Source organism: Oncorhynchus mykiss, chromosome 22 (assembly GCF_013265735.2).
Source record: "Oncorhynchus mykiss isolate Arlee chromosome 22, USDA_OmykA_1.1, whole genome shotgun sequence".
Taxonomy (NCBI): Eukaryota; Metazoa; Chordata; class Actinopteri; order Salmoniformes; family Salmonidae; genus Oncorhynchus; species Oncorhynchus mykiss.
In genome coordinates, this window is record NC_048586.1 from 31,917,408 (window position 1) to 32,061,586 (window position 144,179).

The following is a 144,179-nucleotide window of genomic DNA, read 5'->3' on the forward strand; positions in this document are numbered from 1 at the left end:
ATGCAACAAGTATGTCTCTGTCACTCTATCATTTTGGTACAATGTATCATATTATCAGCTGAAGATCAAACACGGAAATGAATATGTGCGTATGGGTATTCGGACACGGCCAGTGTCTATACAGGTCTACACTTTCAGTGTTAATTGAACACTGGTGCACTTGCTCTGTATCTGTAACGATATGCAGTATAGTACCTACCTCTTATTACTGGCTTAGTTAATACAGCATCATCCACATCTAAGGTTTTCTCTGAATCTGTTTATTATTGCAGGCTGTGGCTCATTTGAATGGTGTAAATGTTAAGTGAAACCGTCCTGCTGTGGTTCCTCGTGGTGCAGGATTATACTCCAAACCAGTCGTAGATCCTCTCACTGGGCCTAGGTGAACCTGCAGAGAATCAATTGAGGGACAAAAACATGAAATGACCAAGTGAACAGGAGCAATTAACCAAGTTGTCTCATGCTCTATGACTACACATAGCAGCAATCAGGATGGGGTTTAGGTAGGAAGGAATGTTATTCTGTTTTCGTGGATCTACCGGTGTGTTCACTCATTAACTTCACAACTGTTCTCATTTCCTCTCCACTTGTTATCAGTCTTGTTATCATTCTCTGTGCATACAGGGTCTTTTCATTGTATGAGGAAATGTTTATGACCTCACATGGCGTAGAACAGGCCTTTGATCAAATACTATTTTAAATTATTTCAAATAATTAAGCTTTGCTTGATGGAGCTTGTCTGGCACGATGGAACCAATATAATAGTCCTAAAACAGCAAACCCCATCTATCTGGTACTCCAGGCAGGCTAAAGCAAATGCTCAGTGTGAAAGATATTGAATAGTATTTGAATCCAGGTCTGATCCTTTCCACACTGATCTGTACAGCTTTTTGCTGAATGCCATTCCCATGCCTTGCACTTAAAAGAGAAGTTTACATACAATCCAAAGCCTATTGAAACTAGTTCAGTGGAGTTTGCCCTCTCCCCCTCATTCTCTATGTAGTGCTGTACCAAAACAGCTGCAAAAACGGGTCACGTGACTCGTGACGTTGCTGGATTTAGGCCTTGCGCCGTTCCGTTGCCAGTGAATTCATGATTCAGAAATCTGCGAAGTGTGGACAAATTTGTTGTTTTATTGAAAGCATTTGGCCGAATTAGCTATTTTTTGTCAAAAGTACTATCAGTTTTGAGTCAGGAAATCTTACTCGTGAGGGAGACCCTGCTATGTAGAAACATCACAATACGCCCTTATATGGAGCTTGATGTTACAGATAAAAATGTTTGGGGGGGTGAGAAGGAGATGGTGTGAAATTTGATAGAGTTTGGCATTCCCAGGTAAAGTTATGCAAAGTAGAAAAAGAGATGGCAGCAAGAGCAAACGACCACCCCTCATCACTGTCAAACGCTCCCTAAAACACTTCTGCGAGCAGGCCTTTCTAATCGACCTGGCCTGGGTATCCTGGAAGGATATTGACCTCATCCCGTCAGTTGAGGATGCCTGGTCATTCTTTAAAAGTAACTTCCTCACAATCTTAGACAAGCATGCTCCGGTCAAAAAATGCAAAACTAAGAACAGATATAGCCCTTGGTTCACTCCAGACCTGACTGCCCTCGACCAGCACAAAAACATCCTGTGGCGGACTGCAATAGCATCAAATAGTCCCCGCGATATGCAACTGTTCAGGGATGTCAGGAACCAATACACGCAGTCAGTCAGGAAAGCAAAGGCCAGCTTTTTCAAGCAGAAATGTGCATCCTGTAGCTCTAACTCCAAAAAGTTCTGGGACACTGTAAAGTCCATGGAGAACAAGAGCACCTCCTCCCAACTGCCCACTGCACTGAGGCTAAGTAACACGGTCACCACCGATAAATCCGTGATAATCGAAAACTTCAACAAGCATTTTTCAACGACTGGCCATGCCTTCCTTCTGGCTACTCCAACCTCGGCCAACAGCTCCGCCCCCCTCCGCAGCTACTCGCCCACGCCTCGCCAGCTTCTCCTTTACCCAAATCCAGATAGCAGATGTTCTGAAAGAACTGCAAAACCTGAACCCATAAATATCAGCTGGGCTTGACAATCTGGACCCTCTATTTCTGAAACTGTCTGCCCCAATTGTTGCAACCCCTATTACCAGCCTGTTCGACCTCTCCTTCGTATCATCTAAGATCCCCAAGGATTGGAAAGCTGCCGCGGTCATTCCCCTCTTCAAAGGGGGAGACACCCTGGACCCAAACTGTTACAGACGTATATCCATCCTGCCCTGCCTATCTAAGGTCTTCGAAAGCCAAGTCAACAAACAGATCACTGACCATCTCGAATCCCACCGTACCTTCTCCGCTGTGCAATCCGGTTTCCGAGCCGGTCACGGGTGCACCTCAGCCACGCTCAAGGTACTAAACAATATCATAACCGCCATCGATAAAAGACAGTACTGTGCAGCCGTCTTCATCGACCTGGCCAAGGCTTTCGACTCTGTCAATCACCATATTCTTATCGGCAGACTCAGTAGCCTCGGTTTTTCTAATGACTGCCTTCCCTGGTTCACCAACTACTTTGCAGACAGAGTTCAGTGTGTCAAATCGGAGGGCATAGTTCAGTGGAGTTTGCCCTCTCCCCCCATCATATATCAATGATGTTGCTCTTCCTGCGGGCGATTCCCTGATCCACCTCTACGCAGACAACACCATTCTGTATACTTCTGGCCCTTCCTTGGACACTGTGCTATCTAACCTCCAAACAAGCTTCAATGCCATACAACACTCTTTCCATGGCCTCCAACTGCTCTTAAACGCTAGTAAAACCAAATGCATGCTTTTCAACCGTTCGCTGCATGCACCCGCACGCCTGACTAGCATCACCACCCTGGATGGTTCCGACCTAGAATATGTGGACATCTATAAGTACCTAGGTGTCTGGCTAGACTGCAAACTCTCCTTCCAGACTCATATCAAACATCTCCAATCCAAAATCAAATCTAGAGTCGCAACAAAGCCTCCTTCACTCACGCCGCAAAACTTACCCTAGTAAAACTGACTATCCTACCGATCCTCGACTTAAGTTTATCACAGTGCTATCCGTTTTGTTAATAAACCACCTTATACCACCCACCACTGCGACCTGTATGCTCTAGTTGGCCGGCCCTCGCTACATGTTCGTCGCCAGACCCACTGGCTCCAGGTCATCTACAAGTCTATGCTAGGTAAAGCTCCGCCTTATCTCAGTTCACTGGTCACGATGGCAACACCCACCCGTAGCACGTGCTCCAGCAGGTGTATCTCACTGATCATCCCTAAAGCCAACACCTCATTCGGCCGCCTTTCGTTCCAGTTCTCTGCTGCCTGTGACTGGAACGAATTGCAAAAATCGCTGAAGTTGGAGACTTTTATCTCCCTCACCAACTTCAAACATCTGCTATCTGAGCAGTTAACCGATCGCTGCAGCTGTACATAGTCTATCGGTAAATAGCCCACCCATTTTTACCTACCTCATCCCCATACTGTTTTTATTTATTTACTTTTCTGCTCTTTTGCACACCAATATCTCTACCTGTACATGACCATCTGATCATTTATCACTCCAGTGTTATTAACCTGCAATATTGTAATTATTCGCCTACCTCTTCATTCCTTTTGCACACAATGTATATAGACTCCCCTTTTTTTTTCTTTTTTTTTCTACTGTGTTATTGACTTGTTAATTGTTTACTTACTCCATGTGTAACTTTGTGTTGTCTGTTCACACTGCTATGCTTTATCTTGGCCAGGTCGCAGTTGCAAATGAGAACTTGTTCTCAACTAGCCTACCTGGTTAAATAAAGGTGGGGGAAAAAAGCTGGTGTTCATCTGAATTTTACACAAGGAATCAAGGGAAGAAGGCACAAAATTTCACTTTTTTCCTCTAAAAGATAGGGAGAGATACAGAAGATGGTTAGTAGCAATTCAAAATAGTTAATATAATGTAAATTGTCTCGTGTGCTCCCTCTCTGGCCTCTAGGTCACCAGGCTGCTCATTAGGGCGTACACCTGTAACCAGCGATAAGCACATAATGACACTCACCTGGACTCCAACATCCTCCTTGATTACCTGCCCTTTATATGTCACTCCATTTGGTTTCTTCCCCAGTCGTCATTGTTCCTGTTCATGTCGGTGTCTGTTCGTGGTTCTTGTTTTTTTAATTTATTAATTAAATGTATTCACACCCCAAACTTGCTTCCAGACTCTCAGCGTACATTGTTACATAAATACTCCTGCAGCCAAACTTACATCACAGCGTGTGTGTAGCAAGTACTTCAGTGACGATGCATTTGAAACTGAAGAATACTAAAAGATACAGCTGTTGCTACTCTATTTCCATGGACTGGATCTGGCCAAAATGCAAAGGCGCGTTTGAGAAGAGAAAGCAAGTCTACAGAGGTACAGCTGAAGTTGGAGGTTTACATACACCTTAGCCAAATACATTTAAACTCAGTTTTTCACAATTCCTGACATTTAACCCTAGTAAAAAATACCCTGTCTTAGGTCAGATAGGATCAGCACTTTATTTTAGGAATGTGAAATATCAGAATAATAGAGATAATAGAGAGAATGATTTATTTCAGCTTTTATTTCTTTCATCACATTCCCAGTGGGTCAGAAGTGTACATACACTCAATTAGTATTTGGTAGCATTGCCTCTGAATTGTTTAACTTGGGTCAATCATTTCAGGTAGCCTTCCACAAGCTCCCCACAATAAGTTGGGTGAATTTTGGCCAATTCCTCCTGACAGAGCTGATGTATCTGAGTCAGGTTTGCAGGCCCCCTTGCTCACACATGCATTTTCAGTTCTGCCCACAAATTGTCTATGGGATTGAGGTCAGGGCTTTGTGATTTCCACTCCAATACCTTGACTTTGCCATTTTGCCACAACTTTGGAAGTATGCTTGGGGTCGTTGTCCATTTGGAATAACCATTTGTGACCAAGCTTTAACTTCTAGACTGATGTCTTGAGATGTTGTTTCAATATAGCAACATCATTTTCCATCCTCATGATACCATCTATTTATTGAAGTGCACCAGTCCCTCCTGCAGCAAAGCACCCCCACAACATGATGCTGCTACCCCGTGCTTCACGGTTGGGATGGTGTTCTTTGGCTTGCAAGCCTCCCCCTTTTTCCTCCAAACATAACGATGGTCATTATGGCCAAACAGTTTTATTTTTGTTTCATCAGACCAGAGGACATTTCTCCAGAAAGTACAATCTTTGTCCCCATGTGCAGTTGCAAACCGTAGTCTGTCTTCTTTATGGTCTTTTGGAGCAGTGACTTCTTCCTTGCTGAGCGGCCTTTCAGGTCATGTCGATGTAGGACTCGTTTTACTGTGGATATAGATACTTTTGTACCTGTTTCCTCCAGCATCTTCACAAGGTCCTTTGCTGTTCTGGGATTGATTTGCACTTTTCGCACCAAAGTACGTTCATCTCTAGGAGACAGAACGCGTCTCCTTCCTGAGCAGTATGGCAGCTGCGTGGTACCATGGTGTATGTACTTGTGTACTATTGTTTGTACAGATGAACATGGTAACTTCAGGCGTTTGGAAATTGCTCCCAAGGATGAACCAGACTTGTAGAGGTCTACAATTTTTTTCTGAGGTCTTGGCTAATTTCTTTTGATTTTCCCATGATGTCAAGCAAAGATGCACTGAGTTTGAAGGTAGGCCTTGAAATACAACCACAGGTACACCTCCAATAGGCTAATTGACATCATTTGAGTCAATCAGAAGCTTCTGAAGCCATGACATAATTTTTTCACATTTTGCCAGCTGTTTAAAGGCACAGTCAATTTAGTGTATGTAAACTTCTGACCCACTGGACTAAGTGAAATAATCTGTCTATAAACAATTGTTGGAAAAATTACTTGTGTCATCCACAAAGTAGATATCCTAACTGACTTGCCGAAACAATAGTTTGTTAAAAATAAATTTGTAGAGCGTTTGAAAAACGAGTTTTAATGACTCCAACCTAAGTGTATGTAAACTTCTGACTTCAACTGTATGTAGCCTAGCCTGATTCTCAAATCAAATCAAATGTTCTTTGTCACATGCGCTGAATACAACAGGTGACCTTGCAGTGAAAGGCTTACTTACAACTGCATTGTTGGTTAAGAGCTTGTAAGAAAAATTCCACAAAAAAGGTAAGAAATTAAAGTAACAGTTGTTCTTATTGTGTTATTACCATTACATCACATTATGTACACATATAGGCCTAGGTGCTTTACAGGTTGTCATATGTATGTTCATATATATATATAGGTTATCACATGTATTTATGACAGGGGGGGTTGAGTAGTAGACATCGTGTTACCTTACATTGCAGAATAGACTATCCCAAAAAGCATTGTGATAATTCAACATAGGTTATAGAGTGTTTTGGGCTAATGTGAAAACATAAAACCCAATAACGGCCCCATTCATTGAGGTTTATGATAAGCGATCATTCAGTAAAGTAAAGTTTAGCTACGTACTCGTTAGATAACTGTCCATTTGGCCCAACCGGAACAGAGGTGCGTCTCCAATTTGTTTTTGTAATACTGAAAAATGTTTCAAGGACACCAGAGTTTGTGGCTAGCAATATCCCCGTGGTCACAAAAGCAAACAAACTGCTCCTCACCATCATTATGTTCCTCCATTTCTGTAAGAATTTTAGTCACATATTTGAATTCGGAGCTCAATTTCCACATTTGCACCACCAGTCTGTGTTGATCCTAAGGATGGGTTGGGGCTGTGGTCGAGCTACTGCTGTGGCTTCGCAGGCTAGAGTGGCAGCGGCCTTCTGAAACGCAAATAAATACGGTTCAATGACACCACTACTGGCGCCCCTCCAGTAGTTTTCTTCATCACTCGCGAGTTTCAGTCATCAGACATAATTTTTTGTATGTTGTCTACTTTGTATAACTAATGTGTAACGTTGTCTTCACTTCTCCGCCAGAAAATCTTTTCATCTGTCAATAAGGACTTAAGGTGCAGTTTCTATGTAGCATCTCCACTGCTGTGGCAGTCGATTACATAAACATTTGTGATTATTTTATATCATTATTTTAAGGTGGAAAAGTACACATTTGCTGACTCAAAGCTGATAGTACTTTTGACATAAAATAGCTAATTTGGCCGTACACTTTCAGTAAAACAACACATTTGTCCACATGCTGCAGATTTCTGAATCATGAACTCACCGGCAACGGATCAGAGCAAGGCCTGCATCCAGCAACGTCACGAGCTACATGACCCGTTTCTGCATCTGTTTTAGTACAGCACTACAGGGAGAGAGCGAGAAGTAGAGGGCAAACTCCACTGAACTAGTTTCAGTGTATGGAACCATTTGGGAGTTTCTGGACTTTGGGTAAACTTCTCATTTTAATAGGGATTATGAGATACAATGTGAGAATGGACAGTCAAGATTCCCACTGGGCACAGAGGTCAAATCGATGTCTATTCCACGTTGGTTCAACATCATTTCATTGATATTACTTGGAGTCAAACATTGTTTGATAAGATGGCGTCGAAGAGGATGGCTGACTTTTTAGATGCTCCTGACCAATATGTGCTATTTTGTTCATTTTTTTGTTTAACTTACTTTGTTAATTATTTTGTACATAATGTTCTATCCTCCAGATTCCTGCTTACAGTACAAGCAAAAACTAAAGCAAGAAGTAACAGTGACTCGCTCAATACGGAAGTGGTCAGATGACGCGGATGCTACACTACAGGACTGTTTTGCTAGCACAGACTAGATTATGTTCAGGGATTCATCCAATGGCATTGAGAAGTATACCACCTCAGTCATCGGCTATATCAATAAGTGCATCGACGACATCATCTCCACAGTGACCATACGTACATACCCCAACCAGAAGCCATGGATTACAGGCAACATCCGCACTGAGCTAAAGGCTAGAGCTGCCACTTTCAAGGAGTGGGACACTAATCCGGACGCTTATAAGAAATTCCACTATGCCGTCAGACGAACCATCAAACAAGCAAAGCATTAATACAGGATTAAGATTGAATCCTACTACACTGGCTCTGACGCTCGAAGGATGTGGCAGGGCTTAAAAACTATTACGGACGACAAAGGGAAACCCAGACGTGAGCTGCCCAGTGACGCGAGCTTATCTAAATAAATGTTATGCTCGCTTCGAGGCAAGCAACACTGAAGCATGCACGAGAGCACTAGCTGTTCTGGATTACTGGTCATGGCTCACATCAACAGCACATTCCCGGATACCCTAGACCCACTCCAATTCGCATACCGCCCCAAAAGATCCACAGATGACGCATTCTCAATCGCACTCTACACGGCCCTTTTCCCACCTGGACAAAAGGAACACCTACGTGAGAATGCTGTTCATTGACTACCGCTCAGCGTTCAACACCATAGTGCCCACGAAGCTCATCACTAAGTCCCGCATTCTCATTGATGGGGCTGTAGTGGAGCAGGTTGAGAGCATCAAGTTCCTTGGTGTCCACATCACCAACAAACTATCATGGTTCAAACACACCAAGACAGTAGTGAAGAGGACACAACAAAACCTTTTCCCCCTCATTAGACTGAAAAGATTTTGCATTGGTCCCCAGATCTTCAAAAAGTTCTACAGCTGCACCATCAAGAGCTGGTATGGCAACTGCTTGGCATCTGACCGTAAGGCACTACAGAGGGTAGTGCGCATGGCCCAGTACATCACTGGGGCCAAGCTTCCTGCCATCCAGGACCTATGTAATATGCTGTGTCAGAGGAAAGTCCATAAAATTGTCAGAGACTCCAGTCACCCAAGTCATAGACTGTTTTCTCTGCTACCGTCAAGTCTAGAACCAAAAAGCTCCTTAACAGCTTCTATCCCCAAGCCATAAGACTGCTGAACAATTAATCAAATGGCCACTGGACTATTACATTGACCCCCCCCCCCCCCACCCCATTTGTTTTGTACACTGCTGCTGCTTGCTGTTTATTATCTATGCATAGTCACTTCACCCCTAACTGCATGTGCAAATTACTTGAGCTAATCTGTACCCCGCACACTGACTCGCACCGGTACCCCCTGTATATAGCCTCGTTATTGTGTTAGTTATTTTAATTATTTTTAATTATTTGGTCAATATTTTCTTAACTCTTTTTGAACTGCATTGGTTAAGGGCATGTAAGTAAGCATTTCACAGTTTTATTTTATTTATTTTATTTCACCTTTATTTAACCAGGTAGGCTAGTTGAGAACAAGTTCTCATTTACAACTGCGACCTGGCCAAGATAAAGCATAGCAGTGTGAACAGACAACAACACAGAGTTACACATGGAGTAAACAATAAACAAGTCAATAACACAGTAGGAAAAAAATAGTCTATATACATTGTGTGCAAAAGGCATGAGGAGGTAGGCAATAAATAGGCCATAGGAGCGAATAATTACAATTTAGCAGATTAACACTGGAGTGATAAATTATCAGATGATCATGTGCAAGTAGAGATACTGGTGTGCAAAAGAGCAGAAAAGTAAATCAATAAAAACAGTATGGGGATGAGGTAGGTAAATTGGGTGGGCTAGCTGCTCGGTTAGCTGCTCAGATAGCAGATGTTTAAAGTTGGTGAGGGAAATAAAAGTCTCAGATTTTTGCAATTCGTTCCAGTCACAGGCAGCAGAGTACTGGAAGGAAAGGCGGCCAAAGGAGGTGCAAATGAGTTTTGTACACAGTAAGGTCTACACTTGTATTCGGCGCATGTGACAAAGTTTGATTTTGATTCAACCAGTGTGTGCTCAGTTGGTCACTCTCAAGTATTCAAGAGTGCTAGTTCTCTTGTGAGATCATGTTGGTAGAAACAGTGCAGGGGAGAAAGAGGATTTATTGTGAAATCTGTCCTCAGAGTCGCCAGCGCTATCAACCTGAAGGATGCTCCAATGGAATTTAAACCGAGAGCCTGCTAGACATCATGTTACATTCTCTACTTGACAACTCTTTCCTTAAATACTCAATGTTATAGCCTTCAGTCAGAACAAATCAATCTTGTGTTCTGTTCTGGCGTTTTCTACACATTCAGTGATTCACCCAGTGAGTCATCCATGTGTAACAGTACAAATTTAGACCGTCCCTCGCCCATAGCCGGGCGCGAACTAGGGACCTTCTGCACACATCAACAGTCACCCTCGAAGCATCGTTACCCATCGCTTCACAAAAGCCGCGGCCCTTGCAGAGCAAGGGGAACTACTACTTCAAGGTCTCAGAGCAAGTGACGTCACTGATTGAAACGCTATTTAGCGCCCACGCTAACTAAGCTAGCCGTTTCACATCCGTTACACTCACCCCCCTTTTGACCTTCCTCCTTTTTCCGCAGCAACCAGTAATCCGGGTCAACAGCATCAATGTAACAGTACAAATTTAGACCGTCCCCTCGCCCATACCCGGGCGCGAACTAGGGACCTTCTGCACACATCAACAGTCACCCTCGAAGCATCGTTACCCATCGCTCCACAAAAGCCGGAGCCCTTGCAGAGCAAGGGGAACTACTACTTCAAGGTCTCAGAGCAAGTGACGTCACTGATTGAAACGCTATTTAGCGCCCACGCTAACTAAGCTAGCCGTTTCACATCCGTTACACTCACCCCCCTTTTGACCTTCCTCCTTTTTTTTTTTTTCCCGCAGCAACCAGTAATCCGGGTCAACAGCATCAATGTAACAGTATAATTTTAGACCGTCCCCTCGCCCATACCCGGGCGCGAACCAGGGACCTTCTGCACACATCAACAGTCACCCTTGAAGCATCGTTACCCATCGCTCCACAAACGCCGCGGCCCTTGCAGAGCAAGGGGAACTACTACTTCAAGGTCTCAGAGCAAGTGACGTCACTGATTGAAACGCTATTTAGCGCCCACGCTAACTAAGCTAGCCGTTTCACATCCGTTACACTCACCCCCCTTTTGACCTTCCTCCTTTTTCCGCAGCAACCAGTAATCCGGGTCAACAGCATCAATGTAACAGTATAATTTTAGACCGTCCCCTCGCCCTTACCCGGGCGCGAACCAGGGACTTTCTGCACACATCAACAGTCACCCTTGAAGCATCGTTACCCATCGCTCCACAAACGCCGCGGCCCTTGCAGGGCAAGGGGAACTACTACTTCAAGGTCTCAGAGCAAGTGACGTCACTGATTGAAACGCTATTTAGCGCCCACGCTAACTAAGCTAGCCGTTTCACATCCGTTACACATGTCTATTGATCCCTTCATCAAACCCTGAACACTCCAGACTATGATGAGATTATAAAACCCCAATTACATTTTCAAAGTTTCCCATTAGAATACCGATCATGTCGTCGAACAGTGTCACCATTAGCTAGTTAACAGAAAACATATGTTTATGAAGAGCTGTTCTATTAGCGTCATGGAAGTTTATATCTATTATCCTAGGCTGACTAAGTGAAGTTTATATTCATGGCTGACTAACTGCTTGTTCTCAACAGTTGTATGTCTTAAAAGCTCCTGCTGTTCTTTGACGTGAGAAGACAGAAGAGGCTGCATTTCAAATGGCACCCTAGTCCCTATATAGTGCACTATAAAGGGAATAGGGTGCCCTTTGGGAGGCAAACAGAGATGATTGAGTATATTGCCTACAGCTAAAACCACATTATACTCTTCAGCACACAAGAAGAAGTAGGAAACAGATCAGTCACACATTGTGACCTTATTTGGGCGTGTGGACCAACCCTCTTCCTGTGTTTCCCTGTCTGTGTGAATGAATGAGAGCTCTCAGAATTCCACACACATCAGCTCGGCTAAGACACACACACCACAAACACGCGCACACACATGGCCGCGCACACACACACACACACACACACACGCACACGCACACGCACACATGCACGCGTGTATGTGCTCTGAGTTCACTGTGGGGGCCAATCAGTGTGGCCACAGAGCTGATCTCACTGAAAATGAATATGAAAGACAACTTTCTGGTGACTTATGCCTGGCAGGCAGCTAGACGCGTGGGTAGGGTAGCTTTGCCTCATATAGAGTTTTGCTGGCTGCGAAGGACAAGGGACGTGGGGTCTGTATTCATATTCAGCAGATCAGGAGCTGGATTTTTTTTCGAGAATAAGAGGTGTTTAGTGGGGTAGAATCCTGAGTACTTCGGGGGGACCTCAGGACAGCTATAGTCCAAACCTGGCCATGTAAAATGGCCATGTAAAAAATCCTTCATTCTCTGTTCCTCTGGTCTCTGTTCTTCTTCAAATATGAAATTCTTGGCGTTGTGTTCTAAAAATACAATATTTGAACATTAATCCCACTATTTTGTCAACTATCAGACAGTTACTGGGACAACAGGGTTATGTTTTCTGGCCTGAGAAATGCCTTGGTTCTAAACATGTTTGACAAGGCATTTCCAAACATGACATCTTATGAGATTTCTGACATCTTCTTCATGTCCTCCTACTTATGTCTTCTCCAGAAACACACTCCCCATGTTCCTACCTCATCTTTTATAAACTGAAAGACAGGGACGCTGGATTCACTCAAGCCCCACACAGGAGGCATATATGAACCAAACACACCACACCTCAAACTGACGAGTGGAGGAATCATAATCCTAACTTTTTATGGGAAAATACCCAGATCAAGGAGCTGATAGTACTGACTGACTCTGCCCAGGGGAGGTCAGGCTAGGGGTCCTAGAGGAGGAGATACAGACTGCTTCCCAAATCCCTTTATAGTGCATTACTTTTGACCAAGGCCCATAGGCCCCATGTAGGGTATAGAGTGCTATTTGGGACACGTACGAGATGATTGAGTGTTTTAGTGCAACCGTAAATATAGGGAATATAATGGCAATAGCACCACATAGGGAATAGGATGGGTCCTGGTCAAAATGAGTGCACTATATCGGTACCATTTGGGATGCATTCTCTGTCTGCTGCGTCATGTAGGACCTTCTGTTTGGACTGGGTTTAGACTGGAGGAGGATCCCCAAGGAAAATAAACACACAAACCCCTCCTGTAATCCCTGCTGCTGCAGCTTTGTGTTTGAAGGGGAGTGGAAAACACGGTTTCTACATACAGTCTAGTCCTGAGTCACTATAGCAAGAGCAGACACACAGAAGTGGTCCACTTATTACTGTCTTGCTTTGATTGCTATAAAAAAGCGGGATATAGTTGAGACTGACCAAAGATAAAAATCAACTGAGGATAAACATCTATTTCATGCAGACAGGTTCATAGTACTATATGGTGTGCTGCAGTTCACGCAAATTATATAAATTCACCCCATTTAACCCAATATTACACCACCCAAAAAGGTCAGTGATATTAGACTATCGACTATTGTCGATAAGCTGAATTCCCTCATTGCTTCTTGAATCATCAGCAGCACCAAGAGGTGAAAATGAAGAAACAGTGGTTCTCAAAAAGAGGAACTACATAATGTCCTCTCCTCTCTTCTCTAGAGTGAAACGGTAATCATAGTGAAACGATATCATAACCACCATCGATAAAAGACAGTACTGTGCAGCCATCTTCATCGACCTGCCCAAGGCTTTCTACTCTGTCGATCATCACATTCTTATTGGCAGACTCAATAGCCTTGGCTTCTCAAATGACTCACCAACTACTTCTCAGACAGAGTTCAGTGTGTCAAATCGGAGGACCTGTTGTCCGGACCTCTGGCAGTCTCTATGGGGGTGCCACAGGGTTCAATTCTCGGGCCGACTCTTTTCTCTGAATATATCAATGATCTCGCTCTTGCTGCTGGTGATTCTCTGAGCCACCTCTACACAGACGACACTATTCTGTATACATCTGGCCCCTCTTTGGACACTGTGCTAACAAACCTCCAAACGAGCTTCAACGCCATACAACACTCCTTCCGAGGCGTTTAAATGTAAGTAAACTAAGTAAAACTAAGTGTATGCTCTTCAACCAATTGCTGCCCGCACCCAATCGCCCGACTAGCATCACTACTCTGGACGGTTCTGACTTAGAATATGTGGACAACTACAAATACCTAGGTGTCTGGTTAGACTGTAAATTCTCCTTCCAGACTCATATTAAGCATCTCCAATCCAAAATTAAATCTAGAATCGGCTTCCTATTTCGCAACAAAGCCTCCTTCACTCATGCTGCCAAACATACCCGCGTAAAACTGACTACCCTACCGATCCTTGACTTCGGTGATGTAATTTACAAAATAGCCTCCAACACTCTACTCAGCAAACTGGATGTAGTCTATCACAGTGCCATTAGTTTTATCACCAAAGCCCCATATACTACCCATCACTAGGACCTGTATGCTCTTGTTGGCTGGCCCTCACTACATATTCGTTGCTAAACCCACTGGCTCCAGGTCATCTATAAGTCTATGCTAGGTAAATCCCCGCCTTATCTCAGCTCACTGGTCACCATAGCAACACCCACCCGTAGCATGCGCTCCAGTAGGTATATTTCACTGGTCATTCCCAAAGCCAATACTTCCTTTGGCCGCCTTTCCTTCCAGTTCTCTGCTGCCAATGACTGGAACGAATTGCAAAAATCACTGAAGCTGGAGTCTCATATCCCCCTCTAACTTTAAGCATCTGATATCAGAGCAGCTTACTGATCATTGCATCTGTACATATTCCATCTGTAAACAGCCCACCCAACTACCTCATCCCCATATTATGTATTTTTTTGCTCCTTTGCACCCCAGTATCTCTACATGTACATCATCATCTGCACATCTGTCTCTCCAGTATTAATGCTGAATTGTAATTATTTCGCCTCCATTGCCTATTTGTTGCCTTACCTCCCTACTCTTCTACATTTGCACACACTGTGCATATACAGTGCCTTGCGAAAGTATTCGGCCCCCTTGAACTTTGCGACCTTTTGCCACATTTCAGGCTTCAAACATAAAGATATAAAACTGTATTTTTTTGTGAAGAATCAACAACAAGTGGGACACAATCATGAAGTGGAACGACATTTATTTGATATTTCAAACTTTTTTAACAAATCAAAAACTGAAAAATTGGGCGTGCAAAATTATTCAGCCCCCTTAAGTTAATACTTTGTAGCGCCACCTTTTGCTGCGATTACAGCTGTAAGTCGCTTGGGGTATGTCTCTATCAGTTTTGCACATTGAGAGACTGAAATTTTTTCCCATTCCTCCGTGCAAAACAGCTCGAGCTCAGTGAGGTTGGATGGAGAGCATTTGTGAACAGCAGTTTTCAGTTCTTTCCACAGATTCTCGATTGGATTCAGGTCTGGACTTTGACTTGGCCATTCTAACACCTGGATATGTTAATTTTTGAACCATTCCATTGTAGATTTTGCTTTATGTTTTGGATCATTGTCTTGTTGGAAGACAAATCTCCGTCCCAGTCTCAGGTCTTTTGCAGACTCCATCAGGTTTTCTTCCAGAATGGTCCTGTATTTGGCTCCATCCATCTTCCCATCAATTTTAACCATCTTCCCTGTCCCTGCTGAAGAAAAGCAGGCCCAAACCATGATGCTGCCACCACCATGTTTGACAGTGGGAATGGTGTGTTCAGCTGTGTTGCTTTTACGCCAAACATAACGTTTTGCATTGTTGCCAAAAAGTTCAATTTTGGTTTCATCTGACCAGAGCACCTTCTTCCACATGTTTGGTGTGTCTCCCTTGTGGCTTGTGGCAAACTTTAAACAACACTTTTTATGGATATCTTTAAGAAATGGCTTTCTTCTTGCCACTCTTCCATTAAGGCCAGATTTGTGCAATATACGACTGATTGTTGTCCTATGGACAGAGTCTCCCACCTCAGCTGTAGATCTCTGCAGTTCATCCAGAGCCATGGGCCTCTTGGCTGCATCTCTGATCAGTCTTCTCCTTGTATGAGCTGAAAGTTTAGAGGGACGGCCAGGTCTTGGTAGATTTGCAGTGGTCTGATACTCCTTCCATTTCAATATTATCGCTTGCACAGTGCTCCTTGGGATGTTAAAAGCGTGGAAAATCTTTTTGTATCCAAATCCGGCTTTAAACTTCTTCACAACAGTATCTCGGACCTGCCTGGTGTGTTCCTTGTTCTTCATGATGCTCTCTGCGCTTTTAACGGACCTCTGAGACTATCACAGTGCAGGTGCATTTATACAGAGACTTGATTACACACAGGTGGATTGTATTTATCATCATTAGTCATTTAGGTCAACATTGGATCATTCAGAGATCCTCACTGAACTTCTGGAGAGAGTTTGCTGCACTGAAAGTAAAGGGGCTGAATAATTTTGCACGCCCAATTTTTCAGTTTTTGATTTGTTAAAAAAGTTTGAAATATCCAATAAATGTTGTTCCACTTCATGATTATGTCCCACTTGTTGTTGATTCTTCACAAAAAAATACAGTTTTATATCTTTATGTTTGAAGCCTGAAATGAGGCAAAAGGTCGCAAAGTTCAAGGGGGCCGAATACTTTCGCAAGGCACTGTACTTTTCTATTGTGTTATTGACTGTATGTTTGTTTATGTGTAACTCTGTTGTTGTTTTTGTCACACTGCTTTGCTTTATCTTGGCCAGGTCGCAGTTGTAAATGAGAACTTGTTCTCAGCTGGCCTACCTGGTTAAATAAAGGTTAAATAAATAAATAAATAAAATGGGCCAATGATCCCTGCGGCAGCAGCAGCTGCTATGGTTTGTGAGAGAAGAGCATCTCATGTTGGAGTCTGATTGGCTGGCTGGCTGACTGCTAAACTGCCATGACAACAGCACCCCAGACGACATACTTAGCCACTCATCTAAGCTCCATCATGAAAACAAAGCAACTCCAATCTCTGTGTCACTGGCTGTTCAACCAGAAACTGGAACAGTGTGGATACACCGCCATCTGTTGGTCACATAAACTAGCACACGTACACTAGAGAAATAAAAACGTCAATTTAGAGATTAAGATTAGGTTTGCTAGATTACATTTGACAGATGTAGCTACTATTCCTTGGAAGAATCTCATCGTGAATCTGATAAGATAATGGATGGAACAACAGTGGCTGTCTCTAAGTAGTTTTTGACTACAGCATGTGTTTGTGGGCCAATTATACACCTTCTGGCTTGCTGTTCCAAGTCAGGCTTGGCTCATGTGATCAGCTGACTGTAGGCACACAGCACACTGCCCTCACGCTATCATGACACTGTGACATGCCTGCTGACACCGTGCTGCTAGTGGATGGCTGTGAAGAATGGAGCTGCAATGGATAGCTGCTGTTTTACGGACTCCTGACCAATTATGCTATTTTCTATGTGTTTTTTTGTACATAAAGTTTCCTCCATCATTTCCTATGACGGAAAAGAGCTTCTGGACATCAGAACAGCGACCATTAACCTTGATTTGGATTAGGATTTCTACTTCAGATAGTCTGTGGCACAGGACATACTGCTCACCCCGGACCAGGCCCTAATCTCAGAGACTCGGAAAAGGGAGAGATGGCATTAGAGAGGCCAACTATGTCGGTGAGTACATAATCCTTCTCTACCCTCTGTTCTATTGGCAAATGTACTATCACTGGTGAACAAACTCCATTCGAGACTATTCTATCAACGGGACCTGAAGAGCTGTAATATACTGTTTTTCAGAGTGGTGGCTGAACAAGGACATGGATAACATACATGTATCTGTTTTGTCAATGCATTGGCAGGACAGAACGGCAGCCTCGGGTATGCTCAAGGGAGGTGGTGAGTGTCTCTTTGGTACACAATCTCTAATATTAAAGTCTCAAGGTTCTGCTTGAGATCACCTTATGATAAACTGTAGACCATACTATTTACCAAGAGAGTTTTTATAATAGCAATATATTCCATTTAGCAGACACTTTTATCCAAAGTGACTTACAGTCATGCATTTTCACATACAGGTGGTCCTGGGAATCAAACACACTATCCTGGCATTATAAGCACCAGGCTCTACCAACTGAGCAACAGCGGACCAGCTGTCTATTTACTACCACAAACCGATGGTGGCACTCAACGAGCTGTATAGGGCCATAAGCAAACAAGAAAATGTTCATTCAGAGGTGGGTCTCCTAGTGGCCAGTGACTTTAATGCAGGGAATTCTACCAGCATGTCACCTGTGCAACTAGAGGCAACCAAACTCTAGATCACCTTTACTCCACACACAGAACTGGTCTGATGAAGCAGAGGCTAACCTACAGGACTGTTTCGCTAGCACAAACTGGAATATGTTTGTGGATTAATCCAATGGCTTTGAGGAATTTACCACATCAGTCACCGGCTTCATTAATAAGTGCATCGATGACGTCTTCCCCACATTGACCGTAAGCACATATCCCAACCAGAAGGCTAGAGCTGCCGCTTTCAAGATGCGGGACACTAATCCCGGCACTTATAAGAAATCCCGCTATGACCTCCGACAAGCCATCAAACAGGCAAAGTGTCAATACAATACTAAGATCGATCCTATTACGCTAGCTCTGACGTTCGTTGGATGTGGCAGGGCTTGCAAACTATCATGGATTACAAAGGGAAACCCAGAATTGAGCTGCACAGTGACGCAAGCCTACCAGATGAGCTAAATGTCTTCTATCCTCACACTGAACCAAGCAACACTGAACCATGCATGAAAGCACCATGCATGGTTTTAACCTCTCGTTGACCCAGGCTGTAATACCTACATGTTTCAAGCAGACAAACAAAGTCCCTGTGCCCAAGAAAGCCAAAGTAACCTGTCTAAATGACTATTGCCCTGTAGCACTCACATCTGTTGCCATGAAATGCTTTGAAAGGCTGGTCGGCTCAAATCTACCACATCTACACCAAGAGGAACACCGACACTACCGTTCAAAAGTTTGGGGTCACTTAGAAATGTTCTTGTTTTTGAAAGAAAATCACTTTTTTGTCCATTAAAATAACATCAATTTGATCAGAAATACAATGTAGACATCGTTAATGTTGTAAATGACTATTGTAGCTGGAAACGGCTGATTTTTAATGGAATATTTACATTGGCGTACAGAGGCCCATTATCATCAACCATCACTCCTGTGTTCCAATGGCACATTGTGTTAGCTAATCCAAGTTTATAATTTTAAAAGGCTAATTGATCATTAGAAAATCCCTTTGCAATTATGTTAGCACAGCTGAAAACTGTTGTTCTGATTAAAGAAGAAATACAACTGACCTTCTTTAGACTATTTGAGTATCTGGAGCATCAGCATTTGTGGGTTCGATTACAGGCTCAAAATGGCCAGAAAAAAAAAACGTTCTTCTCAAACTCGTCAGTCTATTCTTGTTCTGAGAAATGAAGGCTATTCCATGTGAGAAAATGCCAAGAAACTGAAGATCTGGTACAACGCTGTGTACTACTCCCATCACAGAACAGGGCAAACTGGCTCTAAGCAGAATAGAAGGATGAGTGGGAGGCCCCGGTGCACAACTGTGCAAGAGGACAAGTACATTAGAGTGTCTAGTTTGAGAAACAGATGCCTCACTAGTCCTCATCTGGCAGCTTCATTAAATAGCACCCGCAAAACACCAGTCTCAACGTCAACAGTGAAGAGGCGACTCCGGGATGCTGTACTTCTAGGCACAGTTGCAAAGAAAAATACATATCTCAGACTGGCCAATAAAAATAAAAGATTAAGATGGGCAAAAGAATACAGTCACTGGACAGAGGAACTCTGCCTAGAAGGCCAGCATCCCGGAGTCGCCTCTTCACTGTCTACGTTGAGACTAGTGTTTTGCGGGTACTGTACTACAGAGTGTAATATGTACGGCCCAGTATATCACTGGGGCTGAGCTCCCTGCCATCTCAGAACTCTATACCAGGAAGTGTCAGAGGAAGTCCCTAAAATCTGTCAAAGACTCCAGCCACCCAAGTCATAGACTCTCTCTGCTACCACACGGCAAGTCTGAAACCAACAGAACCCTGAAAACCTTATACCCCAAGCCATGAGGCTGCTATATAGTTTGTTAAATAGTTAAATTAATACATAGCTGGACAATTTGCATGGACCCGTTTTGAACTAACACGTTTCCACAGCTCCAGACTCCAACGGGGTGAGCTTTACACCACTCCAACCGACGCTTGGCATTGCGCATGGTGATCTTAGGCTTGTTTGCGGCTGCTCGGCCATGGAAACCAATATCATGAAGCTCCTGGCGAACAGTTCTTGTGCTGACATTGCTTCCAGAGGCCGTTTGGAACTCGGTAGTGAGTGTTAAACTGAGGACAGACTATTTTTACTCGCTACGCACTTCAGCACTCTGTGGTCCCATTCTGTGAGCTTGTGTGGCCTACCACTTCACAGCTGAGCCACTGTTGCTCCTAGACTTTTCCACTTCACAATAACAGCACTTGACTGGGGCAGAAATTTGCAGGGCAGAAATTTGACAAACTGGCTTGTTTGGACAGGTGGCATCCTATGACGGCGCCACATTTAAAGTCACTGAGCTCTTCAGTAAGGCCTACTGCCAATGTTTGTCTATGGAGATTGCATGGCTGCGTGCTCGATTATATATATCTGTCAACAACAGGTGTGGTTGAAATAGCCAAAGCCACTAATTTAATGGGTTGTCCACATACTTGTTTTTATATATATAGTGTATCTACCTCAATTGCCTAGTACTCCTGCACACTGACTCAGTACTGGATCACCATGCATATAGCCAAGTTATTGTTGCTTGTTGTGTATTTATTATTACTTGTACTTTAACTTTTCTATTATTTCTCTATTTTCTTTCTCTCTGCATTGTTGGGAAGGGCCTGTAAGTAAGCATTTCACTGTTAGTCTGCACATGTTGTTCATGAAGCATGTGACTAATACAATTTGATTTGATTGGTTAAATCTCCCCTCTTCATTGGTTCTTCTTAACCCTTTGACTGGATGACACACAGGCTCACTTTCTAGTACAGCACAAGTGCTAGGAATTATTACTAGAACACATGTAGAACAATTTCAAATGACTCGAAATGGCTGATATTTAGTTTGACCATGCATAACCACATTATAATGCATTATGCATAATCTCATCTGAGTCATGGATAGTTTCAGACCCAATTAAAGCTATTTAAATAGGGAGTTGGGGGCCCACAGGTCCTCGAGGAGGAAATTCCTTGTTTTACATGCGTGTAAAAAAGCAAGAACCAATGTGCAAACAATTACTTGTGGTGAGAATGCTACATTAGAAATACCTCAAATTTGTAACGGAAATGTAGTGTTTACAGTGTGATAGTCATTCCAGGTTTATTTTCTCTTAAAAACCTTGGTGGGAAGAAGGTTTTTGGAAGAGTTTTATATCCTGGACCAAAGCCTGTGTCCAGTTCGGATGGCTCTGTCTTTCCCTGTCAAAAGACACAAGCTCTGGTCTTTGAACTAGGGCAAAACACAGCATGAAGGAAGCCAAAGGATTTTTAGCCAGCCAAGAGAGCAACACACTATCCATTCCTTATCCATCTTAATAATACAGGTACAGTACATGTTTGGAAAGTGTGTCCTTGGGTGATAAATTCAACACTGCATCCTTTACAAGGAAGAAATAACACCCAGGCTATTTTTTATTTCGAATGAAATTACAGCCGAACTCAGGTTTGTGTGATTTCATTATGACCATCTAGACCTAGTGAAAAGGGTTTCAGATGAAAGGAAATGTTGCACGGCCTGCCATTGGAAACACATAGTCCTTCAGAAACAATAAGGACGGTTTTAGCCACCCAAGAGAGAGACACACACACACACCCTCCATCCGAGGTCTTCTATTGTGACTCTTTTCGGAGATCCATAGCACACAGAGAGCAGACCACAGATCACTTCATCTCAATTAACTCATTGTGTCTGCCACTTGTAATGGCTCTAACACCACGGAAGAGGATTAAAGAGGAGAGGGGAGAGGAGGTAGGAGAGAGGGGTCAGGTGTGACTATGCCCACAGAGAGGGGTCTGCTTACTCTTTTTCTGACCACTTGGCTCAAGAGAGGAAGAGAGTTGCCTCTACACTTTTTATTGATACTGTTTACAGGCCTCCTGGGCCGTATACAGCACTCCTCACTGAGTTCCTTTAGTTCCTATCGGACCTCGTAGTCATGGCAGATAATATAAAACATTTTGGTGACTTCTATATTCACACAGATAATCTTTTGGAGTCATCATTGACTCATTGAGTTTTTACATGTCTCGGGACATATGCATAGTTTTGTCCTGTGGAATAAATACTGTGGATCTAAATGTTTAATCATAATCCTGGACTATCGGACCACCATCTTATTATGTTTACAATCACAACAAATAATTTACTTAGACATCAACCAAGGATTATCAAAAGCCACGCTATAAATTCTTGAACAAACCAAAGATTCCTAAATGCCCTTCCTACCAAAGGAGTCCCTCCCCCTACCAAAGGATGTCAGAGTACAAGAATCAGTTAACCACATAACTGAGGATCTAAACTTAACCTTGCGTAATACCCTAAATGCAGTTTCACTGCTAAAAACAAAAAAAATCGGTCACAAGAAACTAGCTCCCTGGTATACAGAAAATACCCAAGACCTGAAGCAAGCTTCCAGAAAATACCCAAGACCTGAAGCTGTCTACTGGACTTAGTCCAACTAAACTATTGAAAGAGCTTCCTGTGCTTGGCCCTCCTATGTTGAACATAATAAACGTCTCCCTATCCTCCAGATGTGTACCAAACTCATTAAAAGTGGCAGTAATAAAACCTCTCCTGAAAAAGTCAAACCTTGACACGGAAAATTACAAAAACTATCGGCCTCTATCGAATCTCCCATTCCTCTCAACATTTGTTTTTGAAAGATGTTGCTCAGCAACTCACTGCCTTCCTGAAGACAAATACTGTATACGAAATGCTCCAGTCTGGTTTTAGAACACATCATAGTACTGAGACCGCACTTGTGAAGGTGGTAAATGACCTTTTAATGGCGTCAGACCAAGGTTCTGCGCCTGTCCTCGTGCTCCTAGACCTTAGTGCTGCTTTTGACACCATCGATCACCACATTCTTTTGGAGAGATTGGAAATCGTAATTGGTATACACGGACAAGTTCTTGCCTGGATTAGTTCTTATCTGTTGGAAAGAGATAATTTCGTCTCTGTGGATAGTTTGTCCTATGACAAATCAGTGGTAAGTTTCCGTGTTCCTCAAAGTTCCATTCTAGGACCACTATTGTTTTCACTTTATATGCTACCTCTTGGGGATATCATTTGGAAACACAATGTCAACTTTCACTGCTATGCAGGCGACACACAGTTGTACATTTCGATGAAACATGGTGAAGCCCCAAAATTGCCTACCCTGGAAGTGTGTGTTTCAGACATAATGAAGTGGATGACAGCAAATGTTTTACTTTTAAACTCAGACAAAACAGAGATGCTAGTTCTAGGTCCCAAGAAGGAAAAAGAGATCTGCCATCGGATCTGACAATGAATCTCAAAGGTTGCTCAGTACAGTTGTCTCAAATAAAACTGTGAAGGACCTCCGAGTTACTTTGGACCCTGATCTAGCTTTTGACGAACACATACAAAATATATCAAGAGCAGTCTTTTTCCATCTTCGTAACATTGCAATAATGTGAAACTTTTTGTCCCAAAATTCAGAAGAAAAGCTAATCCATCATTTTTTCACTTCGTCTATCCGGATAAGGCACTAAATAAACTTCAGCTAGTGCTAAATACAACTGCTAGAATCTTGACTAAAACATTTATTCATATTACTCCAGTGCTAACCTCTACACTTGCTTCCCGTTAAGGCTAGGGCTGACTTCCAAAGTTTTACTGATAACATAAAAAGCATTACATGGACTTGCTCCTACCTATCTTGACGATTTAGTCCTGCCGTACATACCTGCACGTACACTACGGTCACAAGACACAAGCCTTTTTATTGTTCCTAGAATTTCTAAGCAAACAGCTGGAGGCAGTGCTTTCTCCTAATAGAGCTACATTTGTATGGAATGGTCTGCCGATCCATGTGAGAGACGAAGACTCTGTCTCAACCTTTTAGTCTTTACTAAAGACTCATATCTTCAATAGGTTCTATGATTGAGTGTAGTCTGGCCCAGGGGTGCAAAGGTGAACCTCAATGTCCTTGATCGACGAACCACCCTTGCTGTCTCTTCCTGGCCTGCTCCCCACTCTCCTCTGGGATTCTCAATCTCTGACCCTATTACGGGGGCTGAGTCACTGGCTTGCTCTCGCTCTCCCATCCTTTCTGTCCTCGGGCTTGTGCGGTGGGGGAGATCTTTGTGGGCTATACTCTACCTTTTCTCAGGGTAGTAAGTTAGTGGTCTGTTGAAATCCCTTTGGTGGTGTGGGGGCTGTGCTTTAGCAAAGTGGGTGGGGTCATATCCTGCCTGGTTGGCCCTGTCCGAGGGTAATTTTGGACTGGGACACAGTGCCCCCCCCCCCTATGTCTCAGTCTCCAGGATCTATGCTGCAATAGTCTATGCGCCGGGGGGCTAGGGTTAGTCTGTCAAACCTTGTGGAATTCTCCTGTATTATCTGGTTTCCTGTGTGATATTAGGTATGTTCCCTCTAATTCTCCCATCTCTCTCTCTCCTGGAGGACCTGAGCCCTAGGACCATGCCTCAGGACTACGTGGCCTGACTGTCCCCGTCCACAGTCCACCTGGTTGTGCTACTGATTCAGTTTCTGCTGTTCTGCTTGTGGCTATGGAACCCTGACCTGTTCACCAGTCATGTTATCTTAGTCCGGTCTTGCTGTGTAGACTCTCTCTCTCTCTCTCTTCCCCCTTCTCTGGTAGGGGCAAATGGTGGGAAAGGCCTCACTCACTTACTCACACACTCATACGAGAGGCATACCTCACACACACGGTGGTGGGAAAGGCCTCACTCTCCACTGAATTTCTCTCTCAGACAGCAGGACTGCTGTCAGTCATGGGCCAAGTGGGGCTTCAAACTCAGGGGTGACTCACCCCTGAGTTTGTGGGCTATACTCTACCTTGTCTCATGACAGCAGTCCTGCTGTCTGAGAGAAATTCAGTGGAGAGTGAGGCCCCACTTGGCCCATGGTAGGGAAAGCATTACAGCTTGCCCTACCAGCCATAGGGATTCTCTCAATCTATGTGTGTGTTTGTGTGTGTCTGTGATATGTCCCTTTATGATCTCCACCCTTTCAATCTTTGAAAAGATAATGAATTACTCTCTCCTTATGCTTCAATTTCTCTTCCTCTGTCTCCCTACTGTGATAATTCCAGTCAGAATTCCTGATATATACAGTGTAATTCATGTTAAACACAATGTGATAACTACACTGAACAAAAATAGAAACGCAACATGTAAAGTGTTGGTTCCATGTTTCATGAGTTGGAATATAAAATCCCAGAAATTGTCCATGAACACAAAAAGCTTATTTTACATCCCTGTTGCTGAAAATGTCTCCTTTACCAAGATAATTGATCCCCCTTACAGGTGTGGCATATCAAGAAGCTGATTAAACAGCATGATCATTACACAGGTGCACCTTGTGCTGGGAACAATACAATGCCACTTTAAAATGTGAGGTTTTGTCACACAACACAATGCCACAGATGTCTCAAGTTTTGAGGGAGCACGCAATTGGTATGCTGACTGGAATGATGTCCACCAGAGCTGATGCCAGAGATTTTAATGTAAATGTCTTTACCATAAGCTGCCTCCAACACCGTTTTAGAGACTACAGACCACATGTAGCCACGCCAGCCCAGGACTTCCACATCCGGCTTCTTCACCTACGGGATCCTCTGAGGGGGGATGGGGGGGTGCTGGGAGGTATTTCTATCTGTAATAAAGCCCTTTTGTGAGGAAAAACTCATTACGATTGGCTGGGTCTGGCTCCCATCGCTGCACCCCTGCCCTGTCATGTGAAATCCATAGATTAGGGCCTAATTTATTTATTTCAGTTCTGATTTCATTATATGAACTGTAGCTGAGTAAAATCTTTGAAATTGTTGCACGTACCTTTCATATTTTTGTTCAGTATAGTTTAGAATTTCAACTAGACATTTATCTTATAAGCATCTCTTCCCATCTAGTCTTAAAAAAGTCGGAATCATCAGATACACCGCAAGTAATCATTTACTTGCTGTGGTTTCTCAACGCATCATATGAATATCGCTTCATTAAACCAGCAACATGCTATCTATCTATGGTCATAGAGCATAACTCAATGTAGAACAAGACCACGAGTACTAGAACAATAGCCTCTTCCAGGTGTGTGTAGTTCAAAGATCCAACCACAAGGGGGTGGTCTAACTATGAGAGGGTGATTTTAAGGGTGAAATTGCCCCTAGAAACAGATCTAGGATCAGCTTGCAATAACAACAGCCTAACCTCAGCAATTGCGACAAAACACAGACCAGTATGTAGTGGTACCTATGCCTTAATCCTAAAGCACCAGGTATTCTTCTATCCATCTCCTGGGTTATGATACGGGCCAGAGAATCTCTATCTCTCACTCCACTGTTGAGGCTAGACAGTGAACATAGAACAATTAGCCCGGACACTGACAGCAGCTACACTTCAGAGACCAACTCTTGAACCACACATCAAACAAGTCCGAGATCGATAGAGAATAATGAAGAAACCCACGTCAATAAAAAACGAAAACCTGTATCTATGTTTATAGAGTACAGAGGCCGCTAGCAAAAATAGAGATAACACTATATCTACTAAATCTACGACAGTTACAACATTCAACTTGAATAGCATTTACCATTTTCTCTCTTTCCATCCTTCAACGTTTTGTTTTATTCTCATAGGATTTAACTTCAAGAGATGGAGAGCTGCGTCTGTTTCCCCTTTTATGTGTACTTCAAGTCTAGGTCGATTTGAGCACCGTCTTTTCCTACAGGCATCAGTCCTCATATGGTAATAGCAGGTGTAGAATCAGTATGAAATTATACATCTCAAGAGATAACAGTATGGCAGTTTGCAGAGCAGCAGTTCTGAGTGTCCAACTGTATGTAACATAATGACATTGTCTTGGTCATTTCCCGGGGTTCTCTCATTCCTCTCATTGGCTCTGAACAAATTGAGCCTTTCTCTATGTCCCAAATGGCAACCTATCCTCTATGTAGTGCCCTTCTTCGCATGGGCTCTGGTTACAAGTCAGAATATGGTGTCATTTGGGATGCAACCCTGGTTATTGAATGCCAGCTGCCAATGTCAATCATCCATGAGTTTACACTGTACAATTCAACCCTTGGGGACAAGTTTATTGTGTTTTGGGGATGTTACAGTGGTGGCTCATCTTTTGTTGAGCTACAAAAAGGTTTCAATGAAATCTCGTTTTCATTACAAATTGACAAGGTAAAACAGAGTCATCACAACAGTATAATGTAACTACATAACTGGAAATGGGTGTCTGGCTTTCATATAAATGACATCATCATCTCTAATAATCTACATCAGCTAGTTGTTTTTTCTTCTTTAACTTCATACAGATAATGGAGAAGGCTAAAATGCACCATAATATTTGGTTGAGACTTTAGGAATAGTTTCCTTTATTACATCACAAAATACATTTTATTTTTTAATATCCCAAAGAAGCAAGACTTGCAAGTAGAGGCATTTAAACATAACTAAAATCTACAGCGACAAAATTCTACTCCAATATACATTTACCTTTTGTTGGGCATTGTCTTCCGACAGATGGCGTCATTCTAACGCTCTGTGTTGCCATGAACTATCAGTGCAGACAGAGGCGACACTTCGCTATCTGACGTGAGACAATGCCTGCTTGGATCTTTCTCTCTGTCTCTCTTCAGACCCAGTCCTCATAGCAGGGAAAAATGTGGAGGAGTAGAATCAGTAATCAGACATATACACAGAAGTCCGTATTGTAAAGGCTATAAAGATTTGTTGCACGATGTGACGTCGCCTCCGGGACCTTCACACTGCAGGCAGGGGGACTGGGTGGACAGGGGATCAGACAGGACGGGGTTAGGGGTCGTGACCTCTAAGTGGCGTATCTCTTGGTCCACTGTCGGGCTATCCTGTCATGCTCGGCTCTGTTGGTCAGGTACTGAGTGGCAATGCTACCAACCAGAGGGTCAGCTGAGGAGAGGAAAGGGAGAAGACAGGAAAGAGATGAGCAACGCATTAGTAAGAGGGTTGCGGAAGTCTAAAATGACTGAAGAGGAAAGGGATGAGACAGTCATGAGTAAGAGGCCTTAGTCATTGGTAAGAGGACGAACTTAGATCAAGTCTCAAGCCAGGCATACAGGACTGCTTCGTGTTTTGTTTTTGTATAAATTACTTCATTCAAGTAGAAATTGAAGCATGCATAAACATTTATGGCTGTCCCATTATCCCATCCCTGACACAGCGCAGACATTCCACAAGTCAAGTGCAGTGTAATCTCTTTGGTTTTGAGGCTTGCTTTGGGGTTACAGTCTGTTACTGGTGTACAGTATATTTACTGTATGTCTGATTGGTTGACTGCTGTGTCACTCACCAGGGTTGCAGTCTGTTACATGTGTACAGTATATATACTATATGTCTGATTGGTTGACCACTGTGTCACTCACCAGGGTTACAGTCTGTGAGCAGGGAACAGATGGACAGCAGCACCTTGGAGATGGTGAGGGCGGGGCTCCAGTTGTCCTTCAGGATATCCAGGCAGATCACACCCTGACTGTTGATGTTACAGTGGTAGATCCTGGTGCGGAATGTCACCTACGGAATGAAATAAAGCAGATCTAACATCACCTAAGAAATAACATAAAGTAGATCCAGATGGATCAAACCCTGACTGTCGATGATACAGTGGTAGTTCCAGGCGCAGAATGTCACCTAGGAGACAACATAAAGTAAATATATACAGTTGAAGTCGGAAGTTTACATACACAAATACATTTAAACTCAGTTTTTCACAATTCCTGACATTTAATCAGAGTAAAAATTCCCTGGCTTAGATCAGTTAGGATCACCACTTTAGTTTAAGAATGTGAAATGTCAGAATAATAGTAGAGAATGATTTATTTCAGCTTTTTTTCTTTCGTCACATTCCCAATGTGTCAGAAGTTTACATACACTCAATTAGTATTTGTTAGTATTGCCTTTAAATGATTTAACTTGGGTCAAATGTTTCTGGTAGCCATCCACAAGATCCCACAATAAGTTGGGTGAATTTTGGCCCATTCCTCCTGACAGAATTGGTGTAAATGAGTCAGGTCTGTAGGCCTCCTTGCTCGCACACGCCTTTTCAGTTCTGCCCACCAATTTTCTATGGGATTGAGGTCAGGGCTTTGTGATGGCCACTCCAATACCTTGACTTTGTTGTCCTTAAGCAATTTTGCCACAACTTTGGAAGTATGCTTGGGATCATTGTCCATTTGGAAAACCCATTTGTGACCAAGCTTAAACTTCCTGACTGATGCTTGAGATGTTGCTTCAATATATCCACATCATTTTCCTGCCTCATGAAGCCATCTATTTTGTGAAGTGCACCAGTCCCTCCTGCAGCAAAGCACCCCACAACATGCTGCCACCCCCGTGCTTAAAGGTTGGGATGGTGTTTGTTTCATCAGACCAGAGGACATTTCTCAAAAAAGTATGATCTTTGTCCTCATGTACAGTTGCAAACCATAGTCTGGCTTTATTTATGGCGGTTTTGGAGCAGTGGCTTCTTCCTTGCTGAGCGGCCTTTCAGGTTATGTCGATATAGGACTCGTTTATGTGGATATAGATCATGTTGTACCTGTTTCCTCTAACATCTTCACAAGGTCCTTTGCTGTTGTTCTGGGATTGATTTGCACTCCCCCCCTCCAAGGAAGTATATATCTAGGAGACAGAACGCGTCTCCTTCCAGGGCGGTATGACGGCTGCGTGGTTCCATGGTGTTTATACTTGCGTAATATTGTTTGTACAGATGAACGTGGTACCTTCAGGCATTTGGACATTTCTCCCAAGGATGAACCAGACTTGTGGACGTCTACAATCTACTTTCTGAGGTCTTGGCTGATTTCTTTTTATTTTCCCCATCTAAAACAAAATCCAGAAAATCACATTGTATGATTTTTAAGTAATTAATTCGCATTTTATTGCATGACATAAGTATTTGATACATCAGAAAAGCAGAACTTAATATTTGGTACAGAAACCTTTGTTTGCAATTACAGAGATCATACGTTCGGATGAAAAGCGTGCCCAGAGTAAACTTTCTGCTACTCAGGCCCAGAAGTTAATATATGCATGTTATTAGTAGTATTGGATAGAAAACACTCTGAAGTTTCTAAAACGGTTTGAATGAGGTCTGTGAGTATAACAGAACTCATTTGGCAGGCGAAAACCTGAGAAAAATCCAACCAGGAAGTGGGAAATCTGAGGTTTGTAGTTTTTCAACTCATTGCCTATCAAATATACAGTGTCTGTGGGGACATATTGCACTTCCTAAGGCTTCCACTAATGTCAACAGTCTTTAGAACGTTGTTTGAGGCTTCTACTGTGAAGTGGGGGTGAATGAGAGCGTGCCAGAGTGGCATGAGCTGATCACGCGCACACCCGTGAGAGCGACCTGCGTTCCATTGCATTTCTAAAGACAAAGGAATTCTCCGGTTGGAACATTATTGAAGATTTATGTTAAAAACATCCTAAAGATTTAATCTATACATCGTTTGACATGTTTCTACGAACTGTAATATAATTTTAAAAACTTTTCGTCTGAACTTTCGCCTGGACTTGCCCGTACCTCGTGAGTTTGGATTTGTTTACTAAACGCGCTAACAAAAGGAGGTATTTGGTCATAAATTATGGACTTTATGGAACAAAACAAACATTTATTGTGGAACTTGGATTCCTGGGAGTGCATTCTGATGAAGATCATCAAAGGTAAGTGAATATTTATAACGCTATTTCTGACTTTTACTGACTTCACAACATGGCAGGTATCTGCATGGCTTGTTTTTGTTTCTGAGCGCCGTACTCAGATTATTGCATGGTTGGCTTTTTCCGTAAAGCTTTTTTGAAATCTGACACAGTAGTTGTATTAAGGAGAAGTATATCTATAAATCTGTGCATAATACTTGTATGTTTTATCAAAGTTTACTATTTCTGTAAATTGATGTGGCTTCGCCGGATGTTTTCGAGGAACAACATTACTGACCATAAAGCGGCAATGTAAACTGAGATTTGTGGATATAAATATGAACTTTATCGAACAAAACATACATATATTGTGTAACATGAAGTCCTATGAGTGCCATCTGATGAAGATCATCAAAGGTTAGTGATTCATTTTATATCTATTTCTGCTTTTTGTGACTCCTCTCTTTGGCTGGAAAATGGCTGTATGTGTTTTTGTGACTAGGCTCTGACCTAACATAATCATATGGTGTGCTTTCGCTGTAAAGCCTTTTTTAAATCGGACACAATGCGTAGATTAACAAGAAGTTAAGCTTTAATTTGGTGTATTGCACTTGTGAATGTATGAAAGTTAAATATTTCAAAAAAATATTTTTTTAATTCCGCTAGCGGAACCCCTAGCCCTAACAAGTTTAACAAGACATTTGTGGAGTGGTTGAAAAACGAGTTTAATTGATTCCAACCTAGTGTATGTAAACTTCCGACTTCAACTGTACACTGGCTAGGAAACAACACATACATACAGATCAGTATGCCCTGATTGTTTTTGTTAGGCCCACTTTCCTCAAATGAAAACTGACCTGTGGAAGAGGAGGAAGGCATGAAACACATTCAGGCTTTATCAGCCAGCCAGATAAGATAAGCTACAGTGTTAACAATTGGGTCAACAATAAAGCATGCAAGGGTCACGAGCTAGAACATTTACTGAGGAGCTAGAACATTTACAGAGGACAAAGAACGTTTACTGACATTTACATTTTAGTCATTTTGCAGACGCTCTTATCCAGAGCGACTTGCAGTAGCAATTATGGTTAAGTGTCTTGGTCAAGGGCACATCGACATATTTTTCACTAAGTCGGCTCGGGGATTTGAAACCAAACCTCTACTGGCCCAAAGCTCTTAATTGCTAGGCTACCTAGGAGGAGCGAGAACATTTACTGTGGAACAAGAACATTCCCAAACATCCACAGCTCCCTGGCTGTTAAGTATGCAGATACTGTCGTCATCTGTTTTTCTTTACTTTTGTGTTATTGACTGTACATTTGTTTAGGTGTAACTCTGTGTTGTTTTTGTCGCACTGCTTTGCTTTATCTTGGCCAGGTCGCAGTTGTAAATTATTATTTTTTTCTCAATTGGCCTATCTGGTTAAATAAATGTGAAATAATTGATTTCAATTACTGTAGAATCTTGTACTGTGACCACCATAGGGACCTTGAATGGGATTTGAATTCATAACCTCTCAGTCGCTAACAACCTGAAATGTCCTGATACAGTGCAGCTACACCACCGGACCTGTGAGTGTGAAATACATATGGGCCACATACATATTGGCAGGAATGCATTTCTGCATTATTCAACGCTGCCCAGAATCAAGTAAATAATTGTGCAATTATCACCACCAACGTAACATTTACATAAAACTAGCAGTGCTCAAGCAGCTGTTGTAGCAGTTTAAGTGTTTGATGGTTTGATGGTTATGCCGATGCAAGTCAAGCACCTCTTTTCTGCAAACTTTGTAAGAGCATGCGTCACTAATGAGCTGCACTGTAAAGAGGTTATTGTGCTTTTTACAGTAAGTTAATTGCAACTTGTTGCAAGAAGTTGCTGTGAATTTGTCATTTTTTACTTGGAAACTACTAGTTAGTAAGTTATTGTCAAATTAACAGATACATACTGCCAATTTTTGGGGGACAGTAACCAATCTTTGCTCGTAACCTACTGTGCATTCACCGACTCTTCTGTTGACAACATGTGCATCACTTGCTGATTGGCAGCATAGTTTGTTGTTGTAAATTGAATGACAAAATACAGTTCAGCTGTGGAAATACATAAAAAGTAGCTGGTAACTTACTATAAAATAATCAGTGTATCATGTTAATTTGCATGACGGACAAAAAGTAGTCTACCCATGTGCATTGCAATTGACAGTAAACATATATCAAAACACAAATACAGTATCCTATTACAGCAATGGCTAACATGTTGGACCACATTATTTCACATGTGGAAAATCACATGATTTGACATTTCACATGTGAAATTATGTGAAAACTTCACATGTGAAAACATGTTTTTGGAACACTTCACGTGACATTTCGCATCATGTAAAAATGTGTTTTTTGAACACTTCATGTGATATTTTACGTGAAAACGTGATTTTGGAACACTTCACATGTGACATTTCACTTGTGAAAATGTGCTTTTGGAACACTTTACAAATTTGGTTTTGAAACTTCACATATGTTTTTCGCATATGTCACATGTTTTTCACATGCGAAGTCACTGTTCAGCTAAAGTATGACCTCACCTGGGATTTGTACACACAACCTCTGGATTTGAGGTATGCTGCCCTTACTGCTGCACAACAAAGTCTGTAACATTCTCATACACATTCAACAACTATAATACACCTCTGCACTTAGCAAAAGAGTGACATCTGCACTGCTATTTTAGTTATCAGTTATTCTGACTTTTCTCTCATCATTGATTACATTTACTTATTTCAGCAATTTGAGGGTTTTCTGTGACGTTGTCTAATGTTGGTGGGCATATTATTTTACTTTGTTACACCTGAATCTCAGATTTGCTAAAAAAATACACTAAATCAGGTGAGAGTATTTTTTAGCAAATCTGAGATGTACTTTGAATTCCAAAGTCTAGAAATACAGGTGAAATGAGTTAATGACACAGAAATGGTGGCGTAGCAGGACGATTGGAATGCAGTGAACCAAGAGGTTGTGAAGTCTAATCCCAGGTAAAGACAGGTTGAATAATAATTACTCTATAAATAAACGTACACAATGTAGTTATGTGTCCAATATGTAAGTTAAAAACACTGTGTGTGTATCATGAAGACGCATTTTTGTTTGCAGGGCATCACCTGTGAAATCTCGTGTGAAAACTTGAGTCCATAAGTGAAAGGTTATGCGATCACGTGAAAATCCACATGTGAAATATCATCATGTGAAGTGTTCCAAAAACACATAGTTTCACGTGAAATGTTTCATTAACACATGGTTTCACATGTGAAAATCCACATCACCACATGTGAATTATTCCAAAAATACATGGTTTCATGTCATGTATTGTCATGTTGTGTCTTGTTTCTGTCCTTTCCCTTCACCCTGTCTCCCTCTGCTGGTCGTTATTAGGTTACCTTTTCTCCCCCTCTTTCCCCCAGCTGTTCCTTGTCTCCTCCTAACTACCTCGTCACCCCTTTTCCCACCTGTTCCCTTTTTCCCTCTGATTAGTCCTCTATATCTCTCTCTGTTTTTGTTTCTGTCTTTGTCGGATTCTTGTTTGTGTTATTCATGCCTGAACCAGACTATCGTCATGTTTGCTGCAACCTTGTCCTGTCCTGTCGGAATCTGCCGGTCCATCTGAGCCTACGTTTGTTTTGTTATTAAAGAAGCTCTGTTTACGTTAATTTGCTTTTGGGTCCTCATTCACGCACCTTAACAGAAGAATCCGACCAAGAATGGACCCAGCGACTTCGGATCCTCTCCACTCAGCCGTCGAGATCCAGGGAGCGATGCTAGGCAGACACGAGCAGGAATTGTCTGCTGCTCGACATGCCGTTGAGACCCTGGCCACCCAAGTCTCCAACCTCACAGAACAGGTTCACCATCTCCGCCTCGATCCACCGGCCACTTCCAGGGCTTTCGAATCTCCGGAGCCCAGAATCAATAACCCGCCGTGTTACTCTGGGGAGCCCACTGAATGCCGCTCGTTCCTCACCCAGTGTGATATTGTGTTTTCTCTCCAGCCCAACACTTACTCCAGGAGCACTGCTCGTGTCGCCTACGTCATATCTCTCCTTACTGGACGGGCTCGTGAGTGGGGCACGGCAATCTGGGAGGCAAGGGCTGAGTGTACTAACCAGTATCAGGACTTTAAGGAGGAGATGATACGGGTTTTTGATCGATCTGTTTTTGGGGAGGAGGCTTCCAGGGTCCTGTCTTCCCTATGTCAAGGTAATCGATCCATAACAGACTACTCTATTGAGTTTCGCACTCTTGCTGCCTCCAGTGGCTGGAACGAGCCGGTTTTGCTCGCTCGTTTTCTGGAGGGTCTCCGCGCAGAGGTAAAGGATGAGATTCTCTCCCGGGAGGTTCCTTCCAGCGTGGATTCCTTGATTGAACTCGCTATTTGCATTGAGCGACGGGTTGATCTTCGTCACCGAGCTCGTGGAAAGGAGCTCGCGTTCTCCGTTGCCCCCCTCTCCGCATCACTACCATCTTCCTCTGCCGGCTCGGGTGCTGAGCCTATGCAGCTGGGAGGTATCCGCATCTCGACTAAGGAGAGGGAACGGAGAATCACCAACCGCCTCTGTCTCTATTGCGGTTCTGCTGGTCATTTTGTCACTTCATGTCCAGTAAAAGCCAGAGCTCATCAGTAAGCGGAGGGCTACTGGTGAGCGCTACTACTCCTGTCTCTCCTTCAAGATCCTGCACTACCTTGTCGGTCCATCTACGCTGGACCGGTTCGTCAGCTTCCTGCAGTGCCTTAATAGACTCTGGGGCGGAGGGCTGTTTTATGGACGAGACCTGGGCTCGGGAACATGACATTCCTCTCAGACAGTTAAGGGAGCCCACGGCCTTGTTCGCCTTGGATGGTAGTCCTCTCCCCAGGATTCAGCGTGAGACGCTACCTTTAACCCTCACTGTCTCTGGTAATCATAGCGAAACCATTTCTTTTTTAATTTTTCGTTCACCTTTTACACCTGTTGTTTTGGGCCATCCCTGGCTAGTTTGTCATAATCCTTCTATTAATTGGTCTAGTAATTCTATCCTCTCCTGGAACGTCTCTTGTCATGTGAAATGTTTAATGTCTGCTATCCCTCCTGTTTCCTCTGTCTCTTCTTCACAGGAGGAGCCTGGTGATTTGACAGGGGTGCCGGAGGAATATCACGATCTGCGCACGGTGTTCAGTCGGTCCAGGGCCACCTCTCTTCCTCCACACCGGTCGTATGATTGTAGTATTGATCTCCTTCCGGGAACCACTCCCCCCCGGGGTAGACTATACTCTCTGTCGGCTCCCGAACGTAAAGCTCTCGAAGATTATTTGTCTGTAGCTCTTGCCGCCGGTACCATAGTCCCCTCCTCCTCTCCCGCCGGAGCGGGGTTTTTTTTTGTTAAGAAGAAGGACGGGTCCCTGCGCCCCTGCATAGATTATCGAGGGCTGAATGACATAACAGTGAAGAATCGTTATCCGCTTCCTCTTATGTCTTCAGCCTTCGAGATCCTGCAGGGAGCCAGGTTTTTCACTAAGTTGGACCTTCGTAACGCTTACCATCTCGTGCGCATCAGGGAGGGGGACGAGTGGAAGACGGCGTTTAACACTCCGTTAGGGCACTTTGAATACCGGGTTCTTCCTTTCGGCCTCGCTAACGCTCCAGCTGTCTTTCAGGCATTAGTCAATGATGTCCTGAGAGACATGCTGAACATCTTTGTTTTCGTTTACCTTGACGATATCCTGATTTTTTCACCGTCACTCCAGATTCATGTTCAGCACGTTCAACGTGTCCTCCAGCGCCTTTTAGAGAATTGTCTTTTTGTGAAGGCTGAGAAGTGCACTTTTCATGCCTCCTCCGTCACATTTCTCGGTTCTGTTATTTCCGCTGAAGGCATTAAGATGGATCCCGCTAAGGTCCAGGCTGTCATTGATTGGCCCGTCCCTAAGTCACGCGTCGAGCTGCAGCGCTTTCTCGGCTTCGCGAACTTCTATCGTCGTTTCATCCGTAATTTCGGTCAGGTGGCAGCTCCTCTCACAGCCCTTACTTCTGTCAAGACGTGCTTTAAGTGGTCCGTTTCCGCCCAGGGAGCTTTTGATCTCCTCAAGAATCGTTTTACATCCGCTCCTATCCTTGTTACACCTGACGTCTCTAGACAGTTCGTGGTCGAGGTTGACGCGTCAGAGGTGGGCGTGGGAGCCATTCTTTCTCAGCGCTCCCTCTCTGACGACAAGGTCCACCCTTGCGCGTATTTTTCTCATCGCCTGTCGCCGTCGGAACGTAACTATGATGTGGGAAACCGCGAACTGCTCGCCATCCGCTTAGCCCTAGGCGAATGGCGACAGTGGTTGGACGGGGCGACCGTTCCTTTTGTCGTTTGGACTGACCATAGGAACCTTGAGTACATCCGTTCTGCCAAACGACTTAATGCGCGTCAGGCGCGCTGGGCGCTGTTTTTCGCTCGTTTCGAGTTCGTGATTTCTTATCGTCCGGGCTCTAAGAACACCAAGCCTGATGCTTTATCTCGTCTCTTCAGTTCTTCAGTAGCCTCCACTGACCCCGAGGGGATTCTCCCTGAGGGGCGTGTTGTCGGGTTGACTGTCTGGGGAATTGAGAGGCAGGTAAAGCAAGCACTCACTCAAACTCCGTCGCCGCGCGCTTGTCCCAGGAACCTTCTTTTCGTTCCCGTTCCTACTCGTCTGGCCGTTCTTCAGTGAGCTCACTCTGCCAAGTTAGCCGGCCACCCTGGCGTTCGGGGTACGCTTGCTTCCATTCGCCAGCGTTTTTGGTGGCCCACCCGGGAGCATGACACGCGTCGCTTCGTGGCTGCTTGTTCAGTCTGCGCGCAGACTAAGTCCGGTAACTCCCCTCCTGCCGGCCGTCTCAGGCCGCTTCCCATTCCCTCTCGACCGTGGTCTCACATCGCCTTAGATTTTGTCACCGGACTGCCTTCGTCAGCGGGGAAGACTGTTATTCTTACGGTTGTCGACAGGTTCTCTAAGGCGGCTCATTTTATTCCCCTTGCTAAGCTTCCTTCTGCTAAAGAGACGGCACAAATCATCATCGAGAATGTTTTCAGAATTCATGGCCTTCCGTCAGACGTCGTTTCGGACAGAGGTCCGCAATTCACGTCTCAATTTTGGAGGGAGTTTTGCCGTTTGATTGGGGCTTCCGTCAGTCTCTCTTCCGGCTTTCACCCCCAGTCTAACGGTCAAGCAGAACGGGCCAATCAGACTATTGGTCGCATCTTACGCAGTCTTTCTTTTCGCAACCCTGTGTCTTGGTCAGAACAGCTCCCCTGGGCAGAATACGCCCACAACTCGCTTCCTTCGTCTGCGACCGGGCTATCTCCTTTTCAGAGTAGCCTCGGGTACCAGCCTCCGCTGTTCTCATCTCAGTTCGCCGAGTCCAGCGTCCCCTCCGCTCAGGCTTTTGTCCAACGTTGCGAGCGCACCTGGAAGAGGGTCAGGTCTGCACTTTGCCGTTATAGAGCGCAGACTGTGAGGGCTGCTAATAAGCGTAGAACTAAGAGTCCTAGATATTGTCGCGGTCAGAGAGTTTGGCTCTCCACTCAGAACCTTCCCCTTAAGACCGCTTCTCGCAAGTTGACCCCGCGGTTCATTGGTCCGTTCCGTATTTCTCAAATCATTAATCCTGTCGCAGTTCGACTTCTTCTTCCGCGATATCTTCGTCGCGTCCACCCGGTCTTCCATGTCTCCTGTATCAAGCCCGTTCTTCGCGCCCCCGCTCGTCTCCCCCCCCCCCCCCCCCATCCTTGTCGAGGGCGCACCCATCTACAGGGTCCGTAGGATTTTGGACATGCGTCCTCGGGGCCGTGGTCATCAGTACCTAGTAGATTGGGAGGGGTACGGTCCTGAGGAGAGGAGTTGGGTTCCCTCTCGGGACGTGCTGGACCGTGCGCTGATCGAGGATTTCCTCCGTTGCCGCCAGGTTTCCTCCTCGAGTGCGCCAGGAGGCGCTCGGTGAGTGGGGGGGTACTGTCATGTATTGTCATGTTGTGTCTTGTTTCTGTCCTTTCCCTTCACCCTGTCTCCCTCTGCTGGTCGTTATTAGGTTACCTTTTCTCCCCCTCTTTCCCCCAGCTGTTCCTTGTCTCCTCCTAACTACCTCGTCACCCCTTTTCCCACCTGTTCCCTTTTTCCCTCTGATTAGTCCTCTATATCTCTCTCTGTTTTTGTTTCTGTCTTTGTCGGATTCTTGTTTGTGTTATTCATGCCTGAACCAGACTATCGTCATGTTTGCTGCAACCTTGTCCTGTCCTGTCGGAATCTGCCGGTCCATCTGAGCCTACGTTTGTTTTGTTATTAAAGAAGCTCTGTTTACGTTAATTCGCTTTTGGGTCCTCATTCACGCACCTTAACAGTTTCACATGTGCAAAACGTGGAAATGTCACATGTGGAATCATGTGATTTTCCACATGTGAAATTATGTGGTGTTTACATAAGGGAAGTCTTTTAACATCCATCCCATTGAGGCCTTCTCTCTCTGAGCAGCCCTTATTGCAGGGGAAACCAATTAGGGCCACGCACAGCCAATGATCTTAATGATACCACTAGCTGTTTATGGCTTTGACATTAGAGGGAGAGAGAGATAAGAGAGAGAGAAAGAGACAGAGAGCGAGAGAGAAAGAGAGGAGAGAGAGAGTAGAGCGAGAGCAGACTTGTTCAGAGGCGGTGTGGTTCCCCTCCATGCTACCAATTACCCTGGGGTCTGACTCCCTCTCCCTCTCCAGTCAAACTGTATATGCCATCTTTATGACATGTTAATAGAAACCAGACGAGCCAGACTCAGTCTTGTATTACCATAACCACTGTAAAGGCTAATCCCATCACTGTAAACAGCAGATTTGTGTTGAATAATAAAACTGTTAGACAGAGCAAACATATCATGACACCCCCTCAGTCCAGTATAGAGTATAGAGTGGTACAGCTTTTAGTTCTGAGGGTGATTTCTCCTAAATAGATTATGTTAGTTTTATGTGAAATGGGATTGCTTTCTATGAAATAACCCTATTGCTCCCCTCCACTAGCAGAAAGCTATTATGATCCTGATTATATCCACCTCCCGTATAGTTTTCTCAGAAACATAATAGGCAGTGTAGCCTGTTGTAGCCTTTTCCTGAGAATATATGCTTCTAAAAAAGAGGAGCCCCTGCAGTGCCTATAACAGACAAGAAGCTGCATCCCAAAAGGCACCCTACTCCCTGCCTTCAGAAAGTATTCATACCCCTTGAATTATTCCACATTTTGTTGTGTTACAGCCTGATTTCAAAATTGATTAAATATATTTTTTACACACAATACCCCCTAACGACAAAGGGAAAACATGTTTATTGAAATGTTTGCACATTTATTGAAATTTAAAAACAGAAATGTCTCATTTACATAAGTATTCACACCCCTGGGTTAATCCTTTGTAGAAGCACATTTGGCAGGGATTATAGCTGTGAGTCTTTCTGGGTAAGTTTATAAGCTTTCCACACCTGGATTGCACAACATTTGTCCATTATTCGTTTGAAATTTCTTCAAGCTCTGTCAAATTGGTTATTGATCATTGCTAGACAACCATGTTCAGGTCTTGCCATAGATTTTCAAGTAGATTTAAGTCAAAACTGTAACTCGGCCACTCAGGAACATTCACTGGCTTCTTGGTAAGCAACTACAGTGTAGATTTGGCCTTGTGTTTTAGCTGCATTCCGTTTATTTTTATCCTGAAAAACTCCCCAGTCCTTAACGATTACAAGTATACCCATAACATAATGCAGCCACCACTATAATGGGGCTCCCGAGTGGCGCAGCGGTCTAAGGCACTACATTGCATGCAGCAGTGCTAGAGGCATTACTACTTTGTTGGGTTCATATCCTGGGCTGTGCCACAACCAGCCATGGTCGTGAGTCCCATAGGGAACTGCAATGTTGTTGATCCATCCTCAGTTTTCTCCTATCACATCCATTAAACTCTGTAACCGTTTTAAAGTCACCATTGGCCTCATGGTGAAATCCCTGAGCGGTTTCCTTCGTCTCCGGTTAGGAAGGACGCCTGTATCTTTGTAGTGACTAGGTGTATTGATACACCATCCAACGTGTAATTAATAGCTTCACCATGCTCAAAGGGATATTTCAATGTTTTACCCACCTACCAATAGGAAAACCTCCCCCCCTTGCCTTTGTGGTTCAATCTGTGTTTGAAATTCACTGCTTGATTGAGGGACCTTACAGATAATTGTATGTGTGGAGGACAGAGATGATGTAGTCATTCATAAATCATGTTAAACACTATTGCACAGAGAGTGAATCCATGCAACGTATTATGGGACTTGATAAGCACATTTTTACTCCTGCTTGTCATACAAAGGGGTTGAATACTTATTGATCCTAGACATTTCCACTTTTCCTTTTTTATTAATTTGTAAACATTTCTAAAAACATAATTCCACTTTGACATTATGTGGTATTGTGTGTATACTAAAGTAGTGCACTATGTAGGGAATAGTGGGCATTTGGGACACACAGAGACTCTGCTGGGCTTCTCTCTTAGTGGCTGCTGCTGCTGCCTCTCTTTCTCAATAATAACAGCATTGTGTTAAATGGCTCAGGGTTATTTTGGTCCCCTGGTCTCCACAGTCATGTGACAGTAGAGCAGAGTGCTGTAGTGTAACTGCTGCTGTGTAGTAGCCTCAAGGAGATGATGGCTGGGCAGCGCCAGTTAGTCAAAAACACAAGACAAGACATCATGTTAATCAGCCTCAAGGTTTCAACTGATGACCTCAGCAAACTCCTGTCAGCCCTGACCTCCATGTAGAACAATAGAGGACTAACTGCAGACAGAGTCTGCGTCCTAAACGGCACCCTATTCCCTACATAGGGAACAAGGTGACATTTGGGACGCAAGCAGAGGCTCCCATGTTACTGAACTGTTTAACCAACCACCTCTAAACCTTATAAAGCAAGTGAATAAAGCGTACTGTACCTTTGGTGGCTTGAAGGGGTAGTCGGATGAGAAGGTGATATCTAGGAAGAAGACCCCTCCCTCATACACAGAGCCTGGTGGTCCCAGGATGGTGGATCTCCATTCATAGATGTTGTCTCCCTTGGGTCCCGCACTGCAAATACACAAAGACAACAGCCAGAGTAAGTGAAACCCTTTCTGCCTTTATTGTTAAGCCAGACAAAGACTTACAGGATAAAAAGTTGCACTCAATAAAACTGTGGAAACATTCAATAATGTGAGGGTCTTTATTTCATGACTTGATTTTTGTACCCTGCTGCTACCTATTACACCTCAGTTCCTGAGTTAGAGACCAGCATCACTCCTCCAGACCCATTTAAATGGATGTAAATGGACAAGCTATCACAGGGGAAAGTCACACAGTCAGGGCTCTGCCTGAATAGGCTGTAGAAGCATATCTGAACAGGAGAGATAGCTAGCTATGTGTTAATGTAGCACTCAGACAAGCAGGTGAATGAGGGGGTGGAAGCTGCCTTGAGCAGACAGACACTTATCTACAATGTCCTCACTATTCACCCTCGGCTCTATTACCATGTGATGAAAAGACATCACACGCACGCACGCCCACACACACACACACACACACACACACACACACACACACACACACACACACACACACACGTCTGTCAGTAGCCTTGAGAAAGAGAGAGAGAGACAGAGAGGCTACTCACCACTCACCAGTCTCTCAGTAAAGTACTCGACCCATTGTCAATAGGACAATTGATAAAAATACACCCTGATTACAGCACTGTCAATAATACGGGTATAAATAAAATCAATACGACTGTACAAATGTATGATCACTAGCCTTGTCCCATATTGTATACGATGTCAGTCAGAGAAGTTAAATCAAACACAGGCTGATCATTATTATAATCCTGGTTTTGGAGCAAAATAAAACAGTTTGTTTTACCCATAAGATCTAGACAAAGAACTCTGAGCTAGAAGACAAAGGGACAGAATGCCAAAACAGGTGATGATGCTTTAACTATAGCCATCTGTCCTTCACTGGAGATATCTGGTGGTAGAGACAGATCAATCTTTTCACCTCTTCCCTCCACACATCAATCTGACAAGCCTTCAGCAGAGGCATGAGAAGCCCTTCTTTAAGCTGCCAGCCTGGCTGTCTGAGAGACACTCCCTCACCTTGTTACCTGATCTCACTGTTACTTACTATACAGGAGACTTTCATTTAGGAATAACGGTACATCTAGCCTGGTGCTAGATCTGTTTGCCCTGTATTATGGTTAACTTTGGGTAACACTTTATTTGGATAGGCTATCTGAAGATGCTCTACAGACTATGCACAGACTATCAGTAACATGTAAACTATCTATTAAGCCAGACCCTAGCTCTAACCCTAACCTTAACCCTAACCCTTATTCTAAACCTTACCCTAACCGTAACCTTAGCAAGCAGTTGCTTATCAACAGAGAGTTTGTTGATAGTATGACCATCTACAGATGGAAGAGCAGGACTATCCAAAAAAAGCGTGACCCAACTATGACCATAGGAGTCGGCTATACAGCACAAACAGATCTGGGACCAGGCTTATGTAAACCTGTCCCTTAATGTACATATCTCAAGGAATCTAGGATATGTTACGTGCAGAGATCCACAGCCTACAACCTGTTCAGGCCAGCCATCCCGGATTCGCCTCTTCACTGTTGACGTTGAGACTGGTGTTTTGCGGGTACTATTTAATGAAGCTGCCAGTTGAGGGCTTGTGAGGCGCCTGTTTCTCAAACTATACACTCTAATGTACTTGTCCTCTTGCTCAGTTGTGCACTGGGGCCCCCGCTCCTCTTTCTATTCTGGTTAGAGCCAGTTTGCACTGTTCTGTGAAGGGAGTAGTACACAGCGTTGTACGAGATCTTTGGTTTCTTGGCAATTTCTCGCATGGAATAGTCTTCACTGTTGCAGTTGTTGACACAAAGCAGTGTGCCTGGTACCTACTACCTTACCCCTTTCAAAAGCACTTAAATATTTTTTGTCTTGCCCATTCTCACTCTGAATGGTACACATACACAATCCATGTCTCATTTGTCTCAAGGCTTAACAATCTTTCATTAACCTGCCTCCTCCCCTTCATCTACACTGATTGAAGAGGATATAGCAAGTGACATCAAGAAGGGATCATAGCTGTCACCTGGATTCACCCAGTCACTCTATATCATGGAAACAGAAGTTGATCTGTTTCCATCGTTCAACAGAAGTTGTTTTGTCCACTCTGTATATCACTCATTGGCCTATTCCTCTGTTCTGGCACATATCTACTATTTCCAGGGATCCTCTCAGAATCCCTCACCCTTCATCCACCCTCCACTACTTTCTTCACTGCCTCAGAATACGACACCTTCTGCACTACTCTGACCCTGGCCACGTCAACCTGCCTCTCTCACACCAGACACCTCCGATCCCCAGTAACATGGGCACCACTACAGTTGACACACACAACTTTTCCCACAAAAACTACAAATTCCTCTGTCCCATGTCCTCCTGCACACTTCCCACATCCTGGATTCTCGCTCCTACACACTGCTGCAACATGCCCATAAACGTGACACCTATAACACCGCAGTGTATTTGGCACAACAGCTCTAACAGCATAACTCATATATCATAACAGTACTTTATCAGGTAAAGACTATGAATCAAAGCTCAAAATAACAGACCGTGTCACCTCTGTTTCACCATGCTCCCCACCGAATCTGCGTCGCAACGAACGGTGGGTGTCACAAACACCAGGAATCTTCAACTTAAATTGCTCCACCTCCACATTTAACACTACCCCAGAAATCACTCCCTTCAATGGTGCAAAGCAAGATACAGGGCTTTCCCCAAGTTGCATCGCATGGAGCGCCTGTGCCTTCCGAGCTAAGGTAATACAAACAAACATCACAAGTCCACTTCGGGTTACCTTCACCGACTCAACAGCACCCACCATCTTTTCCACCCAACCTGAAACCACCCAAGGATCAGCAAAAAGGCCTGGTTCCACCCTCTTCAAAAATCTCCCTCCCACTGGAACAAATGTATCTTTATCCTAACCATGTCTATCAATGCTAGGCTCGGGCTTCGAGCTCCTCACAACACCTTCTACCCCTTCCATTTCACCTCCAGAACTCAAACTGGCGTCCGGCTCACTCTGTTTGAACTTGACACCAATCTTCCTCAACATACCTTCTTCCCCATCATCGCTAACCCCAACCTACATGTACAAATGACCTTGACTAACCTGTACCCCTGCACATTAACTCAGTTTCCGGTACACCTTTGATACAGCCTTGTTGTTGTTATTTTATTGTGTTACTTTTTATTTATTTGGTGAATATGTTCTTAACTCTTACGGGCTTGTAAGTAAGCATTTCACAGGAAGGTCTACACATGTTGTACTCGGCACATGTGACAAATACAGTTTGATTTGAATTTTACAGATTCAATCCCATCCTCCTCCCTTCACCAATTACCCTACACCTTCTGAAAATATTTTTAAGCCAAAATCTCTTTTTAGCCTCCTCGAGACATGCTAAGCCCTGTACTCCCTCCACTTCAAACTCAAACTGCTTCCCCTGCTCGAGTCATGTAGCCGATCGTCCCACTCGGAGAGTTCACGGAAATGAACACGATCGAGAAACAACACCACATGACTGAAACTATTTCTTGAATCAAATGTCCTGTTCTGTTTTGCTGAAATATAGGTAAGGTCACATACATTCCTAACACTGATCTGATTAAAATGCATGGAAAACCACATTAATGACTAAAAGTCATTCTAAACAGGATGATAGGAAAAGTGTTTCAAATCTGAACACTAAGAAGATATAGGTGTTTTCCTGGTTGGAAACTGACTGGAAAAAGCTGACTGTCATGTTTAATCTTGCATTCTAAACACCTGTGTTGAAGATGAGAACACCTATTGGCTAATCTAAATGCCTAATGTGTAAGTTTTCAACACTGACGTTTAGGTTAGAAACGTGCCACGTTTCATGGTGTTACAGTGTAGCAATTGGGTAAATAAATGAAACAAGTTCCAGTAGGCTAATATTTTTTAAGCCCGTATGAATTGCTCCCGAGTGGCGGAGCGGTCTAAAGCACTGCATCTCAGTGCTAGAGGCGTTACTACAGGCCCTGGTTTGATCCTGGGTTGCATCACAACCGGCCGTGATCGGGAGTCCCATAGGGCAGCACACAATTGGCACAGTGTCATCCGGGTTAGGGGAAGGTTTGGCCAGGGTAGGCCGTCATTGTAAAATAAGAATTTGTTCATAACTGGCTTGCCTGGTTAAATAAATAAAAATATTGTATTATAGTATAATTACAACTCATATATCGGCCGATATTGGCCTTTTAACGCTATATAACGGTATGGGCCGATAACTCCACCGATACCGATATTCAATAAAAAGGATGAAAAGGGAATCTCATGCTTATCAGAACACGTGTGGCCATTGTCAAGATGTGCCATTATTATCACAATGTATGAAATCAACATTTGAAGCATAGTTATTGGACAATTTGTCTTTTGGATTGCAATTTATGAGAATTCAGTGTGAAATGTTTTAACTTTTTAATTTCCCCGATGTAAAACAGTATTTTAGCAGATATATCGGAATCAGTAAGATGGTGCAGCTGTAAAACCTTTTGAGGATATGAGGACTCATGCCAAATCTTTTCAGTCTCATGAGGGGGAATAGGTTTTGTTGTGCCCTCTTCACGACTGTCTTGGTGTGCTTGGACCATGTTAGTCTGTTGGTGATGTGGACGCCAAGGAACTTGAAGCTCTCAACCTGCTCCACTACAGCCCCGTCGATGAGAATGGGGGCGTGCTCGGTCCTCCTTTTCCTATAGTCCACAATCATCTCCTTTGTCTTGATCACGTTGAGAGAGAGGTTGTTGTCCTTGCACCACACGGTCAGGTCTCTGACCTCCTCCCTTTAGGCTCATTGTTGTCGGTGATCAGGACTACCACTGTTGTGTCATCAGCAAACGTGATGATGGTGTTGGAGTTGTGCCTGGCCGTGCATTCATGAGCGAATGTGCAGGGATAATGGAGTGTTTGGGTTAGATATGTACAGGGGTAAGGTGACTAGGATATATGATAAACAGAGTAGCAGCCGCGTTTAATATGATTGTATGTGAGTGTGTGTGCGTGTGAGCAAATTAAGTGTGTGTGTGTGTATTGGAGTGTCAGTGTGAGTGTGAGTGTGTAGAATGTAGGGCTAACCCCAATTGTTTGGTCGATAGGCTGTTGGTTGATCGAGATTTTCTTTTGTCGAGCAGTAGCAAATATATATATATATATTTTACGGGGCACGAGACGCCTGTCTTATTCACGCTCATCTCAGTGAACTGATACATTGCGGGGGCCGCAGGGATGGCACAGGCCAAGAAGAAAGAGAATGTGGCTAAGATGCACAATGCACATCTCTATCCAGAATACGTTCCCTCCCACCAATTTGTGCACATTCATTGTTTCGTAACTTCATTGTTTGAATTGTTTGTGTTTGATTGTTAGTGTCTATCAATTCAGCATTAAATATATCACCGCTAGTAAATTGACCATTCATTTCTAATCTACAATGTTTGTTTGTTTACAGTCATTTCTGTTAATGCATTCAATATATGAATATTCCAGTCATTTACCATTCTCATTGACTATGAAATAACACATATGGAATCATGTAGTCCCCCCAAAAGTGTTAAACAAATCAAAACATATTTTGTATTCTTCAAAGTAGCCACCCTTTGCCTTGATGACAGCTTTGCACACTCTTGGCATTCTCTCAACCAGCTTCACTTGAAATGAGGTCCCACATATGCTGAGCACTTGTTGGCTGCTTTTCCTTCCCTCTGCGGTCCAACTCATCCCAAACCATCTCAATTGGGCTGAGGTCGGATGATTGTGGAGGCCAGGACATCTGATGCAGCACTCCATCACTCTCCTTCTTGGTCAAATAGGCCTTACACAGCCTGGAAGTGTGTTGGGTCATTGTCCTGTTGAAAAACGAATTATAGTCCCACTAAGAGCAAACCAGGTGGGATGGCATATCGCTGCAGAATGGGGTGGTAGCCGTGCTGGTGAAGTGTGCCTTGAATTCTAAATAAGTCACCGACAGTGTCACCAGCGAAGCACCCCCACACCTCCTTCTCCATGTTTCACAGTGGGAACCACAATGCAGAGATCATCCATTCACCAACTCCGTGTCTCACAAAGACATGTCGGTTGGAGCCAAAAATCTCAAATTTGGACTCATCAGACCAAAGGACAGATTTCCACTAGTCTAATGTCCATTGCTCGTGTTTCTTGGCTCAAGCAAGTCTCTTCTTATTATTGGTGTCCTTTAGTAATAGTTTCTTTGCAGCAATTCAACCATGAAGGCCTGATTCACGCAGTCTCCTCTGAACAGTTGATGTTGAGATGTGTCTGTTACTTGAACTCTGTGAAGCATTTATTTGGGCTGCAATCTGAGATGGAATTAACTGGAGGTAACTCTGGGTCTTCCTTTCCTGTGGTGGTCCACATGAGAGCCAGTTTCAATATAGTGCTTGATGATTTTTGCGACTGCACTTGAAGAAACTTTCAAATGTCTTAAAGTAATGATAGACTGTTGTTTCTCTTTGCTTATTTGAGCTGTTCTTGGCATAATATGGACTTGGTCTTTTACCAATTAGGGCTATCTTCTGAACACCACGCCTACCTTGACACAACTGATTGGCTTAAACGCATTAAGGAGGAAAGAAATTCCACAAATTAACTTTTAACAAGGTACACCTGCTAATTTAAATGCATTCCAGGTGACTATCTCATGAAGCTGGTTGAGAGAATGCCAAGAGTGTGCAAAGCTGTCATCAAGGCAAAGGGTGGCTACTTTGAAGAATCTAGGTGTGTCCAAACTTTTTACTGGTACTGTATATATATATATATACTGAACTAAATATAAACGCAACATACAACAATTTCAAAGATTTTACTGAAATACAGTTCACATAAAGAATTGAAATAACTTCATTAGGCCCTAATCTATGGATTTGACATCACTGGGAATACAGATATGCATCTGTTGGTCACTGATACTTAAAAAAGTATGGGTGTGGATCAGAAAACCAGTCAGTATCTGGTGTGGCCACCATTTGCCTCATGCAGTGCGACACATCTCCTTCACATAGAGTTGATCAGGCTGTTTATTGTGGCCTGTGCAATGTTGTCCCAGTCCTCTTCAATGGCAGTGTGAAGTTGCTGGATATTGGTGGGAACTGGAACACGCTGACGTACAAGTCCATCTAGAGCATCCCAAACATGTTCAAATGGGTGACATATCCCCAAACATATGGAAGAAGGTACTCTGGTCAGATGAGACTAAAACTGAACTTTTTGGCCATCAAGGAAAACACTATGTCTAGCGCAAACCCAACAATTTTCACATCACCCTGAGAACACCATCCATATTTTTCATCGGCAGGAACTGGGAAACTGGTCAGAATTGAAGGAATGATGGATGGCGCTAAATACAGGGAAATCTTTGAGGGAAACCTGTTTCAGTCTTCCAGAGATTGGAGACTGGGATGGAGGTTCACCTTCCAGCAGGACAATGACCCTAAGCATACTGCTAAATCAACACAAGTGGTTTAAGGGGGATCATTTAAATGTCTTGGAATGGCCTAGTCAAAGCCCAGACCTCAATCCAGTTAAGAATCTGCGGTATGACTTAAAGATTGCTGTACACCAGCGGAACCCATCCAAATTGAAGGAGCTGGAGCAGTTTTGCCTTGAAGAATGGGCAAAAATCCCAGTGGCTAGATGTGCCAAGCTTATAGAGACATACCCCAACAGACTGCAGCTATAATTGCTGCAAAAGGTGGCACTACAAATTATTGACTTTGGGGGGGGGGGGTGAACATTTATGCATGCTCAAGTTTACTTCTTGTTTGTTTCACAACAAAAAAATATTTTGCATCTTCAAAGTGGTAGGCATATTGTGTAAATCAAATGATACAAACCCCCCAAAAATCTATTTTAATTCCAGGTTGTAAGGCAACAAAATAGGAAAAATGCCAAGAGGGGTGAATACTTTCGCAAGCCACTGTACTGCCAAATGATCTAAAACAACATTAAATGATCTGGTAACAGCTCTGGTGGACATTCCTGCAGTCAGCATGCCAACTGCACACTCCTGCAAAGCTTGAGACATCTGTGGCATTGTGTTGTGTGACAAAACTGCGCATATTAGTGTCATTTTATTGTCCCCAGCACAAGATTCACCTATGTAATGATCATGCCGTTTATCAACTTCTTGATTTGCCACACCTGTCAGGTGGATGGATTATCTTGGAAAAGTAGAAATGCTCACTAACAGGGATGTAAACACATCTGTGCACCACATTTGAGAGAAATAAGCTTTTTATGCATATGGAACATTTCAGGGCTCTTTTATTGCAGCTCATGAAACATGGGACCACCACTTCACAAGTTGCATTTATATTTTTGTTCAATCTTGAACATGATTATTTATTTTGGATGCAATTTGAATGGAATTGATGGAGAGAGAAAAATACTATGAGAGAGTGCTCACATGCACAATTATTTAAAGCAACGATATTCGAGTGATAGCCTGTTTTAAAACTTTGCATCTGCAATAAAAAAAAATATATTTCCAAAAAAAATGAAGGTAACCCTGAAAGCGAGATGGATATGTATAAATTAGACATGCACTCAGTTTTTATATCACTATTGTATCTGCTCATCTGCAGCAAATATATACCTGTCACAAGAAAAAAGTTACCATGATGAGATGATACATGCATTGTAAACTGCACTCCATACCGAGATGTGCTGTCTGTCCCCACCCTGAGCGTTGATGATTGATCATGCAGATAACTGAGAGTAGGCCATAGAGAAGCCAGATTTAGAAATGTAACAGTTCCATTTCACATAATCCTGTTCATAAAAATAATTTATTATAATTTACAGGTTTCTCACAGTTATTGATTGCGGGAAAAGAGAGTGGGTTTGAGCAGGAGAGCTCAGTAAATCTCGGTAACCCGTTTCCCGCTATTCAACCCTAGCTACTACTACTAAACCATTTGGCATTACTGCTCTCTGAGCAATGATGCTTACAGCATCTGTAAATAGCCCGTCCAATCTACCTACCTCATCCACATATTGTTAATATGAACTTTTTGCACACCAGTATTTCTACTTGCACATCATCATCTGCACATCTATCACTCCAGTGTTAATTTGCTGAATCGTAATTACTTCGCTACTATGGCCAATTTATTGCCTTACCTCCTCACGCCATTTGCACACACTTAATATAGATTTTTTTTCTATTGTATTATTGACTGTACGTTTGTTTATTCCATGTGTAACTCTGTGTTGTTGGTTGTGTCGAACTGCTTTATCTTGGCCAGGTCGCAGTTGTAAATGAGAACTTGTTCTCAACTGGCCTACCTGGTTAAATAAAGGTGAAATAAAATCGTTTAAATCACCAAGCCAAGCCAGCAACACCTCAGCAGCCACACCGTATTCAGTCAGTCATACTACAAGGGCTACTACTCCTAAACTCGTCTGGCAGAATTACAGACTACTCTAGAATCTCTGGTAGGGATGTGACAAATGGACAATTGTTTTTAACGTTTAAACTGCATTTTTTTTATCAGTTTTCAGTTGACTTTTTTTCTTTTTCCCTCACAGAAATTCACAATTCAACTGTGCTGCTGCCAGCAACAGTTTCGGTCTCACGGTGAGTCCCTTTCAGATGGTTAAGCATTGCACAAGTACTTCCATTACTGTACCTCAATTTCACCTCACAAAGTTTGCTTTTCCTTTTCATTTAACTTCTCAAAGTATTGCCATACAGGAGTTCGCCATTTTTCTAGCTGTTAACGATGATGACATAGTGGTGGAGAGTCGACTACAAAATAATTGAATTCTCGATTTCTTGGTTTGCAATGTCTCGCAACTTCAGTAAAGCAGGGCCTATCATCAATGAATAGTCTAGGATACTCTATACCCAAAAGACCGAAGACTGAACACACACTTACATCATAAGCCAAGAGAAAGAGCAGGGGTGAAATCATTAGTCCAAAACTGAACATTTTGCAACTAAAACGAGAGTTTCTATTGGACAAATACAGGTAGATCCCTTTCCGTGTCATTCGGTTTGCTTCCGTTTAAGAAATGTTTTGCAACAGAATTGGCGTAATGAATACACCCCGGGCAAGCCAGCGCAATGTAGAGAGAGGAGGGGGTTGGCAGAAAAATATTTGGTGTGCATATGTCTTGGTAATCTGTCTTGCATTCTTCACAAATTCACCAAAGTAACCTAAAGTTTGCCTCTTTCTCTCTGGATGTATTTAAATGACACAACATTCCCCAGGCCTTTATAGCCTATTGTCTATTTAGGCTATAACACAGAAAATAATGTTTTGTGATAACTGCACTGCAATCTTAACTTTATGGGATTTTTCTTCACGTTATTAAAAATTCAAATTTCATTTAAACGTTTTAACGTTTAAGTGTTGGAACACCACTAATCTCTGGGGCAGTGGCATGAACACAGCTGACATACAGAGATTAAAAATCCTCCCAGGTATAGTATCTGTCTGCTGGCCAAGACAGACAGCCTTCCTGGTGTTGTAGACAGAAAGAAGCACCACCACCATGCTAACCTAGCCTGGTCCCACATCTTTTAGCAGTTGGCATGACATCAAAGACAGATCTGGGACCAGGCTATACTAATCCCGCAGAAGCACATATAACACATGAATTTATATTAGTATAATATATATTCAATTTAGCAGACACTTTTATCCAAAGAGGCTTACAGTCATGGGTGCATGCATTTTCGTAGACAGGTTAGCTACATGTATACTAACTAACCCATCTGGAGAAAATACAACACATTCATGTATAGCCACACTGACTAGTTCCAAACCACACTGGATACAAAATATATACAACACATTCATTTATGATGCAATTACATCAATATGCTGCTTGTGTTACATAATAGGAAATAGGATCCAAGCCAAGTTAAGGCCTGCTAGTTAATGGTGAATGTCTGGTAATATTCCTGCTAAAAAAATGGCTTGACCTCAGTAATGTGTGTTTGTGGAGTGGTGGGTTTGTCATTGGTTCCCGCTCTCTCCCTGCAGACCCAGGGCTGGTAGTATGGTGTAATACAGGTTTTCCTCAGGTTACATGCAAGTGTGCACACAAATCACCTCCTGTGTGTTTGCAGAGAACCTCCTTCCTGTTCCTCGTACGTACTACGCTCAGTCACCCCACACTGCAGAGTTCAGTTTAGCAACCATGTAAGGACTTGTTACCCTTTAAAGCAGCAATCACCCCTGGTTCGGTAAAAAGCTAAGGGCGGGGCTGGAGAAGTTTAATCATTCTCAAATTCATAGACAGAGCTATGGATGCAAGCACTGACCATCCATGATATCAAAATGATAGTTTTAACCATGTTAGGATGCTATTCAGTGTTTGTTTAAAATTGTATTAGTTTACAAACATTGGAGTAAAACAAGCTTATATTTTGGGTTCTGATGGGGAAGAACAGTTGAACTAAGCTCATGAGGCATTTACAAGTTATATTCATATCAATGCGTACACGTAATTCATTTATACGTCACAAGAAGTGGGTGTAGCAACTGCTGATTGCCCCTTTAACCTTACGCTCCACAGAAAAGTCTTGCTATTAACAAGACTTAGGTTCTGATTCTTTCACACTCACTTTACAGAAGCAAGCACTTCAGTATAAAAGCTTTTTCCAGGGCAGTCCTTCCAAGCCAGAGGCAAAATAGGAAATCCAGAATAAATAGCTAGAAAAAATTGAGAAAACATCCAAAACAATACTGACTGATGGTGTTTCCTGTTTATGGTCCCACATCGATCCAGAGCTATGGTCTGTGTCCCAAATTACACCTGATTCTCTATGTAGTGCACTACTTTTTACCAGGGCCAATAGGGCTCCTTTCTCCCCCTCCCTAAGGCCACCCCTCTCTCTTCCTCTCTCCCGCTCTCCCCCCTCTCCCGCACTTCCCCTCCTCCCTCTCCCTCCTGCTGGCACCAGAAGCTATAATCATGTTACAGGATATGACTTAGACTGTTATCTATCCATCTGTGTGTGTGCGTGTGCGTGTGCGTGTGTGTGTGTGTGTGTGTGTGTGTGTGCGTGTGTGTGTGTGTGTGTGCGTGCGTGTGTGTGTGTGTGTGTGTGCGTGCGTGCGTGCGTGTGTGTGTGTGTGTGCGCGTGTGTGCGTGTGTGTGTGAGAGAGAGTGTGTAAAGTCAGTGGCCAGTCAGCTCTCTGTAATTATGATGTTATTATATAAATAACCATAATCCACAGCTCTTAAAGTGTCAAATACAGAGCACTTTATTACGACACAAAGAGACATGAGAAGTGTAGGTAATACTGCAGAACAATGATGCTACATCTGCCTGGAGAAGAGCGGAGCGCAATCAAATGAAAGTGTCTAGCTATGCCTCCCACCCAACACTTTACACCGAACAAATGCTGAAACAATCAATACACCACACCTCAGCTTTGCTATGGTTGAATATAACAGCCACACGCATCATTACCACACACTATTTCAATTTATGTTTCACTTCACATAATTTATATCTTTAGGATGCATTTAGCATTTATCCTCAATCATAATGGTATAAGACGGAGGTAAACTAGCTAGTTGCGAGTGGAGAAAGGAACACGTAACTCTTTTGATAGACCACTACAATAATTCATCACCCCCTTTTTGTGATCGTCCTGACTTCAGTACATTCTCCGAGACATTGGTCTATAGTGCTCTCCTCAAGGGTTAATAAAGATGGATTTTATAGATCTTTTCAAGAATCATAATTTTCCTTTAGACGTGTTGTTGTTGTACATCTGACACAAATAGATATCCGTATGCTAAGCAAGACTGCATCTGAACCTGATATGCTATATAAACTGTCAGCTTTATCACGAGCCATTACATCACAGGCAGAGTGAGATGAAACGGCTTCCAGAGAAAATAAACAGATATTTATATGCCATTAATCACAGATACTGCCCTTTATAAAACATGTTTGGGAATCATTTATGAGACATTTGTGCATTATTTGTGAAGTATTTGTGAAAAATTTGTGAATCATTTGTCGGTAAAAAAAAAAGAAGGTTTTATCTCCGCCACAAAACGACTACAATTTATCACCACGGCAAGCTAAAGCTATCACAGTAAAGTATCCAGCATCTTAAAAATAACAAAATCATCTATAAAGGCAAACAAACGGTGAAACGACAGAATCCGACAGAGGGGATGTTCTTAAACAGGAGTTCCCTTATCTGAATTGGTGCTGTATGTCATAGAGCACAAACATGGCTGACAATCAGCTGGGGGCCTGAAGCAGCTTCCGGAAAGATTCATCAATAACTTGAAAATGAATTTGGGGTTCATCTAAGGGCCTGATTGATTGAAAAAACTTTATCGATCCACAGAGGGGAAAATGGGTTGTTCTTTCAACCGTCTGTATCTAAATAGCTGAAGTATTTGCAGCAGTAGGCAGTGGTATCTCATCATTGATACAGTACTTAACTAAGCATACTGAGATGTTCTGTTCCGCACACACCTGGGAGGAAGAGAGCAGTGCATGCAGGAACCTGACAGAGCTCTGAAGGAAGAGCATGACGGATGCATAGAGCTCTGAGAAGCGAGCCCCACCACTGCACTGAGTGCACTTCACCCCAGCTGCCTGCAAAATGATCATGACGTAAAGTTTGTGATCTGGAGCGACATTTCAGACAAGCCCTGCTGATGTCCTGATGCTCCTGCTCAATACAGAGAGTAACAGGGAAAACTCAAGTCCCAAGAAAGTGCGTTTTTGACATAAAGATAAACTGTACTAGTTGTTCAAGTATGATCTTGTCCCATCTTGATTACTGTGCGGTAATATTGTCAGGTGCAGCAGAGAAGACGTAGTAAAGCTGCAGCGGGCTCAAAACAAAACAGCACTCCCTGCCCTTAACTGCACACACAACTAACATCCACAACATGCATGATAGTCTTTCATGGCTGAGGGTTGAGGAGAAATTGACTACTTCTCTTCAAGTCTTTTTATGAAATATGTGTCATGTGCCTCCCCCTATGCGTTTCTTCACTGTACCCAAAAACATATGTAATGCGTCGCTCTGTTACGTATAGAGCCATGTCATCATGGAATTCTTTGCCACCAAAGGTTAGTCAGACAAAAGGCAAGATGAGCATTAAAAACAGATGAAAAAAACATATTGTATCACAGAGCCTCTCTATCTAAAGATCTCATTTAACTGTGACTAAGAATATTAATATGTACAGTATATATGAATAATTTGTAAATAGTGTTTTTTGTCTTTTTTTGTCATTCTAATATATAACTCGTATTTTTAAAAATATTTTTTTTGTATTACATATTTTATTTACTTGATGTCCTTGTCTATAGTTGTTCTGTCGTGTATTTGTACATTTTATGTGGACCCCAGGAAGAGTAGCTGCTGCATGTGAAGTAGCTAAAGGGCATCCTCATAAACTAAAACTAAACTTTTCAGCTTTTTAATTTAAGCTTTTATTTCCATTGTTTTTTATTATTTTTATTTTTATTTATTTATTCCATGTCTGAAATGTGCTGTATAAATAAAGCTTGATTTGATTTGATAAACTACTAGTCCTGATTGCTGAAGTGAACTCAACTGCTCTGCAGCTACATGTGCGTATTTACGGGATCAAACTGGGACACTTTCACTTCTGGCACTTTTCTAATTAATTATTGATTTTAAATCCATCAACTTTCATCAATCTTAAAGCCTTTGAATTAAATGTGTTCAGTGGTTCAGTGTGACAGGATCTGCAACTGTTTAGATTTGCATGATAGTGCTTTTAAAAAGCAGCCAGTTGGGCAGAAATCCAGATATATAGCAAAGCTTCTGGTCTGAAAGACTAGGCCTGCGTCCCAAATGGCACTCTATTCCCTACATCATGCACTACTTTTGACCGGGGCCCGTAGTTTATTCAATTACCCACCTCTTACCCAGCTGTCTAAAGTGGGGATTCCATATGCCCTTGGAATGGTCGGCGGGCCGGAACATAATTACAAATCATTTCGCAAGAAGCCCAAACAGATCAGAAAACTTGGGGGGACAAATAAAATCACCCGCGGGCCATCATTTGGGGAACCTTGCCCTGGAATTCCTCAAGCATAGTCATTCTTGCAAAACAAGAGTGTAATATATGTCTCTGCTATTACCACTAATACCTTACAGTGAGAGCAGAAGGTGCTCTACAACCCAGATCTTTCCAGCTTCAAAGATGGTGAACGAGCAACACTGTCTGGTGCTATTCCGAAACACAAACAGGATGTGGTCTCTGCAATGGCAGAGAGTATTGAGTGCATAAAGAGAACAGCAATGCATGTGATGTATGACAGTAGAGATTCTCTTCTAGTCCTTTTCTAGTTATGCTGAGAACATCATGCCAGCCCAGAAAAACAAAGATACACTCACTGGTCAACAAGCACAACATGGTTTCATTTACGGTGCATTCGGATAGTATTCAGACCCCTTGACTTTTTACACATTTTGTTACGTTACAGCCGTATTCTACAATGGATTCAATTGTTTTTTCCCCCTCATCAATCTACACACAATACCCCATAATGTCAACGCAAAAAGTGTTTACATTTATTTTTTTTATATCACATTTACATAAGTAGTCAGACCCTTTACTCAGTACTTTGTTGATGCACCTTTGGCAGTGATTACAGCCTCGATTCTTCTTGGGTATGACGCTACAAGCTTGGCACACCTGTATTTGGGGAGTTGCTCCCATTCTTCTCTGCAGATCCTCTCAAGCTCTGTCAGGTTGGATGGGAAGCGTCGCAGCACAGATATTTTCTGGGCTCTGGCTGGGCCACTCAAGGACATTCAGAAACTTGTCCCGAAGCCACTCCTGCATTGTCTTGGCTGTGTTCTTAGGGTCGTTGTCCTTTTGGAAGGTGAACCTTCGCCCCAGTCTGAGGATGTCGCTGTACATTGCTCCGTTCATTTTTCCTTAGATCCTGACTAGTCTCCCAGTCCCTGCCGCTGAAAAACATCCCCACAGCATGATGCTGCCACCCTCAAGCTTCACTATAGGGATGGTGCCAGGTTTCCTCCAGATGTGACACTTGGCATTCAGGCCAAATAGTTTAATCTTGTTTTCATCAGACCAGATAATCTTGTTTCTCAAAGTCTGAGAGACCTGTAGGTGCCTTTTGGCAAACTCCAAGCGGGCTGTGCCTTTTACTGAGGATTGGCTACCGTCTGGCCACGCTACCATAAATTTTGAGTCTCATATCAAAGGGTCTGAATATTTATGTGAATAAGATATTTATTTAAATAAGAGTTTTATACATTTGCTAATATTTCTAAAAACCTATTTTCACTTTGTCATTATGGGGTATTGTGTGTAGATTGATGAGCATTTTTATTTATTTATTTAATCCATTTTAGAATAAGGCTATAGCGTAACAAAATGTGGAAAAAGGGAAGGGGTCTGAATACTTTCTGAATGCACTGTATACAGTATATATACTTTTTAGCAAGCATGAATCCCCCTTTTGAAAAGCCCTGAGGTAGTAATCCATTCACAATTTCAGATTTGTCATACCACCGCTACTACAATAGATAGACCAACCAAGCAACACACAATCAAATCAGACCACTACAATACAATCCATAACAACCAGGTCGACCAATAGTAGAAAAGCAGTGCCTCTATAATTAGGGTGTCCAATCAAAAATGCATATTTTGACCAATTTGTGGAGACACTCCTCTAAGAAAAACAATGGTCCAAACATCATGTCTCGATCAAATCAAATCATATTAAATGTTATTTGTCACATGTTTTTTTTTCTGGTGTAGATGCTTACTTACAACCCCTTAACCAACAATGCAGTTTTAATTAAGAAAAATACGTAAATAAAAATAAGAAATAAAAGTAACAAATAATTAAAGAGCAGCAGTAAAATAACAATCTGTTCAAAATGGACTATTTACCCTTGTAGGATGGCCAAGATTAGGGTTACTAAATCAATGGAGGCCAGAGAAAAAAAGTGGTCAAGGAAAATAGCATTGCGTCATCTAGGTTGGATGCTGTGTGATAATTAAGGTCACCTGACAGGCTTCCCGTTGAACTTGTCATCTTTCTTCTCGAATCCGAGACTTGTCCCGAAGCCACTCCTGCATTGTCTTGGCAATAAAGAGGTAGGATGGATATCGATTTTGAGACATGACATGTATTTTCATAGTTTAGCATACGCTTTCCATATTAACGCGAAATTCCTGATATTTTTCTCAAATGTATCCGAAAAACAAGCGTACCTCTGTGAAATGTCAAAGGAGCCCTGAGCTGAACTCGTCATTTAATTGACCTTTTTGCGATCCTGCGGAAACAACTTTGGAGGAGACCACCACAACAAGTCAAATCCACAAAACTCGCTGCGAGAAGCGGCACCACTCTGTCAACAGAGCTCAGTGCTTATTATAGGATGTATTAGGCTACAAATCCTACAAATACAAATCTGTCTTTTTGGATATAATGTCAATGGTATGTTTGAGAAAGACCCCTCTGAATGATTCAGAACATGAAGGATCATATTTGTCTTGGTGAAATGTATTTTATAACATAAGGAAGTGAATTTTCATCGCCAAAGTGTGTTTTCACCCACTCTGGGCAGAGTGGGAGGAAACCCTTCTATAATGTATGTCCCAAGAGAGAACTGAGGAGGTGGGATCTGAGGAGGAGCAGAGACTGACTGAGAGATGAATCACTACTGATGAGTTATTGCCTTTGTGTGTGTGTGTGTGTGTGTGTGTGTGTGTGTGTGTGGGTGTGTGTGTGTGTGTGTGTGTGTGTGTGTGTGTGCCTGTGTGCCTGACTGTGTTTTCCCAAGTGTGTGTGTGTATGCACTCGCGCGTGCTTGTGTGTGTGTGTTTGTGTGCGTCTAAGAACTATCTCTGCTAAGACTTGTTGCTAAGAGATCTGCCAAGACTTTTAATTGTGGATTATGACAAGGCAGACAGCCATGAAAGAGAGCAGCCCTATTCACTTCATCCTGCTATGATACAAAAAGAGAGAGAAAGAGAGAGAGAGAGAGAGCGAGAGAGGGGCACTTCAAAACAGTGTTCTGTTTGAGGCCTGACACGGATGTTGACACGAATGAAATGTTTCTTGTGGAGTTGTGTTTATAAAGTCGTAATTCAAATCCACATTCAACAATGAACAGCTCTGCTCTCCTCTAGACCTCATCAAGTTCATGAACATCTAAGAAGATACCTATTCATTTGAACTTGTTACACCTCCATGAACACGTTTTTAATCAGTAAACATGCCATAACATTGCTGTTTCTAAGTAATTTTCAACATGATTCAAACCTGGCTATATTCTTCATAGAAAATAGACACAAAAACATAAACGGAATAGTCTGGACAAGGTACTGTATCTGTCGTGTCCCTGTGATGCTGTTCTGTGAGACAGTCTTCTGACTCATAAGATATTGGTACAATCATGTGCCATGAATTCTTCACAGGGAAACAGCACACAGAAAATACACATCATGAAAACAAGGAGAGGGAGCGAGTATCCAAACCAGCGTTGTCAAACAATAGGAATTACAGATAAACAGAATGTATCTAGGTTGGATGAGCAAAGTGCACAGTGAGCATGTCATACAAGACAAACTACCGGTGATGATGCACAACAACACCACCACATCCCAGGTCTATTGACAGGTACACAGTGATGAGACAGACGCGGCCCACAGGCCGGCTTCCCTACTGGGGCTCCGTGATTAGATTCAGCTAGCTCAGCATCAGCCGGGCCAGGGGCAGAGAGGAGACTACGTTCCAAATGGCACCCTAGTCCCTATATAGTGAATCATCACACAACCTATGGGTCCTGGTCCAAAGTAGTGCACTACATAGGCAATAGGGTGCTATTTGGGACTCAGCCATGGAGGCTTGGAGGAGGAAAAGAGAAATGCTAATGTAGGAAACGGGCAGGCTTCACTGACAACAACAAGTGCCTGATGTGGAGAGCGGCTCGTTGATAGGCCACTTTGAAAACAGGATGAGCTCTTTTGTCTGATTCAAAGGGAGCCAGGCAGTAAAAAAAAACGGTTAGCCCAATTGGACTAGCGTGTTGTGTAGCTGGTCTTCCCTTTGTGTGTGTGTATGTGTGTGTGTTGAGGAGAAGGGCAGCTGGCCTATGGGTCTGTAGGGTCTGGTCTCTTTTGTCCCGGAGATGTAATGAGATGAGACTCCCTCTCTGGGACCCTTGGCTTTCTATTGTCACCACTACCCGGGCCGCGGCTGGTGTGAAACTGAGTGGTGTGGCCTTGTGCTCTCAGTGTTACAGTGAGGAGCTAGATCTGCCTTCTAAATATCACCTTCTTCCCTATAAAGCGTCTCAGAGTAGGAATGCTGATCTGGGATCAGGTTCTACCCGTCTATATAATCTTATTCATTATGATCTAAAATGAAAAACTGTATCCTGGATCAGCATTCCTAGCTAGCACTCTGTGTGAATACGGACCATGATTGCAAAGGAAAAACACTCAAAAGTGGAAAAGTGAACCACCCACAACTCAGCAACAGAACAGTTGTATGCTGAGAGGCCTGGCCTTTAACCCAAAACGAATAGACTAACAAGGTTAGGTCTCCATGAAATCAGCAGAGAAGGAGGAGAGCGATTGCAAAAGGAAAACAATATCTTGCTGGACAAGAATCCTGGCTTGTCCTTGAATGAAAAAGACACAAAGCCACAAATAGCTGGAGGCGGGAAAAAATAACAGCGATCACAAAGAAATGAGACCTTTATTCTTCCGATCCCTCACCTAGTAGCATTGTGACATGAGGGGGTACTGTATCTCATGCTACATGTTATCTCATGCTACATGTTATCTCATGCTACATATTGTTATCTCATGCTACATATTGTTATCTCATGCTACATATTGTTATCTCATGCTACATATTGTTATCTCATGCTACATGTTGTTATCTCAGGCTACATATTGTTATCTCATGCTACATGTGTGCATTCGTTTGTTTGTGTGTGTGTTATCTGAGGTCTAGGCCAAACGGCCGTGGCATGAAAAGGTTTCTGTTCTCTGTGTTATCAGGCCTGAGTGATGGGCTCTGAGCATAGAAGGGGGAGGGGATCATACTGGGACAGCCAGCCCACTCAGGAGACACTGTAGAGGGGGAAGGGTGAGGAACAGCCAGCCCAGAGCCCACTCCTGAGACATTGGATTTAGACAGAGCAAGGAGCCAGCAGCCTAGCACATTACATTATTACGACATACCTGGGATTTAAAGTTGGATTTACATTAGTAAAATATATGTAGTGAGATCTATCTCTTCAAAATCAGATTTGCAACTTTCTATTTACACTAGGCTTGGATATGGTGTAGCTAAAGCCACATTCCTGCTTCATGTTTGAGTGCAGCTATTGGAATACCGTAAATACCATAGTACAGTGCATTGCGAAAGTATTCGGCCCCCTTGAACTTTGCGACCTTTTGCCACATTTCAGGCTTCAAACATAAAGATATAAAACAATCAAGTCTCCGTATAAATGCACCTGCACTGTGATAGTCTCAGAGGTCCGTTAAAAGCGCAGAGAGCATCATGAAGAACAAGGAACACACCAGGCAGGTCCGAGATACTGTTGTGAAGAAGTTTAAAGACGGATTTGGATACAAAAATATTTCCCAAGCTTTAAACATCCCAAGGAGCACTGTGCAAGCGATAATATTGAAATGGAAGGAGTATCAGACCACTGCAAATCTACCAAGACCTGGCCGTCCCTCTAAACTTTCAGCTCATACAAGGAGAAGACTGATCAGAGATGCAGCCAAGAGGCCCATGATCACTCTTTATGAACTGCAGAGATCTACAGCTGAGGTGGGAGACTCTGTCCATAGGACAACAATCAGTCGTATATTGCACAAATCTGGCCTTTATGGAAGAGTGGCAAGAAGAAAGCCATTTCTTAAAGATATCCATAAAAAGTGTTGTTTAAAGTTTGCCACAAGCCACCTGGGAGACACACCAAACATGTGGAAGAAGGTGCTCTGGTCAGATGAAACCAAAATTGAACTTTTTGGCAACAATGCAAAACGTTATGTTTGGCGTAAAAGCAACACAGCTCATCACACTGAACACACCATCCCCACTGTCAAACATGGTGGTGGCAGCATCATGGTTTGGGCCTGCTTTTCTTCAGCAGGGACAGGGAAGATGGTTAAAATTGATGGGAAGATGGATGGAGCCAAATACAGGACCATTCTGGAAGAAAACCTGGTGGAGTCTGCAAAAGACCTGAGACTGAGACGGAGATTTGTCTTCCAACAAGACAATGATCCAAAACATAAAGCAAAATCTACAATGGAATGGTTCAAAAATAAACATATCCAGGTGTTAGAATGGCCAAGTCAAAGTCCAGACCTGAATCCAATCGAGATTCTGTGGAAAGAACTGAAAACTGCAGTTCACAAATGCTCTCCATCCAACCTCACTGAGCTCGAGCTGTTTTGCAAGGAGGAATGGGAAAAAATGTCAGTCTCTCGATGTGCAAAACTGATAGAGACATACCCCAAGCGACTTACAGCTGTAATCGCAGCAAAAGGTGGCGCTACAAAGTATTAACTTAAGGGGGCTGAATAATTTTGCACGCCCAATTTTTCAGTTTTTGATTTGTTAAAAAAGTTTGAAATATCCAATAAATGTCGTTCCACTTCATGATTGTGTCCCACTTGTTGTTGATTCTTCACAAAAAAATACAGTTTTATATCTTTATGTTTGAAGCCTGAAATGTGGCAAAAGGTCGCAAAGTTCAAGGGGGCCGAATACTTTCGCAATGCACTGTATATAGAAAAACAAAATAAGATAGCAATTCCTGCTATACAGGAGCTTCTTATCTTATTAATTTTTTTGTTTGTTTAACTTTTAAACCTTTTTCTCTCCAATTTTATGATATCCAATTGGTAGTCTTGTTCCATCGCTGCAACTCCCCTACAGACTCAGGAAAGTCGAGAGCTATGAGTACTCTGAAACACAACCCCGCACTGCTTCTTGACACACTGCTCGCTTAACCCGGAAGCCAGCCTTACCAATGGAAACACCGTTCAGCTGCCGACCACCGTCAGCTTGCAGGCGCCCGGCTTGCCACAAGGAGTCGCTAGACTGAGAAGATCACTAGCCGGCTTCCACCCGGTTACGCAACCCTGCACCTTAAGAGGCTGCTGCCCCATATACATAGACTTCGAATCACTGGCCACTTTAATAATGGAACAATAGTCACTTTAATAATGTTTACATACTGCTTTACTCATCTCATTTGTATATACTGTATTCTATTCTACTGTATTTTAGTCAATGCCACTCAGACACCACTCAATCTAATATTTATATATTTCTGAATTCCATTATTTTACTTTTAGATTTGTGTGTATTGTTTTGAATCATTTTTTGACACTACTGGACTTTTGGAGCTAGGAACACAAGCATTTCGCTACACCCGTAATAATATCTGTTAAATATGTGTATGTGACCAATAAAATGTTACTTGATTTTAGAAAACTATGGGACAAAGAAATTTGTTGATATATTTTTAAAGCCTTTCATTTTAAATTTGGCAAATTACTGGTATTAAGTTAAGTTAATTAAGGTCATTCTTGCAGGGACATGTGGTGTGGGAGAGCCATTGTCTTTACATTATACCACTCAGAGGGGGGTATGTGTTGTCTCCTACACTACCTCCGGAGTTAGGCGGGGAGATATCTCTTAAATCTAGATTTAAATCTAGATCTGTCTCTTTAAGATGGCCGCATGCTTCGTGCATATATTATGACAACAATTAGAGATTTTCTTTTTCGTTTTAGGCAACTATTTTTCATCGGTTCGCGCACACAAATAACAGTCATTGGTCAACAGTAGGGATTCTTGAAGTGTTTGTTGTCATTCAACAAGAGACGGCTCGTTTTCATGCACATTGTTTTACTTGAGAAATATTACACCAAACTTAGATGTAAAATTGTGTGACTAAGATCTCCCCAGCAAAACCGTCAAAATGAATGACACATTTCTTGAGTTATCTTAGATTTATTCTGACTACTTTGAGGAAGTGTATACTGGCTACGGTGTCTCAAAACGGACACACTATTGGCACCTTTTCTTGTTTTTCAAGCGAAGGTCTTTTAAGGGAGTATGCGAGCACACTCAGTGGGTTCACCTAGCCAGCCAAACCGAAGAATGCAGCCTTTACATTACACACGTATCTCTCCTGGACCTAGTTTGTAGTGTAGTGTAAAGAGGACACAAAGTCAAAATGATGTCTAAACCCCTTTTATTTCTACAATAAATCTAACCCTAACCTTAACTCTAACCTTAACAACACTGCTAACCCTATGCCCACCATAAACCTTAAATTAAAACCAAAAAGCTAATTTCTGATTTACGATTTAGCCAATTTTGACTTTGTGGCTGTGGAATCTAGTGGAAACCGGATTTAAGGGCGGGGGAGGACAAGCATGACACAGAGATAAAAAATCATTATCTACATTTACCATATCTGGAGGAATTGAAGCAGGACTGGCTTCACATAACATCCAAGACAGAGAACCCTCTCTAAGTAGTTAGAATCTCTCTTGGCTGCCTTTTATAAAATCCCAGGCTTTCATATTCCATTCCCCAAACAGCAATCAGGAATCATTCTTTCATATTATTCACAGGTTAGACACTCTAGTCTTTTTGTAAGCCTATAAAACAAGTTGTTGTAATGCAGTAACATTAACAAGAGAGGAGAGGTTGCTGCAAGGTTGCTAAGTGGTGAGCTAAATAATGTGGATTGGTGTAGCCTAGCGGTTAAGAGCATTGGGCCAGTAACTGAAAGTTTGCTGGTTTGAATCCCTGAGCTGACAAGTTGAAAAAGCTGCTGATGTGCCCTTGACCAAGGCACTTAGTCCTAGTTTCTCTGGATAAGAGCATCTGCTAAATGACTTAATTATAATGGGTTTCCACTGTTGATAAATCCATGAGAGGGAGTGTGCAAGTGGATCCGCAGGATGCAGCTTTTAGTCAGGCACAGATTACAGGACATTCTCCGGGGCTCAGTTTTTCAAAAGTTATTCAGACATTGTCTTTTGAATAGGATTAAATGCATATAAATAGAATTAATAGAATGGACGAATCATTGACTTGAATAGGGACTCCCATTCAATTCATTCTATTTCTATGCATTTAATCTTATCCGATAGCCGAAATCTGGATAAATAGACCACTTTTGAAAGACTAGGACCAGAAGGTCAGACTGTAATCTAAAACACCCTCGTCCCCCTCTGAGACAAGCTAAGTGTAATTAATTCACAAATGACCGAATGCATTAATCAGAAGCATGGCAAGGCTCCACACAGGTGATCTTAATACACTGAATGAATCACTCAGAACATAGGCAACAAACACAACACAGCACATTTCAATAACACATCAAGTGTGTGAGAATGGACGAGGGAGGTGGGGAAACTGGGAAACTGTTCATGCATCTCCGACTGATAACAGATCAATAGCGGTTTGGCGCCTGTTGTTTCCTATATAGAGGTGTGGGAAGGGGCAGACTGATGGGGCACAGGGGACAGGGAGTGTGTGTGAACTGTATGTGCGTGTAGGGTGGTGTCTGTTGGGTCATTTTCTGCCAAAACAAACCCCAGTGGGACTCTGACAGGGTAGGCTCAGCCAGATAAATACTTGTATGTCATCTCAGGAGTAAATGTGTGTTTGAAAGGCAGCCAGCACAGAAGGAAGTTAGAAAGACTACAGAGAGGAAGAGCCAGGACTGGAGTGGACAGCAGTTTTACCTTCGGAAAAGACTGCAGGTACTGTCAGATAATAATACACTTTTATACAACGGGTGGATCTAATCCTGAATGCTGATTAGTTAAATCCACATTCCAGCCGGTGTCTATTCCACAAGTTACCACGGGCTAAATCTATGACGATAAAATGCCTATTTACTCTGTTCCATCTGACTGCGCAATCCACTGTCTCATCAACCCAGCCAGGCAATTTATAAACTTGATCTCCACTATAAAAAGCATCTAGACATTATCTCACATTTCTTTTAGACTAACATTTAGTTTTCAACAACGGAGATTTGTATTAACTTGCTGTCTGTCTCTCCGACATTTTCAACATTGTTTCAATATTCAAATTCGATCTCCAGCTGTCCCATAGTAATGCATGTGTCGGGAGTTGGGATTAAAACAAAGAACTATCAATAGAAAACAGGCAAAACAAAAACAAAATGCAGCTAGTTTGCAATCTTTCCAGCTTCAGTTTGAAGTGATTGTGTTAGCTGTGTCCAAATGAATGTCACTAGAAAACAGCTTAAAGAAACGCAAATGCGCAATGCAAATGCGCTGTTTGACATGACTAAGTTAGCCGTAGTTGGCAAACTAGCAAGCAAGAGATAAAAACGTTACAAGCCAGTATGGCAATGAAACATTTACAACAAACAACTGGGTCTCGTCTATAGATACAGAACAAAAAGACTGAATGACTGGGTCGCGTCTCTGGCAAACGAACCGATAGAATGAACGACCAGCCAGCTTGGGTAGCAACCCTAGATTTCTGTCTGGACTATATCTTGTGGAAGGATGAAATAGTATGAATAAATTCATCTCAATAACATTTTAATTAAAATACAGTGCATTCAGAAAGTATTCAGACCCCTAGACTTTTTCCACATTTTGTTATGTTACAGCCTTTTCCAAAAAGGATTAAATAAACAATTTTCCTCATCAATCTACACAAAATACCCCATAATGACAAAGCGAGAACAGATTTTATTTTTTTTTGCAAAACAGAAATACCTTATTTACATAACTATTCACACCCTTTTCTATGAGACTCGACATTGAGCTCAGGTGCATCCTGTTTCCATTGATCATCCTTTAGATGTTTCTACAACTTGATAGGTAAGATCAATTGATTGGACATAATTTGGGAAGGCACACACCTGTATAAGTTCCCAAAGTTGACAGTGCATGAAACCAAGCCATGAGGTCGAAGGAATTGTAAGTAGAGCTCTGAAACAGGATTGTGTTGAGGCACAGATCTGAGGAATGGTACCAAAAAATCTCTGCAGCATTGAAGGTCCCCAAGAACACTGTGGCCTCCATCATTCTTAAATGGAAGAAGTTTGGAACCACCAAGACTCTTCCTAGAGCTGGCCGCACGGTCAAACTGATACATCTTGGTGGAAGAGCCTTGGTGCTTCTACACCTGCATTGCTTGCTTTTTGGGGTTTTAGGCTGGGTTTCTGTACAGCACTTTGAAATATCAGCTGATAAAAGAAGGGCTATATAAATAAATGCATTTGATTTGATTTGGTCAGGGAGGTGACTAAGAACCCGATGGTCACTCTTGACAGAGCTCCAGAGTTCCTCTGTGGAGATGGGAGAACCTTCTAGAAGAATAACCATCTCTGCAGCACTCCACCAACCAGGCTTTTATGGTAGAGTGGCCAGACGGAAGCCACTCGTCAGTATAAGGAACATAACAGCCCGCTTTGAATATTTTTTTTTTTTAACCTATATTTAAATACGCAAGTCAGTTTAAAGAACACATTCTTATTTACAATGATGGCCTACCCCAGATGACGCTGGGCCAACTGTGCTTGATTTGATACAGCCTGGATTTGATCCAGGGACTGTAGTGACGCCTCTTGCACTGAGATGCAGTGCCTAAGAACGCTGCGCCACTCGGGAGCTTAGAGTTTGCCAAAAGGCACCAAACGACTCTCAGACCATGAGGAACAAGATTCTCTGGTCTGATGAAACCAAGATTGAACTCTTTGGCCTGAATGCCAAGTGACACGTCTGGAGGAAACCTGGCAACATCCCAACGGTGAAGCGTGGTGGTGGCAGCATTATGATGTGGCAATGTTTTTCAGCAGCAGGGACTGGGAGACTAGTCAGGGTAGAGGGAAAGATGAACAGAGCAAAGTACAGAAAGATCCTTGATGAAAACCTGTTCCAGAGCGCTCAGAACCTCAGACTGGGGCAAAGGTTCCCCTTCCAACAGGACAACGACCCTAAGCGCACAGCAAAGACGACACAGGAGTGGCTTAAGGACAAGTCTCTGAGTGTCCTTAAGTGGCCCAGCCAGATCATCTCTGGAGAGACATGAAAATAGCTGTGCTGACAGAGCTTCAGAGGATCTGCAGAGAAGAACAGGAGAAACTCCCCAAATACAGGTGTGAGCTTGTAGTGTCATACCCAAGAAAACTTCATAAACAAGAAAGCTCAAGGCTGTAATAGCTGCCAAAGGTGCTTCAACATAGTACTGAGTAAAGGGTCTGAATACTTCTGTAAATGTATTTTTATTTGAATATGTTGGTAACCTGTTGTATAAAAGTGATAATGCCCTCGAAGCCGGTGTTTGGAGGATATATTGGCACGGTCTGCCGGCCTTCAACATCGTCTCGGGCATTATAACTTAAATAACGCATGGCACTTAGTTTCTATTCAAAGCCACTTACAGTACGGCGAGTGCATGCGATTTTTAGCATGTGTGTACGATCCCAACGGGAATTTAACCCACGACACCACACAAGATCACAGGTATAGTGTTATGACAGGACAGAATAACCTTCTAGCAGTCGTAGGAGTGAAGGGGGGAGGGAGGAGAGTGAAGGGGGGAGTGAAAGGGGGTAGAGTGGAGTGAAGGAGTGAGGAGGGGGCCTACATGTACTGTGGCTTACATGTACATGGAAACAATGTTTCACTGGCTGACCCGTCAGTAATGCAGGGTAGAATGTCCAAGGCGCTCACTACAGCTGAGAAAGTAACAGGGCAGATAACTGCCAGCAGCATGACTATCAACTAATTCTTATTCATATCAGACATGGGCATCAAACCTTAATGACAAGTTCCAGCCTAGAGCTTTCTTTAAACATTTCTTGGAGGTGGATCATCTTGGATGAACAGGACAATGGTAGCAGCATCATATTTCTTCATAGTCCACTCTAAATGCACTGCTTCATCTAGGTGTAATAATGACAAGAGAAATAGAATACTTGTCTATGTTGAGGGGTATGAGTTTCTCTGGTTGACTATGGTCTATATACTTTGAAAAAAAGTTGCTATCTAGAATCTAAAAGGGTTCTTTGGTTGTCCCCATAGGAGAGAACCCTTTGAAGAACAGTTTTTGGTTCCAGGTGGAACCCTTTCAGTTCCAGGTGCATGGAACCTAAAATAGTTCTACCTGGAATGAAAAAAGGCTCTACCTGGAACCAAAAATGGCTGTCCTATGGCGAAACCCATTGGAAACCTTTTTTTCTTTAAGCTCGTAGCATACACACTAACAATGCTTCTTCCCCTGATCTCTTTCTGAACTACAGTAGGCTAAATGCAAAGCAGATCACCAATCACATAACTCATTTACCAATTACATACAAACTAGATTGTATGAATAAATAAATGGAACATGGATAAATAAGAGTAGGCTTTTTCATAATTTTGATAATATCCCTAAATTATTCTTCAACAGTATCCCTCTGGAAACCAGATGATGAAAAGGATTGATGTTTTCCACCTGCTGTTTCCTAATAAGAAGAGAGCTAGGGATGGACAGATGGTGAAATCTACCCCGCCATGCAGAATTAACAATCAATACACAAGACAAGCAAACAACAAGAACAGCTCCAACGTATACATGGACCTAAAGTTGGGAATTTGAACCACACAATTGTATCTTTAACAAAATAATTTCAATTACTGTGTATCCTTTATTTTACCAGGGAAGTCATACTGAGATTGACATCCTCTTTTCAAGTGAGCTGGATATGCAGGGCAGACATAGATGGTTCAATCCATTTTCTAGTGCTGTTGGTGGTTGCTTTTTAAAGTCAGGTGTCTTTAATACTGTATTATAAACCCTCTAGTGTAGTAACCTATTTCACCTCCATCTAGGCCTACCTGTCTACACATCTTTATAGTCAAAATTGCAATGTTAACAACCGACCATAATACAGTCACAAAACCACTACTTTCACACTCTGAGCTTCCCTCCCTCATAAAGAGGAATCTGATAACGATGCATAAAAAGGAGATTGAATATGCTGCCCCCCCACCCCTCTCTCCCCTTCCCCCTCCCTCCTTCTCTCTCTCTGTCTCTCGCTCGCTTCCTCTAACACCTCTCTCTCTCTTTCTCTGCAAATGTATTGATTAGTAGTGTGGCGCTGACATGTAAATCGGACAATTTAAGGGCTACTGACCAATTCTGCTTTTGTGTGTGTTTCTGATCTTTTATTGTACATAATGTTTCCGCCATTGTTTCCTATGACTGAAAAGAGCTTCTGGACATCAGAACAGCGATCACTAACCTCAATTTAGTTGAAGAATTCTACTTCAAGGACTCGGCCGCGCAGGACATACTGCTCATCTGGGACCAGCCCCTAATCCACGACACGCGGAAGAGGAAAAAACTGAGATATAGAGGCCGACATGGGGGCAGCCTGATGAAACTACGGAGGCGAGTAAATAAACCTCCTCTACCCTCTGTTCTATTGGCGAATGTGCAATCATTGGAGAACAAACTAGATGAGCGCAGTTCGAGATTATGCTTCACGGAGTTGTGGCTGAACGAGGACAGAGCGGCAGCGTCTTGTAAACTCAAGGGCGGGGGTGCATGTATCTTTGTTAACAACAGCTGGTGCACGATCTCTAATAATAAGGAAGTCTCGAGGTATTGAATGCCAAACTTAGAATATTGCATGATAAACTGTAGACCATACTATTTACCCAGAGAGTTTACATCTATATTTTTAGTAGCTGTCTACTTACCACCACAAACCGATGCTTTCACTAAGACTGCACTCAACAAGCTAAATAGGGCCATAAACCGACTAGAACATGCTCATCAGAGGTAGCACTCCTAGTGGCCGGTGATTTTAATGCGGGAAAATTGAAATCGGTTTTACCTAATTTCTACCAGCATGTCACCTGTGCAACTTGACGGAAACAAACTCTAGATGACCTTTACTCCACACAAAGAGATGCATACAAAGCTCTCCCTCGCCCTCCATTTGGGAAAACTGACCATAACTATACCCTCCTGATTCCGGCTTACAAGCAAAAACTCAAACAGGAAGTACACTCTAAGAACAAAGGGTTATTCGGCTATCCCCATAGGATAACCCTTTTTGGTTCCTGGTAGAACCCTTTTTGTCTCCAGATATAACTATTTGGGGTTCTATGTAGAACCCTTCTTTGTAAGGCAACGGATTCTACCTAGAACCTTTAACATCCTAAGAACCATTTTTGGAAGAAAGGGTTCTTTGATGATTCTTTGGAAGACAAGAAGCCTTCTACATAGAACCATATATCATATTTCCCAGCATTCTCTATTGTTTGTTTTACTATAATATCTGTATTTGTGTATGTATATTGACTGGATGATACATTTTATGCTACACAAAGATAAATAACATACAGTTTTCTAAACTAATCCAACTGTTAATGATTGGATTTATTGCAACCGTTAAAGAGATGGTTATTCCAGTTTAGATGATTGCGGTAGTCTCAGTATTCAAATCTTCCTTACCATGGCAGTCTTTCTGAATGCAGGTTGCGGGTGATTAAAACATTCCATTTGTTGGATATCGTAACTGGATGGAGTCCAATAGGAATTACACAGCACTTTGCAAGCCACCATTATGTGACTTGCAGGCCTGGTGTGACCTGTAAACCAGGAGATTTCTAACACCCCTGTGTTAGGGTATAACCTGTCCCTCAAAGAAAGGTCTTATGCTATATGTAATTACATTTAAAATGATAATAAGGCTGGTGGAACCGTTCAGAGGGTTCTAGGGAGAACACTCCAAAGATAAAATGGTTCTAACACCATCATTAAGTTTGCCAACGACACGACGATGTCAGGTCTGATCAACGATGACGATGAGACAGCCTACAGGGTGGTGCCAAGACAACAACCTCTCCCTCAACGTCAGTACGCCAAAAGAGCTGATTGTGGACTAGAGGTCAACCGATTATGATTTTTCAGCTCCGATACTGATACCGATTATTGGAGGACCAAAAAAGCTGATACCGATTTATCGGACGATTTTTATACATGTATATATATATTTGTAATAATGACCATTACAACAATACTGAAATAACACTTTTATTTTAACTTAATATTATACATGAATAAAATCTATTTAGTCTCAAATAAATAATGAAACATGTTCAATTTGGTTTAAATAATGCCAAAACAGTGTTGGAGAAGAAAGTAAAAGTGCAATATATGCCATGTAAAAAAGCTAACGTTTAAGTTCCTTGCTCAGAACATGAGAACATATGAAAGCTGGTGGTTCCTTTGAGTCTTCAATATTCCCAGTTAAGAAGTTTTAGGTTGTAGTTATTATAGGAATTTATAGGACTATTTCTCTCTATACCATTTGTATTTCATATACCTTTGACTATTGGATGTTCTTATAAGCACTATAGCATTGACAGCCTAATCTCGGGAGTTGATAGGCTTGAAGTCATAAACAGCGCTGTGCTTCAAGCATTGCGAAGAGCTGCTGGCAAACGCAGTGCTTTTTGAATGAATGCTTATGAGCCTGCTACTGCTACATGTGTAGTTAACTAGTGATTATGTGAAGTTGTATTGTTTTTTATAAGATAAGTTTAATGCAGGCTAGCAACTTACCTTGGCTCCTTGCTGCACTGGTGTAACAGGTGGTCAGCCTGCCGTGCAGTTTCCTCGTGGAATGCAATGTAATCGGCCATAATCGGCGTCCAAAAATGCCGATTCCCAATTGTTATGAAAACTTGAAATCGGCCCTAATTAATCGGCCATCCACATTAATGTAGAAACATATTATATTCTTATTTACAATAAAAGTAACTCCAAAATGACACAATAGATGATTTACCATTAATATCTACTGGGCACAAAATGATCTGGATCACAACCAAAACAAACAGCAAATACATCCTACAAATGTGTAGAGTCACAAGCTTGATGTAGTCATTGCATGCTATGGGTATGGGACCAAATACTTACATTTTTACTACTTTAACACACATATAAGTGAATTTGTCCCAATACTTTTGTTCCCCTAAAATGGGGGGACTATATACAAAATGTGCTGAAATTTCTAAACAGTTCACTCGATATGTATAAAAATACCCTTAAATTAAAGCTAACAGTCTGCATTTCAATCCCATAGTCATTGTATCATTTGCTGGAGTCCCGAGCCCCAAAAATGTAATAAATTGTCAATACTTTTCGAGCTCACTGTATGTCCTTTGATCATAAATATGTATGTTTATGTGTGGTCTGACAAGCAATATTAGTGTTTCTCAGTGGGGAAATATTGGATGATATTGGACGGTAATATACGGTATGTCTGCATTACTATACAATATTATCAGCATAAACAGGGACATAGAAACCAGGATATCCCTCATCCATCAGGTATAATGGGTTAATGATTATTAACCCAGTATTTGGGTTAATGATTAATAAAATATAATATAAAATGTTTATTTTTCCTAGAGGGAATGAGTCACTGGCCAATGTGGACTAGCAGAACACAGACAATGTTTGAATTCATCTGTTTAAGAATGGCATTCAGTCCATTAAGTCTGTATTTCTTAGTGTCAAATTGCAGGTGAGCTTTCACTCAGATTAGTCATTATAATCATTTAATTTGGGGGGTGCTTATATTTGTCCAGTAACACACTTGTGGGTGGACACTTGTACTGTAATGGATATGTGTTTCATTGCAAATCCCAACTCCCCCTGAGACACCTGCTTGGGAGTGGGGTCATGGCCAGGTTCACCATTGTCCAGCGCGCATGGAGCGATTGGGGTTAAGTGCCTTGCTCAAGGGCACAATGACAGATTTGTGTGTGTGGGTATGTGTGCACCTGCGCATGTGTGTTACTTGATAGTTGATAATGCAACCGAACTGACAACAGTGAACTAGGCTAGGTCAAACAACTGAAACCAGATCCAGGTACCTTTTTTCTTTTCCATGATATGTCCAGGCCAGGCAGTGCTGCTGAAATGTGATGCATTATCATCAAATTAATGTAACATCCCAGGCAGCCTCCAGGTAAACAACGCACTGCGGAGACCGAGTTTGTATCCCAAATGGCACCCTATTCCCTATACAGTAAACAACTTTTGACCAGAGCCTCAAATGTAGTGCACTATATAAGGAATAGGTTGCTATTTGGGATGCAACCAGACTGACTGACTGACTGTCCTACTAATTGAAAGGGAAATCATGAGCCAGGGATGGAGCTGATATATAGGCATTGTGGGGTTATTATCTCCTTCTGCTGAGAACACGCACAGGATCAGGGCCCCCCTGTCCATTTTATGATAGCCCTAATGATCTGAAAGGCTAAACTGATCCTACATCAGCACTTCTACTCTGAGAGTGCACAGCGCAGAGCAGAGGATCAGACCATGAAAGGCCATCAAATCCCTGCATTGTCAATGACCATTATCAACATTGTCTCAGGAATCCCCTAGTCGTGCCGCGGCACGATATCGATCCCCCGATTTTCTATTCAGAAGACACACGGTGTGGGCTGGAGCTCACCAATACCGCATTACCACAACAGGAAGCGGAGGAGGAGCACACATTCACCCACAGACATTAAGCCACATCTTGCTGATCAGTGGTCCATGATCCACGTCCTCACAGGGATACAGTGACCTGAGCTGCATCTTAGCAAGGAAGTATTGCATGGCGAAGGTTAACTTAACCGATGCATACATGCAACATCAGCTTTTTAGACAACAGAATGTTTGTGCAAAGTAGTTTCTGATAAATGGCTCTTGACTAAAGGTAGCAGAAACTACATCAACGTCTATGACACCACACACTAGCTGCTTCCAATTTAAAACCACAAATGTGGAGTCAAAGGAATTCATGTCGAATCTTAGTGTGATATTGTTGCAACATGAATCATATCACATGGCGTCTTAAGAGAGGGTCTTTCAAAGGGTCACTGGGCACGGTGAGGTTTGTTTAACAAGGAAATAATTAATGTTTGCAGCCCAATAGAGGGGTGAAGGGGATAGTCTAAAGAATGCCAAAACCCCCCCTTTAAACCCCGGGTCTAGAGAACAAAACAAAGACCATATGTCATAGTGCTGCTTCATGAATAAATCCTAGAAGGAAAATCCCGGGCCAGGGTCAAAGTCATTAGAGCTAACCGACTTCATGAATGAAACACATATTCGAAGGGATAACTCAAACTCAATGCAATCCAAATCATTTGGTCACTGTGTGTAATTTCTCCTTGGTTGTAAACATTTAAAATGCAATAAAAAAAACAGTGAAAATACCCTCTGCCGGTATCTGTGCAACACTGGTTTGATTAAAGAATGATTGCCCCCCCCAGTAAGCAAAGTATTGTAAAGTTTATCAGGTTGCATGACAGCTATTCAATTACAGGAGACTCAAGACTGGCAAAATGTCATTCAAGAATCTTTACCAACAGACCACAAAAACTACCTCCCAAAAACATGTTTCATTAAATAAACAGTAAAAATAATATAAAGCCAAATTCCTCATCAAAAACATAAAACCATACATTCACTAATTAAACAGAATTACACTGAATCTGCAGCATCACATCTGTTTTATAAAACACATACCTATGTCAACTCTGTCATTTAAAAAAAAATGTAACCTTTATTTAACTAGGCAAGTCAGTTGAGAACAAATTCTTATTTACAATGACGGCCTACAACGGCCAAACCCTGATGACGCTGGGCCAATTGTGCGCCACCCTATGGGACTCCCAATCACAGCCGGTTGTGATACAGTCTGGATATAAACACATATCTATGTCAACTCCGATATAAACACATATCTATGTCAACTCCGATATAGACACATATCTATGTCAACTCCGATATAGACACATATCTATGTCAACTCCGATATAAACACATATCTATGTCAACTCCGATATAAACACATATCTATGTCAACTCCGTTATAAACACATATCTATGTCAACTCCGATATAAACACATATCTATGTCAACTCCGTTATAAACACATATCTATATCAACTCCGACATAAACACATATCTATGTCAACTCCGTTATAAACACATATCTATGTCAACTCTGTTATAAACACATACCTATGTCAACTCTGTTATAAACACAAATCTATGTCAACCCCGTTACAAAAGATGGAATATAAGACAGTCTGCGTAAATGCAGCATCTGTTGCATTATTAAAAACATGACAGTGCAAAGACCATAGCTAAACATAAATGATTTAACACATGAAAACCACCACACCAGACTTTCCTCTCTGTCTCTGCATTGAAGCCTAGCATTGAAATAATTTAAATGTCCTATTACGACACTAATACAAATATATCTGCAACAGTTTTGTGTGACAGCGGAACACATAAGATGCAGCCTTAATTAATGCGTCTGCATGCTTCCCAACCGAAACAGTTCGGCAGAGTTTGTGCATATATTATGACTACATTTTTTGGCGTTTTGGTTCGTTTTGGACTTCGGCTAGGGTTTTTACGGCTGTTCGGGTACACAACATTTTTTCTGAAGGCAAGTCGAAGTTCGGAGACGAAGTCCACTCCCCTTCTTCGGTGATTGGTCAACAGTAGAAATTCTTCAATAAAGTCTTTGTTGTCATTCAAAGGGGGACGACTTGTTTTCATGCACATTTTTTCATAGAAAAATACTGCACCAAACATCTTAGTTAGTCAAATTGCACGACTAAGATCTCTTCGGCAAAAACTGCAACATTTATGACAGTTTTCTTGTGTTATCTTAGATTAATTATGACTATTTTGAGGAAGAGGAATCGTTTTTCAAGCGAAGGTCTTTTAAGGGAGGATGCAAGCACACTCCTTCAGTTCGACTAGCACAGTTCGGCTAGGCACCAGCCGACCTGAAGCATGCTGACACCTTTAAGCCTTATCAACAAAAAGAGCATAAACTGAGAATATAAATGAATATGAAATCTTTGCCATACCTGCAGTTAGGTGGTGGATCTAGAGTGATCTCAGCGAGCTCCTTCTGGATTCTGTGGAAGAGAAATGAGACATGTGCTGAAGCTGTGAGAAGAGGGCTGTGAGAGGAGAATGTACAGCACCACACTGGAGGGATGAACAATACACACACTAAAAACACTTTGAAGTCAACAGACTTGTTTCTATCGTGGTCTTTGCTGTCAGAGAGAGAGAGAGAAATGAGAGAGGAAAAGAGAAGCTGTGAGAAGAGAAGAGAGTTTACAGCTCGAGACTAGAGATTTACACTGCCCTCTACCAGCGATGCTCTAACTGCACGCCCCCCCCCCCCTTTCTCTCTCTCCGCTCAGCACAGCTAACATGGCTGCTTCCTCTTTGTTCTCCCAGGCAGAACCCGAAGCCCAGAACAGCAAAACTTTCTCTCCTTCGTTACTCCCTGTCCGTTTACCCCAACACAACCCTCTCACCCCCAGCACAAAGCTAGCCCCCTCACCTACCATCCCGCCGCTCATCCACCCATTCCAGTCACTTTTAGCACAAAATATTTTCTTTTAAAGCTTATATGCAAATGAGGTAGCGAGGGAGAGGGAGGGGGGAGGACCTTGGGTATATTTGACAGGGCCTTTAAACAGAGAGCTGAGTAGAGTGCTGTTACTAAAGCCTTATTAACGGTGTGTAAGGGAGAAAAGGGGAGGATTTTGACATACTTGCCACTCAATACATTTGTTTTCTCATCTACTGTTAGTACTTGATTCATTTTTTTAAGACTATCGTGTAGACAAGTCAGTTTCTTTTTGAAGCTCACATAAAATTGCATGCAACTGCTTTATGTGTATTAGTTGGACGTTAAAGTGATCATTCTCCTCGTACCAACACTAAATATAGTTGCATAGGCCTAATAAGAGGAATAGGACATTTGTCCTAAAAATATTTTTGACCATTTTCTCCCCAAACTTAGAAACAGTTTTCTACAACCAAACAAACACAGGTTGCAACACAGGAAAGACATCAACTGTGAGCGTGAAAACACCTATTTTACAATACTCAACCATCACAAGTATGTGAACTCAAAACAATTTATCCTCAGATACGCTAAGTTAGATGTGAACAAGTAATATTAAGTCCTGCTCTGCTCCTGTAGCCTAACTTGACAAACGATGCATATCCAGCGACAATAGACCAATTAACCAAATAAAGGCATTACTATGATAATGTGCTTGCATGGCTTTAGTTTTTAACAATCTTATTTGGCACAGGAACAATAATCATTCAAAAATAAATATCTATCCTTTGTGTCTCAAAGGATTAAAGCATTATAAATGAACCATAAATCATTCATTAGGCTACTCAGTTTAGCAGAAGGATCCTGTAGACTACAGTATCCCTGATTGTAAGAATACAGTGATTATGTAATGAAGACATTACCTTTTAGCACTAGTGGACAACTTGGCGGTAGTCTTGCTAGATAATTTGGTGGGTTTCTTCTGTTGCTGAGGAGGTGTGGGGGGCTGTTGTTTTCTCTCCTCCGCCTCCTCCGGCTCCGGCACCGCCGGGTCTCTCTGGTCCGCATCAGAACTACCACTGCTGGTGCTTGGACTCTCGTCATCTGACCGCCCCTGTCTTTCACTGGACATTTTGATTCCCCCTAAAAACGAAAGACAGAAAAGTTATCAAACTGATCAATGCAATATAGGCTAGCATCTATAGACATATAGCCTTTCACTGGACATATATTTCCCCCCATAAAGAAGAAAAGATAGACACTTTTTAACTGGATCTATCAATGGGATACATACATACAGAGAGAGAGATGCTGCTCATCAGACAGGTAGGTTATCATACCTCAACTTTACATAATTCTCTGGACTGGTAGACCCCTTTTGTGGGTTGGTCTTTGGTTCGTAGCCTACATTAGTATTCATTTCTCAGAGTCTGTGTCCTGCTGTCGACTTACATGGTTGGATGTTGAACATTACCGTCGATTCATCAAAAGTTGTTTATAAACAATAGCTATAGACTATTTATAAATAAAATCCATTAGAGTACTTAATTAAAATTCCTGTCATTTTGAAGGACAAACGATGTTCACGATGTTTCCATAATGGTCACACCACACGCCTATAGCAAGCTAGATGGTTAGATAAGGAGCACCAAATCATTCCATTAGCTCGGTCCAATTGGCTTTGAATAATCCCCCCCACAGAACCGTAACACGAGTGCAAATATTGTTAGGCTACATTATCGCAGCTCATTTGTAGCCTTGTCGTTAATAAAAGCAGGCTCGGATTCAGTCATTGTGACTACTGACTAACGTTACTAGGCTACCTTCGTTTTGTGGTGAGATTCCCGAAGGCTTTATCTGTCAAAAGCCAAGCAATAGGGGAAAACAACACAGAACACTCAAACAGCATACAGTCACCAGCGCACGAATATTGGTTGGGAGAATGCGAATGAAGAGCTGCAGGGAAAACATAATTGCACCTATTTGCAGTAAGGGGGGCTCGCAAGGCATGCAGGCGAGCTAAATAAAACACAGCATGTTTCTCTCACTTTAGGAGAACATTAATCGTATATACCCGACGAATATGAGCATATTGATTATAAGTCATTTGACGCATTCTAAGGAACGATAAATGGTTCGAATCCGACCTTAGAATCCTTTGTAGAACGGAGAGGTTTGTTATGGTAGGAGACACTCCAGTATCAGCATGGTGTACCAACTGATGCATGAAGTCAGTTCCGAGCAAGCTCCCTCTAACACGACAGCGCTGAAAACACCAAATAAGGACGATCTTTCTCCGCCTAACCTAGACTCTCCCGGATCATTGGAGCTTCTTCTTTACCTTTGGCGTGGTCTCGTCTTGATCTGAGACGGGTAGGAGCGTTAAAAATCCGGTGGAAATGGAGCCGGGAAGACGACAAGCTCCGGCCAAGCTGTGGACATTGGAGAATCGGAAGGAAAGGAGATGCTGCAGTACTGGCTTGGAATCCAGGTGGCGCTGGATAGCGAGTGAGTCAATCGTTGCTTTGGGTCCATTGAGTCAAGGGGTTCGTTTTCACTCTCGCTTCCAAATGATGGTCATGGAGCAAACGGCACGAAATCAACTGGCTGTCACTTCTTGCAGTCTTCTGATATTCGTTTGAGTAAGGGAGCACATGTAGGACTATTGTTGTTTTGGAGATTCCAAACAGCAGAGGGGAATTACATAACACAGGTTGGAACAATGCTTGGTATGTTATTATTTACTACAGTTGAATAATTGCCTTGTGAAAGTTTGCTGTGATTATTGCCTTGACTGCAGCTATTCATGGAACGGGAGAAGGGATACATTGTAAATAAACAAGGCTGTAATAGTATATCTTTGGAAAAAATTGAAAGTTGCCAAATACTTGTCAATTTATTACATATATAGGCCAAAAACCTAATGTAATTGTGTTATATCATGGAACATGCATCTATTTTACATGCCATGTTAATAATTCATAGAATATAGTATCATCATAGAATTCATTTAAAATGTTCATCATAATTGGAGAACTGATTTTATTTGAAGTTGCATTTGAATAGGCTACTATAGGTACAGTTCTATTGACTGTTTACAGCACTTTATCATTGACCCATTCATTCAGAGGCAAAGGAAGCACCTATGGTTATCTGTGTGATATAGTAAACTGTTGCTGGGTCTTGAACAGGCTCTGTCTCCAAGGCCAGGTCACACAGTTGTAGTTTGAGTTATGTCAAGGTTGAGGGCAGAAGCATGAAAGAATAGCCAACAACCTCAAACATTGGAATTGATTTGTGAATACCTCTCTGCGCTACACACATTCAAATGAATGCCATGATGACAGCTTGGTTAGACTAAACAAATAAAACAGGGCTCCAGGGTGTCAGGTGTCAACATGAAGAACGCAGGAGTCAGAAATAAGTCATACACTGTCATGGCAGGTTGGAATGTACAGTTGTCAGCCACTCACTCACAGGGAAGAGAGGTGAAATCAGCAAATGTTGCGACTTCCGCAGCTCCCATAGGATGCATGTGCAAACAGGAGGAAGAGCTGCAACTCTTGACACGTGGCAGATAAACAGATAGTTGATTGCTAGAGGGGGAAAACACATTATCAGTGAATGATTTGCTAAGTACATGTCATGCCATTGTAATTACAAGATAGTAGACAAAAATGATACAATTGCTCAGTGTAGGCTTCAGTATCAGCTGCAACACGCTTTGATGTCTCCTTCTCAGAATCTTTGATGGCTCCTTCTCAGAATCTGGAAGGGAAATGAGAATGGAAAGATTGTTTGGTTTGGCTGTGTGGCTAGAGCTGGCTAGCGCTCCCCATGTCTCTCTCCCCTGAGAGAGGAGAGGAGAGGAGAGAGCAAGTGTCTGACGTCTGGGCCTTATCGTCTGTTACAGCGCACTGACAACAGGGAAAGAAAAGGGAAACAGAGCTGCATGGATTCCTGCTTTCCTATTGATGTCATAAAAGTGAAATACAAGGCTCAACTTACCCATGATATGAATCAGATGTACAGTAAGGAGAGAAATCTAGAGCATAGAATAGAATGAACAAACGGTTACATTAGGAGTAGATCATGGTCCTCTGTAGCTCAGTTAATATTCTGAGATGGCACTGTACTGTACGGCTGCCGTTTTGTTAGCTCCGACCCAACTTTGCTATTTTGTGATTCTTTTGCCGTTTATTTTTTATTTTATTTTCACAAACTGTATCCGCTATTTCTTATAACCAACAATAACTTTAACAATAACTCGGCAGTTACTTACCTCAATTCTGGCTTCAACTTTGAATTTGAATCATCTGCCCTGTATTCTTTCTGTCATTTTGACCCAATTTTGGGGGTTTCCAAGTGGAAACGGCAGGAGTACTGCCGAGGTTAAGGCGAAGGGAAAACCTGCCACCTCTTCCCTCCATTCTACTGGCCAGTCACTTGATAATAAGAAGGATGACCTCCGATCGCGGATTTGCAACCAACGGGACTCTGGTAACTGCAATACTCTCTGCTTTTCTGAAACATGGCTTTCGAACAAGATATCCCCCATGGCTATCCAACTCTACGGATTCTCCATTCACCGAGCGGACAGGACAGTGGAGTCAGGGAAATCGAGAGGGGAAGGGGTTTGCCTCTTCAACAACAACAAATGGTGTGCCGACTTGAGCGCAGTGGAAGTCTTGACCCATTGTTCACCCATCTTGGAATACCTGATGGTAAAAAGCCGACCCTTCTACCTCCCGAGTGAGTTCTCAGCTCAGCTTTTTCAGCTTTTCGTAACGGTTGTATGCATACCACCTCAGGAAAAGAAAAATAACAAGCTGACACTTAACAAACTGTAAGAGGCTATACATAAGCAACTTCAATCTTCACGTCTCCTTCGCCACTAGGGGCGATAAAGTCCTAGACCACTGTTACTCCACCCACAAGCAAGCATACAAGGCCCTCCTTTGTCCCCCATTCGGCAAATCAGATCATGTCTCCAAACTCCTGTTTACAAGCAGAAGCAGGAAGTACCCGGGTCTTGCTCCATTGAGAAATGGTAATCAGAATCAGAGATTATGCTAAAGGACTGCTTTGCTTGCTCTGATTGGAATATGTTCCGAGACTCAGGTGACGTTGTCCCCACCCTGAGGCTATGGCCGAGGACAGGAACAAGTACAAGAAGTTTCACTATGACCTTCACAGAGTCATCAAACAAGCAAAAGAACAATACAGGAATAAAGAGGAATAATATTACACAGGCTCCGATGCACATCACATGTGGCAAGGGCTTCAGTCAGTTACGGATAACAAAGGAAGACCCAGACATGATCGGCTCAATGATGCCTCTACCAGACAAACTCAGTGCATTTTACGCACGCTTCTACAATAAAACACAGTGCCATGCGTGAGGGCCACCACTGACCCAGAGAACTGAGTGATCTTAAGGCCGCGGGCTGGACGGTATTCTCAGAGCATGCGCAAAACAGCTGGCAGGCATATTCACAGTCATTTTCAACCTCCTTATCCCAGTCTGTAATCCCCACATGTCTTAAGCTGACCACCATCACGTGTTCCCAAGAACTCTAAGGCTTTATGCCGAAATGACGACCCTGTAGCACTCATATCTGTAATCATGAAGTGTTATGAAAGGCTTGTTAGGGCACACATCATCTCCATCATCCCAGACACCCTGGACCCACTCCAATTTGCATACCGTCCCAACAGATCTATACAGTGCCTTCGGAAGGTATTCAGACCCCTCGACTTTTTCCACATTTTGTTACGTTAGAGCCTTATTCTAAAATGTATTCATTCATTTTTTCCCTCATCAATCTACACATAATACCCCATAATGACAAATCAAAAACAGGCTTTTTGAATTTTTTTCTAATTTATGTAAAATAAAAACTGAAATATTACATTTACGTAAGTATTCAGACCCTTGACAGCAATTACAGCCTCGAGTCTTCTTGGGTATGACGCTACAAGTTTGGCACACCTGTATTTGGGGAGTTTCTTCCATTCTTCTCTGCGTATCCTCTCAAGCCCTGTCAGGTTGGATGGGGAGCGTTCCTGCACAGCTATTTTCATTGTCCTGTTGGAAGGTGAACCTTCACCCCAGTCTGAGCTCCTGAGCCCTCTGGAGCAGGTTTTCATCAAGGATCTCTCTGTAATTTGCTCCGTTCATCTTTCCCTCAAACCTGACTAGTCTCCCGGTCCCTGCCGCTGAAAACATCTTCACGCATGTTGCTGCCACCACCATGCTTCACCGTAGGGATGGTGCCAGGATCCCTACAGGATCCCTGCAGAAATGATTTCCTTCGACTTCATGGCTTGGCTTTTGCTCTGACAAGCACTGTCAACTTTGGGACCTTATATAGACAGGCGTGTGCCTTTCCATATCATGTCCACTCAATTGAATTTACCACAGATGGACTCCAATCAAATTGTAGAAATATTTTAAGGATGACCCATGCAAACAGGATGCACCTGATCTCAATTTCATGTCTCATAGCAAAGGGTGTGAATACTTATGTAAATAAGGTATTTCTGTTTTTTGTTTTTAATTCATTTGCTAAAATGTCTAAAAAACAGTTTTTGCTTAGTCATTATGGGGTATTGTGTGTAGGTTGCTGAGGAAATTGTTTTTATTTAATAATAATAATAAGGCTGTAATGTAACAAAATGTGGAAAAAGTCAAGAGGTCTGAGTACTTTACGAAGTTACTGTATGTGAGAATGATGATCATTGACTACAGCTCAGTGTTCAACACCATTGTCCCCTCCAAACTTGTCACCAAGTTCAGGACCCTGGGACTTCATGACGGGCTCACCCTAGGTGGTGAGGGTGACCCACACTGACCCTCAACACGGGGGCACCACAGGTGTGTGTGCATGCATAGTCCCCTTCTGTACACCTATGACTGCGTGGCTACGCATGACTTGAATACCATCATCAAGTTTGCTGACGACACAATGGTGGTAGACCTACAGGGAGGAGGTCAGTAACCTGGCAGTGTGGTGCCGGGACAATAACCTCTCCCTCAACGTCAGTAAAAAAGGAGCTGATCATGGACTACAGAAAATGGGGGGCGAGCACCCCCCCAGCCACATCAACGGGGCTGCAGTGGAGTGGGTCAAGAGCTTCACGTTCCTCTGTTTCAAAATCATTAAGGACTTAAAATGGTCCACACAGACACACAGTTGTGAAGAAGGTGCGACTGCGCCTCTTCCCCCTCAGGAGGTTGAAATCATTTAGTATGGGCCGCCAAATCCTCAAAAAGTCCTACAGCTGCACCATTAAGAGTATCTTGACTGGCTGCATCATTGCTTGGTATGCTTGGTAACAGAACTGCCCTCAATGGCATGGCCATTGCTTGGTAACAGAACTGCCCTCAATCGCATGGCCCTACAGAAGATGGTGCGGACAGCACAGTACATCACTGGGGCCGAGCTCCCTGCCATCCAGGACTTCTATATCAGACAGTGTGAAAGGAAGTCCCAATTTTATTTTTAGAAATTTCAGCCACCCAAGCCATAGACTGTTCGCTCTGCTTCTTCACGGCAAGCTGTACAGGTGCATCAAATCTGACACCAACAGGCTCCTGAACAGCTTCTATCCCCAAACCATAAGACTTCTAAATAGCTAACAAAATGCCTACATTTTATTAGATTTTTTTGCCCTGTCTCTGTGCAAGACTCCGCACACACACACACACACACACACACACACACACACACACACACACACACACACACACACACACACACACACACACACACAATGAATTTGTTCATGCACATACTGTATAACATGCACACACATTTATACTGACTCTACACACACTCACACACACTCACACACACTCACAAGCAATCATCATATACACTGCTGCTGCTCTGTTTATCATATATCCTAATGCCTAGTCACCTAGTCACGTATCTACCTCCATCACTAGAGTATCACTACAGTATCCCTGCACATTGTAAATATGGTATTGAATCTGGCCCTGTATATAGTATGCTTACTTACTTCTCGTGTTCTTCTTATTTATTTTTGTTTTTTTCTACTTTATGTTACTTTGATTACTACATTGATATTGATGGCTGCATTGTTGGGTTTCAGAGCTTGCATAAAGGCATTTCACGACACATGACATTAAAACTTGAGCATGGCACGTCCAACAACAGGATAGTGGTTTCAATTCCCGGAACCACCAATAAGTAAAAATGTATACACGCATGACTGTAAGTCACTTCGGATAAAAGCGTCTGCTAAATAGCATATATATTATACACTACATAACCAATATTATGTGGGCATCTGCTCATTGAATACCTCCTTCCAAAATTATGGGCATTAATATGGAGTTGGTCCCCCCTTTGCTGCTATAACAGCCTCCACACTTCTGGGAATGATTTCCTCTAGATGTTGGAACATTACTGCGGGGACTTGCTTCCATTCAGCCACAAGAGCATTAGTGGGGTCGGACACTGATGTTGGGTGATTAGGCCTGGCTCGCAGTCGATGTTACCATTCATCCCAAAGGTGTTTGATGGGGTTGAGGTCAGGGCTCTGTGCAGGCTAGTCAAGCTCTTCAACACCAATCTCAACAAACCATTTCTGTATGGACCTCACTTTGTGCACGGGGCATTGTCGTCCTGAAACAGGAATGGTTTTTCTCCAATCTGTTGTTACAAAGTTGGAAGCACAGAATCATCTAGAATGTCATTGTATGCTGTAGCGTTACGATTTCCCTTCACTGTGACTAAGGGGCCTTTATTTTTACTATTTTCCACATTGTAGAATAATAGTGAAGGCATCAAAACTTTGAAATAACACATATGGAATCATGTAGTAACCAAAAAAGTGTTCAAAAAAATCTAAATATACTTTATATTTCAGAATCTTCAAAGTAGCCACCCTTTTCCTTGATGGCAGCTTTGCAAACGCTTGGTGTTCTCTCAACCAGCTTCACCTGGAATGCTTTTCCAACAGTCTTGAAGGAGTTTCCACATATGCTAAGCACTTGTTGGCTGGGAATATGTGCAAGTTAATTATTCATGTATTTATTTACCCAAGAGGTAAGGAATGTCTCAGTAGGTCAACTGATAGTTATCTGCAAAGCTATCATTCGTGTACTGTCTAAATCCAACTTCCAGTGGATTTAACTGTTTTAGGGCTTAACTGAAGCCTTCAAGCTCCTTTTTCAAAGGTATGCAAAGTAAAGGAACATTATACACCTGCATTTGACTAAAAGCTGCAGGATGTCCTTAATCACTCATCCATGATATGTGTAATAACAGTTAATTGGCGACTGAAAAATCCCTTATCATAACAGAGAAATACCACTCTACTGGTAGATACTGAGCAGATATTTCTGATCATAATCAGCGAACTGCATTTGTCAGACCATAAAATGCTATACTCAAGTGTTTCAAAGCCTTTGGTGTGCACGACAAGTAGATAGAATAAAGTAAATCATAACTAAACTGAGAGCTACTCTAAAGACAATTAGTTTGCATTTACAAGACAGACAAAGTGATTCATTTGCCCACACACATACACACACAGTTCCAAAACCATTATAAATAAAAGTCCCGTACTTTGTGGCACTCACTTTGTGCTTTTAAAAGGTTAAATGAGAGTAAATTTAGGAATTGCCTGAACCCTAAAATGATTGTCCTGCTTTAATATTAATGAGTTCTTAATTAGACCATCAGCACACAGAAGCAGACGAAATGGACATGAATATTTAATCACACATAGTTCTCTCTCTCTCTCACACACAGATCTCTCTCTCTCTCACATACACATATCACTTGCTCACAGATCTCTCTCTCTCTTTTCATCCATCCATTCCAGGGAAACAGCTACAGTAGACAGGGCAAAGATTCACAACAAGCACTTCAAGTGCATACAAACAGACTGCATCTGGACTGGAACATTGCTCTTCAAAACCCAACATCCACTTCTTGTGCTGTCTGTATGTATTTTGGTTGGAAGTGGTATGTCCCAAGGTAGGACCTAGTGTGTGTTAGTTTTTTTTAATCATATTTACTAAGAGTGTTTGTGTATCGGGGATGTCTATATTTGAAGTTAGTTTATTGAGCCACTTAAGCTTTCCCCTCTCTTTTAACTTTGTTATGGAAGGGAAAACCAAGCATGAGCTGCCTCTGTTTGTATAAAGAATATGAGTCAGCAAGGTCAGACACTCAGAGAGCAGGAAGTGTATCTTCCATCTTTTTGAAGGTGCCCTCTGTCGAGTACCGAGTGTAGATAGAGCCACGAGCATTAGTCTGGTATAGTGGAAGTGCTGCAGACTTCCGGCGCCGGCAGAGATGGCCGCCTCACTTCGCGTTCCTAGGAAACTATGCAGTATTTTGTTTTTTTATGTGTTATTTCTTACATTGTTACCCGAGGAAATCTTAGGTTTTATTACATACAGTTGGGAGGAACTATTGGATATAAGAGCAATGTGAACTCACCAACATTACGACCAGAAATACGACTTCCCTGAAGCGGATCCTCTGTTTGGCCACCACCCAGGACAATGGATCGGATCCCAGCCGGCGGCCCAAAACAACGGCGCCACAGAAGGGGCAGACGGAGCGGTCTTCTGGTCAGGCACATCGCTCACCGCTCCCGAGTATACTACTCGCCAATATCCAGTCTCTTGACAACAAGGTAGACGAAATCCGAGCAAGAGTTGCCTTCCAGAGAGACATCAGAGATTGTAACGTTCTTTGTTTCATGGAAACATGGCTCACTCGAGACACGCTATCGGAGTCGGTACAGACACCTGGTTTCTTCAGACCTCGCGCCGACAGAAACAAGCATCTCTCTGGTAAGAAGAAGGCCGGGGGTGTATACATTATGATCAATGAGACGTGGTGTGATCATAACAACATACATGAACTCAGGTCCTTTTGTTCACCTGATTTAGAATTCCTCACAATCAAATGCCGACAGCATTATCTACCAAGATAATTCTCTTCGATCATAACCACAGTCGTGTATATTCCCCCCCAAGCAGACACATCGACGGCCCTGAAAGAATTTCATTCGACTCTATGTAAACTGGAAACCACATATCTTGAGGCTGCATTTATTGTAGCTGGGGATTTTAACAAGGCTAATCTGAAAACAAGGCTCCCAGATTCTATCAGCATATCGATTGCGCGACCCGGGCTGGTAAAACCCTAGATCATTGTTATTCTAACCTCCGCGACGCATGTAAGGCTCTCCCCCGCCCTCCTTTCGGAAAAGCTAACCACAACTTCATTTTGTTGCTCCCAGCCTATAGACAGAAACTAGAACAGGAAGCACCCACGCTCAGGTCTATTCAACTCTGGTCCTCAGAGCATGCGCAGACCAGCTGCCTGGTGTGTTTACTGACATATTCAATCAATCCTTATCCCAGTCTGCTGTTCCCACATGCTTCAAGAGGGCCACCATTGTTGCTGTTCCCAAGAAAGCTAAGGTAACTGAGCTAAATGACTATCGCCTCGTAGCACTCACTTCAGTCATCATGAAATGCTTTGAGAGACTAGTCAAGGACCATATCACCTCCACCCTACCTGACACCCTAGACCCCACTCCAATTTGCTTACCGGCCCAATAGGTCCACAGATGACGCAATCGCAATCACACTGCACACTGCCCTAACCCATCTGGACAAGAGGAATACCTATGTAAGAATGCTGTTCATCGACTACAGCTCAGCATTTAACACCAACTGGATCCTGGACTTCCTGACGGGCCGCCCCCAGGTGGTGAGGGTAGGTAACAACATCTCCACCCCGCTGATCCTCAACACTGGGGCCCCACAAGGGTGCGTTCTGAGCCCTCTCCTGTACTCCCTGTTCACCCACGACTGCGTGGCCATGCACGCCTCCAACTAATCATCAAGTTTGCAGATGACACTACAGTGGTTGGCCTACAGGGAGGAGGTGAGAGCCCTCGGAGTGTGGTGTCAGGAAAACAACCTCACACTCAATGTAAACAAAACAAAGGAGATGATCGTGGACTTCAGGAAACAGCAGAGGGAGCAGCCCCCTATCCATATCGACAGGACAGTAGTGGAGAGGGTGGAAAGCTTTAAGTTCCTCGGCGTACCCATAACGGACAGACTGAAATGGTCCACCCACACAGACAGCGTGGTGAAGAAGGCACAGCAGAGTTTGAGACCCTTTTTTGGCTACTCTGTCTAAGCTTCTCTGTTGTTTATCTCCTTCTATGTAACTTCAAAGAATAATTAAAAAGCGAAAGGACATTACAAATCTGATGTCCATTTTTTTAAGAAGAGAGAAGCCTCCATTCCTCAAGGAAGTGCTCCTGCTTCTCCTGGATCTAGAGGCTGAAACACCACATTGGTAGATACAGACTCCTAGACATGACACTCCGCCATGTCAGAGGCTCCATGCAGCCAAAGATAACAACCGCAGAAGAACATTGTGTAATCTGATGTTGTTTTCTCTCTCTTGTGTGGTTGTAGAGGAAGTAATATTTTCCTCACACTGATATTTAAGTCCCGGTGAGACATGGAAGGCAGGCACCTCGCTAACCAAGTTATGGGCTGTAACTTATCCAGAGACAAAGTTGCAACCAAAATGGCACACTATCCCTATATAGTGCACTACTTTTGACCACACTCTGGTCAAAGTAGTGCACTATATAGGGACTAGGGTGCCATTTGGGAAATACATTAAATGCAGTATTGTAGAGGACTGCCACCCAATGTTCTCATACTGGCTAGAGCAGTAGAGCTATTTGTTTTCACTGTAGCTAAGATTTAATCAGGTTTACTCTGTGGGAAAAGAACAGTTGGTAGACAAGATTATAGTATTTCCTTAAGAGTATGGTCCAGTTATTTCATTATGAGGTGTTACCCCTGATGTCTTTGTGGATGTTTCCCATATGGTTCTTATCAAGTTAAATGCAGTATTTTGAAAGAAAAGGCTTGGTGTGTTTTTGCTGCATCTGGCTATTAGATAACTGATCTGATTTCTTTATTCAGATTTTGTAGTCTTCATTTCTTTGCTCATTGACAAGTTATAACATGCATCTAGTTTTGTTTGAATGGCTTCTGAAATTCTACCTGCCTCACACAATTATATACACTGCTCGAAAAAATAAAGGGAACACTAAAATAACACATCCTAGATCTGAATGAATGAAATATTCTTATTAAATATTTTTGTGCTGACAACAAAATCACACCAAAATGATCAATGGAAATAAAATGTATCAACCCATGGAGCTCTGAATTTGGAGTCACACTCAAAATTAAAGTGGAAAACCACACTACAGGCTGATACAACTTTGATGTAATGGCCTTAAAACAAGTCAAAATGAGGCTCAGTAGTGTGTGTGGCCTCCACGTGCCTGTATGACCTCCCTACAACGCCTGGGCATGCTCCTGATGAGGTGGCGGATGGTCTCCTGAGGGATCTCCTCCCAGACCTGGACTAAAGCATCCGCCAACTCCTGGACAGTCTGTGGTGCACCGTGGCGTTGGTGGATGGAGCGAGACATGATGTCCCAGATGTGCTCAATTGGATTCAGGTCTGGGGAACAGGCAGGCCAGTCCATAGCATCAATGCCTTCCTCTTGCAGGAACTGCTGACACACTCCAGCCACATGAGGTCTAGCATTGTCTTGCATTAGGAGGAACCCAGGGCCAACCGCACCAGCATATGGTCTCACAAGGGGTCTGAGGATCTCATCTCTGTACCTAATGGCAGTCAAGCTACCTCTGGTGTGCGGCCCCCCCAAAAAATGCCACCCCACACCATGACTGACCCACCGCCAAACCGGTCATGCTGGAGGATGTTGCAGGCAGCAGAATGTTCTCCACGGCGTCTCCAGACTCTGTCACATCTGTCACATGTGCTCAGTGTGAACCTGCTTTCATCTGTGAAGAGCACAAGGCGCCAGTGGCGAATTTGCCAATCTTGGTGTTCTCTGGCAAATGCCAAACGTCCTGCACAGTGTTGGGCTGTAAGCACAACCCCCACCTGTGGACGTCGGGCCCTCATACCACCCTCATGGAGTCTGTTTCTGACCGTTTGAGCAGACACATGCACATTTGTGGCCTGCTGGAGTTCCTTTTGCAGGGCTCTGGCAGTGCTCCTCATGCTCCTCCTTGCACAAAGGCGGAGGTAGCGGTCCTGCTGCTGGGTTGTTGCCCTCCTACGGCCTCCTCCACGTCTCCTGATGTACTGGCCTGTCTCCTGATAGCGCCTCCATGCTCTGGACACTACGCTGACAGACACAGCAAACCTTCTTGCCACAGCTCGCATTGATGTGTCATCCTGGATGAGCTGCACTACATGAGCCACTTGTGTGGGTTGTAGACTCCGTCTCATGCTACCACTAGAGTGAAAGCACCGCCAGCATTCAAAAGTGACCAAAACATCAGCCAGGAAGCATAGGAACTGAGAAGTGGTCTGTGGTCACCACCTGCAGAACCACTCCTTTATTAGTGTCTTGCTAATTGCCTATAATTTCCACCTGTTGTCTATTCCATTTGCACAACAGCATGTGAAATGTATTGTCAATCAGTGTTGCTTCCTCAGTGGACAGTTTGATTTCACAGAAGTGTGATTGACTTGGAGTTACATTGTGTTGTTTAAGTGTTCCCTTTATTTTTTTGAGCAGTGTACAAACAGCTCATCTCTTATAGATTGTTCTCTGCAATGGATTTAGTCAAAAGACAACAAATATTGACTTTGTTGTAATCCAATAGCACAAAGGTGGTCTAAAAGAAGTGGTAATAAGTTCACAGTTATTCTGTCTTTTGTGGGGGAGGTTATTGTGTGAATAACTCCTGACTGTGTATGTTCACTGATTGGTTTGTAGATTTAACATATCTGGAGACGTGCCAAAGGGAGGGCTCAGAGCGGATATACGCCCTCTTTGATCACAATGGTTCAATTCCAGATGACACTCTATTCCCTATGTAATGCACTATACAGCTTGTCTGACGCATCGTGTGTGTGTGTGTGTAAGTGTGTGTGCCTGCGTGTGTATGTGTGTTTTTCTATCCATGGACCACTATGTAAAGTATGATCTTGACGACACTGGGCCACAGATACATGATAGTGCTCCGTTACAACAGTGTGATGATTAGAAGTGCTGCTCGGAGGGGGACAAACTGAATCTGTCAATTAATATCATTCATTCATGAAACCTAAGGTGTATTACAACTTGCAGGTAAGGAAACATGAAACAAAGTCAGACCAAAATACTCTGGAACTGAATGAGACAGTGACAAGGGGAAGGTGGTTCAACACACAGCATTTATGGGCAGGGTTATGTTCATTAGGGCACATTAGGGTTATTTGGAAAACAAAAATGTTTGTTTTTTATTGGATAAAGCCATCAAAACCCTCCCTGTTTCAGTCTGGAGCCGAGCGAACACAACTCTGGTCTTAATCACTGTTGATTTATTAAACAGGATTGTGTTTTAGCTCCAATCTGCTCTCTGTTGACCTAGATTAATATACAGTATAAAGCTGATGTACAGTACAAAGACCTCCTTTCAAGACTTACCCTCTTTCTCTCTCCCCCATCTTTCTCCCTTTCACCTTCACTCACTCCCATCTCCCTCTCTTTCCCATCTCTCTCTCTCTCTCCATTCAATTTCAATTCAATTCCATTTAAGGGGCTTTATTGGCTTGGGGAACATATGTTAACATTGCCAAAGGAAGTGAAATAGATAATAAATAAAAGCAAAATAAACAATAAAACATTAACAGCAAACATTATATTCACATTACACACTCTCTCTCAACCTCTCTCTCTCATCAGTAAATATTACACTCACAAAACACTCTCAACCTCTCACTCCCATCTCTCTCTCTCATATCTCTCTCTCACTTCAAATTCAATTCAATTTAAGGAGCTTTATTGGGGAATATATGTTTACATTGCCAAAGAAAGTGAAATAGATAATAAACAAAAGTGAAATAAATAATAAAAAATGAACAGTCAACATTATTCACAAAACTCTCTCTCAACTTCTCCCTCTCTCTCTCTCTCTCCCTCTCTCCCTCTCTCCCTCCCTCCCTCCCTCCCTCCCTCCCTCCCTCCCTCCCTCCCTCTCTCTCTCTCTCTCTCTCTCTCTCTCTCTCTCTCTCTCTCTCTCTCTCTCTCTCTCTCTCTCTCTCTCTCTCTCTCTCTCTCTCTCTCTCTCTCTCTCTCTCTCTCTCTCTCTCTCTCTCTCTCTCTCTCTCTCTCTCTCTCTCTCTCTCTCTCTCTCTCTCTCTCTCTCTCTCTCTCTCTCTCCCTCCCTCCCTCCCTCCCTCCCTCCCTCCCTCCCTCCCTCTGTCCATGTGTCCCAATTGTTCTCTGCCAGTATGATTACTACAGTGTATTTTGCATGTTAAATGTGATGCACTAATATCTCTCATTAATTATTGCTAGTGAAAGGGGGATTTGTGTGATTTCTCTCCTCCTTCCTCTCTCTCTCTTTCTCTCTATTTCTCTCTCCCTCCCTCTCTATGACTCTCTCTGTCTCCCTCTCTCTCCCTCTCTATGTCTCTCTCTGTCTCTCTCTGTCTCTCCCTCTCTATGTCTCTCTCTCTCTCTCTCTCTATGTCTCGCTCTGTCTCTCCCTCTCTATGCCTCTCTCTGTCTCTCTCTGTCTCTCCCTCTCTAAGTCTCTCTCTGTCTCTCCCTCTCTAAGTCTCTCTCTGTCTCTCTCTGTCTCTCCCTCTCTAAGTCTCTCTCTGTCTCCCTCTCTAAGTCCCTGTCTCTCCCTCTCTGTCTCTCCCTCTCCCTCTCTAAGTCTCTCTCTGTCTCTCCTTCTCTTAGTCTCTCTCTGTCTCTCTCTGTCTCTCCCTCTCTATGTCTCTGTCTCTCTCTGTCTCTCACTCTGTCCAGCATCTCTGTCTCTCCCTCTCTCTCTCTCCCTCTCTATGTCTCTCTCTCAATGTCTCTCTCTCTTCCTCTGATTCTCTCTAAGTCTCTCTGTCTCTCCCTCTCTGTCTCTCTGTCTCTATGTCTCCCTCTCTAAGTCTCTCTCTGTCTCTCCCTCTCTATGTATCTGTCTCTCTCTGTCTCGCTCTCTGTCCAGCATCTCTGTCTCTCCCTCTCTGTCTCTCTCTCTCCCTCTCTATGTCTCTCTGTCTCTCTGTCTCTCCCTCTCTGTCTCTCTATGTCTCTCTCTCTAAGTCTCTCTCAAAGTCTCTCTGTCTCTATGTCTTTCTCCCTAAGTCTCTCTCTATGTCTCTCTCTCACTCTCTCTCTATGTCTCTCTCTCTCTATGTCTCTATAAGGGCACATGGCAAGACCCAGATGCAGATCGTTCGAGTCTCTGATATTTATTATAATCCAAGGGGCAGGCAAGAGAATGGTCGTAGACAGGCAAAAGATCATAAACAAGGTCAGAGTCCAGGAGGTACAGAGTGACTGGCAAGTTCGAGGTCAGGGCAGGCAGTATGGTCAGGCAGGCGGGTTCAGAGACAAGGCAGGCAAGGGACAAAACCAGGAGGACTAGCACAAGAGAGATAAGACAATGCAAGAGCACGTAAAAACACGCTGGTTGACTTGATAATACGACCTGGCAACAGACAAGCAGGGAACACCGGATTAAATACCCAGGGACTAATGGGGGAAACAGGTGACACCTGGAGGTGGGTGGAGACAATCACAAAGCCATGTGAAACAGATCAGGGCATGACAGTCTCTCCCCCTCTATGTCTCTCTCTGTCTCTCCATGTTTCTCTGTCTCTCCCTCTCTATGTCTCTCTGTCTCTCCCTCTCTATGTCTCTCCCCCTGTCTATCTCTTTCTTTCCTCTCACCAACCTACATTGGTTATTAACCTGAGCAAAAACAGTCCCTATGTAAATAAAAATCAATAAATGGTGAAATAAAATGTATTTTCCATGGCACTAGATGTCTATGGATGTCTATCTTTTGTTGTGAATTGTTAGATACTACTGCACTGTTGGAGCTAGGAATACAAGCATTTCACTACACCCACAATAACATCTGCTAAATGTGTGTACGTGACCAATAACATTTGATTTGATTTGATCTACAGTTGAAGTCGGAAGTTTACATACACTCAGGTTGGAGTCATTAAAACTAGTTTTTCAACCACTCTTTTTTTTCAATTTCTTGTTGACAAACTATAGTTTTGGCAAGTCGGTTAGGACATCTACTTTGTGCATGACACAAGTCATTTTTCCAACAATTGTTTACAGACAGATTATTTCACTTATAATTCACTGTATCACAATTCCAGTGGGTCAGAAGTTTACATACATTAAGTTAACTGTGCCTTTTAAACAGCTTGGAAAATTCCAGAAAATGATGTCATGGCTTTAGAAGCTTCTGATAGGCTAATTGACATCATTTGAGTCAATTGGAGGTGTACCTGTAGCTGTATTTCAAGGCCTACCTTCAAACTCAGTGCTTATTTGCTTGACATCATGGGAAAATCACCCAAGACCTCAGAAAAAAGAATTGTAGACCTCCACAAGTCTGGTTCATCCTTGGGAGCAATTTCCAAACGCCTGAAGGTACCACGTTCATCTGTACAAGCAATAGTACGGAAGTATAAACACCATGGGACCACGCAGCTGTCATACCGCTCAGGAAGGAGACACGTTCTGTCTCCTAGAGATGAACGTACTTTGGTGCGAAAAGTGCAAATCAATCAGAGAACAACAGCAAAGGACATTGTGAAGATGCTGGAGGAAACAGGTACAAAAGTATCTATATCCACAGTAAAACGAGTCCTATGTCGACATAACCTGAAAGGCTGCTCAGCAGGGAAGAAGCAACTGCTCCAAAACCGCCATAAAAAAGCCAGACTACAGTTTGCAACTGCAGATGGGGACAAAGATCGTACATTCTGGAGAAATGTCCTCTGGTCTGATGAAATGAAAAAATAACTGTTTGTCCATAATGACCATCGTTATGTTTGTAGGAAAAAGGGGGAGGCTTGCAACCAAAGAACACCATCCCAACCGTGATGCACGGGGGTGGCAGCATCATGTTGTGGGGGTGCTTTGCTGCAGAAGAGATTGGTGCAATTCACAAAATAGATGACATCATGGGGATGGAAAATTATGTGGATATATTGAAGCAGCATCTCAAGACATCAGTCAGGAAGTTAAAGCTTGGTCGCAAATGGGTCTTTCAAATGGACAATGACTCCAAGCATACTTCCAAAGTTGTGGCAAAATGGCTTAAGGACAACAAAGTCAAGGTATTGGAGTGGCCATCACAAAGCCCTGACCTCAATCCTATAGAAGATTTGTGGGCAGAACTGAAAAAGCATGTGCGAGCAAGGAGGCCTACAAACCTGACTCGGTTAGACCAGCTCTGTCAGGAGGAATGGGCCAAAATTCACCCAACTTATTGTGGGAAGCTTGTGGAAGGCTACCTGAAACATTTGACACAAGTTAAACAATATAAAGGAAATGCTACCAAATACTAATTGAGTTTATGTAAACTTCTGACCCACTGGGAATGTGAATGAAAGATATAAAAGCTCAAATAAATAATTCTCTCTACTATAATTCTGACATTTCACATTCTTAAAATAAAGTGTTGATCCTAACTGACCTAAGACAGGGAATTTCACTGGGATTAAATGTCAAGAATTGTGAAAAACTGAGTTTAAATGTATTTGGCCTAGTGTATTTAAATGTATTTGGCTATGGTGTATGTAAACTTCCGACTTCAACTGTACCTCGCAGCAATAGGAGCAACGCACAACAGACACCACAGCAGGCACCATAGCAGGCACCACTCTGTATGGGCATAATGCCATATTCAAATTCCATCTGCTTCACTTCCCTCGCTGGTAGGACTGGCAGTTCTGGCATGTGTTGGTTTCAATCAGTGCAATCTGTCACCAGGTCTGGTCTAGCTCAGCTGATGGGTGATCTGTTATAATGGAGTTCTGTTGAGGGGATTCCTTCCTGGTTTGACCAGGCTAGATGTACAGTATTTTAGGGATTCAGGCCATACCCAGTGGACAAAACTTGCTGAAGTGATGTCAACAAACAGATTACAATCAACCAGGTTGCAATCAGTTCAGGTTATAAACGGCTTGTAATGGCATCATTTCAAGCCCTTTTGCCGGAATGCACTCCTATTCTCCTGAATCAAACTATACGGTCAATCAAAACTACTGCATTTTAAAAAAAATGTAGTGTTAAGTATAATATATTTTGAAATTACTAAGTTTGCTGTGGATGCAGTGAAGCAATATTCAAATCTATGACAGGGCATTATTCTAGTGCATAGAGAGCCAATGTGTGTCGATGACTGAGATGAGCCCCTGATGATTAGTTGCCTTAGAGAGACTGATAGGTGACTAAACCTTCTGGCATCGTCTTCTGCGCTGTCTGGGGACATGCTTTGTTTCTGAATGACACTACATAAGAATGAAGTGTGATTTCAATGTCATTCTTAACAATAGTCTGGATGAGGAAGATTATAACAGATGACTGCAGAAGTAGAGTCTGTTGTTACTGAGAGAGAGAGAGAGAGAGAGAGAGAGAGAGAGAGAGAGAGAGAGAGAGAGAGAGAGAGAGAGAGAGAGAGAGAGATTTGAAATGTATTGATTCTTTTGTAACTGTTGACTGTTTACTGTCAATTTTTGATTGTTTATTTCACTTTTGTTTATTATATATTTACCTTGGTTTGACAATGTAAACACATGTTTCCCATGCCAATAAAGCCCTTTGAATTGAATTGAGAGAGAGAGAGAGAGTGAGCGAGAGAGAGAGAGAGAGAGAGAGAGAGAGAGGGGGGGGGAAAGAGAGAGCAGAGACAGAGGGGGAGAGAGACAGAGAGAGATATAGACAGAGAAATAGAGAAAGAGAGAGATAAGGGCATTCTATGCCATCAAAAGGAACAGAAAATTCTACATACCATGTTCACAAACACAAACAGACCCCACAGAGCCCCAGGAAAGCAACACAATTAGACCCAACCAAATTATGAGAAAACAAAAAGATAATTACTTGACACATTGGAAAGAATTAACAAAAAAACAGAGCAAACTAGAATACTATTTGGCCCTAGGGAGTTCACAGTGTTAGAATACCTGACCACTGTGACTGACCCAAACTTAAGGAAAGCTTTGACTATGTACAGACTCAGTGAGCATAGCCTTGCTATTGAGAAAGGCCGCCATAGGCATACCTGGCTCTCAACAGGCTATATGCACCCTGCCCACAAAATGAGGTGGAAACTGAGCTGCACTTCCTAACCTCCTGCCAAATGTATGACCATATTAGAGGCACATACTTCCCTCAGATTACACAGATCCACAAAGAATTCGACAACAAACCCGATTTTGATAAACTCCCATATCTACTGGGTTAAATACCACAGTGTGCCATCACAACAGTAAGGTTTGTGACCTGTTGCCACAAGAAATGGGCAACCAGTGAAGATCAAGCACTATTGTAAATACAACCCATATTTATGTTTATTTATTTTCCCTTTTGTATTTCACCATTTGCACATTGTTACAACACTGTAAATATACATAATATGACATTTGGAATGTCTTTATTCCTTTCCAACTTCTGTGAGTGAAATGTTTACTGTTCATTTTATTGTTTATTTCCCTTTTGTATATTATCTACTTCACTTGCTTTGACGATTTTAACATATCTTTCCCATGCCAATAAAGCCCCTTGAATTGAATTGAGATAGACAGACGGACAGAGAGAGAAAGAGGCACAGACAGACAGACAGACAGACAGACGGACAGACAGACAGACAGACAGACAGACAGACAGACAGACAGACAGACAGACAGACAGACAGACAGACAGACAGACAGACAGACAGACAGACAGACAGACAGACAGACAGACAGACAGACAGACAGACAGACAGGCAGAGGCAGGCAGACAGAGGCAGGCAGGCAGGCAGGCAGGCAGGCAGGCAGGCAGGCAGGCAGGCAGGCAGGCAGGCAGGCAGGCAGGCAGGCAGGCAGGCAGGCAGGCAGGCAGGCAGGCAGAGACCGTGATCACTATTTGCACCCAATACATTATATCTCTATACCTTCAGGGTACGAGGGGAAAAGAAAAGGAGGGAAAGTGGATGAGAAGGTAGGTCTCTCTCTCTCTCTCTCTCTCGTTGCAGCCCGGGGCAGAGAGAGAGGATTACAGAACATACAAACTGAGTCTCAAATAACACCCTATTCCCTTTATATTGCACTTCTTTTGTGCAGTGCCCATAGGTAATGAAATATATAGGGAATAGGCTGCCATTAGGGATGCAGTCAAAGACAGCAGCTGTATTCGTTTTGATTCTTTTGTCCTCTTTGTGAGTCTATGGTTTCTATGCAGAGTCAATTAGGATAGTGTTGTATTTTATTTTGTGGTTTTACTGTTAAAGATGGTTGGAACAATGCATTGCAGGGATGGAGGTAGACAGTGTTAGCTGGCAGTACAATGATTTTCACTGTTTTCCAAACCTGCTTTACTGTTAAAGATGGTTGGAACAATGCATTGCAGGGATGGAGGTAGACAGTGTTAGCTGGCAGTACAATGATTTTCACTGTTTTCCAAACCTGCTTTACTGTTACTGTATTTTGAATTTGTTTCTTATTGATATCAAACTGATCGTCTTCAAACTTGATGATTTTAGTTTATTTCATCTTGAAAATCATGATTTTAGTTCAGTTAATCTTGAAAATTATGATTTTAGTTTTGTCCATCTTCAAAAGTGATGACTATTGTTACCCATCAGGGTGCCCATTGTCTGTGGTCCAGTTTGAGGAACCGTAGTCTCTCAATCTCACTCAAGCCATTTTATCATATTCTTACATTTATATGTAAATCAGCACTCACTGTACCTCACACCCTCCAGCGTCAAGTACTCCTCAAGGAATCCCTCTCTCCATCTTCTCCTCCTACTAACCCCTTCATCTCTTTCTGGCTGTCATCCTCACACTGGTAACTTTGTACTTTCATAACACATCATATCTTTATTCTTGATGCGGACACAGTCAACAGGATGAATTACTGAGTAGGTGGTCTATTGTGAGAACGATGAAGAAGGCTTATAGTCACAGAGAAAGAATTCTGTTACTATCAACTCAACTAAGCCCTTCACTTCTTCTCTTCACTAAGGGTTCAATATTCCACAGCATAAATTGAATGAACCTGCACACAATATACAGTATGACATATGTTCACGATTCATGACATACAGTACATGATTCTTTGTATACTTGTTATTCCCTCTGTAGGATCTGTAGGTATATCAAATTCTCGGCTGTATCTACCCCAGATATATTTCAGCCATTTGTTCCAGTAAGGTTAGAGCTGACCTTGGGTCCTCATAAATACCTGATTGATGTGCCCCTGTGGTGCTGGCTGTGTATGATAAAGAGATGAGGGTTGGACAGAGTTGCCTGAGGAATCAACCACACAGGGTGAAGGCTGGAGAGAGGACAATCTCTGTTGACTTCCCTATAAAAAAGTAAAGGTTAAATAAATGAATACATTCTACAAACATCTCATAAAAAAACATTACAGGAAAAACTATGTTAAATGATGATGTTAACCCTGTAGTGTTTTGTTTTTTAGAATGGCTGATCAAGCAATCAGCCCATTCTTCAGTTGTGACACAAATGGCAACCTATTCCCTATTCCGTGAAGAGAATAGTGGCAACCTATTCACTCTGAAGGGAATAGTGGCAACCTATTCACTCTGAAGAGAAGAGTGGCAACCTATTCACTCTGAAGAGAATAGTGTGTCATTTAGGACACATTCTAAGTGATCAAAACTTCTGGTGAAAATCAATGAATACTGAATGCTCTGCTCATTATAGCCTTCAATGAACAGCCAATTGAGAGAGACAGACAGAACTGCTTCATAATGTTCCAGGTACTCTTCATCATTTACTAGCTGATTGACGCCCCAGGGTGCTGTGTGCAGACGCAGGTTTTGAAGGGGAGAGAATAGGCTGTCTCAATATAGTGGTATGAGAGTGAAAGGAGGGTGTCATTACTCATCTGGCTGTCAATACAACAAGTAATCTAGGCGGTCTCCCTATGGGCCCTGATCGAAAGTAGCACACTAAATAAGGAATAGGGTGCCATTTGGGACACAGTCTAGATTACTTGTTGTATTGACAGCCAGATGAGTAATGACACCCTCCTTTCAATCTCACGCCACTATATTGCGACTGATGAAGGATATCCCCAACTGACAACCATGTCCTCTCAGGGCCATTGACAAGAATGCATCCCAAATGCCACCCTATTCCCTATTTAGTGCACTACTTTTGACTAAGGCCCGTAGGGCTTAGTCAAAAGTAGTGCACTAAATAGGGAATAGGATGCCATTTTGGACATAAGCAATGTGATGTGTGTCAATGGGTCGTTCCTCTGTATCACTGCGATATAGTAGACACCCCGGCCCCATAAGCATCTATTTCCAACTGCTATGTTTCAGATATTCAATATTTTTCAATAACATCTTTTTACAAACACAAAACAATGTTTTTATTTGAACAGATATACTGGAGATTTACGTACCTTTACAGCCCAGACTATATTTGTGTCTCTCTCTGTTGAGAACCATGTTTTGGCAGGCCATGCACCTGCAGCCTCTAAATCACCCAGTCCCAAATGGCACCCTATTCTCTATTTAGTACACTACTTTTGACCAGGGCCAAAGGACGTAGTGCACAATATAGGGGATATAGTGCCTTTTGGGACATAATCCCAGTCAACTCCTTCCCAGGGGCAGCTGTGAAATTTAGATTGGAGTGTGGCTGTGGAGTGACATAAAATGTGTGGCTGTGGAGTGCTTTCGAAACAGTATAATTTAGCTGCTGGGGTTTGAAAGGTGGCTGCCACAGAGCTATCTGGGGAAAGCGACATGAGAGAGGGCAGAGAATGAGGATTGTGTGTGTGTGTGTGTGTGTGTGTGTGTGTGTGTGTGTGTGTATGTGTGTGTGTGTATGTGTGTGTGTGTGTGTGTGTGTGTGTGTGTGTGTGTGTGTGTGTGTGTGTGTGTGTGTGTGTGTGTGTGTGTGTGTGTGTGTGTGTGTGTGTGTGTGATGGTTGTCTCCTGGTCCTACAGACTCAGCACATGATTGAGCCCGACGGACCTACACTGTAAATGCACTCTAAAAATACACACGGCTGAAAAAGATGACTAGCTCTGAAAAAGATGACTAGCTCTGAAAAAGATGACAGTGCAGGGAGACGGCAGGGGGCTTCTCAGATTTCACTCTGACCGGGACAACTCCTGTTCTGTCTTGGCCCTCCAGGGGTGACCTCTTCACTTTTTAGCTCTCCCTCTATTCAATTCAAAGGGCTTTCTTGGCATGGGAAACATATGTTTACATTGCCAAAGCAAGTGAAATAGATAATAAACAAAAGTTAAATATGTGTCTCTAATATGGTCATACATTTGGCACGAGGTTAGGAAGTGCAGCTTAGCCTGCACATAGCCTGTCTTCTCTTGAGAGCCAGGTCTGCCTTCGGCGGCCTCTCTCAATAGCAAGGCTATGATCACCTCTATCACAGATGATCTGGAGAAAGAGAAACCTCAAGGGGAGCTCTCTCTCTCTGTAGACTAGGACCTGAGTAATCTCTCAAATGTGGCTGGCCTGCCTTCAATAGACTCGAAGGATCAAGACAAGGCACCTCTCCGACTACTGTGATCCAGTTACTCAGCCTGTCCCTCTCTCTGGTTCTTATGAGAATTCTTAACCACTGGAGTTCTACAGCGGGATCCTAAAGGACCAGAACTGAGTACTGTTCAGGCTCATTCTATAACTCCTTTTGTTCAATTAGAATCCCCAGCCATTGTTTAGAATTAGTTTTTATGGATTAACTCACTCTTGTTTTCTCTAAATGAATCATAGCAGGCACGCTAGTTCACTGGATGCCCCTAATGAAGCAGGCTTTATTATCAGACCTGCACCTGATTGTGATTGGTATGTTATGGTATGCATCCAGGCCTTGCATATAACAGTTGTGACTGAGAAATGTCAGATGGGTGTTATGACATTGTGACAATACTTTTGATTGTTGTACATGGCATATGATATGGGGCCATATGTATTCATCGTCTCAGAGTAGAATTGCAGATTTAGAATAAGCCCCCCTCCTATACATGCAATGACTTGTTTAACTACAAATCTTTGTACTTTTATTAAGGCTACCTGTCACACCCTGACCTTAGTTATCTTTGTTTTCTTTATTATTTTGGTTAGGTCAGGGTGTGACGAGGGTGGTATGTGTGTTTTTTTAAACTTATTTTCCACCATAATTTGCAAATAAATTCATAAAAAATCCTACAATGTGATTTTCTGGATTTTTTTTCTAATTTTGTCTGTCATAGTTGAAGTATACATATGATGAAAATTACAGGCCTCTCTCATCTTTTTAATTGGGAGAACTTGCACAATTGGTGGCTGACTAAATACTCCGGCCGCAAAACCTGAACCTATAGGGGAGGGTCTGGGTGTGCCTTTCACTGCGGTGGCGGCTCTGGTGCGGGTCGTATACCCCACTCCACCTTAGTCTTGGCCCACTTAGGTGGCGCCTCTGGAGTGGCGACCCTCGCCGCCGACCCCAAACTGTGGACCCTTACAGCGGGCCCCGAATAGGCGGGAAACTCTGGCGGCTCCGGGCAAGCGGGAGGCTCTGGCAGCTCCGGAGTGAAGGGCGGCTCTGGCGGCTCTGGAGTGAAGGGCGGCTCTGGCGGCTCCGGACTGACGGGCGGCTCTGGCGGCTCCGGACTGACGGGCGGCTCTGGCGGCTCCAGACAGACGGCTCTGGCGGCTCCGGACAGACGGGCGGCTCTGGCGGCTCCGGACAGACGGGCGGATCTGGCGGCTCCGGACAGGAGGGCGGCTCCTGACAGGAGGGCGGCTCCTGACAGGAGGGCGGCTCTGGCGGATCCGGACTGGAGGGCGGCTCTGGCGTGTCCGGACTGGAGGGAGACTTGGTTCTGGGAGCAGGCACAGGACTCACCAGGCTGGGGAGACCTACAGGCGGCCTCTTCCTTGGCCGAGGCACCGGATGCACTGGGCAGTGGAGGCGCACTGGAGGTCTCTAGCAACGAGCCTGCACAACTCGTCCTGGCTGGATACCCCCTGTAGGCCGGCAAGTGCGGAGAGTTGGAACAGGCCGCACTGGGATGTGCTGGCAAACTGGGGACACCGTGCGTAGGGCTGGTGCCGTATAACCCGGGCCGAGGAGACGCACTGGAGACCAGTTGCGCTGAGCCGGCTTCATCCCTCCTGGCTCAATGCCCACTCTAGCCCGGCCGATTCGAGGAGCTGCGATGTAACGTACCGGGCTGTGAACGTGCACCGGAGACACAGTGCGCTCCACCGCATAACACGGTGCCTGACCAGTACGACGCTCCACCCGGTAAGCACGGGGAGTTGGCTCAGGTCTCCTACCTGACTCCGCCAAACTCCCCTTGTGCCACCTCCCAAAACATTTCTGGGTCTGCCTCTAGTGCACTTTTCTTCGAGCCAACTCCTCGTAGCGTCATCGCTCCGCTTTGGCTGCCTCCAGCTCCTCTTTAGGATGACGATACTCTCCCGGCTGTGCCCATGGTCCCTTTCCTCCCATGTCCAGGAGTCCATTCTTCCACGCTGCTTGGTCCTTTGGTGGTGGGTAGTTCTGTAACGGTTTTCCTCCTCTTCTGAGGATTAGAAGAAAAGATCGGACCAATGCGAACACTGAATACAGAAGAACAAGAGAAATAAATGAAAACCGAAACAGTTCTGTATGGTAAAACACAGACACAGAAAACATCTACCCACAAACACAGGTGGAAACAGGCTACCTAAGTATGGTTCTCAATCAGAGACAACGATTGACAGCTGCCTCTGATAGGGAACCATACCAGTCCAAACACCTAGAAATACAACACACAGAACAAAACATAGAATGAAAAACATAGGGGAGGAGATATTAGATGGAGCCGGACCCTGGACACAGCCAGGGGAGTATTGCCGTCCTAAGGAGGAGTTAGAGGCAGCGAAAGCGGAACGGAGATACTACGAGGAACAATACCGGAGTATAGAGGAACGGCGACGATATGATGGTACATGGCTAGCACGGAAGCCCAAGAGGCAGCCCCAAGATTTTTTTTGGGGGGGCACACGAGGAGATTGGCTGAGTCAGGTAGGAGACCTGAGCCAACTCCTCGTGCTTACCGGGGGGAGCGTGTAACTGGTCGGGCAACGTGTTATGCAGAGATGCGCACGGTATCTCCAGTGCGCTATTCTAGAATGGGCATCCAGCCAGGATGTATTGAGCCAGCTCTATGTTCTGGATCTCCAATGCGTCTCCACGGTCCAGTGTATCCTGTGCCTCCTCCCCGCACTCCCTCTGAGGTGCGTGTCACCAGCCCAGTACCACCAGTGCCAACACCACGCACCAGGCTTCCTATGCGCCTCCAGAGCCCAGTACGCCCTGATCCTCCTCCCCGCACTCGCCCTGAGGTGTGTGTCCTCAGCCCGGTACCACCAGTTCCGGCACCACGCACCAGGCCTTCAGTGCGCCTCCAGGGTCCAATATGCCCTGTTCCTCCTCCCCGCACTCGCCCTGAGGTGCGTGTCTCCAGCCCGGTACCACCAGTGCCGGCACCACGCACCAGGCCTATAGTGCACCTCGGCAGTCCTGTACTCCCTGTTCTTCCTCCCAGCACTTGCCCTGAGGTGCGTGTCCCCAGCCTGGTACCACCAGTGCCGGCACCACGCACCAGGCCCATAGTGCACCTCGGCAGTCCAGTACGCCCTGTTCCTGCTCCTCGCACTTGCCTTGAGGTGAGTGTCCCCAGCCCGGTACCACCAGTGCCCGCACAACGCACCAGGCCTCCAGTGCGCCTCCAGGGTCCAGTATGCCCTGTTCCTGCTCCTCGCACTCGCCCTGAGTTGCGGGTACCCAGCCCGGTACCACCAGTGCCGGCACCACGCACCAGGCCCATAGTGCGCCTCGGCAGTCCAGTACGCCCTGTTCCTGCTCCTCGCACTCGCCCTGAGGTGCGTGTCCCCAGCCCGGTACCACCAGTGCCGGCACCACTCACCAGGCCTACAGTGCGGTTCGGCAGTCCAGAGCGTTCGGCGACAGTACCCAGTCCAGAGCGTCCGGCGACAGTACCCAGTCCAGAGCATCCGGCGACAGTACCCAGTCCAGAGCGTCTGGCGACAGTACCTAGTCCAGAGCGTCCGGCGACAGTACCCAGTCCAGAGCTTCCGGCGACAGTTCACAGACAGGAACCTCCAACGACGGGCCACAGTCCGGGGCCTCCAGCGACAGTCCCCAGCCCGGGGTCTCTAGCGACGGTCCCCAGTCCGGAGTCTCCAGCAATGGTCCACAGTCCAGAACATCTGGCGATGATCCACGCAGCGAGGAGCCGCACTCCTGGGTTATTGTCTATGTGTAGTTGCATGTCAGCACTCGTTGTTATATAGCTTCACGTTCGTTTTGTTTCTTTGTTAGTTTTAGTGTTTTTTTCCTTCATTATAAGAAGTATGTATGCTTATCACACTGCGCCTTGGTCTCATCAATATGACGAACGTGACACTACCAGACAGCCCTTTTCATTATTTTGTCTACAACACATTTTGATTACCCTATGTAATTGTAAAATAGAGACCTTGTAGCAGTTGTAAGGGCATGACATCAGCAGAAGGCAAGGCAGGTTGGCGTGCTCAGAGACTATATTTATTTACAGGTCTTGGTGATCCAATGGTGAAAGTGTCATATCATACAACATTTTCAAGTAGATTTACCAAATATAAATTAGGCAATAGCCCAAAAGAAATAGCCTCTGTATCAGGCTTAACCTGTCCTATCTAAATGGAGACTGGTAGAGGGCAAGACTGTGCAACCTCCCTTGAGAAACCAAATTGAATCTGTCTAACAGGAGCTCAAACAGGTAGACCTACTACATAATATAAGCACTTGGCCCTGCAGGACCATACAATTACCCAGAAGGTTTGCAAAGCAATTCCACTTGCTTTACTTGGACTTATTAAGAACACTTTGTTATATTATGAGGTTGTTCCCTCTTATCCAAGTTTACAAATTAGTGATTTGAATCTTTTCGACAAAAAAAATCAACAACAAGTGGATACGATTGGCAGTTAATGAAGTAATTTTTGGTGATTATAATTCAATATATTGCTATGGAAGTGATCAACCCATGCTATGGTCAAAAGCAACTACCTTTTCCCTTAATTGTCCAGTTATCCCAAAAGTTAATGAAACTACTTTAAAAATATTTTCTTCCATCTACCCTGTTAATGATTTCTTGCACAAAAGATGACAATATAATGCCTTGTATTTTTTGATCCTCTGATTCAGAATCTATAGATAATTTTTAAAATTCATGCCTCCATTCTAGTAAACTATGGATTGAAATTCATGAATGGTTGTGTATAACATTTCCAGAATTACCCATGTTTACCGTTGATGATATTAAATGGAATTATGCCCTCTCCTTGTAATTCCGATCATAACTAATTTATTAACATTATTATTCTCTTGGCCAAATATTATATTCACAAATGTAAATTGGGTGTAAAAATTCCTTATTTTGTAGTTTTTTTTCATTGAACTGTTACAATTTTATAAATCTATCAAACTTGTGGAATGTAAAAAGTCTCTGAATGTCTGTCAATGTCTCATTGCCTTGTCACATATAAATGATGTCCTAAATTATTATAATAATAGTATTTTTTGGGAGTTCGCCCAGTGTTTTATTATTTAATTTGTCCATTGTATTTACAGGAATGTCCCTATATAAATGCTGGTCATTTATGAACATTTGAACATCTTGGCCATGTTCTGTTATAATCTCCACCCGGCACAACCAGAAAAGGACTGGCCACCCCACATAGCCTGGTTCCTCTCTAGGTTTCTTCCTAGGTTTTGGCCTTTCTAGGGAGTTTTTCCTAGCCACCGTGCTTCTACACCTGCATTGCTTGCTGTTTGGGGTTTTAGGCTGGGTTTCTGTACAGCACTTTGAGATATCAGCTGATGTACGAAGGGCTATATAAATACATTTGATTTGATTATTGATGTATAATATTGATATTATTGTTGCAATATAAAAATAAATAAGAATAATAATTTTAAAAAATACACATTCAGTCTTGCTGCCACTAACCCCTTGTAAAACTGTTTATTCCTGGTCTTCTAGATGGCTAGCTTGAGAGCGAGAGAGAGATTGATGGAAAGTGGTGTTGGGGGTAAAACATACGACATTATAAAATCCATGTACACAAACAACAAGTGTGTGGTTAAAATTGGCAAAAAACACACACATTTCTTCCCACAGGGCCGTGGGGTGAGACAGGGATGCAGCTTAAGCTGTATCTGTCCATATGACCACTTTAAGTTGTACACTCCACAGAGCTGGGCTTTACAGAAGAGTGGCCAGAAAAAAGTCAATGCTTAAAGAAGGAAATAAGCAAACACGTTTGGTGTTCGCCAAAAGGCATGTGGGAGACTCCCCAAACACATGGAAGAAGGTACTCTGGCCATCAAGGACAACGCTGCGTTATCTGACAATCACAACACCTCTCATCACCCCGAGAACACCATCATCCACCAGTGAAGCATGGTGGTGGCATCATCATACTGTGGGGATGTTTTTCATCAGCAGGGAATGGGAAACTGGTCAGAATTGAAGGAATGATGGATGGAGCTAAATACAGGGAAATTATTGAGGAAACCTGTTTCAGTCTGGGATGGAGGTTCACCTTCCAGCAGGACAATGACCCTAAGCATACTGCTAAAGCAACACTAGAGTGGTTTAAGGGGAAACATTTAAATGTCTTTCTTCAGCCTGCTGAAGTTGAAGAGCTGCTGTTACATGGCCTAGTCAAAGCCCAGACCTCAATCCAATTGAGAATCTGTGTTATGGCTTAAAGATTGATGTACACAAGCGGAACCCATCCAACTTGAAGGAGCTGGAGCAGATTTGCCTTGAAGAATGGGCAAATAACCCAGTGGCTAGATGTGCCAAGCTTATAGAGACATACCCCAAGATACTTGCAGCTGTAATTGCTGCAAAAGGTATAAAGTATTGACTTTGTGGGGGTGAATAGTTATGCATGTTCAGGTTTTCTGTTTTTTTGTCTTATTTCTTGTTTGTTTCACAATAAATAATATTTTGCATCTTCAAAGTGGTAGGCATGTTGTGTAAATCAAATGATACAACCCCCCCCCCCCAAAAAAAAAAAATCTTAATTCCAGGTTATAAGGCAACAAAATAGGGAAAATGCCAAGGGGGTGAATACTTTTGCAAGGCATTGTATAGCTCATCTCTTGGCCTCCTGGTCAGACTTCGAAGGCGTGCACACCACCCATCACTTCCGAGTATATTACTCGCCAATGTCCAGTCTCTAGATAACAAGGTAGATGAAAGGGTTGCCTTCCAGAGAGACATCAGAGATTGTAACATTCTCTGTTTCATAGAAACATGGCTCTCTCAGGACAGAAATAAACATATCTCTGGGAAAAAGAAGGGCGGGGGTGTATGCTTCATGATTAACGACTCATGGTGTGATCATGACAATATACAGGAACTCAAGTCCTTTTGTTCACCTGACCAAGAATTCCTTACAATCAAATTCTGACCATATTATCTCTCCAAGAGAATTCTAGTCGGTCATTGTCACAGTCGTGTATATACCCCCTCAAACCGATACAAAACGGCCCTCAAGGAACTTCACTGGACTCTATGCAAACTGGAAACCATAACCTGAGGAGGAATTTATTGTAGCTGGGGATTTAAAAAAAAGCACATTTGAGAACAAGGCTGCATAAATTCTATCAGCATATTGATTGTAGCACTCGTGTGGGCAATACACTGTGTACCCACTGTGACTATTAAATCCTACCTTAACCAGAAACCGTGGATAGATGGCAGCATTAGCACAAAACTGAAAGAGCGAATCATTCCATTTAACCACTGAAAGATGACTGGGAATATGGCCGAATATAAACAGTGGTGTTCCTCCACAGAGGAACTGGAGCTCTGTCAGAGTGACCATTGGGTCCTTGGTCACCTCCCTGACAAGGGCCTTCTCCCCCGATTGCTCAGTTTGGCCAGGCGGCCAGCTCTAAGAAGAGTCTTAGTGTTTCCAAACTTCTTCCATTTAAGAATGATAGAGGCCACTGTGTTCTTGGGGACCTTCCATGCTGCAGAAATGTTTTGGTACCCTTCCCCAGAGCTGTGCCTCTACCCAATCTAATCAAATTCTTTCAACATCATGGCTTGGTTTTTGCTCTGACATGCACTGTCAACTCTGGGACCTTATATAGACAGGTGTGTGCCTTTCCAGATCATGTCCAATCAATTGAATTTATGCAAACAATTAAATTGATAGAACCTATAATGTGTATGCAATATTAAAGCTGATCTACCCCCCCCCCCCCCCCCCAATTAAAAAAAGTAAAAATAACTAAATGTAGCCTATAGATTTAAATTGCACAATAAATATACATTTATGGATTTTTTTCTCTTTAATCAAACCGCCCGCCACCCACCAGCCCTTCATTTCATGATCCTATACCTGTTGGCCCCACGTATGTAACCGTGGGGACTGTGGGTTATGAGTCAACCTGCACATCACCATCACACACACACACCATCACGTCTGTTCAATGGCTCTATCAGTGATTATGAAAGATTAACTCGCACTGCAACAAATCTGTCAGCCTCCGCGCCTTGTAACGCCTCATGGTATTAGATTGTGTTTAACAAATTTATCCTGCAGGGCTGGGTAATAACAAACAAGACCCATGCAATTGATGGAAACGTTTCCTCGAGCGAGAGACTAGAGACGCAGGAATTGCATTATTTATTATCGAGAATGGATTTTTTATTTATAAGTATGAAGGCTCTTCTGAGACGTCAGGTTTCTCTGCATCCCAAATGACACCATATTCTCTATGTAGTGCACTACTTTTGACCATGGCCCCCTATGCAATACCTGCACTACATAGGGAATAGCGTGCCATTTGGGATGCAGACCTAGTAAGTGTATGTTTGAATGAGGATTTCCCTCAGCTGTAGAGAGTGTCTATATGTACTTGTGGTTGTTGATTTTGAATATGTTGTTACATTCTGGCTATGCAGAATTACAGAATGTTGAAATTCATACCACGACTCAGTGGTTTATTTATGAGCAAGCAAGTACACAGGTTGAACATTCATGATTTTCCCTCAGGTTTCTCCTTTGAAATCAATACAAAATATATCTGCAAGCAACAATAAAAGAGATGCTTGCTTATTAGCAGACTGAAAGAGACATTTGCATGGAATCATTATACATCCTCCTTTGTGTACATGTAGAAATTGAAAACACTTTATGTGCAAGTTACAAGTTGATCAAGCAAAGAGAAGTGGATATATAAGGTGTTAATTGAGGACATTTGTATTTTTTTTGTACTCTCTGATCTTTTGACACATTGCTTAGCTTTTTGTAAACGTACTAGGGACAGAGATTGGTAACATACATTCTGAGTTTCGAGTCAATCGGATATACGGTTCATGATAAGAAGATTTCTGAAGATTTGATCAAAGATCCAGATGGCGGAAAATCTAATATGGCGGAAGTGATAGGTCCATGTGGCAAATTTGTACCATATGTTGAGAAACACTCATGTACCAGGATTTGTGGTTGTACATGTAACTGGGTACCGGGGCTTACCCTTAGCATTTCTTCTAATGCTAAAAAGATGTCTAACAGTTCGAGATTCACAACTGAATTGTATGCTGTTTCCATGTTTTTTTTAGCTATAAACAGCTGCTTCCACATACACCTTCCTACTAGTGCTTTGAAGATTCTCAATCAGTTTCAAATTGATAGAATGAATAAGTTGAGTCATTATGGTTATAGAAAGTTGCCCTTTCATCTTCCATCTTTTGATGTATTGCTTAGCTTTATTTCAAACTTTGTGAACTGAAATGCTGAACATTTATTTATTTTTCCTTTATTTAACTAGGCAAGTCAGTTAAGAACAAATTCTTATTTTCAATGACGGCCTAGGAACAGTGGGTTAACTGCCTGCTCAGGGGCAGAATGACAGATGTGTACCTTGTCAGCTTGGGGATTTGAACTTGCAACCTTCTGGTTACTTCTGGTTACAACGCTCTAGCCACTAGGCTAAACCAACATGGAACAATTTCAACGATTTTACTGAGTTACAGTTCATATAAGGAAATCAGCCAATTGAAATAAATTTATTACTCCCTAATTTATGGACAAAAAGTAGGGGTGCGGATCAGGAAACCAGTCAGTATCTGGTGTGGCCACCATTTGCCTCATGCAGCGTGACACGTCTCCTTCAGATAGAGTTGATCAGGCTGTTTATTGTGGCCTGTGCAATGTTGTCCCAGTCCTTTTCAATGGCTGTGCGAAGTTGCTGGATATTGGCGGGAACTAAAACACGCTGCCGTACACTTCGATGCAGAGCATCCCAAACATGCTCAATGGGTGACATGTCTGATGAGTATGCAGGCCATGGAAGAACTGGGACATTTTCAGCTTCCAGGAATTGTGTACAGATCGTTGCGACATGGGGCCGTGCATTATCATTCTGAAACATGAGGTGATTGTGGCAGATGAATGGCACGACAATGGGCCTCATGATCTCGTCACTGTATCTCTGTGCATTCAAATGGCCATTAATAAAATGCAATTGTGTTCGTTGTCCGTAGCTAGCACCTGTCCATACCATACCGCCACCTTGGGGCACTCTGCTCACAATGTTGACATCAGCAAAACGCTCGCACACTACCCGGTTGAAACCATAATTGATTATTGAAGAACACACCTCCAGCGTGCCAGTGGCTAGGTGAGCATTTGCCCTCATGTCAGTAACGAAGCCAAACTGCAGTCAGGCTACTATATAGAAATAAAAATGTTTTACCTGCATGTGACTCTGACTGAGGATTTTATGAAATTATGCTCCTTTCCCTGCATCTGTCAATTACAAGATGTGCCCACCTCTTCATGTACAATTTGACAACTGATAATATTGTCACTCATCAGACTACACATCTTTTTTTTCCCGCGCATATCAACTTGGATAGAGTCAAGGATATGTTTTGCAATATTCTGAAGGCCTACCGCAACACGTAACATTTTTTTGTTTCCCTTAAACAGCTTATTTTTATATAGTAAAACATACATATACATATTACCTCAATTACCTCGACACCGGTGCCCCGGCACATTGACTCTGTACCGGTAACCCCTGTATATAGACCCGCTCTTGTTATTTACTGCTGCTCTTTAATTATTTGTTGTTCTTATCTCTTACTTTTGGGGGGGGTTGTTGGTATTTTCTTAAAACTGCATTGTTGGTTAAGGGCTTGTAAGTAAGCATTTCACTGTAAGGTCTACTACATCTGTTGTAGTTGACGCATGTTACATATACAATTACATTTGATTTGATTTGATTTGAAAAGAGAACGGTATCGACCCATAAGGTGCACGGTCAAATTATTAACATGAGCACCAACGCTGATAAATAGGCATAACACAAGCTCAAAATTACACTTATTGTCTTTCTAAATTAAATCAACCACTTCACCCTCTTTATTGGTCAGTTTGGTTTTAATTTAAATTAAATTGTGAAGGTGCACAATGATTGCCCATTCATCCATTTGTAATTTATTCAGTGAGGAAAGAAGGACGTATTAGCGCCTGACTGGGTACCAACGTCCTACTGCGAATTGTCTTGGTGGATTAAGTTGGGAATAGGTGTGAAAAAAACAGGTAAATAGGCTCTAAATATTTTTCTGTTTGTGATTTAAAAATTCTGACAAACGAGCAATGTAAAATACAAACATTTAGGACAGTCAGGGATGGAGCAGAACATTGCTTTTTTGGGGGCAGATTAATCTTATTTACAAAATCAAACGTCAGTGGCCATTGGCCTATGGCGGTTCTAGTGTTAAGGAACTTATACACTTCTGTAAGCATCACTGATGATACAAAAATGTTGAGGTGTGAAGACTGGATGTGTGGCTTAGTAGGGGCGTGTGCTTTCAGAAAGTTATTTTTGGTCACCTGTGAGTGTAAATGTAATTCTGATTAATCTGTTCTGTTGTATTGTCATCACACATTAAGGCTGAGCACTGACACTTCGGTAGTTTTAATGAGGCGTTTTGCAAGTGGTTATGCATATCCCAATGTCAGGATAGTTACCACTTTGTGATAATGTTGAAATAATAATGTTATTAAAAGTATACTGAAATATTGAAGGAAAATTAGAATTTGCAGTGTACAAACTTAACATGAAACACAGGAATTACATTTACTCTCACGGGTGGCCAAAAATAACAATATTAAAGCCGCACCCCCTGGTTAAATTAACCAATATTTGGGTAATCTTGTTATTTTCAGGAGGCGGGGCCTATTGGGGGAGTGGCTTTCAGGTAGTTGTTTTTGGTCGCCCGTGATAGCAAAAGTAATTGGTGTTCATCATGTGAAGTTTGTACACCTCAATTTAACAGTTTTATTCAATATTTTAGCACATTACATACTTTAATATACATTATTGAAATATAACAGTTGCAACTATCTCAACATTGGAATAGGCACTTGAGGAACTCAAACTCTTGTGTAAGCCTCATTAAAGCTACAAAAGTGTCAATGCTCTCAACCTTATCAGTTCTGTTGTATTGTCCTCACATGGACAATACATCGAAATTGATGGCCGGAGGAAGTTTAGTCCTGGGTTATTAATCACAGCGACGACTCCTCCCCCTGTAACCTGCCATGGGACTCACCGCCCTCCACGCCTCAGTACAAACAGCAGGGCTTGACTCAGACATACAGTAGGTGCTGGGCCAAAATAAGTGCACTGCTGCTGCACTGGGCCAAGTCTGTGTGTGCGCGTCCATCACAGAACAAAGGGGGCTCTTGTTCAGTCATGGATCTACTAGGCCCCCTCTTGCTTCTTTTAAATGCAATGTATCTGACTGCAGTACACAGCCCTGTTCTGCTCCTTCCTATGATTACAGCTGTGGTCTCGGTACAGCCCCATGCACTATTATGCACGTAACTATTCCCCAGGTCGTTGCTGTAAATTAGAATGTGTTCTCAGTCAACTTACCTGGTAAAATACATTTTTCTTTAAAATATGCAACTACGACTAGATATCTTATCACAAAAAGATGCAAGCATAATCATCAACTCCTAGGGCTAAGCACATCACTGTAAAAACATAATTGTCATTCATCCATTCTTTCATTAATTCATCCATTAATTCAGAAGTAGACGGTGACGTTTAGCAGCGTTCCTTGCTATGGTGGTGGTCATTGATAGTCTTCAGAGAAACTGAAACTGTATCCCACATTTTTAATACATGGAAATGTTCCCATCATCCAGGGTTATATTTGCATGGCTGATGTGTTTTCTAATGGCTTTCTCTGGTCCCTTGGAGCAGCTGTGGAAGCCAATAAATCCATTCAAGCCAGTCACTGATGTCACAAAGAGAACACACACACACACACACACACACACACACACACAAAGACACACACAGCTTAGACTAGAGGTATGACTGAGGCTGGCTGCAGTATGTGGGTCATGTTTTAGTCTCGGCTGTGTGCGCGCGCGTGTGTGTGTGCGCACTCATATGTGTGTGTGATGTGTAGGACCCACCCGATCTTCCCCATAAAGGATCCCTGGAATCCAAAGCATTTTTTTTGCCTTTTCAGGCCCCAATTACTGTGCATGACCCCTCAGGGAGCGTCCATAAAACCCGCCCTGACATTTTACACAAAGCCAATTTGTCTCCCATGTTAAAAGCAGTGCAGGGTATCATTATCGCAAAGGACCTGGCGTTTTCAGTAGGCTAATCATACACACTTAATAGTGCAAGTGGATAGCATCCCTCTCATTATTATATTGGAGTATCATTGGACAAAAAAAGGAAGGAACAATCTCATCTCATCAGCCAATCTAATCAGAGACCGCCAGGCAGGCAGTGTGAGGAAAGAGACAGAACTGAATGGGACAGTTCTCAGGTTTATTGAATGACTGTGAGCTTACTGTTTACTGTGAGCTTCATCAATAAGCACATACTACCGTTTTAAAAGGGGAACTGTACCCGCCTAGTATTTTAGCTTGCTCCTCAAGAAATGCTGGCGGACATGACAGAAGCCAAATGTGAGTTGGCTTGGGGGTGTGGTTTAATGTGGGTGTTTCTTGTAGAGAATGACCGATAATCGGCCAAGTCAATACAACGGGCCGATTTTGGCCTTTTCTAGTCGGTAATTGGCCCTTCTCTATCGGCATAACAAAACTGCTGCTATGCCAGCCACCACTCAGCGTCTGAGCCACGAGCACTGCACAATGCTGAGGAATGTCTAGCTGGGAAAATCAACAGCAGCAGCAAGCTAGCTCGTTCTCCAACAGAAAGGTGTGGTATTGAGAAATGGATGAATTGACACAGTGACTAAAATTGAATTCCTGTTTCTTTAATTCACTAATAATAAGGCTTGTGTCTATGTGCCAGGACATGCATGAAATATGACCTGTTAGCAAAGATTACGATAACTAATGCTTTTATCTGTGGTGCTAGCTAGCTAACTATATTCGCTACTATGCTACCTAGTTGGCTAGATAAACATGCTGCTAAGATATCAGATAGGAGCTAATAGCCAATGTAGCTAGCTAACGTTAGCTGATTACCATTTTGAAGCACCATTTTTGGCAACTAGCCATCTGACTTGCGGTGAAACATTAGGTATTTACTGGTGTGCTGATCTGACCAGCCACAATCATATCCGTACATTGACAGTTGATAAAAGTAAAAACAGTGAAACATTTAACATATCCTTTTTAGATAAAACAATACTAAATATGTTCACAGTACCAAATAATTGATTAAAACACACTGTTTTGCAATGAAGGTCTAAAGTAGCCTCAACAGCACTTTCTAGGGTAGCACCAGGGTTTTACTAATGTATTGGCACTAGGGCCTGCAGGTGTAACTGATAAACTGCTTACTCACTGTACACTGTACTGCATGATTGTAGCGGGTTTACTAATGCTATGTTGACTATGATGTTACTTTAGCTAATATGGTGACAACGATGTAGGCTGTGTGTAGAGGTTATGATATGGTTTGCCTTGGAAAGTTTGTTTCGCCTGGTCACATACAGCTGAAGTGTTGTGCATTGAAGTCCACAAGCAAAGGTAAAAGGTGAGAAGATGAGAGCGCATAGATGAGTGAAGGAATACAACGTGGCTGCTATGAAATTGAACTGTGTTTACATGTGATCAGGGGTGTATTCATTCCGTCAATTCTGTTGAAAAACTTTTCTTAAACGGAAGCAAACGGAATGAAACTGGAATAAACATACCTGAATTTGTCCAATAGAAACTCTCGTTTGCAACTGTTGGACTAATGAGTACACCCTAGATCAGCTAGATGCAGGCAAAAGTGTGCAATGTCTGTCCATGTGTCATTGTCTGTCACCTCAAAAAATTTCTCACGACCTCTGTGCACCTACGTTATAAACTTTAATTCATAAGCTAGTTTGTAGCAACCTCATGATGGGTATAGGGACAATTATAGTATCATGTAACAGTCATCCAACATGCTGTAATAGAAATATGTTGTTCATCAGTAGGCTAATAGAAGTCCCAAATTGAAGGTAAACAGATTGTCATCTGTAGCACCATAGACTCTACTGTCAAAACAAGCTCAATAACTCAATGCATTAACACACTCCCATTGAATATGTATTCACTTGTATTGCGAATAGGCCTATACTATCTTAATTTACCATTCAAATATAATTATTACCATTATATTGTTATGTAGTTAGATTGTTAAACACAAAGTCACATGTATTGCTTGATTTTAAAATTGATTTATTAATTCATACATGGCTGTCACTGGGAAAGTTTGGCCTCAACATTTTAAAATTGATTTATTAATTCATACATGGCTGTCACTGGGAAAGTTTGTGCTCAACATTTTAAAATTAATTTATTAATTCATACATTAGCCTCCTTGAGACCCATAATCGGCATCGACCCTAAAAAAATCATTATCAGTCGTTCTCTAGTTCCTTGGGTGTGTCCTTGCCACCACCAAGACACACTCACAGCTATTTCCCCCCATTCAATCACAACAAACAAACCTCCTGCAGGTTGTGTTCAATAACTACAGGGAGATTTACAGTGAGATGTGAGATGCCACATACACACATAGTCACTGAGCAGTCACTAAGAACACACCCCTGAGGGGCCCCAGTGTTGAGGATCAGCGTGGCAGACGTGTTGTTGCCTACCCTTACCACCTGGAGGCGGCCCGTCAGGAAGTCCAGGATCAAGTTGCAGAGGGAGGTGTTTAGTCCCAGGGTTCTTAGCTTATTGATGAGCTTCGTGGGCACTATGTTGTTGAACACTGAGCTGTCGTCAATGAACAGCATTCTCACATAGGTGTTCCTTTTGTCCAGGTGGGAAAGGGCATTGTGGAGTGCGATTGATATTGTGTCATCTGCGGATCTGTTGGGGCGGTATGGGTCTAAGGTGTCCGGGAGGATGCTGTTGATGTGAGCCATGACCAACCTTTCAAAGCACTTCATGGCTACGGACGTGAGTGCTACGGTGCGGTACTAATTTAGGCAGGTTACCTTCACTTTCTTGGATACAGGGACTATGGTGGTCTGCTTGAAACATGTAGGTATTACAGACACAGTCAGGGAGAGGTTGAAAATGTCAGTGAAGACACTTGCCAGTTGGTCCGCGCATGCTTTGGGTAGACGTCCTATTAATCCATCTGGCCCCGCGGCTTTGTGAATGTTGATCTGTTTAAAGGTCTTGCTCACATCGGCTACCGAGAGCATTATCACACAGTCATCCAGAACGTCAGAGCCAGTGTAGTAGGATTCAGTCTTGAGCCTGTATTATCGCTTTGCTTGTTTGATGGTTTGTCTGAGGGCATAGCGGAATTTCTTATAAGCTTCCGGATTAGTGTCCCGCTCCTTGAAAGCGGCAGCTCTAGCCTTTAGCTCGATGTGGATGTTGCCTGTAATCCATGGCTTCTGTTTGGGATGTGTACGTATGGTCACTGTGGGGACGACGTTGTCGATGCACTTATTGATGAAGCCAATGACTTACTCCTCAATGCCATTGGATGAATCCCGGAACATATTCCAGTCTTTGCTAGCAAAACAGTCCTGTAGCGTAGCATCTGCTCCATCTGACCACTGGTTCTTGCTTGTAAGCAGGAATCAGGAGGATAGAATTATGGTCAGATTTGCCAAATGGAGGATGAGGGAGAGCTTTGTATGCATCTCTGTGTGTGGAATAAAGGTGGTCTAGAGTTTATTTTCCTCTGGTTGAACATGTGACATGCTGGTAAAAATTTGGTAAAACTGATTTAAGTTTGCCTGCATTAAAGTCCCCAGTCACTAGGAGTGCCACTTCTGGATGAATATTTTCTTGTTTGCTTATGGTCTTATAGAGTTGGTTGAGTGTGGTCTAGTGCCAGCATCAGTCTGTGGTGGTAAATAGATGGCTACGAATAATACAGATGAGAACTCCCTTGGTAGATAGTGTGGTCTACAGCTTATCATAGGGTACTCTACCTCAGGCGTTCAATACCTCGAGACTTATTTAAGATTAGACATCGAGCACCACTTGTTATTGACAAAAAGTCACACAACCCCACCCCTCGTCTTACAGTACCACACGTAGCATCTCTGTTCTGCCGGTGCATGGAAAATCCCACCATTTCTATATTATCCGTGTCGTTGTTCAGCCACGACTCGGTGGAACATAAAATATTGCAGTTCATGATGTCCCGTTGGTACTGGAGGACAATCGTAATCGTAGGTCAGCAATTTTATTTTCCAATGACCGTATGTTAGCAAGTAGAGCGGGAAGCAGTGTGAGTTTCCTCGCTTGCCTACGGATTCTCAGAAGGCAGTCCGATCTGCGTCCTCTTTTCCTCTGTCTTTTCTTCACGCAAATGGCAGGGAATTGGGCCTGTTCCCGGGAGAGCAGTTTATCCTTCTGGTCGGACTCGTTAAAGGAAAAAGCTTCTACCAGTTTGTGGTGAGTAATCGCTGTTCCGATGTCCAGAAGTTATTTTCGGTCATAAGAGATGGTAGCAGCCACATTAAGTACAAAATAAAGTTTCAAAAAATAAGTTACAAACAACGCAAAAAAAAGAACAAAATAGCACAATCGGTCAGGAGCATGTAAAACATCAGCCATCCTCTTCGGCGCCATCTTACTTCTCACACAAACAGGTACTATGTTGAAGTTTGAACAGGCCAGATAAAACCTACCCAATGGCAAAAGCATCTACAGTTCCACGCATTCTGGATGATAGCGGGGTGAACAGGCAGTGGCTCGGGTGGTTGTTGTCCTTAATGATCTTGTTGGCCTTCCTGTGGCATCGGGTGGTGTAGGTGTCTTGGAGGGCAGGTAGTTTGTCCCTGGTGATGCTTTGTGCAGACCTCACTACCCTCTGGAGAGCCTTGCGGTTGTGGGCGGAGCAGTTGCCGTACCAGGCGGTGATACAGCCCAACAGGATGTTCTCGCCGTTGCGCCTTCTTCACCACGCTGTTTGTGTGGGTGGACCATTTCAATGTGTCCGTGATGTGTACGCTGAGTAACTTAAAACTTTCCACCTTCTCCACAACTGTCCAGTCAATATGGATAGGGGGGTGATCCCTCTGCTGTTTCCTGAAGTCCAGAACCTTTGTTTTGCTGACGTTGAGTGTGAGGTTGTTTTCCTGACACCACCCTCCGAGGGCCCTCACCTCCTCCCTGTAGGCCTTCTCGCCGTTGTTGGTAATCAAGCCTACCACTGTTATGTTGTCTGTCAACTTGATGATTGAGTTGGAGGCGTGCATGGTCACGCAGTCATGGGTGAACAGGGAGTATAGTAGAGGGCTAAGAACGCACCCTTGCGGGGCCCCAGTGTTGAAGATCAGCGGGGTGGAGATGTTGTTTCCTACCCTCACCACCTGGGGGCGACCCGTCAGAAAGTCCAGGACCCAGTTGCACAGGGCGGGGTCGAGACCCAGGGTCCCGAGCTTAATGATGAGTTTGGAGGGTACTATGGTGTTGAATGCTGAGCTGTAGTCGATGAACAGCATTCTTACCTAGGTATTCCTCTTGTCCAGATGGGTTAGGGCAGTGTGCAGTGTGATTGCGATTGCGTCGTCTGTGGACCTATTGGGGCGGTAAGCAAATTGGAGTGGGGTCTAGGGTGTCAGGTAGGGTGGAGGTGATATGATCCTTGACTAGTCTCTCAAAGCACTTCGTGATGACAGAAGTGAGTCCTACGGGGCAATAGTCATTTAGCTCAGTTAACTTAGCTTTCTTAGCCTCCCGGGTGGCGCAGTGGTTAAGGGCACTGTACTGCAGCGCCAGCTGTGCCATCAGAGACCCTGGGTTTGCGCCCAGGCTCTGTCGTAACCGGCCGCGACCGGGAGGTCCGTGGGGCGACGCACAATTGGCCTAGTGTTGTTAGGGAGGGATTGGTCGGTAGGGATCTCCTCCTCTCCTCTCATCAAGGTTGCCAGGGTTACGGTGTAGCCTCCTACACATTGGTGCGGCTGGCTTCCGGGTTGGATGCATGCTGTGTTAAGAAGCAGTACGGCTGGTTGGGTTGTGTATCGGAGGACGCATGACATTCAGCCTTCGTCTCTCCCGAGCCCATACGGGAGTTGTAGCAATGAGACAAGATAGTAGCTACTACAACAGCTACTCTGATGCATGTGGAAACAGCAGACTGGGATTGATTGAATGTCCGTAAACACACCAGCCAGCTGTGTTCACTTCCTCTGAGGAAGTGACTAGGATGCCTTCTGGGCCGGCAGCCTTGCAAGGGTTGTGGGTTTAAATATTTTTGTTCAGTGTACCTACATTTTAAAACATTAACATGTTTTGTGTGTGTGTGTGTGTATTAGTTACACATATATGTCAGTACATACTGTACACAAAACAAGTAGGTCACATGGGGGAGAGGTGTAATGCAGTGATGTGTTTGTTGCTTCATTTGTTTTTGAAACCATGTTTGCTGTTCACTTTAAGTTATATAAGAATTATATAAGGGAATTCCATACACTCATGGCTCTGTATAATACTGTATTTCCTTTAATTTGTTCTGGACCTGAGGACTGTGAAAGACCCCTTGTGGCATGTCTGGAGGGGTAAGTCAAATCAAATCAAATGTTATTGGTCACATACACATGGTTAGCAGATTTGATTGTGAGTGTAGATACATGCTTGTGCTTCTAGTTCCGACAGTGCAGTAATATCTAATAAGTAATCTAACAATCCCACAACAACTACCTAATACACACAAATCTATGTAATGGATGGAATAAGAATATATACATATAAATATATGGATGAGGGATGGCCGAGCGGCAGAGGCAAGATGCAATAGATGGTTTAAAAATACAGTATAAACATATGGGATGAGTAATGCAAATATGTATACAATATTAAAGTGGCATTATTAAAGTGACTAGTGATCTATTTATTAAAGTGGCCAATGATTTCAAGTCTGTATGTAGGCAGCAGCCTCTCTGTGTTAGTGACAGCTGTTAAACAGATGGCCTTGAGATAGAAGCTATTTTTCAGTCTCTCGGTCCCAGCTTTGATGCACCTGTACTGACCTCGCCTTCTAGCAGGTATTTTGCCCATCGTGATGCATTGTGCAGACCGCACCACCCTCTGGAGAGCACTGCTGTTGTGGGCGGTGCAATTGCCGTACCAGGTGGTGATACAGCCCGACAGGATGCTCTCAGTTGTGCATCTGTAAAAGTTTGTGAGGGTTTTAGATGACAAGCTAAATTTTTTCACCACACTGTCTGTGTGGGTTGACCATTCCATGTTTGTCTGTGATGTGTACGCAGAGGAACTTAAAACTTTCCACCTTCTCCGCTCCCTCTGCTGTTTCCTGAAGTCCACGATCATCTGTTTTGTTGACGTTGAGTGAGAGGTTGTTTTCCTGACACCACACTCTGAGTGCCCTCACCACCTACCTATTGGCTGTCTCGTCGTTGTTGGTGATCAAGGCTACTACTGTTGTGTCGTCTGCAAACCTGATGATTGTGTTGGAGGCGTGCATGGCCACGCAGTCATAGGTGAACAGGGAGTACAGCAGAAATTTGTCTTTCTGCCCATAATTTAATTTAAAGTACTTTTCCCATCATTCATCTTGGCTTCATAATACAGTTTCTTCTTCTTTTTTGTTGAATTTAGTGTGAGCGGACCAAGTAATTGGGCGTCACTCTAAAGCGGGAAGGTGGAATAAACGAGTCAGGAGTAAGTTTTCTTGATTGAACACAGTTCTCTATTGAGGGCATTGGGTCAACACAAACACTCCAACATAATCAATGAAAATCTTCCAAGGAAAAACATACATCTTCTTCTCCAGATGAAACAAGAACATAATAGGATTATCTTTAAACTACAACAAAAAGTCACGGGATTGTCACCGTCTTAGTGGTTCTTCCTGGATAGCTCCTCTCTCTCGGTGGCCATCGTCCAGAGATAGTTTTCCCCCTTCTCTGCTGGTTCCATTCTCTCTCTTATAGGGGAAGGAGAGTATGTCATTAGTACCGTCAGCTGTGCTTAATTGCCTCTGGTTACCTTGTCTCCCATGCCTTGTTGGGCTACTATCCATGAGCCCAGCCTGCCCTCTGGTGGTCCTTCCACATACCTTCCCCCCCAGGACCGAACCGGAGGGTCGGGCGCCAGACGCACCGTCTTGGTCGCGTCGTGACAGCGCGTCTGCATTCCCGTTCCTCGATCCGGCCCTGTGGATGACATGGAAAGAGAACGGTTGTAAAGACAAAAACCATCTGACTATTCTGTTGTTATTGTTTCTCTTACCAGCCATCCACGTGAGGGGCGCATGGTCAGTAAATAATGCAAACCTCCGACCCAGTAGGTAGTACCGGAGATAATCGAGGGCCCACTTGATGGCTAAGGCCTCTTTCTCTACGGTCGCATACCTCTGTTCCCGATCGCTGAGCTTCCTACTAATGAAGAGAATCGGCTTCTCTTCTTCACCTTTACCCTGAGCTAGTACGGCCCCGAGCCCTGTATCCGAGGCGTCGACCTGCACAATGAACTCTTGTGAGAAGTCCGGAGCCTGTAGAACGGGATCAGAACACAGGCCATCTTTTAGCAATTGAAAGGCCTCTTCCGTCTCGTCTTTCCACTCTACCTGGTTTGGCAGGTTTTTCCTGATGAGGTTTGTGAGGGGGTTGGCAATGGTTGCATATCCCGGGATAAAACGGCGATAATATCCTGTTATCCTTAAGAAGGCCCGAACATCTCGCTTGGTCCGGGGTCGAGGCCAGTCACGAATTGCCCTTGTCTTCTCTGCCTGTGGGCGTATTTTCCCATTCCCCACGATGTACCCCAGGTATTCCGCTTCGGACAGGCCCAGGCAGCATTTATTTGGATTGGCTGTCAACCCTGTGGCTTCCAAACTCGCGAGCACCGCCCGTAATCACAGGAGGTGACTATCCCAGTCCTCGCTGTGGATGACCACATCGTCTATGTACGCCGCTGCATACTTTTGATGGGGCCGTAGAATGGCATCCATGAGGCGTTGAAAAGTTGCAGTGGCACCGTGCAGTCCGAAGGGCATCCTCACATACTGGAAAAGCCCCTCTGGGGTGGCGAAGGCAGTCTTTGGGCGATCCTCCGGAGCCACCGGCACTTGCCAATATCCCTTCGTCAAATCCAGGGTAGTGATGAACTTGGCCTTTCCTAAGCGCTCCAAGAGTTCATCCACGCGGGGCATGGGATACGCATCGAATGTAGAGATGGCATTCACGCCCCTAAAGTCGTTGCAGAGTCTCATACTACCATCGGATTTGGGGACCAGGACTATGGGACTGGACCACTCACTCGTCGAGGGCTCGATCACGCCCATCCTCAACATTTCCCTCACCTCTTTCTTAGCGATGACTCGGCGGGCCTCAGGAATCCTGTAAGGGCGGATATGCACCTTCTTGCCGGGTTCAGTGTGGATATGGTGGAACAGGACATCTGTTTGTCCTGGGAATGGAGAGAATATTCGACCGAAGTTCATAATCAGCTTGTCTAGCTGTTTTGACTGCTCCGGTAGGAGAGTTTGGCCACGGCGCACCTGTGGTAGAGCCTCCTCTTTTCCTTTGCCCTCTAGGGCCATCAAAGCCACCTCCTCCTCTCGTCCATGGTACGTCTTCAGCAGGTTTATGTGATAGAGTTGGACCTTCTTCCTCCTGTCAGGTTGCTTGATGAGGTAATTGACCGGTGAGACCCTTTTCATTACCTCGTAGGGCCCCCTCCACTGCGCCAGCAAGCGATGTTCGGCCGTGGGCACAAGCACCATCACTTTCTCTCCCACGGTGAACTCACGGGGGGTCGCGAACTTATCATAGGCCCGGCCTTGGGTCCTTTGGGCCTTCTCCATATGCTCCTTGACTATGGGCCACACTGCTGACAGGCGGTCTCTCATCAGGGTAACGTGTTCTATTGTGGATCGAAAGGGGCATGGTTGGGTCTCCCAGGTCTCCTTGGCTAAGTCGAGGATACCTCGACAGGGTCTGCCATAGAGCAATTCAAACGGAGAGAATCCAGTGGATGCCTGGGGTACTTCTCGCAGGGCAAACATTAAGTGTGGGAGAAGCATGTCCCAGTTTTTCCCATCTCGGGAGTTTTTCCTAGCCACCGTGCTTCTACACCTGCATTGCTTGCTGTTTGGGGTTTTAGGCTGGGTTTCTGTACAGCACTTTGTGATATCAGCTGATGTACGAAGGGCTATATAAATACATTTGATTTGATTTGATTTGATTTGATAAGCTCTTCTCTAAGCATTACAGAGATATGGCTCTGAATATATACAACAACACCCCCCTTCATCATTCCTGCGTCTCCTATAGATGTCATATCCTTCTATTGCTATTGCTGTATCATCAAATTAAATTTCTAAGTGAGTATCAGAAATGGCTAATATATGAATGTTAGCCCTTTCCTGGTTAGCTTATCAGCGACATAATATGGCCGCTGGTGAGTTGTCCAGTCCTGTGGGCACGCTCTGCCTCAATCTTAATTTCTCCAAGACAATTTCCCTCAATTTGTCCTCAGACTCCATCCAGGTCTCATGTGGAGATTCTGCTATTCCGTCCACGACAATGTTGTTCCGTCTTGATTGTCCCTCGAGATAATCTGATTTCTCCGTCATTGGTATCATGGATTCACATACAGAACTGATGTCGTCTCTCAATGACTTACAGATTGTTGTCATCTTGCCGTTCTCCTGTTTAAACTCATCGAGCTGGGATGGGAGAACTGCAAGCTAATCTTCAGGTCCTGGACCTCTCTGGTCAGGAAGTCCATTCTTTTATTAGCTGACTCCACCAGTATTTGGACACAACACAATGCTATTTTCTTGTTGTTGTAACAACTGCTTGTGGAACTATTTTTGTTTGTTTAAAAGATCCTTCGTCTGTGATAAACACCACTGTCCTCAACAGTACTCCCGCCGGCTTAGGTCTTTGTCATGGTAGCAACGTAGGTTATGCTGTTACTCCTCACAGTTAAAGACAGGGCAATTCTTAGGGAAGATTGGAAACAACAACAACTAACAGCAGGGATCTAGACAACCACAAGCCCGGGACAATCCGCAGTCCCAGCCACAAGGGCTAACCGCATCATGGGCTGCGTTCAAGCTCTCAAGAAAATTCTGCTAGCTTGATAGGCAGCTAGCTAGCAGCTAGGCTAGCTGCCACGCCAAGCAGCTCCTCGGACCCGGCCTTGGTTGACAGGATCACTGGGAAGATAGTAGCTGTCCCAGTAACTGATTCCAACCGCCTCTTGGGAAACAAACTCAAAAGGTTGCAAGCTAGTAACCAAACTTGTTTAATAGACTTTCAAAACTTTACAAAACAACACACTTTTTGTTTGGCTAAAGTTATACTTTTTGCTGGCTAAGGTAATACTGCATCTAAAGTCAATCTGGCAACATCACATGACAAAAGGTTTTCCTGCTAATTATTTGCCTTCCTTTGAAATGTTATTGCGTTTCCAAGCCAAATCAGAGTTGTATTGAGGTAGCTAGCTAGGTAGCAGGCTAATGTTAGGGTAGCTAGTTAGCTAACGTGTCGTCAGCTATGCTAGTGATAAATACATATCCAGCAGTCTACGGTCTAGCTACTGGTATACTCACCACCACTAGGGACCAACAAACTCCAACCACCTATTCCACATGATAGGGTCCTTCGGCAGGGCATGCAGTTTTATTTAACCGTTTTTTTACCAGGTAAGTTGACTGAGAACACATTCTCATTTACAGCGACGACCTTGGGAATAGTTACAGGGGAGAAGAAGGGGGATGAATGAGCCAATTGGAAGCTGGGGTTGATTACCTCTGTATCCTGCTGGAAGCATGCATTGCATGGTCAATCCGTATAGGGCTTTTCAGTCTAAAATGAATGTGATCCTTTGAACATGTTGGGCAGAGATCATAGAGCTAGATAGGCTCATCTTTATATCTGTGCCATTATTGCTTCTGTGACAGCACGGGCAGCACCATTGAGGTAATCTCTATCTTGAAGTAGTCAATTTTCTTCTTAACAATTGGCTGATCCCTCCTGATGACCTGGTTGGACATGACTTCAACAGGGTCATTATGAGGGATCAGCCAATGAAGTTGGAAGTCCAACGCAGTTGACTACATTAAAATGGTGGAAGTCCTCAATGGCGTTGCCCACGCTAAAACTGCCTTTTGGCCACTAGAGGCCTCACTCAATCTCTATGGGGGCGATGAAACAACAGAAGGGAAGCGAAATGGGCAGAGGGGCAATTTGCACGTGGAGTTTGGCAAAAGGAGGCCTGATTTGTTGACATAATTGTAATCCAAATCCAACCATAATTTACTCGTTGTGAATCAACAAGGTTGCAAACTCCATTTTCGACGAGACTGACTTCATGACCAAAATGATCCTACAGTGTATGTACACTTTGTCGTCAATTTTGACAATAGAATAAATGTTTCTGACTCATATTGATGCCAAATAGGCCGTTTTCAAAGGGATGAGTTGGTTTTTAGGGGCAGTTGCTCTTTAAAGAGATTAAAAACATTTTTAATATGTAGGGGCTGCTGCTGTCTGTGTCCCAAATGGCACCCTAATCCCTATTAAGTTTTGACTATGGCCCACCGTTTGGCACACATCCTCTGTCTTACACATGGTTCCGGCACTACTTTAGACAGCAGAACGGGAAGGGGCCGGTTGTCATTGTCAAACAACTAGTTTTGATCTGATCCCCAGTCAGTGTGAGTTGTGAGTGGTGATCGTAGCAGGTGAAACAGGAGTAGTGCTCAGCCATGGGTGTCTTGTCTGTCAGATAAGCAGAAGAGTATCCATCCAGTACAGGTTGTTGAGGGTGGTCACACACAGACGATGGAGGTGTATCTTTTTCTATTGTCTATCGATCTTGCTCTGACAAAGACTCTGAGGTTGATACGTAAGCTCAAATAAACGAGCGATACTGGCGAGTGCAGTGTGTGGGATTCTCTTTTCTTTCGCCCTGCTGTCATGCCTTCATTTGGTTACCCTCTCCTCATGCGGGCAGATGGCATTCCTTCACAGCCAGCCTGTGTATCTCCTCTCCGGCTAAGGAGAGAACGGGAGGAGGTGATGGATCGGGCGGTGTGGTCCCACTGCAGCTGGCTGCAGCTAGGGACAGGGGCGGTATGGTGGCTGAGCCTGAGCTCCATCTGCAGCATCTGGCCCTCACAACCATTCCAGTCAGCCTACTTCACTGGGGGACTGGCGGGGGACTGGCATCCCTCTGCTCCTCTCTTTCATTCCAGGCTAAGAGGAAGAGAAACAAGCTATGTCTGTCTCTGTACTGCTGGGGAGTGAGAAGAAGCCAAGAGAAGAGTAGCATGATGCAAATCTCTATTCTACTAGTCTCTCTCTCTCTCTAGTCTCCAAAGTAGCTACATCCAGTATGACATTGTCTTTCTCTATCCTCTCTAGTAGTTTATCTCCCCCTCTATCTCTCTCTTTCCCTCTCTAGTCTCCACAGTAGCTTCATTCCAATGAAGTATTAAATAGTGTGATTCAGAAGCTATCCTCTCTCTCTCCCCTCTCTCTTTACCTCTCCTCTATTGTCTCCACAGTAGCATGGTGCAAATCACAGGCAGTTTCTCTACCCCTCTTTATTTCTCAACAGCACAACCTGGGGACCTCACTCAAGAGAAGCCAGAAGAGGCTCTCTATACTATCTCTAGCAATCTCCCTCTCTCTTTTCAATTCTCTCTCGCAATTCAATTCCCTCTCTTTCTCTCTCCACTCTGTCACTCGCTCTACTTCACTCTCTCTCTCTCTCTCTCTCTCTCTCTTTCGACTCTCCACATAACAACACCCTGGGGATCTGTCATTCTCAGTGCTGTAAATATATCCAGAAACATGCATGTGCCAGTTTTCACGCAAAAGTAGGCATTTATAAAAACTTCACTTAACGTGAGAAAGTACCTAGCTACCCACAAATTTTAGACCATGCATATGCACAGTTTCTAGTGATTGAAGTTTTGCATTGCAAGCAGGCAAGTAGCCTAGTATTTTGTGCAAATGGGGGATATGATGACATGCTTGGACCCACTTTACAGTAGATAGATAAATTATTTCAAGTATTTTGCACTATGGGAGCTGATACAGAGCTAAGTTTAATGGTAGAACATACAGTTCACCTTTTCCGTGTATATTTTTTTAGGCTACTGTGCATCTGAATAGTCTACTGTAAATTCAAATGTCTCAAGTAAATAATATTTCATTTATAAACATAATTCATATTTTCATAACCATTGCAGAATAAATTCCCCACCACCTTTTCTGTCTATGATGGACTCATATTCCATGTTCAGGAAAAAGTCAATGCTAAACATTATTGAATTCAAATGATCTGTTCACAGGTCTAGAACAATTTGCTGTTGTATTTGTCTTTAAGATGTCAGAAAGTTTTCAACATTCTGTCAACACCTCCAGAGGCATTTGATCAAGTTTGCCATTGCTATTTCCTTTAGAAACTGCCTTGGCCTAATAACAATACTTCCAAAGTATACAGCAAATAAGGGCATTATTTTCACAATAAAAGGTGAATGATGGGTGCTTTTCAGGCGGTGTTTTCACAGTTCCATGAGGGGTGTGATTTATAACAGTAAACATGCGTATGTGTGGCATGTGTCAAGTTTACACAGATATTTAGTTGGAAATGTACGCAACGGTTATAAATAAGGCCCCTGATCCTGCTGTCTCTTGTATGGCACTTCTCTAAGCATCCCCTGCCTCTCCTGCATTTGGCTCTGACTACAGCTAGTTGTTGTGTTGTGAGATTGTTTATGGAAGGTAGCGGGTGAGGTAGGAGGGAGAGGGAATGGGTGGGATAGCTGTTCTCAGTCAGTTGTTATGGTGCTGAACTGTGTAGAATGAATGAGCCTTCAAAGGAATGGGTTTAGGTATCAGTTCACATGCTGAGGTGTTTTGGCCTGAAAAACACCCATCATTGCAATGTGAGTATAGTGTCATGGGTCATGGTTCAAATGAATCCATTACACAGTACAAGATGCATGAAGATAAGCTGACAGAACTGACCTGGTATCAGTCATTATGGTGGTCCTATGTGTGTTGGTAGAGCACGGAGCTTGCAACGCCAAGGATTGTGGGTTCGATTCCCACTGGGGATCTGGCATCAGTCTTTTGTCTTTATGCCAGGAAGATCACGCATCATGAACTTAGCCATTCTACCGTGTGTAGTGCTCAGACCTGTCTTTAATCGTTTGCACCTATGATTTAGCGCCTTAATGTAACGATTCTCTTGTTGTGAAGTTGAGGCGGACCAAAACGCAGCGTGGTGGTTGTTCATTGTATTTTAATGAAGACACTATACATGAACAAACTAACGAAAACAAGAAACGTGAGAACTCAAAACAGCCCTATCTGGTGCAAACACAAAGACAGGAACAATCACCCACAAACACACAGTGAAACCCAGGCTACCTAAGTATGATTCTCAATCAGAGACAACTAATGACACCTGCCTCTGATTGAGAACCATACTAGGCCGAAAACATAGAACTGCCCCACAACATAGAAAAACAAACATAGACTGCCCACCCAACTCACGCCCTGACCATACTAAATAAATACAACACAAAGGAAATAGAGGTCAGAACGTGACACTTAAAGATGCTTTATAAAGGTTTTGGATCATTTCAGCCAGTAGTTTTCAAAGTAGAGCTCCCGAAAATTGTGCATATAATTCATTTCATATGACATGTTACGAATTCCAATTTGTACAATATGTTCCGAATTTGTAAGTGCTTAATATCCTGTTCAATCTCTTTAAAGGTTGAATAGGATAACGTAACACATCACAGGGGGGAAGATAGATGGGGTTGCACGGCTTCCACTCTGATCAAACAGGACCCTGGATGTGTTCCAAATGCCACTCTGTTCCCTACTTTTGCATTACCTTTGAACAGGGCCCACTGGGCTTTGGTCAACAGTACTGTACTATATAGTGCCATTTGGGACTCACACCCTGAATCAATTAGACTGACTCCAATTATGACTGCAGTGAATTGGCTTAAAGAAATGTGATTGAAGTGGGTTTTTTAAGGTTGTGATGATGATACGTTAATCATCATACTTTGTGAATAGTCTGACTGATGAATGCTTGAAAGTCACGTACAGTCAAAATCTTGTCAAATTTCATTTTCATTAAATGTTGATATTTGATGGAAACCAGATCAAAGTATAACAACCAAAGTATTAAAAATGACTGTTGCTTCTACATTGATAAAGTTTGATCATAAAGTTACTGGTCCCCTCCCCCCATGTCAACTTAACGCTCATTTGAATACACCAATGGTAACATCATTTTCTCTTACCTAATTTAAACAAGTACTGCCTTGTAAAACACATTGGAGAAGGAGTGTTTGCAGAGGGGCGTGGTTTATATACTGTAGCTAGATAGCTACTGTCAGCAAATATGAAGGCCTGCTCCGAACAGCTGAAGATGGATTTTAAAGAACTGATTGGGTCACTGCTTAACACCAACAAACGCCCCATAATATCTGTCACTCTGCCCTCCTTAAACCATGGCATTGAACAGTTCAGCAGACATGTAGCTCTCCATAACTGGCTACGAGACTATTGCAGCTCTGTGGGTGTAACATTTATTGGCAATTTTGATACCTTCTGGAAACAAAGCTCGTATTATAAGAAGGATGGGATCCACCCAAATCATTTGGGTTCATGGATCCTTCCACAGTATTATATGGCTGCGTTGAGACAATGACTTATCAATGACCCAAGCCCAGCGCATTTAATCCCTACCATTGTGTCACTGAGTTGTCATAATGCTTCAGCAAATGTACATTATCCCAGCGGCGTTGGAAGATACAATGTAAGTAAACTAATTTATGTCCCTCTTACTGCCCTGAATGTCTCTGCTGATTCTACAGCTATTGTATGTAGTAATCATATGCTTATGAACCAGAGTTATACTGTTAGCACTGAAGTGGTGTGCCCTAGCAGGAAGTCCACTGTATGCAGCTCACCCTGCACTAACATAAATAACCAGAGCATGTCTACCTCTGCTAAGCTTCCCAGTAAAGCAAGAAAAATAATCAAGCAACCTAAAAAAGTGTTAAAAATACGTTAACATACAGATGAAGTTGGAAGTTTACATACACTTAGGTTGGAGTCATTAAAACACATTTTTCAACCACTCCATAAATTTCTTGTTCACAAACTATAGTTTTGGCAAGTGGGTTAAGATATCTACTTTGTGCCTGACACAAGTAATTTTCGCAACAATTGTTTACAGACAGATTATTTCACTTATAATTCACTGTATCACAATTCCAGTGGGTCAGAGGTTTACATACACTAAGTGGATTGTGCCTTTTAACAGCTTGGAAAATTCCAGAAAATTATGTCATAGCTTTAGAAGCTTCTGATAGGCTAATTGACATCATTTGAGTCAATTGGAAGTGTACCTGTGGATGAATTTCAAGGCCTACCTTCAAACTCAGTGCCTCTTTGACATCATGGGAAAATCAAAAGAAATCAGCCAAGACCCAAATTGTAGACCTCCACAAGTCTGGTTCCTCCTTGGGAGCAATTTCCAAACGCATGAAGGTACCATGTTCATCTGTAAAAACAATAATACGCAAGTATAAACACCATGGGACCACGCAGCCATCATACCGCTCAGGATGTAGACGCGTTCTGTCTCCTAGAGATGAACGTACTTTGGTGCAAATAGTGCAAATCAATCCCAGAACAACACCAAAGGACCTTGTGAAGATGCTGGAGGAAACAGGTACAAAAGTATCTATAGCCACAGTAAAACAAGCCCAAAATCAACATAACCTAAAAGGCCACTCAGCCACTGCTCCAAAACCGCCATAAAAAAAGCAAGAATACGGTTTGCAACGGTACATGGGGACAAAGATCATACTTTTTGGAGAAATGTCCTCTGGTCTGATGAAACAAAAATAAAACTGTTTGACCATAATGACCATCGTTATGTTTGGAGGAAAAAGGGGGACGCTTGCAAGCCGAAGAACACCATCCCAACCATGAAGCACGGGGTGGCAGCATCATGTTGTGGGGGTGCTTTGCTGCAGGAGGGACTGGTGCACTTCACACAATAGATGGCATCATGAGGACAGAAAATTACGTGGATATATTGAAGCAACATCTCAAGACATCAGTTAAAGTTAAAGCTTGGTCACAAATGGGTCTTCAAAATGGACAATGACCACAAGCATACTTCCAAAGTTGTGGCAAAATGGCTTAATGACAACAATGTTAAGGTATTGGAGTGGCCATCATAAAGACCTGACCTCAATCCTATAGAACATTTGTGGGCAGAACTAAAAAAGCATGTGCGAGCAAGGAGGCCTACAACCCTGACTCAGTTACACCAGCTCTGTCAGGAGGAATGGGCCAAAATTCACCCAACTTAGTGTGGGAAACTTGTGGAAGACTACCCGAAACGTTTGACCCAAGTGAAATCATTTGAAGGCAATGCTATCAAATACTAATTGAGTGTATGTAAACTTCTGACCCACTGGGAATGTGATGAAAGGAGTAAAAGCTGAAACAAGTCATTCTCTCTACTATTATTCTGACATTTCACATTCTTAAAATAAAGTGGTGATCCTAACTGACCTAAGACAGAGCATTTTTACTAGGATGAAATGTCAGGAACTGTGAAAAACTGAGTTTAAATGTATCTTACTTCAACTGTATGTAGCTTAAGAAACAAGGTTCATGAAATCAATCATTTGCTAGTAACAGATGACATTCATATTCCGAAACTCACTTAGATAATACCTTGATGACACACATAAGATCTACAGAAAATGCAGAAATGACAACTGTAGAGGTGTAGAGGTGTAGAGGTGTGGCTGTTTATACTCAGAACCACATTCCAGTAAAGCTTAGAGAGGATCTCATGTTAAATACTGTTGAAGTAATATGGCTACAGGTTCATCTGCCTCACCTAAAGCCCATTCTTGTGGGACGCTGCTATAGACCACCAAATGCTAACAGTCAGTACCTGGATAACATGTGTGAAATGCTTGATAATGTATGTGATATCAATAGAAAGGTACACTGCTCAAAAAATGTAAGGGAACATTAAAATAACACATCCTAGATCTGAATGAATGAAATATTCTTATTAAATACTTTTTTCTTTACATAGTTGAATGTGCTGACAACAAAATCACACAAAAATTAGCAATGGAAATCAAATTTATCAACCCATGGAGGTCTGTGTTTGGAATTACACTCAAAATTAAAGTGGGAAACCACACAACAGGCTGATCCAACTTTGATGTAATGGCCTTAAAACAAGTCAAAATGAGGCTCAGTAGTGTGTGTGGCCTCCACGTGCCTGTATGACCTCCCTACAATGCCTGGGCATGCTCCTGATGAGGTGGCGGATGGTCTCCTGAGGGATCTCCTCCCAGACCTGGACTAAAGCATCCGCCAACTCCTGGACAGTCTGTTGGTGGATGGAGCGAGACATGATGTCCCAGATGTGCTCAATTGGATTCAGGTCTGGGGAACGGGCTGGTCAGTCCATAGCATCAATGCCTTCCACTTGCAGGAACTGCTGACACACTCCAGCCACATGAGGTCTAGCATTGTCTTGCATTAGGAGGAACCCAGGGCCAACCACACCAGCATATGGTCTCACAAGGGGTCTGAGGATCTCATCTCGGTACCTAATGGCAGTCAGGCTACCTCTGGCGAGCACATGGAGGGCTGTGCGGCCCCCCAAAGAAATGCTACCCCACACCATGACTGAGCCACCGCCAAACAGGTCATGCTAGAGGATATTGCAGGCAGCAGAATGTTCTCCACGGCGTCTCCAGACTCTGTCACGTCTGTCACGTGCTCAGTGTGTACCTGCTTTCATCTGTGAAGAGCACAGGGTGCCAGTGGCGAATTTGCCAATCTTGGTGTTCTCTGGCAAATGCCAAACGTCCGGCACTGTGTTGGGCTGTAAGTACAACCCCATCCTGTGGACGTCGGGCCCTCATACCACCCTCATTGAGTCCGTTTCTGACCGTTTGAGCAGACACATGCACATTTGTGGCCTGCTGGATGTCATTTTGCAGGGCTCTGGCAGTGGTCCTCCTGCTCCTCCTTGCACGAAGGATGAGGTAGCGGTCCTGCTGCTAGGTTGTTGCCCTCCTACGGCCTCCTCCACGTCTCCTGATGTACTGGCCTGTCTCCTGGTAGTGCCTCCATGCTCTGGACACTACGCTGACAGACACAGCAAACCTTCTTGCCACAGCTCGCATTGATGAGCCATCCTGGATGAGCTGCACTACCTGAGCCACTTGTGTGGGTTGTAGACTCCGTCTCATGCTACCACTAGAGTGAAAGCACCGCCAGCATTCAAAAGTGACCAAAACATCAGCCAGGAAGCATAGGAACTGAGAAGTGGTCTGTGGTCACCACCTGCAGAACCATTCCTTTATTGGGGATGTCTTGCTAATTGCCTATAATTTCAACCTGTTGTCTATTCCATTTGCACACCAGCATGTGAAATGTATTGTCAATCAGTGTTGCTTCCTAAGTGGACAGTTTGATTTCACAGAAGTGTGATTGACTTGGAGTTACATTGTGTTGTTTAAGTGTTCCCTTTATTTTTTTGAGCAGTGTATATTTTCTGGGTGATTTAAATATTGACTGGCTTTCATCATGAACACCCCCTGAGTTAATACTTGATGGAACCACCTTTTGCTTGAATTACAGCCATGAGTCTCTTTGAATACGTCTCTACTAACTTTGCACACCTAGACTGTGCAATATTTGCCCATTCTTCCTTGCAGAATTGTTCAAGCTCAGTCAAATTGTATGGTGACCCCTCATGGACTGTACTCATAGTGCTGTGCAATATTTGCCCATTCTTCCTTGCAGAATTGTTCAAGCTCAGTCAAATTGTATGGTGACCCCTCATGGACTGCACCACTCCTCTTTTTGAGGAGTGGTGTTTTTCTTGCCACACTCCTTTAGAGGCCAGATTTGTGGAGCGCTTGTGATATTGTGGCCACATGCACACATTGACAAGTCTTTGCCATAAAGGTCTTCCACCTCATAATAATGGTCTTAACTGTGGGATAAGCTTTTGAAATCTTTTTATATCCATCCCCTGACATCTGCCTTTCCACAACTGTATTTTGTAGATCTTTTGAAAGTACCTTTCCTCCCATTGTGAATTATTTGCTTTGAATTGCATTTCTAAGCAGAGTACTCTATGAACAACTGTTTTTATTCTAAACTAATCAAAGTCACTACAATTGATAACAGATGGAAGATAATTAGCATGATTTGTTATTTGGAAGGTGGTTGGTTATACCTCAGCAAGTAATTGCAATTCTAAGGGGGGGGGGGGTTATTGTTTTAGTTTTAATACACTACCGGTCAAAAGTTCTAGAATGGAACTGAAAATGAAAAAATCATTAAAGTAGTAGGAAATATCTGTGGGTTTTGTGATGAATGAGCCATCTGATTCAATGAATGATGGAGCAGAGTTTTCGTTTTTGCCCAAAATTTCATTTAAGGTGCTCCAAAGCTTTTAACTATCATTCTTTATGTAATTTACCTTTGTTTCATGGTGTAGTTTCTTCTTCTTTTAATTCATGGTGTAGTTTCTTCTTCTTTTAATTCAGTTTAGTCACATGATTTCTCAATTTGCAGTATGTTAGCCAATCGGTTGTAAAGCCAGATCTATTTGCCATTTATTTTTAATTCAAAGGTTTTTCTTTATTTTTACTATTTTCTACATTGTAGAATAATAGTGAAGACATCAAAACTATGAAATAACACATATGGAATCATGTAGTAACCCAAAAAGATTTGAGATTCTTCAAATAGCGTGTATGAAGTCGGAAAAAGTCCAATTTGATGTGTTTTCATTTCAGACAGCAAGGCAACAAAAGGTGAACATTTTGAAAGGGGGTGGTAACTTTCTGTACCCACTGTATGTATTATGTGTATGTTTACACTTCCTGCTATATTGTGGATAAAGAGTTACATGTCTAACAGAACACAGAGGGTGTTCTTTAATGGAAGCTTCTCCAACAAAAACCAGGTAGAATCAGGAATTCCCCAGGGCAGCTGTCTAGAACCCTTTCTTTTTTCAATCTTTACTAACAACATGCCACTGGCTTTGAAAAAAGGCAGTGTGTCTGTGTATGCGGATGACTCAACACTATATACAGTGCCTTGCGAAAGTATTCGGCCCCCTTGAACTTTGCGACCTTTTGCCACATTTCAGGCTTCAAACATAAAGATATAAAACTGTATTTTTTTGTGAAGAATCAACAACAAGTGGGACACAATCATGAAGTGGAACGACATTTATTGGATTTTTCAAACTTTTTTAACAAATCAAAAACTAAAAAATTGGGCGTGCAAAATTATTCAGCCCCTTTACTTTCAGTGCAGCAAACTCTCTCCAGAAGTTCAGTGAGGATCTCTGAATGATCCAATGTTGACCTAAATGACTAATGATGATAAATACAATCCACCTGTGTGTAATCAAGTCTCCGTATAAATGCACCTGCACTGTGAGAGTCTCAGAGGTCCGTTAAAAGCGCAGAGAGCATCATGAAGAACAAGGAACACACCAGGCAGGTCCGAGATACTGTTGTGAAGAAGTTTAAAGCCGGATTTGGATACAAAAAGATTTCCCAAGCTTTAAACATCCCAAGGAGCACTGTGCAAGCGATAATATTGAAATGGAAGGAGTATCAGACCACTGCAAATCGACCAAGACCTGGCCGTCCCTCTAAACTTTCAGCTCATACAAGGAGAAGACTGATCAGAGATGCAGCCAAGAGGCCCATGATCACTCTGGATGAACTGCAGAGATCTACAGCTGAGGTGGGAGACTCTGTCCATAGGACAACAATCAGTCGTATATTGCACAAATCTGGCCTTTATGGAAGAGTGGCAAGAAGAAAGCCATTTCTTAAAGATATCCATAAAAAGTGTCGTTTAAAGTTTGCCACAAGCCACCTGGGAGACACACCAAACATGTGGAAGAAGGTGCTCTGGTCAGATGAAACCAAAATTGGCATCAATGCAAAACGTTATGTTTGGCGTAAAAGCAACACAGCTCATCACCCTGAACACACCATCCCCACTGTCAAACATGGTGGTGGAAGCATCATGGTTTGGGCCTGCTTTTCTTCAGCAGGGACAGGGAAGATGGTTAAAATTGATGGGAAGATGGATGGAGCCAAATACAGGACCATTCTGGATGAAAACCTGATGGAGTCTGCAAAAGACCTGAGACTGGGACGGAGATTTGTCTTCCAACAAGACAATGATCCAAAACATAAAGCAAAATCTACAATGGAATGGTTCAAAAATAAACATACCCAGGTGTTAGAATGGCCAAGTCAAAGTCCAGACCTGAATCCAATCGAGAATCTGTGGAAAGAACTGAAAACTGTTGTTCACAAATGCTCTCCATCCAACCTCACTGAGCTCGAGCTGTTTTGCAAGGAGGAATGGGAAAAAAATTCAGTCTCTCGATGTGCAAAACTGATAGAGACATACCCCAAGCGACTTACAGCTGTAATCGCAGCAAAAGGTGGCGCTACAAAGTATTAACTTAAGGGGGCTGAATAATTTTGCACGCCCAATTTTTCAGTTTTTGATTTGTTAAAAAAGTTTGAAATATCCAATAAATGTCGTTCCACTTCATGATTGTGTCCCACTTGTTGTTGATTCTTCACAAAAAAATACAGTTTTATATCTTTATGTTTGAAGCCTGAAATGTGGCAAAAGGTTGCAAAGTTCAAGGGGGCCGAATACTTTCGCAAGGCACTGTACATCAGCTACCAAAATGACTGAAATTACTTCAACACTTAATTCTTGGAACTCTAGGGGCAATATTGTCATTTTTGGGAAAAAAACGTTCCCGTTTTAAACGGGATATTTTGTCAGGAAAATATGCTAGAATATGCATATAATTGACAGCTTTGGATAGAAAACACTCAAATGTTTCCAAAACTGTAAAGATATTGTCTGTGAGTATAACAGAACTGATGTTGCAAGCGAAAGCCTGAGAAAAATCCAATCCGGAATTGCCACAGGTTTTGAAAGCGCTGCGTTCCAATGACTCCCTATTTGGCTGTGAATGTACCATCAACGAGCTTACGCTTTCTACGTATTCCTCAAGGTGTCTACAGCATTGTGACGTAGTTTTACGCATTTCTGTTGAAGAATAGCCGTAGGCAAGCACATACTGGTCACATTGTGGCTCCGAGAGAGATTCTCGAGTAAAGTACAGAGGTAGCCATTACTCCAATACCCTTGTAAAACTGACCATCCTACCAATCCTCGACTTTGGCGATGTCATTTACAAAATAGCCTCCAATACCCTACTCAACAAATTGGATGCAGTCTATCACAGTGCAATCCGTTTTGTCACCAAAGCCCCATATACTACCCACCATTGCGACCTGTACGCTCTCGTTGGCTGGCCCTCGCTTCATACTCGTCGCCAAACCCACTGGCTCCATGTCATCTACAAGACCCTGCTAGGTAAAGTCCCCCCTTATTTCAGCTCGCTGGTCACCATTGCATCTCCCACCTGCAGCACACGCTCCAGCAGGTATATCTCTCTAGTCACCCCCAAAACCAATTATTTATTTTTCTCTCCTTCCAGTTCTCTGCTGCCAATGACTGGAACGAACTACAAAAATCTCTGAAACTGGAAACACTTATCTCCCTCACTAGCTTTAAGCACCAACTGTCAGAGCAGCTCACAGATTACTGCACCTGTACATAGTCCACCTATAATTTAGCCCAAACAACTACCTCTTTCCCTACTGTATTTAATTTATTTATTTATTTTGCTCCTTTGCACCCCATTATTTTTTATTTCTACTTTGCACATTCTCCCATTGCAAATCTACCATTCCAGTGTTTTACTTGCTATATTGTATTTACTTTGCCACCATGGCCTTTTTGCCTTTACCTCCCTTATCTCCCCTCATTTGCTCACATCGTATATAGACTTGTTTATACTGTATTATTGACTGTATGTTTGTGTAACCATGTAACCATGTGTAACTCTGTGTCGTTGTATGTGTCGAACTGCTTTGCTTTATCTTGGCCAGGTCGCAATTGTAAATGAGAACTTGTTCTCAACTTGCCTACCTGGTTAAATAAAGGTGAAATAAAAATAAAAGAGAGAGTAAGCTGCTTGGAGTAACCATGGATTGTAAACTGTCGTGGTCAAAACATATATATATTTTTTTTTTACCTTTATTTAACCAGGCAAGTCAGTTAAGAACAAATTCTTATTTTCAATGACGGCCTGGGAACAGTGGGTTAACTGCCTGTTCAGGGGCAGAACGACAGATTTGTACCTTGTCAGCTCGGGGGTTTGAACTCGCAACCTTCCGGTTACTAGTCCAACGCTCTAACCACTAGGCTACCCTGCCGCCCCAATATTGATACAACAGTAGCTAGGATGGAGAGAAGTCATTCCATAATACAGTGCTGCTCTGCATTCTTAAAATCACTATCAACAAGGCAGGTCCTACAGTCCCTAGTTTTGTCACATCTGGACTACTGTTCAGTCCTGTGGTCAGGTGACACAAAGAAGGACTTAAGAAAATTGCAATTGGCTCAGAACAGAGCAGCACGAATGGCCCTTGAATGTACACAGAGAGCCAACATTAATAATATGCATGTCAATCTCTCCTCGCTCAAGGAGAGATTGACTTCATCACTACTTGTATTTGTGAGAGGTATTGACATGTTGAATGCACTGAGCTGTCTGTTTGGGCTACTGGGGCACAGCTCGGACACCCATGCATACCCCACAAGACATGCCACCAGAGGTCTATTCACCGTCCCCGAGTCCAGAACAGACTATGGAAGGCGCACAGTACTACATAGAGCCATGACTACATGTAAGATTAGATTTAAAAAAAACCAGATAAAATACACACTGTGAAGCAGCATATGCATACAAACACACAATAACATACGCACTATACACACATGTACACATGGATTTTGTATTGTAGATATGTGGTAGTAGAGTAGGGGCCTGAGTGCACATACTTAATATGTGTACTTAAAAACTGTTGTAAGTGTATTGTAATGTTTAAAAAAATGTATAACTGCCTTAATTTTGCTGGACCCCAGGAAGAGAAGCTGCTACCTTCGCAAGAAGGGGATCAATAATTATTATTGGGGATCAATAATAAATACAAATACAAATATAATTAAAAGTATACCCCATTCATCTATGGTAAAGATACTGTACTAATCTGCTTCCCCTTTCATCTGTGTCTGGTGTTAGCTAGTTAATGGCTAGCTAGGTCTTCAGCCAGCATAGAACAAAAGGGGAGGAAGGGTCGTTCCAAACTCCCACGCAGTTATCAAGTCAACACATCCATCGGTGCTGCATCATAAGAGACATGCCAAATGAGAGATGTACACTACCTTTCAAAAGTTTGTGGTCACTTAGAAATGTCCTTGTTTTTGAAAGAAAAGCATATTTTTTGCCCATTAAAATAAAATAGATCAGAAGTACAGTGTAGACATTGTTAATGTTGTAAAAGACTATTGTAGCTGGAAACGGCAGATTTTTTATGGGATGCCTACACAGGCGTACAGAGGCCCATTGTCAGCAACCATCACTCCTGTGATCCAATGGCACGTTGTGTTTGCTAATCCAAGTTTATCATTTTAAAAGGCTAATTGATCATTAGAAAACCCTTTTGCAATTATGTTACCACAGCTGAAAACTGTTGTTCTGATTAAAGAAGCAATGAAATTGACCTTCTTTAGACTAGTTGAGTATCTGCAGCATCAGCATTTCTGGGATAGATTACAGGCTCCAAATGGCCAGAAACAAAGACCTTTCTTCTGAAACTTGTCTGTCTATTCTTGTTCTGAGAAATTAAGGCTATTCCATGCGAGAAATTGCCAAGAAACTGAAGATCTCGTACAGCGCTGTGTACTACTCCCTTCACAGAACAGCACAAACTGGCTCTAACCAGAATAGAAAAAGGAGTGTGAGGCCAGCATCCTGGAGTCGCCTCTTCACTGTTGACATTGAGACTGGTGTTTTGCGGGTTCTTTTTAATAAAACTGCCAGTTGAGGATTTGTGAGGCATCTGTTT

General features: G+C 43.1%; 1 protein-coding gene across 3 annotated transcripts; it reads right to left on the reverse strand.

Annotated features, from left to right (window-relative positions):
- Positions 1 to 27,166: 27,166 nt before the first annotated feature.
- On the reverse strand, positions 27,167 to 80,944 carry ube2e3 (ubiquitin-conjugating enzyme E2E 3 (UBC4/5 homolog, yeast)). Of its 3 annotated transcripts, none has more exons than XM_021579537.2 (6): positions 80,788 to 80,944; positions 79,370 to 79,589; positions 77,950 to 78,000; positions 41,784 to 41,916; positions 28,507 to 28,654; positions 27,167 to 28,033 (listed from the first exon to the last, which is right to left on the reverse strand). In XM_021579537.2, exons 2-6 carry the CDS (start codon positions 79,576 to 79,578, stop codon positions 27,936 to 27,938), a joined length of 639 nt encoding a protein of 212 aa, XP_021435212.1. In that variant the 5' UTR covers positions 79,579 to 79,589; positions 80,788 to 80,944; the 3' UTR covers positions 27,167 to 27,935. The 3 variants fall into 3 exon arrangements, with proteins under 3 accessions (XP_021435212.1, XP_036815021.1, XP_021435213.1); XM_036959126.1 differs by lacking the exon at positions 80,788 to 80,944 and adding an exon at positions 80,752 to 80,772; XM_021579538.2 differs by lacking the exon at positions 80,788 to 80,944 and adding an exon at positions 80,594 to 80,738.
- Positions 80,945 to 144,179: the final 63,235 nt, after the last annotated feature.

What these genes read in the sequence shown, in the direction of transcription:
- ube2e3 (XM_036959126.1), bottom strand. An exon ending in GATCCACCACCTAACTGCAG is followed by an intron (nt 41,917 to 77,949) that starts GTATGGCAAAGA and finishes GTGTATTTGCAG; the next exon opens with TGCGGGACCCAAGGGAGACA. An exon ending in GCTCACAGACTGTAACCCTG is followed by an intron (nt 28,034 to 28,506) that starts GTGAGTGACACA and finishes TCCTCTCCTCAG; the next exon opens with CTGACCCTCTGGTTGGTAGC.